The sequence below is a fragment of the Mustela putorius genome, unplaced genomic scaffold, assembly GCF_011764305.1.
Source record: "Mustela putorius furo isolate JIRA1106 unplaced genomic scaffold, ASM1176430v1.1 tig00003866_pilon_pilon_pilon, whole genome shotgun sequence".
In the NCBI taxonomy this organism is placed as follows: Eukaryota; Metazoa; Chordata; class Mammalia; order Carnivora; family Mustelidae; genus Mustela; species Mustela putorius.
The window spans coordinates 2,732,150-2,854,045 of NW_025422018.1; the positions used below are offsets into that span (position 1 = coordinate 2,732,150).

The 121,896-nt window shown below is 42.2% G+C and overlaps 1 protein-coding gene across 14 annotated transcripts; it reads left to right on the plus strand.

The window, feature by feature from the left end:
• The first annotated feature begins 60,316 nt into the window (after positions 1-60,316).
• On the plus strand, positions 60,317-121,223 carry JADE1 (jade family PHD finger 1). 14 transcript variants are annotated; one of them, XM_013053903.2, is made up of 12 exons: positions 60,391-60,454; positions 77,995-78,072; positions 90,340-90,425; positions 90,769-90,811; positions 93,386-93,543; positions 95,352-95,539; positions 98,578-98,789; positions 101,761-101,928; positions 103,273-103,389; positions 107,597-108,118; positions 113,467-113,584; positions 117,380-121,223. In XM_013053903.2, the coding sequence occupies exons 2-12, from the start codon at positions 78,067-78,069 to the stop codon at positions 118,288-118,290; spliced, it is 2,529 nt and encodes an 842-aa protein (XP_012909357.1). In that variant the 5' UTR covers positions 60,391-60,454; positions 77,995-78,066; the 3' UTR covers positions 118,291-121,223. The 14 variants fall into 14 exon arrangements, 13 of the variants coding, with proteins under 13 accessions (XP_004747976.1, XP_012909357.1, XP_044922366.1 ...); XM_045066429.1 differs by lacking the exon at positions 60,391-60,454 and adding an exon at positions 60,822-60,885; XM_045066430.1 differs by lacking the exon at positions 60,391-60,454 and adding an exon at positions 61,939-61,978.
• Positions 121,224-121,896: the final 673 nt, after the last annotated feature.

The following is a 121,896-nucleotide window of genomic DNA, read 5'->3' on the forward strand; positions in this document are numbered from 1 at the left end:
GATTTTACTTAGGATTTGATTTTGGGAAGGCAGAATGTCAAAAGGTTTGAACAGTTACTTAAATAAGATCCTAGGTCACTGTGAAGCAATCCTGAGCTACCTATTTAACCAAAGAGACAATAAAAGAAATCAAAAGTAACTATAGAAGGTAACCTGATTGTAAAAAACCTTAGTTCTTTCAAAAAGTGAGAAAACTTGGTCCTCCTAAACAACTGAGGACATGATAAAGGTTAACTTAAAGCACAGGGAATTATTCTGATAAGACACAAAAATCTTGATTTCCTAGGCATATTATTCAAAAGGTAAAGAAAAAGCTTTCACAATCTCTTACCAAGAGTAGACCAGTAATCCAAGAAAAGTTTATCATATTTTTTTTAATTTTATCATTTTTAATAGGGAGAAAACCAAAATCTAGTTTTGTATCAGTGTGCTTTTGGTATCAAAGTTCTTTTTTTTTAAAACTTATAAATGAACCGGCTTTGACTTGCTGAATCTGAGGCAGCTTTGACCACGAGATAAATTTCCTTTTCTAAGATTTTGTCCTACACTGTTTCTCTTTTTCATTCTGAAATAACTAGTCATTTAATTTAAGACAAAAATTATTCTTTTTCCCTTAACAAAAACACACCCTACATTCCTTGCTTTCTTTACACGTTAAGTTTCTCTTTACCCTTATTATTTGTAGTAGTTTTATTTACATATACTTATTATAATTTTTAGCCATTAGTAACCTTTTTTGAAACAGAAAAAATGGGGAAGTAGTCAACTGTGAATTTTATGTTGCGTACCATAATTCTGCAGCAGATTGGCAAATCTTATATTATTTGTATCAGTCAGGGTTCTCCAGAGAAACAGAAACAATAGGACATATACAGATATATATAATATAAGATTTATTATAGGAGTTGGCTCACGCAGTTATGGTGGTCAAGAAGTGCTGTCTGCCATCTACAAATTACAGAACCAGGGAAGGCAGTGGTGTAATTTAGTCTGAGTCATAAGACCTGAAAATTAAGAGACCAATGGTATTAAGTCCCAGTCTGAGTTCAAAAGCCCAAGAACCAGGAACTCTGATGTCCCCAAGAGCAGTAGAAAATGGATCAGCTCAAGGGAGGAAATTTTCTTTTTCTTCACCTTTTTCTTCTATTCAGGCTCTTGTTGGATTAAATAATGCCCACCAGCACTGGTAAAGGCAGTGGTCTACTTGGTCTACTTGGTCTACTGTTTCAAATGCTAATCTCTTCCCAGACATCCTCACAGACACACCAGGAAATGTAGTTCTACCAGCCATCTAGATATGTTTAGCCCTGTCAAGTTGACACATAAAATTAGCCATCCCTGCATCTCACAATTTTTATGGATATATACTTCCTCATAGTACAACTTTTCAATATGGCAAAAAGAATTTATTAATAGACCCAAATACATTTAGCTTCTCTGTGCCATATTAAAATAAGAAGCCAAAGTATGTACACTTAAATTTATGCTTAGTGATGAATGTTTCCGATAGTTTATCTTACTTAGAAATGATCTAGATAAGGGTGCCTTCATGTCTCAGTTGTGTCTGCCTTCGGCTCAGGTCATAATCTCAGGGTCCTGGAACTGAGCCAGGAGTTGGGCGCCCTGCTCAGTGGAGAGTCTGCTTCTCCCTCTCCCTCCCCTCTGCCCCTCCCCTTGTTTGTGCTCTCTCTCTCTCAAATAAATAAATAACATCTTCAAAAAAGAGAAAAGAGTTAGAAAAAAAGAAGAAAAGGGAAAAGAAAAGCATTCAGAATAATTTCTATTTTTTTTTTATTTAAATTTCTATGTTTCTGATAGTTTCAGGATTATTTAATTTATTTAAGTGTGTATTTCTCTCTAAGCCAGTTTGGTTGGGTTTTCTAAAAGATTTTACTTATTTATTTATTTATTTATTTAACAGAGAGACAGAAAGAGACAGGGAGCGAGGGAGCACAAGCAGTGTGAGTGGGAGATGGAGAAGCAGGCTTCCTGATAACCAGGATTCTGGGTTCATGAACTGAGCTGAAGGCAGACACTTAATGACTAAGCCACCCGAGCGCCCCTCCCTGAGTTTCTTAGGAGCTTCCGGTGGGGACAAGAGACTTAAAGTTGTAGCGATTATGGGGCGTTGAGGGCCTGGAGTGGGGGGGCAGGAAAGGTCTGGAGGGGTGGATAGGGGCATGGAGGAGACAGGAGTTGGGAGTTGGACAAACTAAAAGTTTCAAGGGATGAAGGGAAGATGAAGGTGGTAAAAGGAGTAGAGGTGATGGAAAAGGAGAGGTCTTAGATGAGCCAGTTAGGAGAGATCCTAAGTTCCAAATTATCCTTTGTAAAATCATGTCAGCTAGAAAGAAAGTGGGTAGAATTAGTGCCTTAGTGATGGAGCATATAGTTAATAGGAGTTTGAGGAAAAGGGGCTTCAGCTGACTGAGACCTTCTCATGGGAGAAACAGGATCAAATAGAGAAGAGAAAGAGACTTCACAAGGAGCTAGGAAACAAATTTCCAGCCTAGGAGTCAGGACATAAATCATACTTGAAACAAAGTGCTGGGAAGAAATTTCCAACCCAAAAATCAGGGAGTGATCTCCATTTGAAAGTTCTGGAAAGAACTCCCAGCTCAGGAGGTCTCTTTCAAACAAAAAACCCCTGTGACTGCATGTAACCCAGCCTCAGAGAGTATACTCAGAACACTAAGACTCAGAATCTGCCCTTACAGCGCTTCAATGGCCTGTCATCCAAAGCACTAGCTTAGTCGTCAGACTCACCAACGTATCCCCAGTCAGTCAGGACTGAAGACAAAGGCTTCAAAGATATACACTTGGGATCCTGGGTGAGGGGTCCAGGGTCTGATGATGAATGGGATCCTGAGTGGCAGCATCGTAACTGTTAAAGAAAAAGTTATTCTGACGTCTGTTAAAGCAGTAAGGAATACTTTATTTGGGACTATGGCTACAGGCGTCAAGACTGCGGCAACAGAACAGAGATCAGGCTCTGCTCTGAATGCAGCAAAGACAATGGAGATTACAGCCAAGGCGCGGGGTGAGGAATCTGTGGGTGAAAAATTACTAAGAGGAGATACCAGCAGGAGGGGGATTCTTGTTAAGTGACTTAACAGGACTCTTACTGAAGGCAGGCTAGGGTGCTCATGTGTCACAGATAGGAGATTCTCAACTGGGCTATATAGCCAGCATGGGGGCTCTGGATCAGGCCGGGTCAAGTGGAAGGTCAGAGGAGTCTGACTACTGCCTGACCACAGGGAGAGTCTTTGTCAATACCTGTGAGGATCTGTACTTGCCCATGAGTATTCTGGTGCTAAAGGGAGAGTGACATTAAGTGGCAAATAAAGAACACCATCCGAGGTAGAGAAAGAGACACTGGAAGAGAGGAAAATCTTGTATTTTAGTAGCTTTAATAGCATTTTTTTTTCTTGCTTCTTGAACAAAGTGCTCTGCATTTTCATTTTGTACTGAGCCCACAAGTTGTGTTGCCTTTCCTGCAAGCAACCCAGGGAGCATGTATACAATGCATCCATTTTCTTGGGATTCTATTTCCTCAGGCATAAACTAGAGGAAAGTTTAGTCTGAAAATGTTTCTTGTCATAATCTAGTTTCCTTATCTCTTTGCAAACAAATGGTTGGAAACAGCTAATCAAATATCTTTAGAGAAAGGGATAATTTTTAGGCATGTGGCAGTTGAAATTCAGATTGTGGAAGAAAATAGTTTCTTTTTCTGGAGAGGCAAGCTTCCATCAGTAATAAGCTAATTGAAAGGACTAAGCAGAACGTTAACATCAGTTTTTGCATTTGTGTAACTTGCTGATTCAGAGCATCGGTAAGGGGCGATGCTATGGTCTGAATATCTGTGTTCCTACAAAATTCGTATGTTGAAATCCTGGCCCCAAAGGTGATGATTTTAGTATGTGGGGCCTTTCAGAGTTACTTAAGTCTGGGAGGGACCCTCATGAATGGGTTCATGCCTTGTGAAAGAGGCTCCACGGAGACCCCTAGGCCCTTCCATGATGTGGGACAGAGTGAGAAGGCCCCAGCTGTGAACCAGGAAGAGGGCTCTCACCAGAGTGTGATCATGCTGCTACCTTGATCTTGGAATTTCCAGCCTCCAGAACAGTGAGAAATAAATTCCTGTCGCTTATCAGCTGCCCGGTCTGTGCTCTTTGGTTACAGCAGCCCAAATGGACTGAGACAGGTGGGAACTGACCAACTTTATAATTGTATCACTAAAAGATTTACCAGAATAGTACTTCCTGGACAGAAATGAGGATTTGACCTAAGGACAAATTCCAGTTCCATGCTCCCGCTCAGAATGCAGAAGCAACCCCCCACTTTGCAGACTTCCAAATTTAAACACTTGAAAATCGAGCCCCCACTAGTTCTCTGATAGCAAAAGCTTTTGCTGCCGTAAATTATTATACTAAAATTCTTTTATTTGATTTTCACGTGGCTTTATAGGGTGCACTTTGTCTTTGGCTCACATTTTTCTGCCTCTGACCTTGCCCTTGACCTTCTTACCTTCTTCACTTTCTCATTTGCAACACAGGACAAACCTCACCCCAGAGGTGAGAATGGATAAATACTATTAAAAATAAACTTATTCCCTGATCTCTCCTGTTTCCATTTTAAATATATTAAAAATATCATATCTTCATCTCTAAGTAAAACAGGATAGCAAGTGGATTCAAAGTCTAGTGTTTTCATTCTAAAAAATTACTGCTTTATGAAAAGTTCTTCTGCACCCGTGTGCCAAGGGATTACTTGTACTGCAGTCTCATCTTCCTTTTGCTACAATATTTTACAGGGAACTGCTCCTTGCCCCAAATTCATGCCCCAACATTTTCTTTCTTTCTTCTTTACGAAACATTTCCACATTTCAGCAGGTTTTACACTGCGTTGATAAAAACATTCGAGTTTTAAAATTTTTATGCCTGACAATGTCATTGGGTCTGATATTTCATTTTAGTTTAAAGATGTCCACACCATAACCTCAGAATAGCAAACAGTGTTCTTTTATTTATTTATTTTAAAGATTTTATTTATTTATTTGATACAGAGAGAGATTGCAATTAGGCAGAGAGGCAGGCAGAGAGAGAGGGAGAAGCAGGCTCCCGGCTGAGTAGAGAGCCCAATGCAGGGGCTCGATCCTAGGACCCTGAGACCATGACCTGAGCCGAAGGCAGCGGCTTAACCCACTGAGCCACCCAGGCGCCCCAACAGTGTTCTTTTAAAGAGCTAATACCAATAGTTGGTAACGGCTCCCTGTAGCACTAAAAAGTACTCAAGAACACATCTGAGCTTATTAAAACAGAAAATCACAGTAGATTAGTGCTGTCTACCCTTAGGGAGGGGTGGGGAATGATGGCCCAGGTGCCAAATACTTTCTAATCCCCTCCCCTCTCCTCCAAGGTTTGGTAATTCCACATTCTCAAACACCAGGGTGGAAACAGCCAACGGTAGGAACCAATTAAGAGTTTGGATTGAGGGGTGTCTGGGTGGCTCAGTGGGTTAAGCCTCTGCCTTCAGCTAGGGTCATGATCTCAGGGTCCTGGGATCCAGTCTCGCATTGGGCTTTCTGCAGGGGGCCTACTTTCCCCACCCCCTCTCTCTGCCTGCTGCTCTGCCTATTTGTGATATCTTTCTCTCTCTCTCTCTGTCAAATGAAAAAAAGAGAGAGAGAGAGAGACCTTTCTCAATGCCTCTAAAACCCTTCATTTCATAGACCCACATACCTGTTCAGGGTCACATATTTCTCTAGAATTTTGTTAGGGAAGAGAAAGAATAAATAGAGATCAAGACCAGAAGGTGGACATAACACATGTGTTTGTGCCTTCTAGATTACTGAATTTGTTCAAGCTGCTGGTGGGGACATGAGGCAGGTGGGAAGGAGAAGGGCAAGTCAGAAGACCATGATAACTGCGACTGATGAAAAAACCGATAGAGGATGGGTTTTAAAGTTTGGGCAAAATGAAGCTTGTACTTTTTTGTACAATATTTTTTTGTTTGTATAGTATCTCTCTCTGATTGCTGATAATGAGCTTCAGGATATTTAAATTGAAGTTACATATAAATCTTCTCAAGTGCCTGGGTGTATCATTTAGTTGTTACTTTAACCCATCATGATAAAGATGTTCATTTGACATGAGATTTCCTAAAGTCTGGCATAAATCCTTTTGATTTGGAGATAGTGTGGGTACTCACAGCCTTTAGGTAGCACAGCTGCAGATATACAGAGCCTGAGTTCTTCAGTGGATCTCTACTGACTTTAAAGATTTAAGAAGGATAAAGGAAGGAGATGTCTAGTTTAAGAAAGGGACCCCAGGAATAAGAACCTAGGTCAGGTTCTCTGTAAGCTGCTTTTGAATTAACTTCAGTTCCAAGAGCTGAATTAGGTCAGATTAACCTCCAGGTTGCTGGGATTCCTAAAGGTGACAACTTTCAGAAGACTCAAATCAGGATAATCCTGGAAGTCAACGAACTAAGGAGAATCCTACCTATTGGAGTCGACCCTAAAATAGCACCTCCCTCTCACGGCAACCTCCCTCCTCTAAGACTAACACAGGAGCAAGCCAAGCAGTTATGATATCTAAATCAGTGTTTTGAGGAAAATACAAGGATGTACTTTGGGTTACAGGGCATAGGGAATCCTTTTGGTGTCTCTGTGATGGCTCTTCATTTTGTATTCTTTGAGTAGGGAAGTGTCCGGAAGGAAACTCCTCAACACAAACCACGGTGGCTTCTGTGATGGGCAGTGATGCTTGAGAAATACCATGTTGCTTGACACTCAGACTTTTTTGAGCTATGTGTCAATGTATTTGTAGAAAATACTGCTGTGAGGACCCTTATGTGAAGATGTCTATAAACCTTTTCATTCTTTTCCAAATAATCACTGTAGGAAGAAAAACACAAGCAGTTCCTACCTCAGTATCCTAAGTTGTTATGTCACATCCAAATTTGCTCTAAAAGTCTCTGTGGAAGAACCAGGAATATGATTTTAATGACCGGGGTGGGTTCTTGCATTGTAAGTGTACAAAACACTATGTTGAGAAGGCTTAGTGCTCTGAATCACCCAATGTACTTTATACATTTATTTAGAGAGGAATAGTTTAGTTTTAATTATTTATGATAATAGCTCTCAGTGCACTAGTAAATGTCCTTGGGTACATATTTTGTAAAAGTAATGAAGTCTTTGTAATGTGAGCTTTCTCTTTAGCTATAAGCTGCCCTCCCTTTGCTGAAGAACCAGAGCAGAAGACTGTGTCTGTGTTTTTATATAAGAGTGTATATAAATTACCAGGCTTGAGATTTAGCAAGATGTTACTGAACTTCATCAAGAATTTCTAAAATTTATTCCTGAATATACTCATTACTGTTATCCTCCAATCACCCTCTTTCCCAGCCATGACATTAGCAGCCTGACCAGAGAAAATACCACTGTACAGGAGATGAGCAGCCTGTCAGAATATTTTTGTTGTTGTTGTTTCTCAGTGTTTTTCATGTTGTTCTTCCTCTGTTGCTATAGTCCTCTGGTACTGTGATAAAGCACACAGCAAGAATCTGCTCTATTTCCTTCTGACTTAAGTTATCTATACAGTAACTGATGGGTAAGTCTTATTACGCCAAGGAAACATTCTCTTTCAATTACCTTCTTTCTCCTACTCTTCTCCCTCTGTCTCCTCTGCATCGGATTAGCTTTATAGTTCCCCTTTTGGAAACTTCCACACACCAAAAGCAGAGTAATTTTCCAGAGGGCAATCAAAGTGCACACATCATCCACTGAGCTCACAACTGGGAGGGCTAAGACCACCAAAATTATAGGTTCTGCTTTCCACGTTTTTAGTAGCCCTCTGCACGTGTCTATTTAGAAGACAGCAAACCTTGATGATGGTCGTGACCAATATTCACATTATAGTGAACAGAGCAAAACCCTGGTATACTTTGATTTAATATCTGCTGCATTTGCTCTTTGAAGGTGACTTAAAAGTTGCTGGTTTGCAACAGATATTCCTATTTCACAGGGATTTGTTGAGAATTACATGAGACAATGCCTTTAAAGTATTCTGTAGGAAAGAATCAGCCAACCCAGAAAGCTGGTGGGTGAGAGTCACTTGGCTAGTGAAAAAAACCTAGTCATATCTTAATTACCGATGTTGGAGATTTGGAGACTCAAGAAGTCTCTAGATACAGCTCTTAAAATTTTACTATACAATGTTATCACATTTAGGTTCCCATCACTCCATAGGCTTCAACACAGAAACTAAATATTAAGAAAGTTATATATAAGTGCCTCATTTGCAAATGAGATCCAAACAGATTATAGTCATTTGGACAGGAGAAACAGTTCCTGTAATATCCAAATTATCCACCTACAAATTAGACATGGCTTCTGTGTAAGTAAAGGAGACTAACAATTTGGCTTAAAACATTTCTGTCTCCAGAAAAAGAGGCTCCCAGACACAGGCTTTGAAGTAAAGGGGTCACCAGTGATTTCGAAGCATTAGCAGAAACCAGAGAACCTGATCATGGGAAGGGAACTCTTGAGGGACAAATGCAGTGATCCATGAGGCAACAATGCTAGAAAGGACATGTGGGGAACACACTGGGCCGATCAGGCTCCCTGACACACATGGGTGGGCGCAGAATGGGGAGCAGTTTCTATAAGAAATGGCAAGGCCACCTGCCCATCAGGTTTGGAATGCCAGCTCATGGATGCAACAGAATGGACAATGAAAAGTGTTTTAATTAATCCTCTTATTCATAAAGGTTTCTCTTTCAATGAAAGGGGACTGTTGCAGTTATCTACTGCCACGTGACAAACTACTCCAAAAGGTAGTGGCTTAAACCACGTGATTTTATTTATTTGCTTATAATTCTCACTTAAATCCATTAGTTCATGATTAGTTCGTAGTGATTAGTTCATAATGTTTGAATTTGCTCAAGCCTTTATTTATTTATTTATTTATTTATTTTTATTTTTATTTTTTATTTAAGATTTTTATGTATTTATTTGACAGAGAAAGGCACAGCGAGAGAGGGAGCACAAGCAGGGGGAGCTGCAGAGAGAGAGGGAGAAGCAGGCTTCCCACAGAGCAGGGAGCCGGGAGCCGGATGTGGGGCTCCATCTCAGGAACCTGGGATCATGACCCCAGCTGAAGGCAGACGCTTAATGACTGAGCCACCCAGGTGCCCCTATTTATTTATTTAAAAAATATATATTTTATTTTTTTATTTGACAGAGAGAGAGATCAGAAGTAGGCAGAGTCAGGCAGAAAGAGAGGGGAAAGCAGGCTCCCTGCTGAGCAGAAAGCCCTATGCGAGGCTTGATCCCAGGACCCTGAGACCATGACCTGAGCCAAAGGCAGAGGCTTAACCCGCTGAGCCACCCAGGCGCCCCTCATCATGTATTTTTTTAATTAGTGGAAACATCATAGCTTCCAAACAGTATAGCAGGAGGTGAGGATAAAGACGGCCGGGGGAAACACAAAAACCAAAAATCAGAAAACATTGTTGGGGCGCCTGGGTGGCTCAGTGGGTTAAGCCTCTGCCTTCGGCTTAGGTCATGATCTCAGGGTCTTGGGATCAAGTGCGGCATCGGGTTCTCTGCTCAACAGGGAGCGTGCTTCCCCCCGCCCCTCGCTGCCTGCCTCTCTGCCTACTTGTGATCTCTGCCTGTCAAATACATAAATAAAATTTAAAAATAAATAAATAAATAAAATCTTTTTAAAAATAAAAAAAAAAGAAAACATTGTTAATCTAACAGAAAGTGGGAAAGAAGGAAGAAAAAGTTGCCTAAACAGTAGAGTCTCCCAGTAAGCGAAAGTTCTTCACTAAGCCTTGCATAGCCATCTTTAGAGTCTGTAAATCTAGCCTCTGTCGTGAAAGCGCATTTTGAGCTAGGACACTCGGTTCTATTCCTGACCCTCCTTGTGGCAAGTCATGCAGCTTCTTTGGGCTAAAGGTGTGCATGGATCCTTAGGCTATATTAAGGGCTGGGACATCCTTTGACCATTGGCAGCTCTGTGACAGCTGGCTGGAGCTAGAGATTTAGTCTGCTGCCACAGAAGAAAGCCACGCCAACTGGGTCACATGAGGAAGTAATCTGAGCCCTTTGCTCCAACCTGGTGAGCAACGTTCCATTTTGCCTGCTGCTGTTGTGGCTATTCAAGGATAGCCAAATGTGTATGACCAAATGAAACAGCCAATCCCAAGACACCATTTGAAGAGCGTCAAGTCCTCTATAAACTTTTGAAATACGAGTTGGCAAGTTTCTAGTAAAAGTGATTTGCAGCCTATTTGAATGAAAAGGAAGGAAATGGAGTGAATACCACAAAGATGGCTGCATCTTAGTGACCATGTTTTTAGAGGACATGGGAATCTTGGAGAGGAAGAAAACCTTTCTTCACTCTCTCAAACATTGTTGTGAATTTAAGCTCTTTTCTTCTTTCCAGGTTCATCCTTTCAACAGCTTTCTAGTATTTTCCCATATGTTCTTCATTTTTTCCCCCATGGATTTTGTGTGTGTGTGTGTGTGTGTTTACTGCCATCTACTAAGCTCTGCATTTATTCCCATATTTCTCAGTATGCAGCTTTCTTACTACATTTCGCATTTCCTTTCCTATTCCCATTGCCTGCTAGCAAAACTTTGTCTTAAAAAAAAAAAATCTCCTCCTCTTTTTCCTCTCTACTTCTATATCTTATTCCCCCTGAAACTCTCTTCTGTTCTTGCTCTTGTCCTCTCGTTAGCATATAATGTCCATGAAAGGATTAAGTAGCAAAACAGTCTCAGAGTAAGGTCAGAATGTGTTGTGATGTGGAAAAATTTCCATATTAACTATCTTATTGGTTGAAGTTATTGTTCCTTTTTATCCTCCTGGAGCACTTACTAGATAAAATGTCTGGATTTTTTTTTGTTTTGTTTTGTTCATAAAATCTCCTAGGGCTCTAAAAGGCAAGTTGTCTTTCCTTTCTAAGTTGCTTCTTAATTTGATTTTCACCTGAAGTGTTGTATGGTTGAAGATAAGAAAGAAATCAGAGAAAGACTAGATAGAGAAAGAAAAAAAAAATCTGTGTAGATAACCTAATCCCATGTTGGGCTTTGATAAAGTCATAGCTAAGTTTTCCTGTGGGAATTTGAGGTACATCAGCATAGGTACTAAATAATACATTTTGGTGATAATGGAGATCTAGAACTGTTCTAAAGAGGGAAAACTACATGAAAGAAAGGGAGAAAAAGGAATTTTTTTTTTAAAGGGAAAGTAATAAAGGTCCCAGATAACAGACCCATAAATTCTTTGGGTGGAAGTAACTAAACTTACGACATCAAAACTAACTACTTTGCATATATTCATTGTTAACCTTCTTAACTTATGGGGTAGGTACCATTATTAGCCCAGCAGGGGGGATAGTTGAAGCATAGAGAGGTTCAACTTCCTACCCATGGTTACACAATTAGAAAGTAGTAGCCCTGGGAGTGCCTGGGTGGCTCAGTCCTTAAGTCTGCCTTCAGCTCAGGTCATAATCGCAGGCTCAGCAGAACGCGCAGATAGAGTTCTGCATCAGCAGGCTCCCTGCTCAGCGGAGAGCCTGCTTCTTCCTCTCCTGCTTCCCCTGCTTGGGTTCCCTCTCATGTTGTCTCTGTCAAATAAATAAATAAAATCTTTAAAAAAAAAATAAATGTAGTAGCCCTGGGACAAAAACAAAAAACCTTTAAATGAAGTTTATTTCACCAATATTTCAGTAGAAAGGTGAGTTCCAAGATATGGGCAACCTAAAAATTTTGTGTGAACCTGGTCACATTTCAAATCTTTGTTCATATCTGTGATTCCAGTGAACCTATCATAGAGAATGCTTGGGGCACCTGAGTGATGCAATTGGTTAATCGTCCAACTCTTGGTTTCAGCTCAGGCCATTATCTCAGGGTGGTGAGACCAAGTCCCAAGTCTGGCTCTGCACTCAGCATGGAGTCTGCTTACAACTATTTCTCCCTCTGGTCCCTACCCCACTGGCATGCTCATGAGGTCTCCCTCTAATAAATATCTTTTTTTTTTTTAAGAATGCTTAAAAATAAGTCACACAGTTTTCACTGGTACCACTAAGGAATGTAAGACAATCACTAAATGATGGGTTTCAGAGAAAAATACTTTATGTGCAAAATTCTAAGTAAAGCCATAACATAGAACATAATTCAAAAATTTTAAAAACCTAGAAAAGAGAGGCACCTGGGTAGGCTCAGTAGGTTAAGTAAACATCCCATCCAACTCTTGATCTCAGCTCAGGTCTTGATCTCAGGATTATGAGTTCAAGTTCCATGATGGGCTCCATGCTGGGTATGTAGACTACTTTAACAAAAACAAAACAAAACAAAACAAAAACAACAACAAAACAAAAAGCAAGATATTAATCAGTTAAGGTTAAATTCTAAGAAATCAGAATGTATATACTCGAAGAAAATAAGTGATTTTAAAAATCCATATACAAATTTTAAAGGATTTTTTTAATTTAAAAAATTTAAGTTATTTATTTTTTTAAGCAATCTCTATACCTGAGATCAAGGGTCACATGCTTTTCCAACTGAGTCAGCCAGGCACCCCTAGGTGAATTTTAATATAGAAATATATAGCTGAAAAAAATATATAGCTGAGACATGGATATGCTATTGATGAAGGTATTTCAGGTAATCGTCATGTGATATAAACTTACTAATGCTGATAGTAGTAAGGGTAAAACTCAAGTATACAAAACAGGGTAGGAATTATCTATCACCCAGAGAAGGAATTATCTGTGAAATGCAAGATTTTGATTTTGATTTTGAGCCAGAAAAAAGTCTATTGAGGTTGACTGTCAGCTCTTTTCTCCTGTGAGGCCATAGAAAGGCTGTCTATCTTGTGTTGTTTACACTGAATCGCCTATAATCATTTAATGGTTGGCAATATTTGCTGGGATAGCTGAGTGATTACCCGTTCTTATACTACACAGACCAATATTCCATCATTAAACTTTGGACATAGATGTCAGTTGGCTGGAAGGAGCTAGAAGAAGCTGACCAAGTTGCTTTTCTAACATCCTCATGGCAGGTGCTATGGGACAATAAACTGATACTGTATCTCATGGTTAAATATCTTTTATTATTTTTTAAAAGGATTTATCCACTGAGGGGTACCTGGGTGGCTCAGTCAGTTGAGTGTCCAGCTCTTGATTTCAGTTTAGGTCATGATCTCAGGGTCATGGAATTGAGCCTCACATCAGGCTCTGCCCTCAAATGGGAGTCTGCTTGAAGAAGATTCTCTTCCTCTGCCTCTACCCCCACTTGCGTACATGCTCTCTCTATCTCTCAAATAAATAAATAAAATCTTTAAAGTATAGATTATTCCAAGAGGGAGTACACTTTGAGGGTGACTTAGACTCACCTGTTCAATAATTCGCTCTTAGTTCTGCTCTATTCACATTAGTGGGTGTTGTATGTGACTTCTAGACCTTGATAAAAGACTTGGAACTTCTAAGTTGGTCTCCTTATTTTCTCACTAATATAGGGTTGAGTTACTGGCATTGTGGTACAAAAAAAATTTTTTTAAGTTTTTATTTTAATCCCCCTGTGCTAATCATAAGTGCACTCCTTAATCTCCATCACCTATGTAACCCATCCCCTAACCCACCTCCCCTCTGGTAACCATCAGTTTGTTCTCTATTGTTAAGAGTCTGTTTCTTGGTTTCTCTTTCTCTGTCTCAGTCTCTTTTCCCCCTTTACTCCTTTGTTTTGTTCCTTAACTTCCACATATGAAGGAAATCATATTGACTATTATAAATAATGCTGCTATAAGTATAGGGGCATGTATCCCTCTGAATTCATGTTTTTATAGTTAGGTTAGTTCTGTTTTTAACTTTTTGAGGAACCTCTGTACTGTTTTCCATAGTAGCTGCACCAGTTTGCATTCCCACCAATAGTGCACGAGTGTTCCTTTTTCTTCACATCCTCAACCAACACCTGCTATTTCCTATTTTGCTGATTTTAGCCATTCTGACAGGTGTGAGGTGATATCATTGTAGTTTTGATTTGCATTTCCCTGATGATAAGTGATGATGAGCATCTTTTCATATGTCTGTTGGCCATCTGAATGTTTTCTTTAGAAAAATGTCTATTCATGTCTTCTACCCATTTTTAAAATTGGATTATTTGGGTTTGGGGTGTTGAGTTTTTCAAATTCTTTTTTTTTTAAAGATTTTATTTATTTATTTGACAGAGAGAGATCACAAGTAGGCAGAGAAACAGGCAGAGAGAGAGGAAGGGAAGCAGGCTTCCTGCTGAGCAGAGAGCCTGACGCGGGACTTGATCCCAGGACCCTGAGATCATGACCTGAGCCGAAGGCAGAGGCTTAACCCACTGAGCCACCCAGGCGCCCCGAGTTTTTCAAATTCTTGATATACTTTGGATACTAACCCTTTATCAGATATGTCATTTGCAAGTATCTTCTCCCATTTGACAGGTGACCTTTTAGTTTTGTTGATTGTTTCCTTCTCTGTGCAAAAGTGGTTTGTTTTTTGTTTTATTTTTTTTCTTGAGGTAGTCCTAATAGTTTATTTTTGTTTTTGTTTCCCTTGCCTCATGAGACCTATCTAGAAAGCAAGTTGCTTCTGCTGATGTCTGAGACATTACTGCCTGTGTTCTCTTCTAGGATTTTATGGTTTCAGGTCTCACATTTAAGTCTTTCATCCATCTTGAATTTATATTTGTGTATGATGTAAGATAGTGGTCCAGTTTCATTCTTTTGCATGTGATTGTTCAGTTTTCCCAATACCATTTGTATGGTAGAGAAGAGACTGTTACTGTTTTATGTATTTGGGTACTGCCCTGTTGGGTGCACAAATATTCACAATTGTTATATCTTCTTCTTGGATTGTCCCCTTTATTTTTATATAGCATCCTTCTTTGTCTATTCTTACAATCTTTGTTTTAAAGTCTATTTTGTCTGATGTAAGTATTGCTACTCTGGCTTTCTTCTGATCTCTGTTTGCATTATAAATGTTTCTCCATTCCCTCAATTTCAATCTGCAGGTGTGTTAGGTTTAAAATGAGTCTTTTGTGGGTAGCATATAGATAGGTCTTGTTTTTTTATCCATTCTGTCACCCTCTGCCTTTTGATTGGAGTGTTTAGCCCATTTAATTCAAAGCAATTATTGATAGACATGTACTTATTGTCATTTTATTTCTTATTTTGTGATTGTTTCTGAAGATTTTCTCTGATTCTTTCTTGTGTTTCTCTCTTTCTTGGTATGTTGCGCTTTTTTAGTGAAATATTTGGATTTCTTTTTCTTTATTCTTTGCAAATTTTTTGGTGGTTTTTGATTTGTGGTTACCATTAGGTTTTTATATGACATCTGCATACAGCAGTCTATATTAGGTTGTTTAAATCTGAACCTATTCTTTACTCTTCTCCTCCTCACTTTTTAGGTATAAGGTGTTATATTTTATGTCCTTTTATTTTGTGAGTTCCTTGACTAATTTTTTTTTTACAGAAATATTCATTTTACTGCTTTTGTGTTTCCTACCTTCACATTATCATTTTTGGCCTCTCCTTTCCACTCGGAGAGTCCCCTTTAATATTTCTTGCAGAGCTGGGTTAGTTGTCATGAACTCCTTTAGTTTTTGATGGTCTGGGAAACTCTCCATCTGTCCTTCTATTCTCAATGATAACTTTGCTATATAGAGTATTCTTGGCTGCAGGTTTTTCCCATTTAGCTCTTTGAATGTATCCTGTCACTCCTTTCCGGCTTGGAAAGTTTCTGCTGAAAACTTTGCTGATACTTTATGGGCTTTTCTTTGTATGTAAATGTCTGGTTTTGTCTTGCTGCTTTTAATATTTTTTCTCTTTCATTATCTTTTGCCATTTTAATTACAATATGTCTTGGTATGCATTTGTTTTTGTTGATTTTTTTGGGGGGGTTTCTGTGCTTCTTGGATCTGGATATGTTTCCTTTCTTAGATTAGGAAAAATTTGAGGTATTATTTCTTTTTCTTTTTATCTTTTTTCTTTAGATTTTACTTATTTATTTGAGAAAGAGAGGGAGAACACGCAAGCAGGAGGGGTGAGGCAGAGGGAGAGGGAGAAGCAGACTCCCTACTGAGCAGGAAATCAGCAAAGGGGCTTGATCCAGGACCCTGAGATCATGACCTGAGCCAAAGGCAGATCCTTACCCAACTAAGCCACCCAGGCACCCCAGGTATTATTTCTTTAAATAAATTATCTGCCCCCTTTTCTCTCTTCTTCTGGGACTTCTACTGTACGAATGTTACTATGTTTGATGGAGTCACTGAGTTCCCTAAGTCTATTCTCATTTTGCGTAGTTCTTTTTTTCAGCTTGATTATTTCCCATTACTCTGTCTTCTAGGTCACTAATTCATTCCTCTGTTTCTTCCATCCTGCTGTTCATTCCATCAAGTGTGTTTGTTATTTTGAAACTTTTATCTCTGCTATGTTATTTCTTACCTCTGTGGTGATGGTCTCATTGATGTCCTCTTCTTTCTCAAGTCCAGTGAGTATCCTTATAATCATTGCTTTAAATTCTCCATCAGACATGTTACTTATATCTCTTTAACTTAGATCTCTAGCTGTGGCCTTGTCCTTTCATTTATCTGGGATAAATTGCTCTGTCTTCTTATTTTGTCTAAGTCTTTGCTCCACTTCTCTGTGTTAGGAAAGTGAGCTATATCTCCTGTCCTTGAGGGTAATGGCTTTGTAAAGAAGACATCCTATAGTGCCTTGCAGTTTGGTGTCCCCTGTTCCCCAGGGCCTAGTACTTGATGGAGTGTCTCCAATTTTTGCTGTGTGGGCTTTCCTGTTGTGTCCTGGTTGCTTTATCTTTCAGGACAGTCATCTGCAGAGGCTGTCTTTGCCTTTTGTGGGCAGTGTTTGATCCCTGGCCTGAATGTGGTGCAATGTTGGTAGGGGTTTGGGCCAGTCTTCTGGGGGGAGGGGACCCACTGTGCTGGGACTGAGGTGAGCATGACTGGAAAGGGTGGTTCCACTGGAGTGTGAGGCATGAGTCTTGGTGTAAGCAACTTAGGTAACAAGTGTGGGTGTGGTGCTGGTTCCTAGGTGACTCTGTGCTAATGCTGAGAGGCCAGTGGGGGTGGGGGAGGTGTGGGTGTGGGGTAAGGGTCATGGGGAGAACGATATGGCACCTGCCAGTTTCTGGAAGAGTTTCTCCATGAATGCTGCCTCTCTGGGACATGCTTTGAGAAGAATAAATAGTTATTTATTCATAATAAATAGTGTGTACTGTTCTCCACTGTGTACCGCAGGCACACTTCAGACCTGTTTCCATACTCTAAGTCTGTGAGCTGTTTGTCCTGCCTCTTCTCCAAAAGCAGCCCCAATGTCCTCTGAGCTCTCCCAGAGCCAAGCGCACTGGCCTTTAACACTCCAGGCTTTAAACCCCACTCATTGCAAGAACTCACAAAATTCATGTCCTTTTGTTTTCCAAGCAATTGTTACAGGGATTTGTTTTCCTTGTGCATTCCCCTGTGTGATAGTCTATCTCTCACCCTTCTCTGTGACTGTGACTCCCTCCCTGCCACAGTGGGCACAATCCATTTCTCTCCCAAGCCATGTCTTCACAATTACCTCCTTTGATGTGGCTACTACTCTCTCTTTAGTTATGCAGTTTGTTTTGCCAGTCTTCAGATTTCTGGGGTACTTAGATGTTATGATAGTTATAGTTGTATTCATGGAACTAGGCAAGCCTAGAGTCCTCCTATTCCACCACCATCTTTCCCTCTATTGGTACAAAATTCTGTTGATGTATGTCTATAAGTGTGTATGCATGCATGCCTGTTTTTCCTACTTTAAATTATAAATATTCTGTAAATTTCCTTTCTGACCCATTAATTTTTAAGCTTAATTTTTAAAAATTTAAATAGATAATTAACGTAATTTAAATTTAAAAAAATTTAAAAGTATACAGTAAGGACTCTTTCTCCCTCCCTGCTCCCATTTCAACCCACCCATTCCTCACTTATGCAGCAACAAATGTTATTAAATTTTGTGTATCCTTCCAGAGATATTTTAAATATATGTAAGAAAAACAATGTATAGATAATCTTTTTTCCCTTTTTCACACATGTGGTAGTCTATTTTGCATACTTTATACACACTTTTTTTAAAAAAAGATTTTATTTATTTATTTTATAGAGATTACAAGTAGGCAGAGAAGCAGGCAGAGAGAGAGAGAGGGGAAGCAGGCTTCCTGCTGAGCAGAAAGCCCAATGCGGGCCCTGGGATCATGACCTGAGCCAAAGACAGAGAGGCTTAATCCACTGAGCCACCCAGGTGCACCTACACACTTTAGGCAACAATAACTCCTGGTGTCTTCTAACATTTCTCCACCCTCGTGCTCTTTATCCTCTCTCTTCCCATGTTCCCATTTCTCACTCTTGATATGTATTTACTCTGCACTTTTGTATGCTGGAAATACATTAGTCCATTCACTGACTAGTTTAGCTCTTATTGTGCTAAATCTTGTACATGTTTATCCACTCAGTGTTGCCCATTTAAATGTAAGCCTCCAACTGATGTAATGTATGCACTTATGTCTTTTTTGGGTACAAAATCTAGCATAGCACCAAGAATAATTGTGAGTTTAACAAATATATCTTCATGACTCAGTGTCTGGTTTCTTTGCCATTCATTCAGTTAAATTCTATCTTGTTAATAGGCAAATAACATAAATTGGCCAGATTCTGATACAAGAGATATAAGACCATTACTTTATTAAGTCAGTGTGATAGAAAAAGACATATGAAATTTAGCTATAAACCTGTCAGTGCTTTCTAATTGTATCTATAAACTCAGTTCAACCCTAATCAAAATACCAGTTAGATTTTTTAAAAAACTTAATAAGCATGTCTAAAGTTTATATGGAAAGACATATGTATAGCCAGCTTGATTTTTAAAAACAAGAATAAAGGGGTATTAAAATATAACAAAGCCTTAGTACTAAAAGCAGGATAATATTTGTGTAAGGACAAATTAATGAATGGAATAAAATAGAATGGACATATTAGACATAATAGAATAGAACAGATTATAGAGATATACTAATGTATACAAATAATTAGAATGAAGAGAATATAATTTAACAGATGTTTTTGGGAAAACCTATTTTCTCTATTTAATACATACAAGGAAATATATAACTGGATCCTTGCCAAAATCACACAGGGACTAAAGACCTCAATGTGAATGCTGGAAGTATAAAACTAATAAGAGAAAATATAGAAAACAATTTCTGACCTGAGAGAAAGAAATAGCTCATTTTTCATTTTTTTCATGTTAAAATTTCCAAATATATCAAAAGTGGGATAGAACAGGGCCCTCTGGCTGGCTCAGTAGGTAGGGTATATGACTCCTGATTTCAGGGTTGTGCGTTCAAGCCCCATGTTGGGCATAGAGCTTCCTTAAAAAAAAAAAAAAAAAAAAAAAAAAAAAAGTAGCCGAACAATGAACTCCACATAGTCATCACTCAGATTTTAAAATTAGTAAGATTTTTATTATATTTGCTTCTTCTATTCCCTTTTTCATTTCTTCACTTTACCAAATTATTTTAAAGCAAATCCAAGATTTTTATCATTTTTTTCTTTTTTTAAAAGATTTAAATTTTATTTATTTGTTAGAGAGAGAGAGAGAGAGCACAAGCAGGGGGAGCAGCAGAGGGAGAAGCAGGTTCCCTGCTGAGCAAGGAGCCTGATATGGGACTCCATCCCAGGACTCTGAAATCATGACCCAAGCCGAAGGCAGAGGTTTAACTGACTGAGCAACCCAGGTGTCCCTATTTTATTCCTGAAAGCCCCCAGTGTATCTTAAAAATATGGCCAAATATTTTTGTGTGACTACATTTTTTCTGATAGCCACAATGCCATCAGTGAAACTATAAAAAATAGCAATCATTAATTAATGACTTTTAAAACAAGATTTCAAAATATAAAATATTGGGGCACCTGGGTGGCTCAGTCTAGTTAAGCATCTGCCTTCGGCTCAGGTCATGATCCCAGAGTCCTGGGATGGAGCCCCACATCAGAACTTTCTGCTTAGTGGGAAGCCTGCTTCTCCCTCTTCCACTCCCACTGCTTGTATTCCCTCTCTCGCTGTGTCTTTCTCTACCAAATAAATAAATTAAATCTTTAAAAAAAATCAAAATGTAAAATATTGATGTATTTGGTTATATTGAGGTTAAGAATTCCTCTTCAAGGAAGAACACAGTAAAGATAGGAAAATGCGGAATAGGGAAGATATTTGCATTATCTAAAACTGTTGAGGTTAGTATCTAAAACAAACAAGGAACTCTTGCAAATCAGCAAGAAAATGACATCAAACTTAAAGGGAAAATGGCAAAGGGTACAACTGGCAATTTATAAGAGTGCGAATCCAAAGTCCAAGAAGCATATGAAGAGATGTTCAGAGTAACTAGTAGTTAGTGAAAAGAAAATGAAAATAACTGGAGTGCCTGGGTGGCTCAGTGGTTTAAGCCTCTGCCTTCAGCTCAGATCACGATTCCAAGGTCCTGGGATTGAGCCCCCCATCGGGCACTCTGCTCAGTAGGGATCCTGCTTCTCCCTCCTTCTCTGCCTACTTGACAGATCTCTGTCTGTCAAATAAATAAATAAAATCTTTTTTTAAAAAATCAAAATAACTAAATATTGCTTTACACTTTTACCCTTAAAAATTTTGACTAGCAATGCCAAATATTGGTGGGATATGTGCTGGTAAAATGTAGGCAGTATAATTTGGGAGAGTAATCTGGTTCATCTTAGTTAAATTAAAATCACAGTGTTCCAGGATCCAGCAGTTCTGCTCCCGGCTATACACCTCAAAGAAACTGTCACACAGATCCATTCAGCGATATGTGTAAGAATGTTTGTTATAGAGTTGTTTGTGATAATAGGAGATAATATGGGAGACTGAATAGATGAAATATAGAGTACCAATCAGCAGTTAGAAGCAAAGCAAAGATACACACATAGCAACATGTGTGGACATTAAGAATATGGATGAGTAAAAAAAGTATGAGTATATAATAGAACACCATTTGCTTAAGAATACCTGAGCATAAAACACTGTACCTTTTACAGAAGTACATAGAGCCAACACACACATTAAGTTCATAGTTTACAACCACTTATAATAGTTTCCTGGGTCAGGAGTGGGGGAGGAGAAGAAAGGGGAAATGGGAATGGAATCTAAGGATAAGAGAATAAAAAATTAGAATAAGAGCAGAAACTTGCACATAATAGTGTTGATAATGTACGATGTACCAAGGAATGTGATTAACTCATCTTTCTATGTCCAGGTGGGGAAAGGGGTAGGAGGTGCATAGCAGAAACAGTGTATATACCTTTAGATAAACCTAAAATAATGTGCAAGTTCATTACAAGATTTGAGAAACTAAATCCAGATACCTGAAAAAATATCTCTCCTTCTGATTCAATCTCTGATTTAGAAACTATAAAAGACTCTTGTGTAGAATAAAAAGGAGTCATGAAGTGCTAAAAACAAACAAAATCCCCCTATATTGCTGGTTGTCTATCATAGGGTCATAGGAGCCAAATGAAGTGCTCATAAAATAGCCAAATCTGGAGCAACTCAAGCAACTAGAAAATAAACTGGTATCAGATTATAACCCAACACGTAAGTATCCATGAGTCTATACTGATAGAAATAAATGACTGAGTCCATTAACACATGATGAGGAAGACACGAATCTCTTCTGTTCATGTGCAGAATGCCAAATAATTTATGTAGCTACTCAACCCATAATGAGGGGTGCATAATTCCCCACTCCTTAAGCATGGGCTATACAGAGACTTCCTTCCAAAGAGGACTGTATGGAAAGGGGACATAGAGAGGAACTTTATAATGGAGAAAGCTGACAGACACTAACTACCTCAGCATGGTGATCAAGGACAACCACAGCAGTCATGAATCATGTTGATAGTGTGTACCCTTAATATGATGTGATGAAAATGATACTGTTCCCAATTATTTTCTTAACACACCCTATAACCCCAGTCTAATTACGAGGAAAACTATCAGACAGATTCCAAAAGAGGCACATCCTACAATGTACCTGATCAGCATTCTTCAAAACTCTTAAGGTCATCAAAACAAAGACAGAAACTGTTAGGACTCAGAAACTGTCCTTAGGAACCTAAGGAGACATGAGAACTAAAATATAATTTGGTGTCCTGAAACTGAAAAAAGACGTTAGGTAAAAACTAAGGATATCTAATAAGTATGGGCTTCAGATATTAATAATATATCAACATTGGTTCATTAATTGTACCATGTACCATATTAGTGTAAGATATCACTAAAAATGCAAACTTGGGGTTTAGTGTAGGGTGGGAAACTCTTGGTACTATCTTCTCAACTGTTCTGTGAATTAAAAACTGTTCTTGGGGACTTGAGTGACTCAGTTGGTTAAGCATTTGCCTTTGGCTCAGGTCATAATCTCAGGACACTGAGATGGAGTTCTGCATTAGGCTCCTTCTTCACTGGGGAGTCTGCTTCTCCCTCACCCCTGCTTGTGTGCATGCTCTCTCGTGCACACGCACCCATACACATGTGTACACCCTCTCTCAAATAAATGAAATGTTGTAAAAACCCACAACAGTTCTCTAAGTGCCATGAAGTCAGTGATCAACAGACTGCCTTATGATATGCCCTGATTTGTTCCTCGATCCTCCTCCATGCACAGCAAAGAAACTTTCCTTTCCTCCCTTCTAACTCAGGGAGTAATTTAAGATTTTTTTTTATCTATTTGATAGTGAGAGAAAATGAACACAAGTGGGGCAGGAGACAGAGCGCAAGGGAGAAGCAGGCTCCCAGGGAGTCCTACTTGGGGGTAGATCCCAGGGCCTCAGGATCATGACCCGAGCTGAAGGCAGATGCTTAACTGACTAAGCCACCCAGGAGTCCCTATTTTGTTTGTTTTCATTTTTGTTTTTTTTTGCTAAACACAGAAAAGATCTTTGCTCAGAGACACAGAAAGTTTTTCTTTTTCCTCTTTGGTGTTATGAGTGAGCTTGCCAAAGTTGAAGACAGATGCCTTAGCACCCTTGAGTAGATAATATAACTATTTAACTAGTTGGAACTTGAAGAGATTTCAAAGGCAGCTGAGAAATAGCCAGTATTATACAATGATAGTCATTAGCTTCTAAATGTTAGAACAGTAGACCCCTTCCTCTGCAGTCCTTGAAGTTCAACCAATGCCATTACAGTGATGGTTTTAACTGGTCAGAGGTAACCACCATCGAAAGTCTAGTTGCAGGATCTCTGAGCACAGTGTTCAGACAGGACTCCCCGTGGGGACTTTCAGCTCCAGTGCCTAGCACGGTGCCTGAAACCCAGTAGGTACTTAACAAGTGTTCATTGGATTAATGATAATGTTCTCCTAGACTTCAGGGCAGTGTTAAAATATTCCACATATGGTTCTAATAAATTATATAGCCTAACTGGCAAAATAATTATTTCCCCCTCAATCTCATTTATTTGATTTTTAAAAATATCTTCTAGTTCATGAAATTTATCTTTTATTAGTTCATCTACTATTAGTTTCAAATCTTTGAATAGCAGAACTCTGTCTTTTATTATGGGGAAAGTTGGACCAGTTTTCTTGAAAAGTATCTCCCCTAAGTAAGTATTAATGTGTTAGCTTGAACTCAAGACTGGCCTAGCAGGAATGCCTAATGCTTTCCTCGAGGAATCTTGAAGCAGTTGAATGTTATAATTTTTGTGTGTATTTTTATTAGCTACAGAACCTCGCCAATTCACTCATGCTAATTCTGCAAGTCCTGTAATTATCACAAAAAAGTACTCTGGCAAATTAACCCCACTTCTCAATGCAAGCTTAATAGAAAAGAGTTATTTTGAAAGCTCAATGAATTATAAGCACTAATTTACAGAACACAGTGCAACACACTTATGCTTTGAGATACAGCCTTAAATAGTTAAACAAATTCATTGGCATTAAGTGGTTACATTTCCATCCTTTATTTTTTTCCTATTGACTTCATTACCTAAGATGTGTCTGACTGGATGCTGGCAAAGGGCCTTCTGGAAACGTGCAGCCATGGTGGAGGGGAGTGGAGGGAGCCCCATGTTTGTGAAGGAGAGTAGATGCCCTGGGAGATACACGTGATTTGAACAACTAGCTCCAATTGGAATATCATTAAGAGAGTAATGCTTGGTTATAATCAGGGGTTAAGCAGTGAAACTGGATTCAAGTAACTAATAATTGCTTAGTATAATCGAAGACTCAGAAAGACCCACAATAGAATAACTACAAAGAAGTAAAATCAAAACACAGTCTTGGATGTTTTGATCACTGAAGCTGGAACAATAGGGATAACCATGAAAGCTTATCTCTGAAATAACTTCTTGCTGGAGTCAGGGAGTGGAGACCAAAAGCAGACTCTTAGAAGAACTAACTTCAAAGAAGGTTCTATATAATAAGGGTCAAACTGTTAGATGAAAATGACGAAGACCTCCCAGGGATTTTAGGTCATGCCTAAACCATCAAGGTCAGCACAGACATTTCTAGAGACCTAGTACACTTGCTCTTCCACCCTCGGCCCTGCTCCCAGCCCAGGTTAGGCATTGAAGTTCCCCACCAGCCCACACGGGGCTAAAGCACAGGCCTCTTTTAAACGCAGAACTCCCTAGAGACTGCAGTGCCCTGGAAGTCTTGTGAGAGCCGGTGAGCGCAGCCTGAGTGTCTAGGGAGATCAAACCTGAAGAGAAAGTGAGATAAGGAGAGAGTTGAGTCATTAGTCACCTCTTTTAACTAACTCTGAAGTTGGCAGGCTTCACACTAGACCTGGTGATTAATGGTAAAGAGATAGCTCCTGCAATTCAACTTCTGTAAGTAGAAAGAAATTTAAAGCCTCCCTCGAGCATTTACTTCCTCTTAAAATGCTTCAAAACAAATCTCAGCATCTGTAGGCTGATGCTGGTTCTCATCTTGCACCCTTGATGGGGAAGAAGGAGAGGGACAGGCATGCCCTGTTGGACAGGGACCCATGGTTCTCTGGCTTTTCACAGAATTCCCCCAAGGGAGAAACAAAGTGACAAAATCATGGGACAAAATGGCAGCCCTGAGAGGTCATTACACTGTCAATACACACAAGTTATTATGCTGAAGAGGAGAAGAGTGCTTGCAATTTCCTTCCTTCCTTTCTTTCTTCCTTCCTTCCTTATTTCTTTCTTTCTTCTTTCCTTCCTTCCTTCTTTCTTTCTTTTTTTTTTTTTTAAGATTTTATTTATTTACTTGACAGACAGAGATCCAAGTAGACAGAGAGGCAGGCAGAGAGAGAGGAGGAAGCAGGCTCCCCTCCGAGCAGAGAGCCCGATGTGGGGCTTGATCCCAGAACCCTGAGATCATGACCTGAGCCAAAGGCAGAGGCTTTAACCCACTGAGCCACCTAGGCGCCCCTCTTTCTTTCTTTTTAAAGATCTTATTTATTTATTTGAGAGAGAGAGCGCGCACAAGTGTGGGGAGGGAGAGGGAGACACAGACTCCCACTGAGCAAGGGAGACTGATGTGGGGGTGAGCTCAATCCCAGGACCCTGAGATCACAACCCAAGCCAAAGGCAGATGCTTAACCGACTGAGCCACACCAGCACCCCTACTTGCAATTTTCTAAGGACAGCCTGGAGTTTACCAAAGAAGTACTTTGTGTTCAATTATCCCTTGTAGACAAATACATACATAAAACTTAAGAAAATTCAATACTGAGAATGTTTTTCCTGGCTTTGAAAATGTTCCTAATACATAAGCAAGATTCTTATTTCTGGAACCTCAATTACTATTATTGAAACATGATATGGATAAGGTGACAAACCCCACTATCCACCCAGCTGCTCAAACAGAAATCCGTGATTCCTCTCTTCTCATATTCAGTCCATTAATCTCATTAATTCTCCCTTCGAAATAGTTTAATTCATCCACTCTTCTCCATTTCCATGGCACCATGCTGGTCTAAATCATAATCATATCTCACCTGAACTATTATAATATCCCTAAATAGAGGTTAAATAATCTTACAATAATCTTAGAGAAAACTTACTCTTGCTTCTTTATAATCTATCCCATGGCAACCAGAGAATTTTTTAAGCAATCTCTATGCCCAATGTGGGGCTCAAACTCATGACCCTGAAATCAAGAGTCATATGCTTTACCAACTAAGCCAGCCAGGCACCCCAAGTCAGAGGAATATTTTTGAAAGTCCATGAGATCATGTCATTCATGAGAGCATGTCATCTTCAATAGGTTCCTTCCAAGGCCATTCATGATCTGACCCCTATCTACCTCTCAACTTCATTTCCTACTGCATCCAGCGTGAACACCACTGGCCTCTTTGGAGTTCCTTGACTAAGCCAAACTTCAATCTCCTTGAGGGACTTTGCCCTCATTTCCTCTGTCTGTAATGCTCACTTCCTATGACTGGTTCTTTTCTGTCCTTTATGTCTTAGCATAATTGTCCTCTCCACAGATAGGATCTCTCGGACCAACTTGTTTACTTCACCAGTTATTTTCCCTGTACTGGTATCTCCTGTTTATTTTGTTCACAACGTTAATAATTAGAAATTGTCCTATTTAGGGATGTTTGGGTGGCTCAATCAGTGGAGCATCTGTCTTCAGCTCGGGTCGTGATCTCAGGGTCATGGGATCAAGTCTCGCATTGGGCTCCTTGCTCAGCAGGGCGCCTGCTTCTCCCTCTGCCTGCCCCTCCCCCTGCTTGTGTGCATGCACTCTCTCTCTCTGACAAATAAATAAATAAATAAATTTTAAGAAGAAATTCTCCTATTTATTTATTAATGTATATGCCTATTGTTGGTCTCTTCTCACCCACAACAGAATCTAAGCTCCTGGGCAGGAACCACCTTAGGCTTGTGACATCACAGCATCTCCAATACTTCGAACAGTGCCTAGAATGGATTAGATATGCAGTGAATATTCACGAAATGAATGAACAAAGAAAGCTGATCTAGGGCAAAGTTTGGCAAACTTTCTGTAGAGGGCCAGAGAGAATATATTTAGGCTTTGCCACTTAAAAATCTCTGTTGTCTATTCTTTTTCATGGGAAAACCATTCCTCTTGTTCTTGTAAAAACAGACCTCAGGCTGGATTTGACCCCGGGGCCATAATTGCTACCCCCTGATATAGATTAAGAGAGAGTTTATCTATGACCTCAGTTATCTCTAATGCCTAACTTTTGCATACTTTTTGGAGTTCTAGGTTGTAGTATATAAACTGGAATAGATGCACCAGCTGTTAACTCCTTTGCCCAAGATCCCTTCTTAGTGACCCTATTCCACTCACAGCTCCTGGAAAGACAGCTCAATATACTACTTGATTCCTCAACAGCAAGTCTTCCCTACTCATGGGTGACTGTACTAGAACTGAACACTACCCTGATCAAATAATGTCTCTACAAATTTGAAATTGGGCTACTGAAACCGAACCAATTACATGCTGATGGGTTCTTGATCTGCAGTGGTTGGGTAGGGCCATGATAAACTAAAACCAATTATAACTCCTATTTTAACTCATATTTTAAAATAAAGTTTCCACAGTAAAAAGGTCAATCTACTAAAGAAATTTGAGAGAGAAGGAGAGGCAGAGATAGAAGCACAGACCTGAAGCCACAGGGTCCCAGGAGGAAAGATTGGCCTTGGGTCTTGATTGTCAAGCTCCATGTCTCTGTCTCATGTCTGGGTGTACTTTGCTTATGTCCTTGTTATCTGTTCTTTCTTTTTTTTTTCTTTTTTTTTTTTCTTTTTTTCTTTTTTAGATTTTATTTATTTATTTGACAGACAGAGATTGCAAGTAGGCAGAGAGGCAGGCAGAGAGAGAGGGAGGGGGAGAAGCAGGCTCCTTTCTGAGCAGAGACCCCCAATGTGGGGCTTGATTCCAGGACCCTCAGATCATGACCTGAGCCAAAGGCAGAGGCTTAACCCACTGAGCCACCCAGGTGCAAATAAATCTGTTCTATTCAAACAGATTGGCTCACACTGATGGCTCCAGTGACAGTGCTTGGCTAGTCCAGTTTTGGGGTTTGGGAAGGGCTGCCCCAAAGAATGGAGTGCTGACACATGCTACCACACAGAGCACAAGTAGGCAGAGAGAAAGACAGAGGGAGAGGGAGAAGCAGGCTCCCTGTTGAGCAGGGAGCCCGATGTGGAGCTTGATCCCAGGATGCTGGGATCTGACCTGAGCCAAAGGCAACTGAGCCACCCAGGCACCCCAAGAGTTTCTATTCCTGACCAGAGGAATGGGTATTTCACATTACCATCAAAACTTTCAATCAATACACACATATCTAATGGATGTCCATGTTTAAGCCATCTGATAGACAGGATGAGGGCAAACGAATACATATAAGAGATTTTTATTGGCCTTCAGGAGGGTAATCTTAGTTGAGGGATGACACAGAGACACAGGAAGTGATAATTAGCAGTTCAAGGCTGTATATGATAAGTACCACATGACATGATCCTGTGAGTTTAAGACTATCTAAGAATCAAGTTTAATAGTATTTAAAGCAAAATGAAAATAGAGGCTGATGAAATGATGGCCACTGTTTCAAAAGAACCACACAAAAGTGAATTTTGCTTTTATCAGAATCATACTTTTATCTAAGTATTTAAGGCACATTTCAGCAAAATTTCAAAACTGCTAACCATGAGTCAAATCTATTCAGATTAACTAAGAATAAACCATTCTTGTGCTCTTTCTGAAAGAGGTAATGACTATCTTCAGAATAACTAAAAAGTGTTTGGTCTTAACAAGAAAGGATAGATAAAGTCCCTGGCGTGTCCAAAGTGAATTCTTGAGTATTTCATCGATACAGGCATCATGTTACCAATCGCCTTAAAAAGGCACTGCCTGATACTGTCTCTGCTGACAAAACAGTCACTCAGAAAAGCAATCTCCAGAGACCTATGTCTGATGTGAGTGCATGGAAGAACTAATTTTTCTGAACCAAGATTTGTAGAAATACCATCTTCTAAGGATGCTTGCTTTAAGATCATCTCCATCTGGAGTAGAAATAAACTCTACTCATGCAACAAGTTTATTAGGATTTTTTAAAAGTACTTTTTCCCCCAAAGATTTCATTTATTTATATGACAGAGAAAGACAGCGAGAGAGGGAATACAAGCAGGGAGAGTGGGAGAGGAAGAAGCAGGATTCCTGCTGAGCAGGGAGCCTGATGTGGAGCTCAATCCCAGGACCCTGGGATCATGACCTGAGCCGAAGGCAGACGCTTAATGACTGAGCTACCCAGGTGCCCCTCAAGTACATTTTTTATCAAAACATGTTTAAAAGGAAACAAAGATGGGAGATGGGGAATAATTGGTTGTCTGTCATATTGAAGGATAGAAATCCAGTCTATATTTCATGATCTGCTATTTTGTTCCTGAATGGTGTTCTTTGTCTTCCATCAGGTATATACACTTGATACAAACAGAATATGAGTCAGTAATTTGTGTTCATGTGCCAGTGACGATAGTACTATACCAGTTAATGAATCGGCGGTTCTCAAACTTAAGTGTGGATCGGAGTCACGTGGCGTGTACACGGTACACCCAGATGTATTGGGCCCCACTCCCAGGATGTCAGAGTCAGTGAGTCTGGTGTGGCCCTGAGAGTCTGCATTTCTCTCAAGTTTCCCAGGTGCTACTGGTGCTATTGGTCCGAGGGAACACACGGAGAACAACTGAACAACTGAACTAATAACCACTCTATTCGTATAAGCTTCAGCCCACTTACCAGCCTGGACTCCCCTGCTGGATATACTCGGGGAGTCCACTAAAACGGTAAGAAGAAACAATCCGAGGTGGTTTTGTATGAAATCTATTGCTCCAAGTCATACAATGGTTTGGAGGATTCTTTCTGTAATTCTGATTGGTTCTGAGTTTCCTCTCTTCACATAAGGCTCAGTGTGAAGTGGTGGCTTGGGTAAAGAAGCACACAGCAGGCACCAGGCAGGTTGCCAGCAAGGAACCGTTGCAGATGAAAACCTCACCAAAGTGAAACAGATTGGGTCACACTGATGGCTCCAGTGACAGTGCTTGGCCATTCCTGTTTTGGGGTTTGGGAGGGGCTGCCCCAAAGAATGGAGTACTGACACAAGCTACCACACAGATGCACCTTGAAAGCATTATGCAAAGTGAAAGAAGCCAGTCCCCAAAGATTCTACTATATTATATGGTTCTATTCATAAGGAAGTCCAGAAAGCCTATAGAGATGGAAAGTAGATTTGTAGTGTGGGAGGCTGGCAGTGGGGGGGGGGGGACAGGTTAGCTAAAGGATACAAGGTGTCATTTTGAAGTGGTGCAAATGTTCTAATCATGGTGATGGTTGCACACATCTGTAAATATACTAAAATCCATTGATTTGTACACAAGTGAGTGACTGCTATGGTATGTGATTTCTAGCTCTATAAAGTACATAATTTATTCACTTTTAACTGTGCTCATTGTCTTCCTACTCTTTAAAAAAACTTTTCTTAGTACTTGTGCATGTACGGACTGTCTCAAGCCAAGGCCCTAATATTAATGGCCATATCTAAAAGCAAAGAAGAGGGGCACCTGGGTGGCTCAGTGGGCTAAAGCCTCTGCCTTTGGCTCAGGTCATGATCCCGTCCTGGGATGGAGCCCCTTTTCCGGCTCTCTGCTAGGCAGGGAGCCAGCTTCTGCCTCCCTGCCTCCCTGCCTATGTGTGGTCTCTGTCTGTCAAATAAATAAATAAAATCTTTAAAAATAAATAAATAAAAGCAAAGAAGGGATTCCCCAAATACGATTAAGTCTTTGTTACCTATTATTTTTATCCAAAGTGAAAAAAAAAAAAGGTATGAGAAAGCACAAAACGTACAAGACTGACAAAACATGAAAAATCTTTTCTGACTTCTTTTAGAAAGCGATTTGTAAAATTTAAATGCTCTAAGCATGAGACTTAGGAAGAAACCGCTGAGGCTTCTACTCCAGGAAGCACAGTTTGAAGCGGAGCATAAGGTTGGGGTCCCAGAAAGCATTGCTATACATCCCTAGGTATAAAGTTGGTGTTAAAAAGCTAAATAACATTTCCTCTCAAGGGCAACAGGAGACACTGGAAAGGAGGTGTGAGGAAAAAGGCCCTGACTAGTACAGGCCTTGAACACAGACAGAGGAAAGTAAATGCTTCAGAAAATGAAACTCATCCCAGGAGCAAAATATGTTAGAGTTCATGAAAGTATTCACAAAATATATTCTGAGGACATATACTAGCCCCCAACACTGTAGTCAGATACTGTCGTGGGCTCAAGCAATATAAAGAAAACAGATACCACACCACCCCTCGAAGAACTTACTATCTAGTGGGAAAACTGGACAAACCAGTGGTCACAGTACTTTCTGATGACCACTTGGATAAACGGAGCTTTGCAAGCCCAGAAGAGGGACAGGTAAATTATACTGTGGGATCAGAGACAGCTTCCTGTACAAAATAACCCTGGAGCTGGATTTTAAAAGACTGGTAGGAGTTAGCTATCTAGAGAATGAGGGGAGAGGGTGTGACAGGTCTGACTTAAGAATAGGTGGGGAACCCCTGCTTTGGAAGGCACAACTGGGGTCCTCGGTGTGCCTCTGTGCTCCCAGCATCTGCAGGACAGGTCTACGTGTTCTAGATTTCCCTGGGGAGCCCTGACCCATGGGACCTGGTGACACCACTTCCTCCTCCTCTTCCTTCCTGCCTGGGACTGTCTGTTGGTAGTGGCTTTAGTGGCTTGCTAGTGTTGCTCATCTCTGGTTGCCTCACCATCCCAATTGATTTCTTAGCTCTTCCATCACCTGTGTAATCAATTCACTGAAGTGAATTTGGTCTAAAGACCAAAAAAAAGAGCAGGTGGGAAGGCATAGAAACATCATTTCTGACTGGAAACTGCAATTAATTGTGAATGGCTGGGGTGAGCCATTTGTGTGAGAGGAGTGAAAAAAATAAGTAAGACAAGTACGGGGTGCCTGGGTGGCTCAGTAGTTTCGGGTCAGGTCATAATCTCAGGGTCCTGGGATTGAGTCCCATTTCAGGCTCCCTGCTCAGTGGGGAGTCTGCTTCTTCCTTTCCCTTTGCCTGATGCTTCCCCTGCTTGTGTGCACTTGCTTTCTCTCTTTCAAGTAAATAAATAAATAAAATCTTAAAAACACAAAAGAAGTGTAGTGTTAGATGCTAAACTGAAAGAAACAAGGAGCCATTGAAGGATTAAACAGGGATCTGGTTAGCATTTAATAAGATCACCTTGGAAGCGATTTAGGGAATGGGTATATTGCGATTGGCCATGGACAAATCAGGAGCAGAAAAAACATTTCAGAAATTATTCAAATAAATCCTGGTGAGGGATGATTCCGGCATTTATAGGCAAGAGTTCTCAAACATTTTGTTCTCAGAAGCCCTTCACGTTCTTTAAAATTATTTTTAAAATTTAAAAAAAATGTTAAAATTTTCTTAAAAATTATTAAAGTCTGGAAGACAGCTACCTTAGTTCTAGACATAAACAGACACAACAAAGTGATAGAAGACAGATTATCAGTTAATGCGTGTTTAAGAGCCAAGATAACTTTTCTCAAAATTTCCTCAGTTGACTTTCTCCCAGTGCTTAAACCAGTCACTAGAAAGCTGGGGATGGAGGAAGACAGAGCATCATGTTTGGTTTTAAGTGATCATGATTCCTTCTCTGGGGTCCAGCCTCTTCTAAAGCTCACAGAGGTGCCTACCAGTAGGAAAGAAAGTGGGAGGGTAAGTGCTGTTGGGTGAGCAACTATGAGGGGCAGCTATGGGATTCATCAGTGTAGAAATCGTAAGAGGAAATCTCACGTCTACTGGTGATTAACCATAGAGGCAATAAAGTAAGCTGAGCTAAGAACTAAGGACTGGACTCTGAGGAACATGGACACTTGAGTGAGCAAAGAAAAAGGAAGCACAGGAAGAAACTGTGGTATAAGGTGAAGAGCATATGCTCTAAGTCAGACTGTTGGAGTTGGATGCTACTAACCTCATCATCTGTCTGACCTGGAGAAAAATCACTTAGATTTTCTACACCTAAGTTTTCTCATCTAGAAAATGGAGGGACTAATTATGCCTATTTCATTAGCGCTGTTAAGAGGGAGGATTAAACACAATACTGTGTGTAGCTGGCCCAGAACCTTTAATAAATGAGGGCTATTGTATTATTCATGTTAGTATTAATGAGGATCTGCTTCAGAGACAGAAAGATAATCAGATGTAACCAAAGCCAGGAGAGTAGAGGATTTTTAAATATCTCTGGTGATAAGTACAAAAAGAAGTCGTAAGGTAAGGGCCATCATGAAATACTTATGGGTTGTTCTATTTGCGTTTTAAGCATCTACTATTACTGTACATTAAACTAGCAGTCCACAAGTTTTATTTATTCATTCTTTTTTTATTGTTTTTAATTTTAATTCCATATAGTTAACACACAGTGTTACATTAGTTTCAGGTGTATAGTATGATTCAACAATTCTATACATTATTCAGGACTCATCATGATATGATAAATGCACTGCTTAATCCCCATCACATATTTCACCCAGCCCCCTCACCCACACCCCTCTGGTAACCATCAGTTTGTTCTCTACAGTTAAGAGTCTATTTCTTGGTTTGTTTCCCTTTCTCTCTCTGCCTCTTTTTCCCCTTTGTTCATTTGTTTTGTTTCTTAAATTCCACAAATGAATGAAATCATGTATTTGTCTTTCTCTGACTTATTTTGCTTAGCATGTACTCTCTAGCTCTAACCATGTTGTTGCAAATGACAAGGTTCCATTCTTTTTTATGGCTGAGTAATATTCCATTATATATGTGTGTGTGTATATATATCTCAGTATACACATACACACACACACACACACACACACACACACATCACACTTCTTTATTTATTCAATTGGTGGACACTGGGCCTGTTTCCATAGTTGAGTTACTGTAAATAATGCAGCAATAGACATGGGGACACATGTATCTCTTTGAATTAGTGTTCGTGTATGTTTTGGGTAAATATTCAGTAGTGCGATTACTGGATCACTGGGTCATAGGATAACTCTGTTTTTAACTTTTTAAGGAACCTCTGCAGTGGCTGCATCAGTTTCCATGCCCACCAACAGTATGTGAGGGTTTCTTTTTTCTCCATTTCCTCACCTTCACTTGTTGTTTATTGCATTTTTTATTTTCACCATTCTGACACCATTTTATTTATTTATTTATTTTACAAAAACTCCAGGGACACCTGGGTGGCTTAGTCGGATAGGTGTCTGTCTTGGGCTTAGGTCATGATGTCATGGTGCTAAGATGGAGTCTCACATGGGGCTCCTTGCTCAGTTGGGAGTCTGCTTTTTCCTTTCCCTCTGCCCCTCCACCACTCCACCTCCTGCTCGTGCTCTCTCTCAGATGAATAAATAAAAACAAACAAATGAACAAAAAACTCCAGATAAATTTTCTGCACCTGTGCAGCTGACTGCAGGATTTACATTTTATGCCCTGTATTGTATCTTACCTTCAGTTTCAGTCAAGCTGGCTAGCCTGACAAGATCAGTTTGACTCTTTGGTCTCTCCTGCTTATATTAGGTGGCTTTTCCACTGTTAACGTCATCTATATATTAAGTGAATATGTCTTGTATATTTTTATCCAATCTTATAACAGGTAAGTTGTAAGAATATTTAAAAGAGACGTAACTTTTCTCTAAATTTTATTCCATTTCCTCATCGGTAAAATGAGTATAATTATATTTATTTTGTGTAGGGTTGTGATAAATAAGTAAATGCTTGAACATGCTTAGTATTGTGCTTCTAATAATAAAGGTGTTCCTGAATTCTTCCTTGTTTCCTCTTCTCTTCTTCCTGATATTGTTCCTTTTCTTTTTAAATTTCTTTAAAACATTGCTTTAACATATTGCCTGGATTATAAAGAGAAATCACATATAGAGTAGAATGATGTTTTGAAAGCCAGTTGGCTAACATAGAATAAATTGAATTTCATGCTTTGAATTGATGACAGTTCCCTAAAGTGAGGATAAAGGCATAAATACACTTCAGTCTCCTTTCTCATGATCCCCTAATCCCCATTCACACACTATACTCCATACCCTCTTCTCCCACATCCCCTCAAGTCCCTCAAAGCAGATCATAGTCACTTCACTGTTAATAGAAATATAATCACTGAGTACCTATGATGTACAGAGCATGAAGTTAGGGCTAAAGATGAGAGTAGAAGCCAAAAACAACCTCTGCCTTTAGTCCCATTGTACTCAAGAACCTGGACTTAATTTGCTCAGGCTAGAATCTCTCCTTTCCCCTATAAATCAACTACCTCATGTTAACACACTTGGGGAAAAAAAGTTATAAGAACCTTTCTCGATTTCTGCCTTTTCCCAGGTAACATGCACATTTCATACATGTATCCCTTTGTGCCTTCAACAAATATTTATTGCACCCTTATTATGTGTCAGACATGGTTATAAATACTAGGGATATGGTAGAGAGCAAGACAGGAAAGTTCCCTGTTCTCACAGGGTTTTTTTAGAAAGAGGTGGCATACAATAAACACACACAAAAGTACATGAACAAGACAGTGTCAGAAGTAAGGGTGATGTAGTGTATTTGAAAAAGTGTAAAATGCTAGAATGCACCTCCTTTAGACTGGGTGGGCAGGAAAAGCCCCTTTGAGCAGGTGACATTTCAGCTGAGACCTGACTCACAAGAAAGAACCAGTCCCACTAAGATCTAAAGAACATTCCAGGCAGAAGAAACACTAGTACAAAGCCCCAGAGGTAGGGATGAAACTGCTGTGTTCAGGGGGCTGAAAGGAGGCCAGTGTGGCTGGATTATAGCCCCTGATGGGGGGAGTGATGTGAGACAAAGCGGGAGAGCCAGAGACCAGGTCATGCTGGCAGGACCTGAAAAACATGGAGGCCTCTTAGAATCTCCTGGGAAGCTTTAAAAACTATGTGGGGCCCTCCTCCAGGGATTCTCTTTCACTTAGCCTGAGGTGGGGTCCAGCCATCAAAAGTTGCCAGAGGTTGAAAATCAGTGATGTCTGGGCTTCACAAGCCATGGTGGGGGATTTGTGTTTTCTCCTAAGTGGGATAGGAAATCACTAAAGGGTATTAAGCAGAAGAGTGATGGGATTTGAGTAATTTATTTAAAAGATCCCTCTAGCTGCTATAATGGAGAGTGAATTGTAGTGAATCAAGAGAGGAGGCAGGCTATTACTACTATCTTTTTGTGGACATATGCTTTCATTTCTCCTGGGTAAATACCTAGGAATGGAATTGCTGGAAACAACCCAGATGTCAATCAAAAGGTGAATGGATAAACAAATTGTGATATGTTCATACAATAACATACTATTCAGCAATAAAAATAAAGAGCTCTTGATACAGCCCATCACATGGGTGAATCTCAAAACCATTGCATATTAAGAAAACCAACCAGATACAAAACAGTATATGTATACTATTCCTCTTATGAGGTTTAAGAAGAAAAACAAGTAAAACTAATCTAATCTATGGTGATAGTAATCAGATGTGGCTGCCTCTAGTGGATAAGAACTCGCTGGAAGGGGGTTACTAGGGAATTAAATAGGGTAATGGAAATGTTCTACATCTTGATTACATAAATGTATGCTTTTATCAAAACTCATTGAAAACTTAGGATCATTACATTTCATTGTATGTGAATTTTGCCTCAGTAAAAAAAAAGGGGGGAGAATACTACTACACACCAACTAGAGTGGCTTAAAAAAAAAAAAGGCAAAAGAAACCAATACCAAGTACTCAATAAGATGTGGAAAACTGAATGTGGAACTCTCATATTTTATTGGTGGAAATGCAAAATAGTTTGGCAATTTCTTTTAAAATGAAGTAGTCACTTAGCATATGACTCAGCAAGCTCACTTCTAGATATTTACTCAAGAGACATAAAATATGTCATGCCAAGACCTGTAAGTGAATATTTATAGAGCAGGGATTACAGTTGGAAGGCTATTTGTAGTGTCCTGGTGAAAGATGATGGCTTAATCTAGGCTGATAGGAATAGAGATGAAGAGAAGTTAACAAATTCATGATATGTTCTAGAGGTAGAACCTCATTGATGATTGCATGAGAAGACGAGAGAATCAAGAAGGACTTAGATTTTAGATCTGGGTTGTTGATGATGCCATCTACAGAGCTGTGGAAAACGAAGAAGAGTAGGCTGGGGGGAGGAAAATTGACGGTTCTTTTTTAGGCGTGTTAAGCCTGAGATGTTTATTAGACTTCATGGACATTTTAACTATGAAACTATGATGATAAGTGGCAATAGAATGCTGTTCCTTTAAGTTGTGATAATAGAGTCAGCAATAGGCTATGAGACACAGAGCTCGACATACTTTAACGTCTATAATTGCGGATCAAACAGATAGAAAGAATGGGGGGGATCCGGATGAGATGAAGCAATAAATAGTTTAATCTAAGCAAATGGTGTAGGCACATGAGTGGAGGTTTATAGGAGCTAGTAGACTTAAAATGAGATAATGATATGCTTTAGATTCAGAGGTGTGGCTGATAGGACCATTCTGTATTAGTTACCTACTGCTACTTAAAATCTCTCAAAGTTCAGAGGCTTTAAACAATAGTAAATGTTTATTATCTCACAGTTTCTATGGATCGGGAATTTGGGAGCAGGCGTTTTTGTGTTTTGAGCAGGAAGCACCTGCTTGGTCTTAGTGTCAGTCAGGGCTACAGTTAGCTGAAGGCTTGACTGGGGCTGGGGGATCTGTTTTCCAGATGGGTGATTCATATACATCACACGTTAACACTGGCTATTGGCAGGAGGATTCAATTCCTCACCACACAGAACTCTTCCGCAAGGTTGTATGAGTAGCTGGCTTCCTCCAGAGCAAATGACCCAGGAGCACACAAGATAGAAGCAATGTCTTTTATGACCTAGCTTCAGAAGGAACTCTGCATCATTTCCACAATATCTTATTGATTACACAGGTGAGTCCTGGTTAGAATGGAAGCGTCTACCCTGGGAAGTAACTAACAAGAGGTGAGAATCAGTGCAAGCAATTTGGAAATACTGGTGACAGGCAGCTCTCTTTTTATGTTTTTGAGTTTATGATATATTAAGAGTATAAAGGGACTCACTCTGGTAGTGGTGTCAGGAGCAGAATTCCCGTAGACATTTGTGGCTTCAAACCTCATATGCAATTCAACCAACTTTGGACGATATGCTCAAAAAAATTAGAGGAAAATAAACTTTTTAAAAAAGCAATAAGAATGTTTTTAAACAGTGGGAAAATTTACAACTAAATGTAGAAATGTTCAGGAAAATCAAACACATTGTATTTGTATTTTCGTGTAAAGAAATCTGCCCATTAAGTATTTTAATTTTTTATGATGTTCAAGAGAATATGACCTATTAGAATAACACATTATATGTATAGAGTTTATTTAAAATATGTAATCTAAGTAAATTATCTATATTTGTGATTTTAAATGGAAAATTTTCAAATGTGAATGTAATATTAGACATTTAAAAGAACTTAATGTTGATGTATTTATAAGATTAATTCATTAGATATATATGAATTACTTAAGTATTTGGAAAGGTTTCTTTTGTTTTGGGGAGTTTTTTTTTTTTTTTTTTTGGTCAAACAACTATAAAGTATTTTAAAAAATAAATTGAATATGTTAAATTTATAAATGCAGTTAACGTACTTAAAATAGGGTGCCTGGGTGACTCAGTGGGTTAAGCCTCTGCCTTCTGCTCAGGTCATGGTCTCAGGGTCCTGGGATCAAGCCCCACATCAGGATCTCTGCTCAGCAGGGAGCCTGCTTCCTGCTCCCTCCAACCCCTCTCGCTCTTTCTCTGCCTGCCTCTTCGCCTACCTGTGATCTCTCTCTCTCTCTCAAATAAATAAATAAATAAATGTTAAAGAATACTTAAAATAGGTTAGTTAAGTAAATTTGGAAATGTGACCCAACATTAATCAAAACCCCCCTTAAAACTGATTGTCTAAATTGTTATATCTAGGGACCCCTGGCTGGCTCAGCCCATAGAGCATGCAACTCTTGATCTCGGGGTCATGAACTACATCCAACTACATCCCATGTTGGATATACAGTCTATCTAAAATAAATAGAAATAACATTGGGGAGGGTATGTGCTATGATGAGAATAAGTAAATTAAAAAAATGTTTTAGGGGGTCCTGGGTGGTTCAGTAGGTTAAGCCTCTGCCTTCGGCTGGGGCCGTGATCTCAGCATCCTGGGATAAGCCCTGGGTCGGGCTCTCTGCTCACTGGAGTCCTGTTCCCCCCCTACCCCGCCCCGCCTGCCTCTCTGCCTACTTGCAATCTCTGTCAAATAAATAAATAATATCCTTTTTAAAAGTTTAATTTATTCTTCTCCTACTCCCTAACCCCCTATGTTGCATCTCCACTTCCTCATATCAGGGAGATCATATGATAGTTGTCTTTCTCTGCTTGACTTATTTCGCTAAGCATGATACCCTCTAGTTCCATCCATGTCATCGCAAATGGCAGATTACATTTCTTTTGATGGCTGCACAGTATTCCATTGCGTATATATACCACATCTTCTTTATCCATTCATCTGTGGATGAACATCTAGGTTCTTTCCATAGTTTGGCTATTGTGGACATTGCTGCTATAAACATTCGGGTGCACGTGCCCCTTCAGATCACTATGTTTGTATCTTTAGGGTATTTATTTACCCAGTAGTGCAATTTCTGGGTCATAGGGTAGTTCTATTTTCAACATTTTGAGGAAACTCCATGCTGTTTTCCAGAGCGGTTGCACCAGCTTGCATTCCCACCAACAGTGTAGGACAATTCCCCTTTCTCCACGATGGGATTGGGAGGGGACAAACCATAAGTAACTCTTAATCTCACAAAACAATCTGAGGGTTGCTGGGGGGAGGGGGGTTGGGAGAAGGGGGGGTGGGATTATGGACATTGGGGAGGGTATGTGCTATGGTGAGTGCTGTGAAGTGTGTAACCCTGGCAATTCACAGACCTGTACCCCTAGGGATAAAAATATATTATATGTTTATAAAAAATAAAAAATTTTTTAAAAAAGTTTAATTTAGCTATATCTATAAAATGTACACATTGAATCTATAAGCTTACAGAAAACTATCCAGAGATTTTAACATTGTAAAGTCAATTATTAATTTTCTAAACAAAAGTAAATTCTGAATAGTTTTTCTATGCACCAAAGTCACCCTTGAATGAAGAGATTCTCTTGAGTGGTAAGTAGGGAAAGGGAGGAAGAGAGATTTTGGCTGATGAGCTGAGCGGGTCCACCTGGAGGAGCTCCTCCCTGCCAGGGCCAGACCGAGGAGGGGAGGGAAGCAGCAAGGCATGCCGAGTCCCTGTCAGTCGTCTGTCTCCCCGTCTGTCTCCCCATCTACCTCCCTTGTCCTCACTGTGCTTGGTGCATGTGATAAGAGCTGTACTGGCCTTCAGGCCAATTCACAGCATGATTCTTGTTCTCCCCAAAGAAGGTAAGCACATGGCATGATGGTCTTTCTTTATTAACTTGCTCTCTGATTGTCTGAGGGATTTCAAACTGACCTGCGGGACTAAGCAAAGGGTACAGTATAAACCTGCGAGAGGTCCTGGACATAGGATCTGCAAATTCATCACATTGTAGTCATATGACTTATCAATATAAAACAAAAGTATGGACAAACATTGATTAATTTTGGGTGGCACAGTCCCACATTTTGTTTTTGGTTGTCATATTGAAGTTTTAAAGGGACTCTAACTGATCTTACATCTGAACCCCCTACCCAGCTGTTTTATGGGCAGGAGTACTCTTAAATTTTCTATCAACCCTTGTGTCTGTCTTTCCCAGTTTGTGCTCTTAGTCTGAGATGGCATTAAGGTGCAGGAAGGGAGCCTCAGAAGTCCCCAACTTGTTGCGGGGGAGGGGTGAGGGATCCTCTTAGATGCCAGATAGCAGGGTGGCCTCTCTCTGCAATGGCACCATTTTCCCAGCCCTACTGCCCTTTGCATGGGTTTTAACATCCACTGCACTGCCTGACCAGTGGCCACAACCTCCCAGTCCGGATTTCTCCCTGGAGGCCTTCCCTTGCCCACCCTCGCCCTGCCCTTACCACCTGCAGGGCACAGCGATCTCTCACCCAGGCACAGTGCAGTCACCTCTACTCCCTGCCCTACCCAGCTTGGATAAGCATCCCCAATCCCACCCCTGGGTGGCCAGCTGGCCTGGCAGCTCCAGGGGTTTCCAACAATCTAAGCACTCACAGGCCTGGAGGGATGGGCTTCTTGGGATGTCTTTCTTTAGGGCGTTAAGCTCTAAGGACTTCACTATATTATGCAACAAAGTGTGGTTTGAGTCTATGATGTGAGGAAAACGATCAAAGCTAGGTCATTTGCTGAGGACAAAAATACATTGATGTTGTATATGTACCTGTATTTCAATTAAAATGAACTTTACATACTGTTAATTGAATTTTTGAGAGGGTAGGTATGGGGAATTATATTTAACAAAGAACTACCATCTGACAGTTATATACAAAGTACTGGACTTCATCTACAAGGAGCAGACACCTCAGAGAGGGAGAAAACCTGTTTAGAAGTGTCTCCAGTAGAAGCCAGAAGATGGCAAATGCTGTAAAGGAGGTTCCAGCAGAGTCCTAGGGTGGCATGGATCCCAAATGAATAGATACAAGAAGGGTTCAAGGGATAGCCACAAATTTCCATTAGGGGAAGGGATATAGGAAAGAATAAGATCTATGGGTTTCTGCTTTTGGGGATTCATGGTCTAATGGTAGAGACCAACGTATTTTGTGGAAAAGGTGACATTTAAGCTAGACTTTAAAAGACGTGATTTCAGTAAGCAGGGATAAAGAATGAGAGAAAATGGAATTTCTAGGAAAAGGGAAGCATGAGTATCAAGGCACCAGTGGTTCTTTTTCCCCTCTCCTTCCTAGATCCACTTTATCTACATGATTTCTGTGAAAATCATCTTCTTGGGGCCATAGGATCACATGATCTTTCGAGGAATCATCTTCTGATCACTGGTTGGTAAATGAGGCTGAATTCTGACCCAAAAGGATTATCTATTCTTCCTTGGGAATTTTGGAACAAAAAGTGAGACAAAAATAGTCAATTTCAGGGGTATCTGGGTGGCTCAGTGGGTTAAGCCTCTGTTTCAGCTCAGGTCATGATCTGAGGGTCCTGGGATTGAGCCCTTCATTGGTCTCTCTGCTCAGTGGGGAGCCTGCTTCCCCCTCTCTCTCTGCCTGCCTCTCTGGCTATTTGTGATTTCTCTCTCTCTCTCTCTGTCAAATAAATAAATAAAATCTTAAAAAAAAAAAAGTCAATATCTTTTGGGGTACCAGAAAGTAAACTTTGTAGTTGTTGATGACTGTGACCTTGAGAAATGTAGGAAGAGGGAGAAAAAATAAGAAAAAGTGGGAAGAGAAAGAAATGAAACAGATACAAAGGGGGAAAAATGTCACAGAGAAACTGGTGGCCTTTGTTTCTCTGATTTTGGACATTCCTGAAGCTCAGTTGCATTTCTGCTCTTGGTTGCCTGAAATACAGCAGTATCTTTGTGGTAAATTTCTTTTTCTTTAAGCTAAATTGAGTTTTTTAGATTTTTGTTATGGTTGTTAGCCACCAAAAATCTCCTAGCCAGTTGTGTTAGTTTCCTAGGGCTGCTCTAACAAATGACCTCAAACTTGGTGGCTTAGAACCACAGTTTAGGGGCACCTGGGTGGCTCTGTGGGTTACAGCCTCTGTCTTCGGCTCAGGTCATGATACCAGGGTCCTGGGATCAAGCCGCGCATCGGGCTCTCTGCTCGGCAGGGAGCCTGCTTCCTCCTCTCTCTCTGCCTGCCTCTCTGCCTACTTGAGATCTCTGTCTGTCAAATGAATAAATAAAATCCTTAAAAAAAAAACCAAAACACACAATTTATTCTCCCAGTTCTGGAAGGTGTAAGTCTGCAATCAAGGTGTGCGGCAGTGTCACGCTCCCTGTAAAGGTTCCAGGGAGGAATCTTTCCTTCACTCTTTCTAGCTTCTGGTGGCTTCTGGCAATCCTTGGCATTTTCTGGCCTATAGCTATATCCCTTTAATTTCTACCTCTATCTGCACATGGCCATTTTCCTTCTGTATGTCTCTTTGTAACTTCACATGGCCTTCTTATAAGACACCAGTCATTGGATTTATCCCACCCCAATCTAGCAAGATTTCACCTTACTAATTACTTCTGCAAAGACCTTATTTCCAAATAAGGCTGGATTCTGGGGTTCCAGGTCAACATGAATTTGGGGAGAGACGTTAACCCAGTACACTAATTCAGTACATCAAGACACTAGGGTTGCAGGTTCAGGCCATGTTTAAAGCCAGGTGCTTGAAGACCTGCAATGTTGTGTTGAAGATACTGAGGTTTGCTCTCTACCCAAAAAGGAGGCATCAACTGCTCTGTGCAAGAGAGTATCATGGCTATAGTTTCTTGGAGGATTGCTTTGATTACAGTTTCTAAAGTACCTTGGAGCAGGGAGAGCTTTGGAGGAAGGAAAACCAATTATAACCATTGGATAATTCAAGTGAAAGGTAATACAGTTTGTGTCAGGTTAGAGGAAGTAGGAATAGGAGAAAGGGACAAGTGGGAGACACATTGCAAATTCAGAGTTTTCTAGACTTAGTGATTAATTGTATAGGGAAGGAGGAGAAAGAGAGTGAAGAAAGAGTCTAGGAAGACTGTACTTTACGGGTGGTCCATAAATATCCCTGAGTTGTTGCCAAGTAAGAGACGGTATTGCCCAGAGGGCTGTATTAAAGAGAAGGACAAGGCTTGAGGATCTCACAGGAACCCAGAGACATTATGGTCAGGTAGTTGGAAGTAAACTTTCAGTTTGGATTACTTCCATGAAAATTATTCCACATTTGTATAAGAGGATTCCATGGCATAGTCCTTACTCGCTTTTGTTTATTTTTGCTTTTAAATAATCTTTTCTGGGGCGCCTGGGTGGCTCAGTCGTTAAGTGTGTGCCTTCAGCTCAGGTCATGATCCCAGGGTCCTGGCATCAAGCCCCACATTGGGCTTCCTGCTCAGTGGGGAGCCTGCTTCTCCCTCTTCTTCTGCCCCTGCTTATTCCCTCTCTCGCTGTTTTTCTTTCTCTGTCAAATAAATAAATAAAAATCTTTAAAAATAAATGAATAAATACTCTTTCCCTTCATCAAGTCTATCTGAATAATGTATTTTTAATTTTAAAAAATCTTGCCAGATTACTTTCCCAAAAGGCTATAGCAATTCATGTTTCTACTGGCATTATATGAGAGTCCCCTTTATTGTTTCCACTATTAGTAGGCAAATCACTCTCTAATTGTTATGATTTAAAAATATGAATTCTTTTAGAGGCTATAAAACATTCTGTCAGTCAACATGTCAGAAATTCCTTAAACATTTTCTGATTTTTTAAAGGCTATTTACTTATTTGCTTTAGTCATCTCTATATCCAGCATGGGGTTCAAACTCAAGACTCAGAAATCAACAGTCACATGCTCTTCTGACTGAGCCAGCCAGGTACCCCAACATTTTCCTATTTTTGGTCATTAGACTGTTTCCCTTTTTTGCTGTAATAAAATTAATAACCCAGAAATGGGCACATTTTATACATAAATATGTCTTTTCCAGTGATGCTTACAATGATGCTTATATTTTGAAAGGAGAGAGAAGATTACATAGTTATAGCTTCCCCAGGTTCTTTGCTTTGTTGTTTTTTCTTCCTGTGTGCCTTTCTTTCATTTCACTGATAATATTCTAGGGTGGACAGGGAGGGGTATGAGAAAGGGAAAGGGTTAAAACATATAGATTTTTTATTGTTTTTAAATTCTATTTACATATGCTATTCCTGTCCTTCATTACCAAAATGATCTAGAATTGCTATTAAGCCATTATTAGTTCCTTAATTTTACCTTATACATAGTAAGTTTCTCATTTTATTGATGGAGGATGCATCAGTGATACAATGATGTAAGAATACCCTGGCATTGTCTGGAACCTACCAAAGCAGCTTGGCTCTGTTTTCTTAAAGAAGTTCTAAAAAGCATCAATCCTTACTTCCCTGAAAAAAAAAAAAAGAGAGAGAGAGAGAAGAGAGATGAGGGATGCCTGGGTGGCTCAGTCAGTTAAGCGTCTTTTTTTTTTTCTTAAGATTTTATTTATTCATTTGACAGAGAGAGGGAACACAAGCAGGGGGAGTGGGAGAGGGAAAAGCAGGCTTCCCGCTGGGCAGGGAGCCCAGTGTGGGGCTCAATCCTAGGTCTCTGGGATCATGACCTGAGGTGAATGCAGACGCTTAAGGACTGAGCCACCCAGGTGCCCCTAAGCATCTGTCTGTAGCTCAGGTCATGATCCTGGGGTGCTGCAGTATAGGGGAGTCTGCTTCTCCCTCCCCCTGCTCATGTGCTTTCTCTTTCAAATAAATAAATCTTTAAAAACAAAGAAACAAAAAGATGAAATTTATATCTTGGTACAATGAATGGTATATAATGTATGAGTAGATAAATAAATATCCTTTTCTGTATTCTTTTCCCTTAAACATTAGCTATTAGAGTAAGAATGCTTCGATTGCAGAATTCTCACTTGAGCAAGGTTTTTATATAACATTATTCATATTCTTGGCCTTGGATGCCAATTAAGTCTCTCAAGTCTAAAATTGCTTTGTTTGCTTTTTAAAGAAATCTGCCCACCTTACAGACCTACAAGTTAACTAACCAGCCTGTTTTGTTTTGTTTTGTTTTTTCTCCCAGAGGACTTTGCTCTGTTGGTTTCCTGCCAGCTCTTACTTTCAAATTGAAATAGTTCAAGTTTCTCTGTTTCTAGAACATAGAATTCATTATGCCTGGATTTTTGCCAACAATGTCCCTCTCATGTTTTTAAAACTAAGATGAATGTTACAGAATGACCTAGTGGGCTTGACCCTCAAGTGGAAGTCAGGCGTTGATCTATTAGATGCCTGCATGGCTGATCTGCTCTGGGGAGCAGGGCTGCTAGGGCAGCGGGATTCTGGGAGGATGGGAAGGGCATCCAGGGTGAAGCCTAGGAACTGGGGTGGAGAAATATGTGCAAGAGATTAAGTAAGATTTGGCTGATATGAGGCAAGGCTTGGATTCTTTCTCTGTCCTTAGGGCTCTGGCAGGTCTCTGCCATAAAAAGGGTATAGTTATTCATTCCTATTGGCCATTTGGGGAGAACACAGAAAGCCAGGTGACAGATAATATTTATAAAGGGCTCTGGGAGGAACCACTCTAGGTTTGTTTTGTTTTGTTTTTCGATTTTCAATGCTCTTTTCTTTTCCTACCTACACAACCCTGCTTATATTGTATCTACCACTACTGAAAAGGTACAGAACAGAAGTTTTAGGAACGTATACATCAGCATAATCATACAGCCAAATGAATTTTTCATTTGTGCAGCTCTATTGAATGACATAAAGAAATTCCTTTGCTTTTTAGGTTACTTTCTAAGAATGTGTAAGAGTCTATTTTTTTCTTCTCTTCTGGGTGCCTGGGTGGCTCTTTCGTTAAGTGTCTGCATTCAGCTCAGGTCATGATCTCAGGGTCTTGGGATCAAGTCCCACACTGGGCTCCCTGCTCTGAGGGAAGCTTGCTTTTCCCTCTCCCATTCCCCCTGCCTGTGTTTCCTCTCTCACTATCTCTCTCTCTCTCTCTCTCTCATTCTGTCAAATAAATAAATAAATAATATCTTTAAAAAATTTTTTTTTCTTCTAATTGGTTATATAGTTTTTAACTTTGACTTTTACTTTTAGGATAATTGCAGAATGATCATGCAGTTTTGAGAAATAATGCTAAGAGGTATGCCTGGGCGGCTTATTCGTTAAGTGTCTGCTTTCAGCTCAGGTCATGATCCTAGCATCCTGGGATCCAGCTCCCTGCTCAGCGGGAACCCTGCTTTTCCCTCTCCCACTTCCCCTGCTTGTATCCCCTCTCTCACTGTCTGTCTCTCTGTGTCAAAAAAAAAAAAAAAAAAAAAAGAATGCTAAGAGATCCTGGGTACCCTTTACCTAGTTTCTCCCAATCATAACATTATGCAAAACTATGGTATAGTATCATTGTGCCATGCATTTATCTACAATATCATTAACATTGATATAATCAAGATATATAACATTTCCTTTTTTGTTTTTTATTTTTCTTTAAGATTTTTATTTGTTTATTTGACAGAGAGACAGATCACAAGTAGGCAGAGAGGCAGGCAGAGAGAGGGAGAAGCAGGCTCCCCACTGAGCAGAGAGCCCAATGCAGGGCTCCATCCCAGGACCCTGAGATCATGACCTAAGCCCAAGTCAGAGGCCCAACCCACTGAGTCACCCAGGTGCCCCTCCTTTTTAATTTTTATTATTTATTATTTTTAAAAAAATATTATATTTATTTATTTGAGACACAGAGAGAGAGAGAGTGAGTTAGTGAGAGCGAGAAAAAGAGAGAGCGAGCGAGCGAGCACAAGCAGGGAGATTGGCATGCAGAGGGAGAAGCAGGTTTCCCGCCAAACAAGGAGCTCAATGTGGGACTTAACCCCAGGACCCTGGGACCATGACTTGAGGCGGAGGCAGCCACTTAACCAACTGAGCCACCCAGGCACCCCGATGTATAACATTCCCAACACCACGAGGATCTTTCATATTACACTTCTATACTCACATATCCCTCCCTTCTTCCCTGACCCTTTCACTATCCCTTGTTAACTGCTAATCAACTCCATTTTTGTAATTTTGTCATTTCAAGAATGTATAGAAATGGAAACATATGGTCTATAACTTTTGGGTTTGGTTTTTTAAACTTAGCAAAAATACCTGGAGATTTGTGTATGTTATCAATGGTTCGTTTTGTTTGCTTGTTTATTTAATTGGAGTGTACTCTTTTATAATATCTATATACTATTGTTTGTTTACTGTTCACTCATTGAATAGTTTCCAGTTTGGGGCAGTTACAAGTAAAGATGCTATGAACATCTGTGTACAGGGCAGTTACAAGTAAAGATGTTATGAACATCTGTGTACAGGCTTTTATGTGAACGTAAGTTTTCAGTTCTCTAAGATAAATGCCTAAGAGTGCCATTGCTGGGTCTTGTGATAGTTGCATGTTTAGTTTTATAAGAACCTGCCAAACTCTTTTCAAGAGGGAGCAGAGCAGTTTACATCCCCACCAGCAATGTATACGTGATCCAATTTCTCCACATCTTGCCAGCATTATATGTTGCCACTATTTTTTATTTTGGTTATTCTGAAATAAGTGTTGTGATATAGCACTATGGTTTAAATCTGCATTATTTTCCTGATGACTAATGATGTAGAACAACTTTTCATGTGCTTATTTGCCTTCTGTACATCCTCCTTAGGAAATATGGTCATGGTTTTTGCCTGCTTTCTAAATGAATTGTTGGATTTGTAAAAAATATTTATTTATTTATTTATTTATTTTAGTTATTGAGTTTTAAGTGTTCTCCATATATTCTGGATTCTAGTTCTTTGTTGGCTATGTGGTTTGCAAATATTTTCTCTCTGTCTGTAGCTTGACTTTTTATCCTTTTCACAGGTCTTTCAGGGAAAAAAATAATTTTGAGGAATCCAGTGTATTACATTTTCTTTTATGGTCTGTGCTATTGGTGTCAAATATATGAACTCTTTGGTTACCCCTAGATCCTAAAGACTTTCTCATATTTTTTTCTAAAAGTTTTACACTTTACAGTTAAGTCCTTGGCCACATATTTACATAGCTATAGATGCCTGCTATCTGAAATAAGCCTTAGTACTTGCAATTCTTTCTGTTCTAATTTTCTTTCTCAAGTATCTATTGACTCAAGTCACTGATACCAAGTCATGGATACAATTTCTGATAAGGCACATGATTCTGACTTTGGAATGAGTCAGTTGAGTGACTTAAAAGTATGAACTTGGGAGCCAGATTGTTTGAGTTCAGATTCTGGGACCACCTCTTCCAAACTTTGTGATCTTTCTCAAGTTACTTAATCCCTCTGAATGTCAATTTTTCAGTTCATTAACACCTGCATGAAAATAATAATAATACCTATGCCTAGGGACGCCTGGGTGGCTCAGTTGGTTAAGCAGCTGCCTTCGGCTCAGGTCATGATCCCAGCGTCCTGGGATCGAGTCCCACATCGGACTCCTTGCTCAGCGGGGAGCCTGCTTCTCCCTCTGCCTCTGCCTGCCATTCTGTCTGCCTGTGCTCGCTCTCTCCCCCTCTCTCTCTCTGATAAATAAATAAAATCTTAAAAAAAAAAATACCTATGCCTAAAGATTGTTGTGAGAAATAAATGAAGTATTACGTGTAAAAATGCTTAGCTCAGTGCCTGACACATACACAGAAGACATTCCATGACTGTTGGTCTCCCTCCTTCCACACTCAGTGCAGATTCTCTAGGCACTTTCCCTAACTCAGATTCTCCTTCCCCATACCCTCCATTTCTTCCTCTCTGCCTCTCTCTCCTGGTCCTAATATTCTCCTTCCTTTATGAAATCTTCTCAATCTCCTTTGGCATTTGAAAGATTTTTCTGTCTCCAAACTATCATAGTACTCATATATGTGGTCAGGTTAGTGTTATTGTTTCATGGGCATAATACGCCTACATATACATAATATTATGTACACCGCACATATCTCCTAGAGAGCAAGTCCCCCACCCTCCTCCATGGAATATAGCTCTATGTTGGGCAAGTGGCAAGTCCTCAACAAGTCCCCAATACACTGATAGAGCGTATCTCAATTACAGCAGGTTTTGTGCAAAGCAACTTGGCAAAATGAATCCAGTCTTAAACACTTTGACCTAGTAATTTACTTTTTTCAGAATCTATCCAAAGAATGTTCAGATATAGGAACAAAAATTTATACATAGGAATATTTCACATACCCTTATCTGTAAAAGTAAGGACTTAGACATAAAGATATAGCAATAAAAAATCAGGAATCATGCAAATTCTATTTGTATGATAGAATATTATACCATTAATAAGATTCCATTTTCCTAATCATGGATGATACAGCTATAAGGATATTCACTAAAAAAGCACTTTTTACACTAGGAAAAAAAAAAAGAAATAAATTAGAAGGCCAACTATATGGATAAATTAACTTTAAAAGTCACAAAATAGAATTAAAGTTTGATCCCATTTGCTAAAAAAAAAAAAGTATGTACATATAGATATACAACCATACAAAAGACGGGAAAAATATAAACCAAAATTTTAGTGTTGTTTGTCTTTGAGTAAAAGTTTTTTGGTAATTTTAGTTTTAATTTGGCTTCTCAAAAGCATAATATTTATATTTTTAGCACAAGAAAATAAGAATGAAAGCTATAATCTATTTTTAAAATAGTGTTTTAGAGACTATTTATTATATGAATGTAATCTTCATCCATCCATCACATTCAAAACGTTTATTAAGTGCCTACCAACTGTGAGGCCCTTCTATGAACACAATGGAGAACACAACTGACTAAGTCCTTGAATCACAAAAAAATTACAGAATAGTAAGAGAAGTGATCATACAGCAATAGTCTTGAATATCATGGGAAATTAGATAAGGGTTGGGTTTAAAAAGGTAGAATAAGCCTTTTTTGTGGAATTTGAGGGAGATGGAGCAAAAAAAAAGGTGGACAAATAGCGAAGAATGATCCAAGCTTAGGAATAAAGATTTTCAAAGTTATCTCAAGATATCATTAAAGAAATATGAAGGCCATGAGTGTGGGAGAAGGGTTTGGAAGGAAAAGTAGCAAAAGTAAGTAGAAATCGGAACATGAAGGACCTGATAGACTGTGTTGGTGACATGTTCTATCCTTATGAATAAATAGGGAAAAAATGGCAATTAAAGGTTCTAAATGGAAATGGTATGATCATATTTTTTGCTTTAAAAAGATCACACTGATTACTGAGTAGGAAATGAATTAAAGGGAGACAGTACTGCAGGCAAGGAGACCCTTTAAGTGGTGATTTAAGTCAATGAGATGATAGTAGCTGTGGGGATGAAGAAATGAGACCTGATGGGGAAGCGATTGGGGGATAAATTGGATTGGTAGTGTTGGTGGAGAGGGTGTTCTTGGGGAGTAAGAGTTTCCTCCACCCTTTGAGGTCCTTCTAGATGGACTAAGAATCAAATTGAAATGAGCCAGATTAACAGGAGAAAATAAAATTGAAAAGTGTGGGGAATCCATGGAAACATGAAGTTCCAAAGACAGTGAGACAACATGCTGCTTATATGAGCTAAGTGGAGTTGTAGGGGTCTGAGGATACAAAGTGGAGAAAAACCATTAGCAGGAAGGTGAAAAGAGATGTCTGGAAAACAAAGGTTGCCCTATTATGCAGATAAGTTTCTTAGGTAAAGAGGAATCTCTGTTAATAGCTCTCTTCCTGATACTGGCTGACAGCTGAGTGGGGAGGTAAAGAGCTTTTCCTAAACCAGCTGAGTTTCAAAAGCTTTTAACTCAAAATAAAGTTCATGCCAAAGGGGCCCATCTTGGGGCAGCCTGCCCTTGGCCCCCACTGTGTCAAAGAAGAGTAGGAGTCAAGGAAGATGTTTTGGCTCCTGAGTTGGCTTTTGTGGATGGTGGAACCACTAAATGAGACAGATATGGGACAGAGGAGGAAGTACCAAGTGGGAGGGAAAATGAGTTCAGTTTGGAATATGTTGAGTTTAAGCTGCCAAAGGAGTGTTCAGGAAACCATTGGAGACACAAGTGTGAAGGTTAGGTGTGAAAGTGGCTATGTAGACATGTGTTTTGAGGGGTGTAATTAGAGTAGATATGATCACCAAAAGATATATGTATAATGAGAAGAGAAGACGGCTTGGGATGGAACCCTAAGGAAACATGTAGGACGGAACCCTAAGGAAAACCAACATTTGAGAGGCTGAAAATGAGAGAAAAAAATGGACTCAAACCTGGTCTGGGACAGAAATTTTTTTGTGTGATGTAATTTACAACTCCTTCTGGGAAGCAATTAGCATTCCTGATAAAGTGCGTGAACAGTTTTCTGACAGACTTTAATAAGACTGAGAACTCCTTCTGGGAAGCTAGGGTTACCCATCCAGCTGATTGACTAGCCTAATAATCTTTAACCAGATGTTCTTTTTTTTTCTTTTTTCTTTTTTTTTTTTTTAAATATCCATTCTAAACGGTTAATGGTTAGTGAACCATTCTTTTTTTCTTATAAAATGTCTCAACCAAAATTATTCCTTTAGTTGAATTTTTCAAAAAGCTTCTTCTCATACACTCAAAAATAATTTGTCCAAGGCATTGCTTTAACAGAAAAGAAAGAGGAACCTGCAAAAGAATTAGAAGAGGCTAGAGAAGTAGGAGAGGAACCAGAAGACTGCTGGTGTCATGGAAGCCAGATGAAAGCATTTGAAGAAACAGGACATGCCTGAGCAAGAGTGTCAAATGTTAGGGCAAGGTCAGGTAAAACAAGGATATGAAATTGCCACCGGAATTAGTAATAAGAATGTCAAAGGTGATCTTGGCAAGAAGAGTTTCACTGGGGTGATTGGGGGCATCAGTCAGATATCAGTTGGCCCAAGAGTACGTGTAGACCATTCTTTCAAAAATGTGACTTTGAAGAGGAAGGAATAGGAAGAGAGTTGTTGTTGTTGTTGTTGTTTTAATTTTTAAAATTTATTTTCAGCGTAACAGTATTCATTGTTTTTGCACCACACCCAGTGCTCCATGCAATCCGTGCCCTCTCCAATACCCACCACCTGGTTCCCCCAACCTCCCCCCGCCCCGCCTCTTCAAAGCCCTCAGATTGGAAGGGGAGGTGAGCCATGAGAGACTCTATGGACTCTGAAAAACAATCTGAGGGAAGAGAGTTTTTGAGAGTTTTTTGTTAGTTTTTGTTTTGTTTTGTGGAGATATTAGCTGTATTTAAACATATTTGGGAAGAAGTCAATAACCAGGGCAGTAGAGGTACCTGTGAGAGAAGGGCTAATCTCGAGTTAGAGAACAGAGAAAGTGGGTCAGGCTCCAGGGACTCTGGGTCCAGGTAGAGGGAAGATCCTCTCTCCCATTGTGACTGGAAAGAAGGGAAACGACGGGCCTGCAGGGAAGACTATCTGCAAGTTTGGTGGCAGAAAGTCCAAGACTTTCCTGTCCAAGGGCCTATTACTTCTGTGGTGTAGGAAATTAGAAGCTCCGCTCAAAGTGCAGTGCAGGATGGTAGACTAAGGATGGGAAGACTAAGTTCTGAGGAAGATTCCAAGGAGAATGGGAGATTGAACTGACTGGGGGGAAATGGAGCGTGATTTCAGGACATTGTGAAAGTGGAGAATAACGAATACACTGTGAAACCAATCAGCACAAGTCTGTGATTTTCTCTAGTAGTGCTTAGAAGTCTGGACTTAGGCACGAGGTAGGCTAAAACATTTCAATTAATCTGGACTGACCTCAATGAAACCATTGAAGCATTGCAGCTTCCTTTGCCCATCCTTTAAATGTGACACCACAGTTTGGAGCCTAGTCTCTCTTTTCTTCTTACTCTGTAGACCTTTCCAATTAATCTCATCTACTTCAAGTCCGGAGTTAATCTCTCTATGCTGATAACTCCTAAACCAATACTTGCCACTGTCAGTGCCTAGGGCAGGTGCCCCAAGACGGGCCACTTTGAAATGAACATTATTTTTGAGTTAAAAGTAACCAAAACCGAGCAAATGCAGAAAAGCTCTCTTCTTGGTCCTGCCTAAATTTACATCAGAAAGGAGAGCCTGTACCAGGAAAAGAGCTATTAATAGAGACTCTCCCTTACCTAAGAAACTTATCTGCATCACAGGGCAACCTTTGTTTTTCAAGACATCTCCTTTCACCTTCCTGCTAATGACCCTCCTCCCCTTTGGGGCCTCAGACCCTCTCCCTTTCCTTAGCTCATGGAAGCTTCAGGTTGCCTAATTGTCGTTGGAATTTCGTTTCTGTGTGGACTCCCTGTACATATGCCTATTAAATTTTATTTTCTCTCTGTTTCCTATCAATTTGATTCTAAGTCCAGCTGGAAGGACCATTATACAGTGGAAGTTCTTCCTCCCCAACACAACCCAGCCCTTCTCCAGAGCACCAGACTCATCTGCCTGGAGTATCTTTAGTCAGCGTCTCCTCAAACTCAAGCATTCCGTCTACTCTGAGAATGAATGTGCGCTCCAGGAGGGCAAGGGTTTATTTGTCTTTTTCACCACTTCATGCCCTGAGCTCAGTGTTCAGTGAATGTCTGTTAAAATAAATGAAAGAATCCACTCAGTTCTCTAAGCCCGAGACCTGGGAGTCATCTTTTACTCCAATTTCTCCTTCACCTCTGACATCCAGTGCACCAAGTCGTGTCCAAAACTAGATATGTCTTATGGCAGGGGGAAAAAAAGTGAATTATCAAACAGTTTTAATACAGAAACTTGTGTTTGCTCTGCCTCCTTTTCTTGGCTTCATTAACACTGGAACTAAACTAGTGGGAGGGCACCTCCCTCCCTGCTTCCTCTCCCTATCTGCACCCAGCCCTCTCAGTCTTTGAGAAAAGCAAGCCCGTTTTTCATTTGCTAATGATTTGGGCTCAGGTTATAATGGGCCATTGACGTATATTGTGGAAGAAAAGAGGAAAACAGAGCTTTTTTTGGAGAGGGATAAGGACCTCGTGGGGTGGCGACCGAGACATGAGGGAGGAGGGGCCTGGGATGAGATCCAAGCTTGTGCGAGAAGGGGGGCGGGGAACGACCCTGCCAGGGGCGCAAGTCCTCCCAATCACGTTGGAGGAAACTGGCTGTTTGATCGCCCGGGTCCGTGAGGCTGGAGCCACTGCTCTGTGCATAGGTTCAGGGCTTGGACCCCTCTGCACTGGGCCTTTAACCCGTTCACTGCCCAGCAGGACCTTCATTTGGTTCCCCTGGAAGAAGCTCTCTCCCATACAACTGCATCTATCCAGGGGGTGCCACTTGAGAAGCCCCAGGCTCATAAGGTATAGAAACATCCCCTTGGCAACTAATTAGTTGGGAGAAGGAGTTCCCACACCCTTCCCTGAAGGGGTGCTGGACGGGGTGAGCTGGAGACCTCCGAAGAGCGGGGACATTGTTAACCATGCTTCCACCATGAGCTGATCTGTCTGCTTGTCTCTCTTCCATGATCAATAACTGTAGGCCAAGCCTCCTTCATCTTTCACCTGGTAACTGCAGAAACCTCCTAACCAGCCTCCCTGCCTCCTATCTTACTCCCACCCCAGCCATCCTGCGCACGGAGTCAGACGTTTTGTTAGAAAGAAAGAGAAAGAAGGGGGAGGTAGGAAGGAAGGAAGGGGCAAGAAGCAGCACAATACTTCACAATACTTGACCCCCTCCTCCTCACCTGCCTAGCAGCTGTACTTCTTCAGGTTTCAGCTTTAGGGTCACTTAGTTAGAGAAGTCTTCCCTGAGCACCCTCTTCCCAGGACACAAAAACAAGATTAGATGTCTAGGTATATACTTCCCCCCAACCCTGCAGTTTTTTTGTAATTACTTGTTTATATTTTTTAACTAACTTGAAAAATAGGCCTAGCTGTCTACTTGTCACCTTTTCTCTAACATCCATCCCTGTGCTTTGAGTACAGTGGGTAGGAGGAAGATCTACACCAGTGGTTCTCAAACTTGAGCATGGATCAGAATTACCTGGAGGGTTTGTTAAAACACACACTGCTGGATCCCCCTTACTGATTCAGTAGGTCTGGCGTGAGACTGGAAATTATGCATCTCCAGTAAGTATCAGGTACAGCTGCTGGGGCTGGTTGGAGATCACATTTTGAGTTGTCAGTCTGGTTCTAGAAAGAAGAGAGGCCAGAGGGGTAGGTAGATTGCAGTGACTTTTCAGATAAAAAGAAAGGCTGAGTGAGAACTATACATTTTGCACACCTCAGAAGTGGTGGCTAAAATGGGAGATATTTGAATTTGATATTAAACTTTCCAAGAGTTGACAAGGTCCAGGGAGTAACTACGAGAATGCATGGTTGAAGTGGCTTGTAGATAAAAGTATGGTATGGAGCCAAGGCCCTGAAAATTTAAAAAACTAAAAAAAAAAATTTTTTTTTTTACTTGAAAAAGTACAATATTGAAAGTTTAAAAAAAGGTGTAAGTGCAAAGAAAGATTGTAAAATGGAATGTGTGACATCATTCCAATTTTATTAAAAATGTCTAGAAAAAATACTGAAAATACATGGCAGTGTTTATAGTAGTTATCACTGTGGGTGAGTTATATTGTCTTTGTAAATTTTCAAAATTCTCTCAATAATAATAATTCTTCAAAATTATCATATTTTTCTTTCATAATTAGAGCAAACCTTTTGTTATTTTGAACCTCTCCAGTCTTAGACATTTCCATTTGGTTGGACTAAGTTATATCCCTTCTTAACCCCCTCTTGGACTTGTTTTTCACTGACAACTTGTGCTAAAAGTATGAAAAACAACAAAATGGAAACAATGAAAATAAACAAGGAAGATGAAAGGAAAAGAAAGAAAGAACCTCATGAAAAAAATAATGTGGTTGTTACTGACACCCACAAGAAAGTATGTCAGATGTTGACCTTCAATCATTCCATATATTCGAAGGTTGTAACCACCTACCTGGAGGGGTAACCAGGCCATTCGGGACTGGTGACTTCATTGACTGGTCAGACAGGGTACTCTAGTCCTAATCTCTTACTCATCACCTCCTGTTTCTCATGGAATTCAGGCATGTGCTAAGTATGGTTCCCAACTGTACTCCTCTTATTCAGAATTATACCTCCTTATCTTTCTTTGAACTGGATCCTTTCCCACCCAAATAATACCATTTTTTAAAGTAAACAAAAAGTTATTCTTTTCTATCATTCAGTATTAAAATTATTATTGTTTTTTAAAGATTTTTATTTATTTATTTGACAGAGAGAGACGAAGAGAGCACAAGCAGGGGGAGCAGCAGAGGGAGAGGGAGAAGCAGACTCCCCGCTGAGCAAGGAGCCCAATGCAAGGCTCCAACCCAGGACATTGGGATCACAGCCTGAGCTGAAGGCAGCTGCTTAACTAGCTGAGCCACCCAGGCCCCCCTAAAATTATTTTCTTAAAGATGGCTTAACAACCTAAACCCTCTTTATAATAAGGTTTATTTGGGGTATAAATTCAAAATTCCAAACAAGTAAAGTTCAAATAAACTTTCAGAACACAACCCATTTTATCCAGGATATTCCTTGTACAATTAAAAAATTCTGTGTGTCATAATGTATACCAACTAGCAGTGGTATTTGCCAGTAAGAATTTTTTTGTTCATTTCTCTAAAGGAATGAGATATATAGCGGTTTCAACATATACATTTACTTCATTTTAATTGTGAACAATTCTGTGGGCACCTGGCTGGCTCAGTTGTTAGAACATGCAACTCTTGATTTCAGGGTCATGAGTTCAAGCCCCATGTCGAATGTGGAGCCTATTTAAAAACAAAACAAAACATAAAACAACTATTAATTATGAATAATTCTGAATCTCTTATCAAGACTTTATAATTTTTTACTTACAAAGATGTACATACAAATGAAATGATTAAGTAAACATTCATAGGTTTAATCAAGTATGGTTTCAAAATCAGAAATATGAGTATAAAGTTCCAAATATTTATTTCATAAAAATCCATTATTACGGAAGAAAATAATTGAACAGTGTATGACTACAGCAGAATGTAAGAGATATATAGAATTATAACTTTCATCACAAACATGGTCAGATCAGGCCAGATGAGATCAGAAAAGACTAGAATCTCTCTCTTTTTTTTTTAAGATTTTATTTATTTATTTGACAGAGAGGGACTCAGTGAGAGAGGGAACACAACAGGGGAAGTGGGAAAGGGAGAAGCAGGCTTTCCGCTGAGCAGGGAGTCTAATGCCGGGCTTGTTCCCAGGATCCAGGGATCATGACCCCAGCCGAAGGCAGAAGCCCAGCAACTGAGTCACCCAGGCGCCCTGGAAGACTAGAATCTTGATATTTCAACCACACTGATCACTTTGTGGCTCTTTTCTTAAATGTCACTTCATCTCTGGCAATAAAGTGTGAATTAACAGAACTGTTCTACAGACTAGGAGATGGGGCGCCTGGGTGGTTCAGTGGGTTGAGCCTCTGCCTTCGGCTCGGGTCATGATCTCGGGGGTACACTTTCATTTTCTTGCCTGGTGTTTTGGGAATGGATAGGTCAAAAAAAAACAAGTAAAACATTAAGTAGCAAATGTTTGAAATTTTTTAAATATAAGTTAATCTTTTTTTTTTTTTAAAGATTTTATTTATTTATTTGACACAAAGAAAGAGGCAGAGAGGGAACACAACCGGGGGAGTGGGAGAGGGAGAAGCAGGCTTCCCGCTGAGCAAGGGAGTCCCATGCACGCTGGATCCCAGGGCAGATGCCCAAGGACAGAGCCACTCAGGTGCTCCATTTTGAGTTTTTGTTGTTGTTGTTGTTTGTTTGTTTGTTTGTTTGAGAGTATGTGCAGGAAGGCTGGCTGGAATTTAGAAAAGTTGCAAAAAAACTGGTTGAAGACCAAGAAAGAGATATGGAATAAATGACCCAGGGAACTGATAACTTCCAACTGCCCAGGGCCTCTGCTGGGCACTTTTATGGAGCTTTCTCTTTCCTCTTAACAACCCTTTAGGTTAGGAGCTGTTAACCTCATTTTATTACTCATGAAGCAACTGAGGGTCCAAGAAGTTCTATACTTTATCTCACAGCCATACAAGTTGGTCAACTGGTAGAGCTAGATCCAATGTGGTCCGTCTGGCTATGAAGCCTGTGTTCTCTTACTTCTACAGGAGAGTATGTGTAAGGTGAACCAAGGAAGGTAGCAACAACTGCCGTGTGACCTAGTGATAGTAATAATGACAGCATAGTGCTTTATTTATGTCTGTAATCTCTGAACACGATTAAATGAGCCTATGAAATAGGACTGACAGGTGTCTCCGTACTTTTCCTCAGTGAAACAGGAGAGGAAGATATGAGACTTAATACTTGAGATTTCCTTTGGCTTCCTCGTTTTCTGAAAAAGTATGGAAAGGCTCAGTTAGTTTTGTTTTGCAACATTTATCAGATTATGTTCTTTTTTTTTTTCTTAGATTATTGTGTTCTTGATGTAGGTGGATAGGTTGGTGTGTGATTGTGTGAAATCAAACCTGGTATCTTCAGAAGAATTCTTCCAGCAGATAAGGATGCCTTTAGGTTCAATATCCAATTTTGTAATTAGTGACCACTGTTCACATTTACTGAATGGGAGTTTTTATCTGCACCAAGGTTTTTTTCCTTTGAAGCTAAATGACATATACACACTCGTTTGTTTTATGTTGACCTCCGCATGAATAAGTAAATTTGTATTCTGTGGAAAATCAGTTATTTCTACACATAAATAACCTCCAAATAAACCTCTGATGACTAATTTTATGTTAGTCTGCAATTCCAGTTTAAGATTTCGTCTCCATTTTCTGATCTGGAAGGCAATGTCCAGTTCTGTAATCCTGTGAAATATAAAGCTGGTGTCCATTTACAAATAATCATTGTCCTCTAATGAATTAATCCTCAGTTGCAATTATCAGTTCGATATAAAGTTGGGTAAAGATGCAGTCCGTCTCCAAAACTGGATTCTCTGTATTTAAAAACGTCATTGTAATTCTCAACTCCCTGGAACTGTTACTACAAAAGAACTATTTATTTTGCCGTTCAGCCTAAAAATAAAACCTTTCACCCAGATCGCACACTTTTAATAGTCACATTGGTATCTAAATAATTTTAAACTAATTTGAAAGAATCCATTTCTAGGTGCAATGAGATTAGATCAGAGTTGGAACTGGGGCAGTTTGAAGAGGGTGATCTGAGAGCCCACCTCCCTGCTTGGAAACACCTCAAGAATTTCTAGACTCACAAGGGAGGTGAGGGAAGAGATTTTAAAAGCTGAACAGTGCCACTCTTTGCCAGCTCCCGCGGACGAAGGCCCAGCCGGCTGCGGCGAGGACCGCGAAGAGTTAACGAGGGACGGAGCCCCCCGCGCTGTGGACTCCCCGCGCGCTCCCTCCGCCCTCGTGTCCCCACCCTCTCGTTTTGGCAAGGGATTAAAGTGCTCCCCCCTGTGGCAGCAGTGACCCAGAAATGAGTTTGATTCACAGAGCCCTTCCTCCATAACAAGCCAAACGCCCGTCCGAGAGTGCCTCCCTGCGCGAGTGCCGAGTGTGAGCGCGCCGGCGAGAGCAGGGGCCCGCCCGGCGCGGCCAGAACTCATGCAGCGCGGCGCGAGCGGCGTGGAGCCCAGCGCCTCCGCCGAACCCTTCCGCAGCAGGTACGCGCGCGGGCCGCGGGGGGCGCGCGGGGGGGGGCGCGCCGCGCCTGTGCCCGCGCGTGTCCGCGTGTGGGTCCGTGTGCGCGTCCCGGTACCGCGGCGGCGGCGGCGGCGGCGGCGGCGGCAGTGGCGGCGGCGGCGGCTGCAGGACGAGCCGAGAGGCTCAGCCATATTTGATGGTTTTGTTGCTTTGCTCGGGAGTTCTCGGGAGTAATTTAGTGCCGAAGGTCGCTGCCTAGTGGAAATAATATAGTACGTCATTAATATGGCGCCAAAAGATTGGGTTCTCGATATGTAGCGAGGAGGGAGGGCAGGCAGCCGCCGAGCGCAGCGTTACTATCCCACCAGTAACTTGGGCATTGCTGGGGCGGGGGCCAGAGGAGGAGGAGGAGATGATTTTTGGATCCTGAGAATTGATCTGTATTGGATCAGTAAGTTTAATTATGATTAATTTTCAATTTTGGGGGGGGGCTGAAGACTTAGAGCTTTTTTCTTCTTTCGGATTTGCGAAGAACATGCGGTTTTCAGGTGAATCACCATTTAAACGCGTTTGGGAACAGAAGCCCAGTTTAGTTGGCTTTAGTTGATACAATTTTTTAAAAAGCCAAAGCGCATTAGGCTGCATGAAAGTGGAAAGCATAGTAGCAACTTGGTAGACAGATGGCAATGGCAGAACGCAGGTCCGCGTACATATATGAATCCAGAGTGTGTGTGACCGTGGTGGCGGGGGGACGACTATATTTGTCCAAACATAGGTGTGTGTGTGTCTGTGTGTGTAGGTCCATCTCTGTAGGGTGGCCGCAGCAGCCCTGGCTCTTGTCACCGCGTCACCACATGTCCAAAATATTCTTTGCATCAATTCAAGGGCAGTGAGCAGGGGGTGTAGGGACAGCTTGGCAATTAGATTCTTCCAAATTGGGTTTCCAATAATCAGATCTCTGACTTAAAGCGAGACTGTCTGTAAAGTGTAAAACCCTTCATCGGTGAAATTAGGAAGGAGTTGCATTCGTAGAGCAAAGTACCGATTAACCATGAACTTAAAAACGGATTGCAAATTGCAACCTTTGGCACCATCTGCAAATTGTGGGGGTGGGGTCGCTTGGGCTTCCCTGCCTTAAATGAACGTGCAGTGTGTACCCCGGGACTGCAAGTTGCAAAGCCCTTCAGTGCACGTGTCTGGTGCCTGTGAGTGTGTGTTTGTGAGTTGGGGGCTGTTGTTTGGTAGCCAGCAGGCTTTCCGGATTGTTGGCGCTGGCTTGCAAATGCGGGAGAGGGATGGAATGTGGAATGTTGACCAGGGAACCGAATCCTGTCGGAACGGTCCCATTTGCTGGAGAAATTCGATCCCTTCCACCTCCTTCCCGCTCCCCCCCGCCCGCCTGCGGGCAGGAGGCGGGGCCGAGGACGCGGCTGCTGCTCAAAGTGGCGGAGCGCGGCGGCGGGAGGCAGGTGCACGGCACCCGCCAGTGGGGGTGTCTCAACTTCCGCGGGCGTTTAAATAGCAGGCTCTCTCCCCTCCCACCGGTAATAGGTGACCTGGCGGCCGAGGGCGGCGGGGGGAAGGGGACGGGGGAGACCCGGGAGCGAGCCTCCGTGGCACGTGGGCAGGTGCTGGGTGGCCCCGGGGCCAACTTTTGTAGCCCGCCTCTGGCGTTGGAGGAGAGGCTGCTCCATGTGGAAATGGGGGCGGGCGGCGGCCGAGGTGCTGCTTTCTTGGCCGCGGCCGGAGCGTCACCTAACGGTCCCAGAGGCGCTGCCGCGGGGCCCGGGGTGGGGGGCTTCGGGGGCGGGGACGCCCGGCCCGCCGCGCCCGCGCCGCGGGAGCCCCGCACAAAGCCTGCGGCGCGGGGGCGTCCGCCGCGCCCCCGCCTAGGGAACGGCCCGAAGCCCGTCGCCGTCCCCGTGCCGATTCCGGCGGGCGGCCGCAGGCGTTTGTTTGTTGGTTCCGCGCCGCCTTCCTTGCCGGATGGCTTCCTGTGACAGAGGTGATACACAGTTTCCAGAACTGTCTGGGGGCGGGAGCGAGAGCAGGAGCCGAGCCCGCTCGGGGCTGCTCGCCGCCGCCGCCTCTCCCACCTCACAGCCGTTTCTCGCCGGCGCGCCCGCCCCGGCTCAAAGGTGCCGCCCGGGAGGGACTCGGGGAGGGGGACGGCGCGGCCGTTTCCAGCGGCGCAAGTGGCTTCTGGACGCGAGGGAGCGTTTGATTTGCAACTGGGGCCGAGCGGATTGGTGCAGCTGGCGGCGGCGGGGCGGGAGGAGCGGCGGCGGCGGCGGCGGGGGGTGGCCACTTTCAAATGGAGAGGGCGGCGGCGGGGACGCCGCTGCGGAGGGAGCGGGGCTTGGTTGCGCCACGAGAAGGTGTCATCACTGCACCGGGGCTAATTCCGGCGGAGGTGCCGGGAGTTACTTTCCCCTCCTTCCGCGCTGTTGTTTCTGTCGCCTCGGGAAGAGGAGGAGGAGAGGGAGGAGAGGCAGGGAGGGAGGGGGCGGCGCCGCGCTGAGCCGCGGCCCTGCGCACACCCTGGCGGGAGGCGGGAGCCGTACGAAGCGTTCTCCGGTGCGGGGCGGTGGCCCGGCTCCCCCCACCCCCGACCCACCCCGGGATTTCCCCCTCTCCTCTCCAGCCTTCTTCCCCACAGCGCACCCTGCACTCCTCCCTCCCACAGGGCTCGGCGACCCAGGGTCCTCCACCCCCGCCTCTCGCCCCGGTTCTCCCCCACTCCGACCCCTCCCCCCACCGACCGGGCTCCGGGCTTCCCGACCCTGGGCTCCCCCTCTCGGGCGCGCGGGGGCGGCTGCAGCCCCGGCGCCCGGTGAATGCAGCGAGCAAACAAAAAAGCGGGCGATTTAAACGTGCCTTCGAAACCCGTTAGGAATGCGTCGTCACCCGGAGACCGTTTAAAAGCTGCTGTGGCTGGCTTTCTAGTAACGAGGAGACGGGCGCCCCACCTCGCTTCGGCGGGGGCGAGGGTCCGCGGTCCTCTGTGTAGTCCGCCCAAGAGGGAATTGAAATTTTCTTTTCGTAAAACGATAGCTGCAACTGAATGACACGACAGCAACATTTTTAGGGAAGTGGGAGAAAATCTGAGGTTTCCATTAATAAGGAATGCGTAGGGGCTTATTTTCCAAAGATTTTTATTAGTGAACTATTTTTCCGTTTTAGGAAACCCACTGTGAAAGAAAGCCTTAATCTTTGGTTACTTGTAGTTCAAGGCTTTCATTATCTTTAAAAGCTGATGAGCTATTTTTATAGTTCTAAGGTACAGGGAAATTATTTCACTGAAAGCTTGTTTAATAGTGGTCCACAATGGTTAGAGATTACTACAGGAAGTTGCATTTTGATCAGATCACAGCTGATCAAGATTTAATCACTTCTAGGTAAAGGAAGAGTTCTACATAACCATACTTAGAGACAGATTTAACACTTTAGGTACAGTAATTGTAGTGAAGTGGGTAACATGTTGGGAGAGAGAGAGGGTGTTTTAGGGGTGACATTTAATAACAAAGATCTGCAACCCGGAATTTTATTACTTATTTATTCCAAATATTTCGGTCTTATTTAATGTCCCTTTTAAATTAGATGACTTCCTGGTTGGTATTTTGCTTTTCTTAAGTTTGTGTATTTTTATATTTGTATATGAATTGGCATCTTTGATGTCTGCAACAAGTAAAATTTTCAATTATGTGTTTATTTTCCCCATATCTCCCTTCATTTTTATGGTAGCCAGACAAAAGGGAGTTGCCTGATAGGCTGTAGACCTTGAATTTGATTCCATCTTAAGCTCAAGATCGGAAGCTGCTTTTTTGTAAGAAAAGTTGGATGGGCTGCCTTAGAAATTTTAACTATGACAAAGCTAGGTGTATGTTCATTTAAAAGGAGAAAAAAAAGTTTATCTAATTAGTTCCTCCTTCCTCCCTTAACAGGTTTTAGCCTATAATGAGCGGTTTAGCCTTTTATTAGTTACTAAGGTTGAAAGAATAGCTGTAAGGAGAACACTGAAAAATAGTAAGTGTGCTTGAGAATGAGAGGAGAGGAAAAAACTCTTAGGAGTTTAAGGAAATGTTTCATTTTAAAGGGACTGTTGTTTAGTTCAGAGGCTTGGGGGGAAAGATTAGCCAAAAACTTGGAGAACTTGGAATGAAAACAGATCTGCATGTGAATTGTCTATAGTAGGCATTTAATAAATAACAGATTTTTGACTTTTAGGAGCCCTTAGTGACCTAAAGTATTATTACAGAGGTGGTGTTACATGTGTGTTGTTGGAAATCAGAAAATACAGAGAAGCAAATATAATTAACATATTCCTGCTATCCAGAGATCACTGATCACCACTGTATCACTGTAGATAACTGTGCTTATATATGTAGTCTTAAATCAAAATGAGATCATACTCTACATACAGTTCTATAAAGATTTTTTTTCCTCTCCCTTGTCTGCCAGCTAGGTAAATTTTCATCTCTATTACTGGGGTATATTCAGATATCCTCAGTTGGCCCTAAAATATAATGGCAGCTTTGTCTAAATTAATACTGTCCAGCTGAGGATCAATTATTGCATCTGGTGATTATTTCCCATAAGTAGATTTTAATCTGTAGTTACTTTTTGACAGAATATCTTACATTGTGTAATCAAGCCTTTGGAATTAATCATGACTGGATTTTTAAAAAGTTAAAAATGAAAATCGCATTTTATTGTAATTTGGGATTACATTTGGAAATTTCTTGCTTGAAAAATACTTTGAAGAAATTTGCCTGACGTTTTTATCTGGAGGCTTGTTGGGAAAAGAATTATCAACTGTTTGTTTCAGTACTGAGGTGGTTGGAACAGCAAACATCAAGATCTCAAACTGATCATGTCCTGTATCTACGATTTGTGAGGAGTAGGAAAAAGGCATATGAATCTCAGTTTGCTTACTTCCTGTTGTGAAGCTCTTGGCTTTTTTGGTATTGTGGGACACCCATTATACCATTGCAGTAAACAGTCTGTCAGAATGTGCATTGTAAACCCAGTTTCCCTACAAGGTTAATAAAATAGACATCTTGGCCAGTACATTTTGCTTTTTATTTGGATTGGCATCAAAAAGTTTGGCTCAGTTGTTCAGTTATACCAGTATTAAACTTCTTTCCTCCCCTCTTGGTAAGTTAAAACATTGGTATCACATTCAACAGTACATTAAAAATTTTTAATTTTTATTTATTTATCTTTAAAGATTTTATTTATTTATTTATTTATTTATTTGACAGAGATCACTAGTAGGCAGAGAGGCCAGAGAGAGAGGAAGGGAAGCAGGCTCCCTGCTGAGCAGACATGGGGCTCCATCCCAGGACCCTGGTATCATGACCTGAACCTAAGGCAGAGGCTTTAACCCACTGAGCCACCCAGGTGCCCCTAACATTTTTTTAAAAATTTAAAATAAAGGGTGGCTTTGCTTGGAGTTATTAGTTCTTAGTATCAGAAGCCTGGCAGGAAACTTAATAAGAGTATTTTAATTCCCGAGACAAGTTATTTCCTTGAAGTTATTCCTGTTCAGTCTGTTTTCTCCATTTTCAAGATCTTGCAGTGGCTTATGTGATTCATTATTTAAAATTTGGACAGTTAGTACATTACTTGTAGTATATGATATTTAGAAAGTTTGAGATTGATTTGAGAGTTTATTGTCATTTGCCTGGCATACTTATATAAAAGTATTGGTCTGTGATCTTGAGGGGTGTTAGGTTTTAGGTTTTTGTTGTTTTTGCATTTGGTGGAGTAAGTTCCCTGCATTCCTTAAATATGCCAGGGCGGCCTTAGAGAGCCTTTTTACTTTTGAGTGGAAGTGGCATCTTGTCTGCAGGTTTGGCTTAGGGTCAAGTATCCTCTGAGTCCAAACAAAATGTAGTGTAAGAGGATATTGCTCCTGACTCTGGTGATGTTATTGTGGCCATCTCTGGCCTAGGCCTTGAATGATTACTAATAATGTCATTCCTCACCTGAAAGCGACAAAAATATTACCAGACATGGAATGGAAAACTTAGTTGTTGGGCAGTTGCCATTCTGTAGTAACTGTGGACCAATGGTGTATGATGTGCAGTTAACAAATGTTCAGGATCAAACTTGATTACTCTAAAACCAGTTCAGTATTTACTTTTTGCTTTTGGTTCTCCAGGTGGAATCAAAACATAATTAGGTGATTGAGGATAGTTGAAGTTCATTTTTAAAAATATCTTGGGTTTTTTTGGGCTTGTTTGAGGAAGGAATTAAGCCACAATATTCTCTTGTTGTAAAAACACTCAAAATTGGCAGTGGTATATATATGTATATGTAGTATTGATTAGTGTTTGCACAGGAGATTTTATGAAATCTCCTGACAACTTCTAAGACTGTTTCTTAGCACTGATTTTAAATGACGATTTCAGTGGTGAGAGTCCAAACTGAAAAGTAAAAGGAGTATGTATATATATATATTTTTTTTTCTTCTTCTTACTCCTTACTCCAGAGTAAGGAGCAAGAATTAGCAAGGGTAACAAGTTGCTGGAATTGGAGTGGAAGTATATGGTTGGTTTTTGTTTAACACAAGGTACGCTAAACATTATTTAAGATTTTTTCTTGATTACTCATGGTCATCTTTACAAGTATCAGTTATTTCAGTGTTGAAATATAATGGGTGCATTTAAGATGTAGAGGCTGAGTACTAGTGGCTTATAACTTCTTTAAAGTCAAGCGCACTTGAAATCTGAGGCCTGTAGAACCTCTCCCCAGAAAAATTGAGTTGCACTGAAATTTGTGTGTCATTTCAGGGATTTGGGGGATACTTTTAAATGTATTGTTGGAATTCCATTTTACTGTTTAAATTCTGGTGATTTCTTTTTATGATTTCTCTCTGATACTTTCATATCCTTGTTAGCCATGTATTCTTAAAATGCCTGTCTAGAACAGTCTTTTTTTTTTTTTCCTTATTGGTTATTGGCTTAAAATTTAAGTAAGAAATGTGTTAGAAGTTATTATAATTTATTTTTTATTAAAGATTTTATTTATTTATTTGACAGACAGAGATCACAAGCAGGCAGAGAGGCAGGCGGAGAGAAAGGAAGGGAAGCAGGCTCCCTGCCAAGCAGAGAGCCTGATGTGTGGGGCTTGATCCCAGGACCCTGAGACCATGACCTGAGCCCAAGGCAGAGGCTTTAACCCACTGAGCCACCCAGGCGCCCCAGAAGTTTTTTTAATTTAGTGTGCACTGGCCCCAAGTAGGAGTCTTCAGGGGTTTGAGAAAAAGTCACAGGTTTCTAGACATGGTCATTAATTTGCTTATAGCATCCCCATCTCTCTTCTCCCCTTTTGAGTCTTCCCTGTTCTAGTTAAAAACTTCCTGAGGAATGAGTGTGTCTGATCCTTAACTTTGTAAGCTTTAAGGCACTTATTTGCCCAGGACCTGGTCATTGATTTACATTTCACTAAACATACATGATGCTTGTTTATAAGCATAGTACCAGTATGTTGATTTGTAGCAGAGATCAGTACAGTCTTTGCAGAGGGCCAGACAATAATTATTTTAGGTTTTGTGGGCCTGATTGTCTCATAGAACTGTTTAACTCTGCTTTTCTAAGTATGAAAGCAGTCTCAGTGGACAAAAAAAATTAATGAATGAACATGACTGTGTTCCAATACAACTTTATTTGTGGATAGTGAAATTTTGAATTTTTCTTAATATATCATGAGATGTTCTTTTGACTCCCCCTCTGGCCCCCCCCATTTAAATATGTAAAAATCATTTTTAGTTCTGGAGCTAGACAAAAACAAGCTGTGAAATTCTGATTTATATTGAGCCTAACCATTACCTGGTCACCATATTGTTCCTGTTGGGGCTAAGTTACCTTTCTGTTGGGAACCTGAAATAAGCTGAAATCATAAAAAACAACAAAAAAAACCCAAGTTGGTTTGATAAATACAGAGGAAGTTTGCTAGTCTGAGGGCTGTGGTTCTTAATTTTTTTGTTCTTAGATTCCACTTGAGGATAGAATTTATACCATGGGCCTTTGTGTACTTGGGAAAGCACACTTAGGTAGTCACACCCTCCCAAGGGACCCTGGCCAAGAAGCCTCATGTAAGGGAATATGGATTATAGACTGGAGTTCCCTGCAGAGGGAGTTTACCTGTTTCCAGGTAGGATGTGTGTGTCCTCCGACCGCTCCAAAGCTAATGCCTGCTGCTCAGAGGACTCATACCCTCTGTGATTAGTGTTCAGGAAACTACCGGCACACTCTTCTTCCAGCTCTACCTTTTGTGTGCTCCACCAGGCAGAAGGACATTTACAGCTGTCTTCATACCAGCTTGCCAGGAAACCATGTTTCCGTTTCTAAGTTAACAGACTGTTTTTCATTGATTATTTTCATTGTCTGCTCCCTGATAATATATAGTTTGTGGCCTTAATCTTTAGATAGTATCTTTCTAAATCATAGTCCGTGTCTAGGAGGGGAGAAGCCTATGGTGTAGGCACTGGAATGCCCACTCACCTTGGGAACTGGTCTTTTGTTTGGAGACTGGCTTTGTTCTAGATCTGTGTGTTTTTGCTCATGCTGCTTAACCTCTCCAGAATTCAGTGTATTCATCTTTAAAATTAGGAAAAGTGGATTAAATTATCTCTGAAATGTTTTCTAATGCTGCAGCCATTTTATGGGTTTCTTTTTGGGAAGATTTCCTGCAAACCCAGTCCATGGGTGAGACTCTTTTTTCAACCTTCAACTCAGAGTACTTTTTGAGACCTTGTTGCTGGGTTTTGAGACCAACTTTATGTGTCAGTGATCATAATAACAAGACTTGTACAATTGTGATAATGTTTGTTCTCATATGGAACTCAGATGATGTGTAAGTGCTGTTTTTGTTAAGTGTGCTATCCAGGTCTTAAAACCTACAACATTGGGAGTCCCCCCCCCCCCCAACAGTATTTTAACAATTTTTGGTGACTTAACATTGTTAGTGGTAACAGTTTCTGACAACTGGCTATAATTGAGGAGTAAAGTCCTCAAAACAGTTGCATTTCAATCTGTGCACAGTGTTAATTGTCATTAGCCGGTTGAGTCTGGTTTCTGCAGAAGCTGCTTTTTATATCCTATATAAGAACACCTGGTTTAAGCATTTAAAAATCTTTTAAAATTACCCTGTATACACTTTGCATTTATTGACTTATTCTTACGTGGGCAGAGTGAGGGTTTGTAGACTTCCTTTCTATCCTTACCCTCACCTTTGTTCATGTAGAAGTATCTCCTGTTACCATTTGGTTTTTCTAAAAGTGTTCTCTACCTTCAGGGGACTTTGAGACTTTGAGCTGGTGTGTGTATGTGTGTTATATAAATTAGAATTTGGTGCGTGTGTGTCTGTGTATGTATGTTACGTAAGTTAGAATTTGGTTCAGAAACCCCAGGGTAGACTGGAACACAACTTCTGATTTCAGTAAATATTCTAGGAAAAAAAAAACTTTTAGTTTTTCCTGGTTAATTGTTTAAAAAAAAAAAGTGTAAAGAGGGTTAGGGCATATGGGGCAAATAGGCTTTATCTCATGAATTCTGACTGAGTGGTGGTAGCACTGTGTTAAGAAGGATTCTGAAGTCATGTCTGGTCTTGTGGAAAAGAATGACCTAATTTATTAATGCCTGTCATGGGTGGAGGAAATGGCCTGTTTGGTAGCCATCTCTGGAATGTAGCTTTTTTTATTTTTTATTTTTTTCCAAAATAGTAGTACTCTTCCAATGGCCAGGAAGTGGAAAGTTTATTCTTTAAAGGTAGTTTAAACCCTAGTTTTCCTGTCTAAATTAATTTTTTCTATTCTTATTGCATATATTTTAGTGACCTGCTACTAGTAATGGCTGTTCTTACGTGTTTTGAAAACTTTTGCTTTTAAGTAAATAATGAGTGGGTGATAATAGCATTTTATGGTATTACCCTGTTACCTTTTTTACTTTTTTCCTTCTGTACTACTATTCCATCAAATATTCTTTAGAAGGCAGGCATAAATAAGCCTTTGGTACCTCATAGTTTATTGATGGCTGCTTCTTTTAGACTTGGTGCTTCACATGGGACTCAGAAGTTGTGCTCCCAGGGTCTTTTTTTTTTTTCTTTTTAAAGATTTTATTTATCTATTTGACAGAGAGAGAGAGAGAGAGATCACAAGTAGGCAGGGTCCGCTGAGCAGAAAGCCCGATGCGGGACTCGATCCCAGGACTCTGAGATCATGACCTGAGCCGAAGGCAGTGGCTTAACTCACTGAGCCACCCAGGCGCCCCTAGATCTTTATTTTTTAAGATTTTATTTATTTATTTGAGAGAGACAGACAGAAATAGTGACAGCATGACTGGGGAGGAGAGAAGCAGGCTCCCCGCGGAACAGGGAGCCTGACCTGGGTCTCAGTCCTAGGAGTCTGGGATCATGACCTGAGCTGAGGCTCCTGCTGAGAATATAGATAGAACAGAAGAGACTTTTGAGTAGATAGAAGTAGGGATAGAAGCTCAAGATTGGAGGCCATGGTGACCAGCTGCCTTTGTTGTTTGGATGTGAATTCCGTTATTCCCACGTCAAGGGAAGTTAAATAAATTCTAAATACAGATGATTGGAATGTTTTGTCATAGCTGCTCTTCAGTTGCTATCTCTAATTTGAGTCAGTGATTACAGAGACCTGTGAGGGGTTTGATTGTTTTTAGAGCTCATAAGCAGGGATTGGATTATTTATAAATTTGGCAGATGGGAACTGCTTGTGATTTGTTAAAAACCACTCAAATTTGTAAATTCTTTAAAATCTTGAAAAAATTTTATTGACTTTTAAAGGCTGAGTTTACAAATCATGAAGAATTTACAGTGAACTAAGGCATTATAGCACTTAGGCTTTTATTAGTAATGTTTGTACGAATAAATAATGTAGTCATGATTATCTGGTCAGTTATAATCTTTTTTGGGAAAGGTGGTTATTTATTGCTAATATAAACTCCACTGAATATTTTCAAGTGTGACATATTCACAAAAGCTCTATAGTAGCTTAGGCAGCATTTTTTTAAAACAGATTTTGATATACGACATTATAAAGGACATTTTTTAAAAGTTCCCATTTTAGGGGGTTTGAAATATTTGGACAAGGTTAAAACTTTAACACTTAAAATCTAAGCAGTTTGTCATTTACATCAAATATATGATTTTTTTTTTTTTTAACCAGATCTAACCCTTGCTTAAAGTGAGGAAGCTGGATTTGAGTTATAGTCACACTAGTATTTTTAGACTCTCAGTGAGCATATGAATTAGATAATGTTGCCAATTTGAAAACTTCCGAGCAATTAATGTTGTTCTTTAAAAACAGGTAAGAAACCAGCTGGATTTCTTTCACATTCATTTGGGAATAGAAAATTACTATCAAGTATAGATCATTATTATATTTGGATACTTTGTTACACTGGGTATTGTGTATGCCACAGAAGTTAAGAAGGTGACTTTTTAAGAAAATACAAGTTTTTTTTTTATTTGTTTTGTTTTTAAAATAGGGGGGTATTCAGTAACTTAGGAATCAAAGTATCAATTACATAATGTTTAAAAATAATATCCAAATTGTATGAATTTATCGAACAGAAAGGAAGTAGCTCATTATAAAATACTTTTTATGTAACCATGAGTTGGTGTCTGAAAATATTCTCCTTTATATACATTTTTATATTACACATTTTCTGAATACATCTTTAAATATAGTACATTTAGGTATCAGATTAACTTTGACAGGAAATGGAAGGACACCAGTAAATTTAGAGATAATATGATGGGGGTACCTGGGTGGTGTAATTGAGTGTCTGACTCTTGGTTTCGGCTCAGGTCATGATCTCAAGGTCTTGAGATCAAGCCACACAGTGAGCTCTGTGTTCAGTGGGAAGTCTGCTTGAGATTCTCTTTTCTTCTCCCCTCCTGTTCATGCTTTCTCTCTCTCTCTCAAATAAATAAATCTTTAAAAATAATATAACAAGAATAACACCAGTTAAATGTCAATTAGATATTAAAGTGAAAGCATCTCAAATTCTGTAAAGCCAAGTGAGCATAAGATACACTTTGTATATGAGAACTCAGTCATTCATCCAATAGTTTATTTTCAAATACAGTATATTTATTTATTCATGAGAGACAGAGAGGGAGAGGGAGGCAAAGGGAGAAGCAGGGACCCCCCAATGTGGGACTCGATCCTGGGACTCTGGGATTGCGACCTGAGCCGAAGGCAGACGCTTAACGGACAGAGCCACCCAGGTGTCCCCACTAGTTTATTTTAATACATAGCATTTTTTTAGGTGATAGCATAGAGAAGTCCTTACAGGTGTTTAATTGAGTACCTTCTAGAACTTCTTTAGAGTGAAATAAGAATGAGACATAATGGCTAATACTTTGAGGAAGAAGCCTGACTTTCTATCTATGAGCTGTAAGATAATTAAAATCACTAGGGTGTAATCCTTACTATAACTGTAGACTTTATAGCCTGATAAATGGTCTTGTTATGCCACAGAGAGTAATTCTAGTAACTGGACAGTTTCTTTTCCTCAAATATTGGACCCTCTTTCCCAGGAATAGCACTGAATAAACATCTTCAAATTCTTAATTATCTCATTCCTTTTTTAAACCCCTTCACTCCTTATCCCGGAAGTCATTTCTCATTCTTTATTCCTCAGAATCACATACCAGTCATGCCTCCCTGGGACCACACCCAGGTCACTGAACTTGTTCACTCTTCAGTAAATTCCTGAGCCACCTTGGGAATGGATTCCTTCAGCTAATGGCTGCTCTTAGCTTCCGGGCATGCTGATGTATTTCCCCCAGTTTCAGTCTGAGGAATTTCAGGGTACCTTGCTATCTTATTTATGTATGCCGTGTCCCACTGTAATCCTTGAATGACAGTCAAGTAACCTTTATAGCAGTTACTGCAGTGAAGCCACTTGTCTAGTTTACCGTATCATCTGTTGGGCCATTTCGGATCCTGTTCACCCTATCTTGGGTATCCAACTCAATACAGATTTAATTGAATTAATATAGTAGTTTATCCACTCATTTTAACCTGTGTGAAGAGAAGATTGAAGGAGAGTGGTTTGCATGTAATGTCCACAAGGATGGTAATATAAATAGTGCCTATGCTTGGTGAGGAGTTGGTGCCTAGTTGTCTTGGCATGCCCCTGCCTGCAGTGGAGGTGCCTGGAGATTGGCACTGGATACATCCAGCCAGGGTCTTTAGCCAGGGACTTGGCCTTTGACTTGGCCTTTCCAGGCAATGTTATTATAATCAGGCTTCCTAGGTAGTCTTCTTCTCTTTGGACAAAGTCCCAAATTTCTAATAATTAGTATTTTTATCTGCCTAGCTGTTCTGCTTCTCATGGCAAAGGGATACTCCAGGCTCTTGTAAATTGCGTCCTCTTGAGTCACTTTTGATGAAACCAGGCAGAGTGGGTAGGGACTGAACCCAGAGTTCTGGGTGTGTTTTATTGTAGCTGTCCTGAGGCTATTTTATGCAGGACCCTCTCCATGTTGTCTTATTTTCATATTTAATTAAAAGAGGATCTCTGTTTGTTTGGTTTTTTAAAGATTTTATTTATTTATTTGACAGATCACAAGTAGGCAGAGAGGTAGGTGGAGAGGGGGAAGCAGACTCTCCGTTGAGCAGAGAGCCGGATGCAGGGCTCCATCCCAGGACCCTGAGATCATGACCTGAGCCAAAGGCAGAGGCTTAACCCACTGAGCCACGCAGGCGCTCTGAGGATCTCTGTTCTGAAGAACTCTGTAAATTTCTAGAGACACACATATGGCACATTTAGGTGCTCATACAAAGCAAGAATTGATTATTGAAGAAAGTAACACATTGAAAAGCAGGGTGAAAAAGTTTTTAAAACAAGATGGAATGAGTGGTACAAAATGTAAGTGCTTGTAATTGGAATGGTAGACCATGCCTACTGGCTTTTTGCTGAGGCCCCCAGAGGAGAAGAAGGGCAGAGAAGCCAGCGTTAGCAGAGGAACGGAAAGAGGCTTGGCGCAGCAGAGGCAAGCCTAGATGTTAGGAGAGATGCTTGGGTAGAGTTGTGAGGGGCCAGGTGGCAGAAAACTTATGAGTTTCTGGCTGGACTAATTTGTAAGTGTGCAGCAGACGGAGAGATTTGTATAAGGAATGACTTGATGTGGTCACCTATTAGAGAAGATTAATTTATTGTAATAATCAGAAGGGGTAAGAGATTGCAGGCACAGAGAATGAAAGGGAGGTGCTTAAAGCTATACAGATTTAGGTGTTTGAAGACAAATCGGTGAGGCAGAGTTAGGGGAACTTGAAAGAGTCCTACATTATGAATCGGTAAGGCTCGGCAATAGGATAAAAGATAAAAAGGAAAGTGTACTAGTAAACACTTGAGCAAATAGTAAGGTTCTGGTTATGAAGATGCTGTGCAGAGTAATATGGTTTGTTACATGTATGTTGACAGATATTCCAGTGCTTTTTCCAGAATGTTGTGCTTCTACTTTTGGCTACCTCTCCTTACTCTTTAGGACTCTGCTCCGGCAATTTGTCCCTGGCTCCATCAAGCTCTGTTCCTGCAGAGCCTTGTGTCTACTACTGTCAAGCACTAACCGTGACTGAATTTCTGTTGACTGTCCTCAACCAGACGTGTTCATGGGGTGTGTTATACGCTATTATATCTTCTTGTGCTTTCTCTGAAGTGTTCTTTTAATTATTACTTACTACACTATCGTCTAGATAATAATCAGCCATGCCCTAAAGAGTCCGCAAAGGTAATGATGAAGAGGGCTCTCTGTTTCTCACACTCGCTTTTATTGGTCAGATGTTTGAAGCATACCACCACTGTATTGTGTATCTTGAAGATACTAAAGTGTACTTTGATTTCTTGACGCAGCAAGTAACCCCAGGTGAGAGAAATCAGCCTGATGTCAAGGTTTAAGTGTATTAGAGAACAGAGGAGGAGATTCTGCTGGCACTAACCCCTGTTACTGTGCCAGGTTCCCTGGAGAAGTATAATATAGCATTCTCAACCTTCATTTCTCAACATCTTTCAGGGTGGATGAAAATGGAATGCGTTAGGAGGAAAATACTATTTTTATTCTTCTTTTACTTGCATAATTTTGCTTGAGAGAGTGTTTATATATATGTGTTTAGGAGCATCATTCTATTTTGGCCAATGCTGGCATTTTTCATTTAGTTGAACTGGGTGTTTTCTCTGGGGTTGTGTTTGAAGGCTAGGAGGAACACTTTTTGACTGAAGAGGATGCTAAGTTCTTCAAGCTCTTTTTAGGTAAATTTAAGTTGTTTGAGTTAGTGGAGATGTGATCAGCACTGGTTTTCTTGTGTCTAGTCTGGGGTGGGAGCTACATCTCTTTTGGGTCACATCACACCCTTTTTTTCTTCATTTCTTTTTCTTTTTTTTTTTTTTTTTAAAGATTTTATTTATTTATTTGACAGACATAGGGAGAGAGGGAGCACAAACAGGGGTAGTGGGAGAGAGAAAAGCAGGCTTCCTGCTGAGCAGGGAGTGTATTGTGGGCTCCATCTCAGAACCCTGGGATCAGGACCTGAGAAAGGCAGATGCTTAATGACTGAGCCACACAGGTGCCCCACACCCTTACTTTTTAAAGGAATTCCTCTTTAGGTAGCCCTTCCTTCTTTGTTCCTTACTTTCTTCTTCCTTCATTCCTTCTTTTTTTAAAGTTGCTTGGTGTAAATAGGCTTTGGGGAGCTTGAAGCTGTTTTTAGGAAAAAATGGTCTTTTGCTTTATCCTCTTCTCCCTGTGCCTCCTGTTGGAAGGGAAACAAGGCTGCCCTCCCTGGAAGGTTGGAGGACGTTTAGCTGTCAGTAGTTGATGTTTTTGGCATGTGGTGACTGGGCAGGAAAGACAGTCCTTCCAAGTGGGGAGTTGGCCACAGATGTTTGTGGACGCTTCTGACTGGAATTGGCCTGCCCCAGGCCAAGTTATAGATTGCTGAGTGTTAGTTATGGGTGAATGGAGCTCTGCAGAAAAGGGATGGGTGGGTTCTAGGACTATGACCCCGCCCCCATGGTATGAAACCTTAGGGCACAAGGTAGCCCATGACCCAGATCCCAAGTCCTATCTGGGCTGCCACTTGGTAAATTGTTTTATTAATGGTTTTTGAAGAATCAGTTTGTGAACAGAAGCCCACAAAGCTTAACTGGTGTCTCGGGGAGAAAATATAAAGTGTTGGAATTACAGATTAGGGGCCTAACATTTGAGTCAATCATATAGGTCTCTTTTGTAGGTGGGAACTACACTGTGTAGACTACAGTGTATGATGGATTTCTGCCTTTTTTGGTCTGCTCTTTAGTAGGTCCATTTAGAGTGGAGCTTTGGGTTTCTAATTTCTATCTTGTTCTAACACAGTGGTTCTCCACATTTTAACCCACACTGTTCCTGTGCTCTAGGCTACAAGAAACATACCGCATTCCAATGCTCTGATTCCCAATGAGGAGGATCTTGGGATGTACTTTTCTTGAGGGGCTGGGTGTGTACTTCTGACTTGAAAAGTCCTTTTCTCTCATCAGGAATCATTGCCCTGCAGTAAGATCAAGTTCCTAAAAATACCAAGGGAATCAGTAATTTCAGTTTGGGAAAGCCTTTTGGATTTCTTTGGAGAGCCGCCTGTGCGAGTATGACCAGGGAATCCATCTTTATAAGTTCATTGACTGGCTTTTAGTCTCAGGTCACTGTCTGCTAAGTAGAGTCTCTTACCAGGTAATGCTGGAGGTCTGTTATCACTGGGAAGGAGTTAGCAAGAGCAAGTTGGGCCAGGTGTCTGTCTGGCTAGGTTAGGTTGGACCAGGCTGTAAGGAATTGGGTGAAGTTCAGTGAAATAGGATTTGGTGTGAACTTGGGGGAGGAGCTACCTAAACTTTTTTTGATTTCATTCCTCACAAGTAAAGGGGAAGGGGCAGGATCAGCTACTATGTCTGGTTCCTTCCTCATGGAGCTTTGAATGCCAAGGGGACGGAGATGGCTGGAGGAGATCATTGCTTTCCTAATACCCCATTTATTTTGTTCCGGCAGCTCCAGGTTATTTGGCTTTTAGGATTATTAGCAAAATTTGCCTGAGAAGCATAATCATGCCCAGTGCAGTGTAAATATTCACACATTCAGGCACAACCTCCTCCCCATCCCCCATATACACACGTAAAATATGAATCTGTCTGTAGTGAGGAGGCACTGTGCTCATTGCTGCGGGTTTCTTTCTGCTTTGCTTGCTGCCAGTCAGCTAAAAAGACTCCTGGAGTAGTTGTAGTGATAATGTCACTGGAACTAGAGAGAAACGTGGCACCTTTAGGAGACCTACTGATTCGTGACTTCGCCACCCCTCCCCCTCTTTGAACCTGTTCTGTTAAAAATTGCACCTAATTATGTATCTTTGGTCTTTTGGCTGTTTACAATTCAAATGCTACTTAAAGCCAATTGTTTGCTTTTGTATGCTGTAAATCCTGGGCTGCCATCTGAAGCACAACTTGATGATTGTGTATTATCATCTTGGGTTAAGTGCTGTCTCATTGCTTTGCAGGCTGCCTGCTGTTTCCCGGGGAGATCATGAAACGAGGTCGCCTTCCCAGCAGCAGTGAGGATTCTGACGACAATGGCAGTAAGTCCTGCTTTGTTGTTCTTGGAGCCTACCCGGGTTTGGGTTGGTGTAGAAACATGATTTTTTAATGTAATGCTTTAAATAGCTGAGGCCCTTCGCATATCAGGCAGGTCAGAGAAAGCCAAGGCCTCTGAGTGTGAGACTGCAGGTCTGTAACCAAGTCTTTCTGGTAAGGTTGACTGTAGGCGGGCATTCCTCAGACTTCCTGTTTGTTATCCAAGGGTGAACAAGACAGTTCCAAGAGTCACTGGCATGTCTCTTTTTCCTAAACATCATTTATAGCACTTAGACCTGCTATTTATGAAGAGGGAACTTAATTGAAACCAGTTAATTATCAACTAGTCCAACCTGAGACAGGGGGTAGATTGAGTGTGATGTGAGAATATTAAGTATAGGTTTTTAGTGAGGCAAGAGTCCATGCTCTTCACTTGACTTTTAACGTGACTGTATTTAATACTACTCCTGTCTGCATCTCTGCTCTCTGGCATCCTTGTATTTTCACAGTGCAGCTGAGAACCAGAAGTTGGCTTCCAGGCAGTCAAAATAAATGTCATACAGCTTCTGTGTATTGAGAAGCTAACATACTACTCAAAAGAGCTCTTCTCAGATAACAAGGGAATTTTGTACCTAGCACAGTGCCTGAGCTCCAGCCTGTTGGCTTATGTTTTAGGTTACATATGAAACTAGGGAAACCTGCTTGCTCTGCTGCATGATGGGAAAGGTATTAGGCTGCTTTCAAGGAACTCTGTCTTAGACATACATAAAATCTAGGTCTGACAGTCATTAGGGGAGTAACAGAGATGTCTCTTTGACGCTTGTTGGAAATGTGTGTGTGATATATATATATATACATATATATATACACAAAATATATAGGCACAAATTCAGAGGACATGAGGACCAGGGAAACACAGGATTGACATTTGGACAGGTCCTGAAGGATGAAATAGTTTTTAGGCAAACAGGATTGTTTTCCGTTTTCTGGTCTGGAAGTCTTCAGCAGAGTAAAAGCTGTAAATTATAGAGAGCAACGCTTTGCTGGTAAAGGTGGCCACATTGACAGCCATGAGAAACCTACTGGAAGGAACCATGAAAACCAGAAGACCTCAAACACGGCATTCTGTAGGGGGTTTTGGGGACAGGCGTGGGGCAGTGGGATGTAGATTTGGTGGCTGTTGGAGCGGCGTTGGGTGTGTGGGGTACATGGAATGCTAAGTTGTGACAAGATCATGCAAGGCTGGGCTTGACAAGCTAGGGGATCGGGGACTTTGGGGGCAGATGGTAGGAGCTGCTGATGTTTAGCACAGGGGAAGAGTTAACTGGGTGAAGGAAGGAGAGGCATGGAGGTTTGGGGGCTGCAGAGAGCAGGGCTTCCCTTTAATTTCAGGGAGAGGTGTTGAGGGTGGGTGCCCAGGCACAGGCAGCTAAAACCACTTGGGAGAGCCCTTGGGAGAGCCTTCTGAACTTCTTAGCGCTTGTCTGTACACAGCCCTCACTACCTGTTTTTTGCTCTGATATTTACTTAGGCTTTTTACTCCTTGAGGCAAAAACATGCTGATATTTCTCTTCTGCCCCCTGTGGTGCCTATCAAAGTGTTCTCAGGAGTCATAAGTACTCAATAAATGCTTGCTGTTTGCTTGAATACACAATTTTGTCCTACAGCAATTTTAAAAATGTCTTGCTTTTTAGGATCAGAATTAATCAGAAGAAGGTTTTATGAATTACTTTCACATACTAATAATGCTGGATACAAAGCTTGGAGTCCTGTTTTAATATATTTTTTGGCATTAAGCAGCAGGTTTATGCTCACTGTGTTTGCTCTTGTTGCTGCTTCATCTCTTCCCTGAGAGAGCTGGGTTAGAGGAGGTTCTCTCGGAGGCACCTGGCTGGCTCAGTCGGTAAGGCATGCAACGTCTAGTATTGGGGTTGTGAGTTTGAGCCCCACGTTCGGTATAGAGATTACTAAAATCTTTTTTTTTTTTTTAATATTTTATTTATTTATTTGACAGAGACAGAGCAAGAGCGGGAACACAAGCAGGGGGAGTGGGAGAGGGAACAGCAGGCTTCCTACTGAGCAGGGAGCCCGATGCGGGGCTTGATCCTGGGACCCTGGGATCATGACCTGAGCCGAAGGCAGACGCTTAACCGACTGAGCCACCCAGGTGCCCCCCTGAGATTACTAAAATCTAAAAAGAAATGGAAGACTAGGTTCTCCTGGAACATTCTCTCAGACTTATAGCCTTTCCCTCTCTGGTCTAGAGCTGCCCAACAGGATGGAAATGTTCTTATCTGCTGTAATTGAGGAACTCTAGGTTTTAAGATTTTGTTTAGTTTTAATTAATTAAAATGTACATTAAAAGAAGTTGCATGTGGCTACTGACGACCATGTTGAACAGTGCAGTTGTGGGCCATGGCTCAGTCTATTCCTCAGCTGCACAGAGGATCCTGATAGTCCCAGAGGCCCTTGTATGGGTCTGTTTGAGCTGCCAGAACAAACGGCCACAGACTGGGTAGCTTAAGCAGCAGGTAATTATTTTCTCACGGTTCTGGAAGTCTCATATCAAGTTGTCAGCAAGCCTGGTGTCTTCTGAGGCCTCTCTCCTTGGCTTGCCTTCTTACTGTGCCCTCACACCATCTTCTGAGCATGTGCATCCTTGGCATCTCTGCGTCTAAATGTCCTCTTAAGGACATCAGTGAGATAGGATCAGAGTTAACCCTAATGACCTCATTTTAGCTTAATCACCCCTTTAAAGGCTTTTATCCAAATGTAGTCACATTTTGAGGTACTGGGGGTTAGCCTCCAACATAAGAATTCTTGCAGCCCTAGAAGACCAGGTATTTCACCTAAATAGGATTTTCCACCTAGAACTCTTGTTAGAACAGAAGGAGGAAAAGAGTGCCCAAGTTCACCAAAATGTGTCCATCAAAAGTCACCTTAATGGGGGGGTGCCTGGGTGGCTCAGAGGTTAAAGCCTCTGCCTTCGGCTCAGGTCATGATCCCAGGATTCTGGGATCAAGCCCCACATCCGGCTCTCTGCTCAGCGGGGAGCCTGCTTCCTCCTCTCTCTCTGCCTCCTTGTGATCTCTGTCTGCCCCCCCCCAAAAGTCACCTTAATGGTTTGACAGCTATTTTCTACTTCTTCTTAATACATTCCTGTCGGGGCTCCTGGGTGGCTCAGTGGGTTAAAGCCTCTGCCTTTGGCTCAGGTTGTGATCCCAGGGTCTTGGGATCGAGCCCCACATTGGGCTCTCTACTGGGCAGGGAGCCTGCTTCCCTTCCTCCCTCTCTGCCTGCCTCTCTGCCTACTTGCGATCTCTATCTGTCAAATAAATAAATAAGTCTTTAAGACAAAAAAACCCACACATTACTGTCTGTGCTGGCCTCCCTGAAGAAGGTAGAGTCGGAGCATTAAGGAGTATTAATATTAACAGAGGGCTGGAGGGTTAAACTAGGTAGACCACAAAACTGGGTTCTGTCCTACTCAGGCTAGATGAGGAGATCATGACAGCACTACTAGAAGGTAGGTGGGCTATCCTTTTGTCATATACTTGGTTCAGTATAAAGTGTATGTTGATGCTGTAGTACTGGACTGTCTGTCCAGGCTAAATGATTTGGTAATTATGGTAGACGATGATACAGTAAACAAACAGGTCTCATTAAGTACCCTTGGAATCCCAAAGCTTATAAAAATACGTACATATGGACGCCATGGAATACCCTTTCAAACCCTCTCTGAGGGCAGTTGCTTCACAGCAGAGGCCTCTGGTACCAGTTGGTTTATTTACGTTGGAGCCCATCTTTTTGTGTAAGCCCATGGTGGTTTGATTGGGGTGCTTTCTGCCCTTGGAATGCGGTCCCTAGAACTAGTCCCGCCCTCAGGGAGGTCTGGGCACTTGGAAAGTCCTGATTGCAAGAAGGGTTGGGTGTGTGCAGTGGCTGCGCCCCAGCCTCTCCAGCCTGCAGCCCTGACAGAATTTTGGCAGCAGTTCCCAGCCCAAAGCAGAACTTGTCCAAGTGGAGGAGAGGCAGCTGCAGACGTCAGTGTGGGGCCACAACACCAGCCGCAGCCACGGTGGGGCCCTGTTGGCCTCTGGGCTGGAGTCCTTTGCTTTGTTTTCTGGCCTGATCCAGGGGAATACCAGTGTGGTATTTACAGTTGGGGATGGATGGGCATTTTCTGTGCCAGTGCAAGCCCTCATCCAGCTGCAGTTGGAGTTGTTGAAGCCTTTCTCCAGGTGCCCTGTGGAGGGCTGCCCTACAGTTAGACAGAATAGCATTGGGGTGTTCACAGGCTGTGCCTTGTAATAGCTGGACTCCTGGGACTGGGTGGCCCTCATTAGGTTGAAGTAACATATTGTGCCAGGGTGTGGCCCCGGGAAACAAACCCTTCATTTCCTGCTTTCCAGCCCAGGATCCTCTGTCCTTCGGAGTTTTGGGCAAATGTGGGAATGGGATCCACCAGCTATTGTCAGTATTTCCAAAACCTGAAGGAGATTGCATTTTTTATCTTCAGCAAAGCTGCAGAGGCTAATTAAAGCATTGAGTGTCCTTTCTTTTGGCAGGAATTATGGATTGTTATCTCAGGCCAATTAACAGCTCTGATCACCATTCTTCTATTTTTTTTTTTTTCTGTAAAAGTAAGACAAGAATTAAATATTACTTAATGAATACTGTCCATTTGGCACACTTTTTTTTTTTCTTTTGAAAATATGAGATTTTTGGCTGGAATAAGGGAGCCAAATGTAAATGATGTTTTTGGGTTTTTTGGGTTGTTTTTAAATGTGCCTCTCAAAGACACAGAGGGAAAGGAAAAAAAAATCTATCTATCTATTTATTTATTTATTTATTATGAATAATGAGAGAAGTGTGCTGACACTTTAAAGTTTTTCCTGAAGTTGTGAAGCAGAGCTTCCTTTTCCTGTTGAATTTCATAACTGTCAGGACTGTTGACTTCCCTGTGGGAAGGCCTGGAGAGTGTTGCTGGGGATCTGGAAACCAGGTACCTTGCAGACCCTCTGGTCACCTAGTTTCCACACCTGTACTAGCCCTGAAACATGTCGTCTTATCCAGTTAGCAGCTGAGCCCTGCTCCATCATCTGTGATGATGAATGTGCAGAAAAAGAGTGCTGAGCAAAATTCAGACCTACTAATTTTGAATTTAGTAACTCAGATTGATGAGTGGTAAACATAAAGTTATGGGAGGACTTCAGTTTTATTCCAGCTTACAGGTAAACAATGAGAGAACAAAATTTTAGTGGATGAAATATACTTCTGCTTTGTACCTCTATGTCTTATTGCATTTAATGAGTTTCCTTCCATCTTTCCATAACTTGCTGTCATTTTCTTAATTCAATTGGCTGTGCTTTGTTACCTTCATGCAGGTCTTAAGTGGTTTCTCTTTTGCATGCTTCCACTTCCATTCATATTTGACTGTACTTTTAATTTGTTCTTTCCCCCCATCAGTTGCATCTTGTGACACTCAGGGATTGTGTAGGCATTATTGAAGTGTAGGGGATTTTCGGTTCAAATATTGCAGAATGTGTACTGACACACAGAGGTGGCTTTGCCCCTTTTCGAACCCAACGTGTGGCTTGGCTTTGAGAGGCAGAGCCAGCATCTTCTTGGGCTATAGGAGCAGTTAGCACAAAATGATCTAGTCCATGGGCTAGTCTTCTGTAGCCATTGGACTTGGATGTCGGCAGGAGCGCTGGGTAAGGGAAACACATGTGTGTTCGTTGGTTGAAGGCCCCAATATATCTATTTTGAAATATTCCTGAGCCAGTTTTTTGGATATATGCATGAAGCTTTTGTATTTTGGAATGTGGAAGTGAGTTGGACCGTGGAGCTAAGCTATGCTGGGATGGAGGAGATGGGGAAAGTGTAGGGTCAGCCCCTGCAAGAAAAAGCAATTATATTAGAGTCTTGTCTTCTATCTATCAATTAAAGCAAATGATTAATAACTACGTTAAATTTGCTTACTTTCCAGTGGGAATTTCCACAGCCTTGCTTTATTTGCACAGTGCTGTCCCTAGCTTTGAAGTAATGCATAAGGGTGTGTCTTGGATCTGTGCTTTTATGACACCAGTTACCCTGCGATCCGATACTCCTTGGTCCCTAAGTGCCTTTCTTTGTTACGCTGGTTTAACATTCCTGAAGACACCAGCATGTGATGTAGTGTCTAGAAGCAAAGCAGTGTTGGAGACCTAGGAGATTTCGGTATTTGGTGAGTGGTGCAGTTCTTTCAGAGTTTGCATTTTGTGGTGGTGTCAGCACCCAGACCACCATTCGTTCTGATTTCTGAACCTCTCGTGGGCTCCACAACCTGGCTTATCACACACGGGTTACCAGTGGAGTGTGTGCAGTAGGTAGTATATTTACTCTTGAGGTTTTTCCTTATTTTAGATCTAGGGCAAGAAGCATGGCTATTTTTAATTTCAAAGGAGAATGTTCGAGATACCTGCCTAGTAGGACCCGAAAAACAGGGTTGAGTGCTCTGTGCACATACGGAGTCCATGCTCATGATGCTGTGATCTGTAAGTTTTTTATAACTTTGATTGTTACCCCACAGAGCTCTGTTTCAGTGGGAATTCGGGACCATTAAAATACGATGCTTTGTCTAATCATTCTTTCCAGTGTTTAATAGAGAATTGTTCTTATATGGTATATATGTCTAGAATTTTTAAAGTCACTTAAACTTGTCACTGGAGTGGACTTTAAGTAATCCTGTTTTGTGTATGGACAGTGAAGTAATTTTAGACATCATTGTCAAATTTCTAGAGTTCCCAACTCCTGAAAGCAACGAGAAAATAAAAAAGAATTTTACTTGCTATATTCTTAGTTTAATTTGCCATTAAATGTTAACATTCTGAAAACAAAAACAAAATGCAGTACCAACAAAGTGTGATCTTAGCACATGGTTTTTAAGAACTTAGAGGTGTCTAGAGGTTTTGCTGTAGCATAAATCACTATCTCCTGGTCCTTGTGGGATTTGAAATACTCTTGGTTCTGTTTTTTGTTTTTTTTTTCACCCAACATACTTAAAAAAAAAAAAAAGATTTCTGTAACTTAACTTTTTTCTTTTTTTAAATTAAAAGGGGTTGCAAATTATTTTGCTTGAGTAATACTCTGGGAGCTTCTTGACCAATTGAGAGAGCATTGCTGTGGGGAGAGAACTGGTATAATACTGTCAAGACCTGAGTCTCTTGGCCCGTAGGCTTTTTGTGAATGTTTCTGTAGATGCTGGTGCATTCCTGTCAGGAGGCAGTGGCCCCAGCAAGTTGTCTTTAAATGCATTCCTTTTTTTTTTTTCTAAATTATTATTTTATTTATTTATTTACTTGACAGAGAGCTAGAGTTCACAAGTAGGGAGAAGGGAAAGCAGGCTTCCTTCTGAGCAGAGAGCCTGATGCGGGGCTGACCATGACCAGAGCAGAAGGCAGAGGTATAACCCACTGAACCACTCAGGCACCCCTTTAAATGCATTCTTGCATTATTTTCCATGACCTTGTTTTCCCAGAACTCAAAAACATATCTTTTTTTTTTTTCTTTAAACCTGTCTTCTAGGGGCACCTGGGTGGCTCAGTCAGTTGAGCGTATGGCTCTTGATCTTGGCTCAGGTCATGATCTCAGGGTTAATATCCATTTCTGAGTTGGGCTCCTCACTCAGTGGGGAGTCTGCTTGAGACTCTCTCCAACCACCCCCCAATTGCCCTGCTCGCTTGTGTTGTTTTTCTCTAAGATAAATAAGTAGATCAGTCTTTAAGAACAAAGCAAAACCTGTCTTCTAGTAAGTAAAACAGGTATATTCTTGGTGCCTGCCACCTTCAGTTTTTGAGTTACAGTGGTGGTGATTCTTGTTAAGCATGGCTGTTCTCAACAACACTATACTTTTTTCCACTCAAAATTTTTTTTGAGAATCTGCTGTGTGCACAATACTAACTTAGGTATACTGTATGTTGTAAATAGTCACCTCTGACTTGGGCCTGATGGCTCTTGACAGTGCTTAAAAGCAAGAAAAACCAGAAAAGGGATTACAGGTAACAAATACCTGCTGTTGGACATGGAAGGATCCTCTAGTTCTCTATGCAGATTCTCACCTATATGCAAATTACCTGTGTGAAGTAAAATAGAGCATTATCTTTTCCTTTACTGTTAACGGATGGTAGAAAATCATCACTTATTTTCTGCATGCATTTAAAGTATGCACTTTTGTTACATTTTGAAATGTTTATACACATGAAATCATAACACTCAAGATACTCCTTCTATCTTTTTCCTAATCAACCTCAGATCTACTTTGTCACATAGCTTAGTTGTTACCTTCCAGAGTTTTGCGTAAATGGAATAATGCAATATGTATTCTTTGTCTTTCGTCACAGAATGATTCCAGCATCATGTTGTATGTATCATTAGCTCATTTTTTTTTTTTTCTTTATTGCTGGGTGGTACTCCATTGTATGCATATACCATAATTTGGTTAGTAAATTGTATGGATACCACTGTATGTTTACTCATTCAGTTTGTGGATATTTTGGTGATTACTGGCTTTTGGCTCTAGCGAACATCCCTTTTGTCAGTTAAAATTTAAATTTTGCCTTTTTGCCAGTCTTTAATAGATTACTTTTTCTCTCCTTCCTTTTGCATTAGTTAAATTAGAAGGAGGAGGGACAGACTATTTCTGGGTGGACCAGCATTTCCCTTGGATATTATTACTATCAGATACCAAATTTGGAGCATCTTTGGATTCCTGGTTTTAAAAGCATATGTGGCCCAGACATTTTCAAGAATATAAAAGCAGTCCTAGGAAAAGTTTCTAAGTGATTGCCATTACTTGGATTGTGTTCTTGGCCAGCAAAACTGTGCACTTCCTGGAAATCTGGGAAACTACCTGGGAGGGACTTCTGACAGATCCCCAAGAAGAGGCAAGAGTGACACAAAAACCAAGAATGAGCAAATTTGGGGGCACCTGGCTGGCTCAGTCAGAAGAGCATGTGATTCTTGGGCGCCTGGTTGGCTCAGGGTCCTGGGATTGAGCCCCTAGTCATGTCAGGCTTCCTGCTCAGTGGGGAGCCTCCCCCCCCCATTTGTGCACTCTCTCTCAATCTCAAATAAATGAATAAAATATTTATAAAAAGAAGAGCATGCAATTCTTTTTTTTTTCCCCATTTTTAAAAAAGATTTTATTTATTTATTTGACAGAGATCACAAGTCAGCAGAGAGGCAGGCAGAGAGGGAAGCAGACTCCCTGCTGAGCAGAGACTCCGATGTGGGGCTCCATCCCAGGACCCTGAGACCATGACCTGAGCTGAAGGCAGAGGCTTCAACCCATTGAGCCACCCAGGCACCCTGAGCATCAATTCTTAATGTTGGAGTCCTGAGTTTGAGCCCCACATTGGGTATAGAGATCACTTAAATAAAACTTTTTTAAAAAGTGAGCAAATTTATTTTCTGCTTTAACTCTGAAAGTATTTGACTGTAAAGACTCCCCTTCCCTCACTCTATATTCATTTTTAAAGTATAGCAGTGGAATGATTCTTCTAAAATTTCTGGTTTTCTTATATTTATAATCCTTTTCCTAGTAATTCAAAGGAAAGGGGCCTTGCCTTTTTGCCCTGTATCTTCTTTCCTCTCCACAAACAGTTGGGCATCCTTCTAGAGTTGTTGTTTGCACTCTTCTGTCTGTTTTCTTGGCCTGTGTGCTGGCCGGAGGAGGGCCTGCAGGACCAGAGGGCGAAAAGAGACCTGTCTGAAGACATGAACCATCTGCCTGCCTCTCCAGGTTCCTGAGTTGGCTTCTGTCTCTACTTTTTCTGCTGATGACTGGACATAGAGCTTTTGCAAGTTGGGTTTGCACTCCTGTGTGCCCAGAATATTTCCTTCAATGTGGGAGTGAAACATTCTTACTGATTAGAGTCTAAAGAGACATACTTACTATTCTTTAAGGAAGAATTTTCAATATTTACGGAAAGTACAGTAGGGCCACCTGTAGGAAATGTAATTCTGCTAACCTAACAGCAGTCAGTTGACCCAGTAAAAGCCTTCAGAACTGGTTATCAAGGGTACTACCCCCATCTGTGTCAGAAGAGCCTGGAAATCTCCTTTAGTCTCCGTCATTGCAAATCTGATGATAGGCTTATGTGTAGAATCTGTTTCTTAATGTCTCCAAGGTCTTAAGGTGTTTTGATTCTGTGTCCCTCATCTCTGGAATCCACAGAGATAAAAGCTTCCTACTTGAGTGGCAAATGATTTTATTGGTAGAAGGCAGTTCCTTTAGGTTTGGGCTTTTATTTTACGGAGGTTTGTTAATTTCTGGGAAACAGTACAGTATGTGTTCAGGTTAGAGGTGAGTGATGAGGAAGTTCAGCACCTGCCAGGGGCAGTTGTGAGGGCTGTTTCAGCTCTCTGGTGGTGGTAAGGTAGGTACCCACAGACAGGAAGCCACTGCAGTTGACCAATAGAACAAGTGAGAGGAGGCGGGGATTCTGAGGTATTGGTAGTTGCACTGAATATAACTCGGCCAATGGTTGGATGTATCCTGAGTGAAGAGAGTCTAGGATGACTCTTAGATTTCTGAATTCTAGTAGAAATGGTAGTGGTATTCATCAAAGTAGAAATAGAAGAGGAATAACAGGTTTGGGTAAAATGTTGAGGCCAGTTTTTATTGTGTGGAGTTGATTGAGCTAAGGAACCCTGGAGTTGATGTCTTATCTGAAGGTGAACGTGGACCTGGAGCTTGGCAGGGAGGTAAGAGTAGAAATGTGAGTCTGATGGTCTCCTGGGCACATTGGGAAGACCCAAGGGCAGGGATGACAGCTCCATGGGGAGAATACTTGGAGCAAGAAGGAGAAATGCTAATGTGTTCAGGGTTCATAGAAGACTGAAGTTAGCACTGAGTAGATACCAGGAAAGAGAATTCCCACCCAGGCTGAGGGAGCATCTCAAGCAGGATAGAGTTCATGCTGCAAAAGAGGTCTTAGGCCTGAGAGGGGCCTAAGGGTGCTCTGGTAGGGCTTCTGGATTCTGTGGCCTGGTGGGGGAGTAGCTGGATCGTAGAGCATTAGTTAGTTGTGGAAGAAACACACAGAAAAGACCCCGTTCGCACTTTTTTTGGGCAAGGTGAGTAGGCAATTTTTAAAGTTAATTGGCCAGGGGCGCCTGGGTGGCTCAGTGGGTTAAAGCCTCTGCCTTCGGCTCGGGTCATGATCCCAGGGTCCTGGGATCGAGCCCCGCATCGGGCTCTCTGCTCGGTGGGGAGTTTGCTTTCTCCTCTCTCTCTGCCTATTTGTGATTTCCGTCTGTCAAATAAAAAAATCTTAAAAAAAAAAAAAAGTTAATTGGCCATAGCACTTAGTCTGGTGCAGTCTGAGCTTCCCCGTTTCAGGCCATGCAAAGTTCTTATGTTTTGTGGAGTCAGAACTGTTTTTTAATGTTTTGGGGGGTGGCATTATGATTTAACATAATGATCTGGCATTTAGAAAGTTTATTGAAAACTCATGCTTTTCACATTGTAGTTACCAATGTGAGAGACGTGGAATCTCTTGAAGTGCAGGCTTACAGATGAAGGCTCTGCATGGGTGATAGCTTAAAATGCCCCCTCCTGTGTGCTGTTACCTGGGCTACACAGCGAGGATGGAGGGATCTGGTTAGGCCTGCTCTGGAAAGTGTGTGGTTTAAGTAAGTACTGGGAGTGGAGGAGCATTGCCGGCTTATGTTGCGGGGAGGCGCTGAGGTCAGCCTTGCTGAATTTGGTTAAAAAAGCTCCTGTGGGGGGCGCCTGGGTGGCTCAGTGGTTAAAGCCTCTGCCTTCTGCTCAGGTCATGATCCCAGGGTCCTGGGATCAAGCCTCACGTCAGGCTCTCTGCTCAGCAGGGAGCCTGCCTCCTTCTCCTCTCTCTCTCTGCCTGCCTCTCTGCCTACCTGTGATCTGTCTGTCAAATAAAAAAAAAAAAAAAGCTCCTGTGGGAGTGCCGGGGTGGCTGGCTCAGTTGGTTAAGGGTCTGCCTTCAGCTCAGGTTGTGATCCTGGGACCCTGGGATCAAGCCTGGGGCTGAGCAGGGCTTAGCAGGGAGTCTACTCTCTCCTGCCCCCACCCCTACTCTCTCCCGCCCCCACCCCTTCTCTCTGCTCCTGCCGGTGCCTGCTCGCTCACTTGCTCACTCTCACTCGCCCTCTCTCAAATAAATAAAATCTTTAAAATAACCAAAAGCCCATGAACACACTGTGATTTGTGTACTTTTAATTGTTCCTCTTTGGATATTTGTCTTTAGGCCTCTCAACTACTTGGTCCCAGAATTCCCGATCCCAGCACAGGAGAGGTTCCTGCTCCAGACATGAAGATCGAAAACCTTCAGAGGTATTTCCTGAATGATGGTGCGACTGTGCATGTCCTACCGTGTGCATGAGTACATGTGGTTGGCACACACCTGGTTGATTGATATTGATGTCTCTGCAATCGTGGGCAAGTTATCTAACTACTTTGGCCTCAGTTTTCAAATTTCTAAAATGGGGGTAACACAGGTGTTTGCCTCATAGGATTCTTGTGAGGATTAAGTGGGGTTAATACACAGACGTTAATACATACTAAGCACTTAAAAGAGTGCTCAGTAGTAAATGTTAGCTATTATTATTAATTATATTCTTTTTTTTCCTTTTCTGTTTCATCTTCGCTGGCTCCCAACAACTTTTCCTCTGGCCAGGAGATCAGCGGGTTCGGCTGCTGCCAGTCCCTGCCAGCCTCAAGTTAGTTTTGGCCATGAATTTGTGGCTTATTTGGCAACAACCCATTGTAATTCTGGGAGTTTTGTTTCGGCGATTACGTTTAAGGCTTTTTTTTCCCTCTTCTTTTTCGATTTGTTTCTCATCTTCTATTTTCCTGCTCCCCCACATTTTGTTACCTACCTCCCTACCTATTATCTATTGTCTCTTTATTTAAAATTGCTTTTAGGTGCGTTTCTCTGCAGGCCTTTGTTGATTAGGGTCCTTTACCAGGCCTGAGATAGGTTTTACTTGACAGCCTTGGCCAGGCTCTGAGGATTTGAATGATCGCAGAAAGGGATTTTAGTTTATTCCAGTTTTCAGGTGGGCAGGCTGTGGGGAGGAGGGCCTTAGGTTCAGTCCCTGATTTTGTGTTGCCTCTTGAATAGATGGCTTCAGAGACTGCCTCATCCTGTAGCTGCAGAGCCGAGGCCTGTGCTCCACCAGCTCCTTCTTTTTCTGGGTCTGTGATGGGAGTGCTGAGGGTCGCTGGCTGTATTGAGGTTAGGAGTTGTTAGTTGTGGATTACCATTCTCCATGAGGAATTGTAGTAGAAAACCATCCCAGGAGACACTTAAACATTAGATCAGACCTTCATGGGAAGGTGGCTGTTTTAGTGCCTTCGTTTCCCAGGTCTTTGTCATTTTTGATCTGCAGTGCTCCCCTCCTTTCCTGTGGGATCTGAGCGGCTCTGCCTGTCTTTATTTCTTAATTCTCTGTGCTGCCTCCACAACCAGTGTCCTCCCGTTCACGCTGCATGCGTTTCTGTTACTTCAGGACAATTGGATGGGGGTTAGGATGGGGGAGCTAGTGCTGGGTCTGAGAGGCACCAGGCGGCAGGAGGCTGAGCGGCATGGAGGGCACTGGCCTTGTCCCTGACCCGTTTTTTTTCCCCCTCTAAAATTCTGAGTTGAACTCTTAGTTCGGACTACTTTACACATAGGTTAGCGCTAACATTGAATTCTGCCAGAGACTGGGGAGTCCGTGTAGGGCATCTGTTTCATTTCTTGACTGTCCTCCGAGTCTTTCAGTAAAGGAAGGGTGGGTTGCCTTTTCTCATATTGTTGCCGCAGTTTGATTTTCCTCCTCCTTTGGCTTACTCCCTTGTTTTTACTTGCAAGGCTTGGTTGGAATGTGTTTTTTAACTGATTTGCTTCCTGAAGATGAAGACTTGTGCTTTTCTCTATCGGGGGAGAAGGGCATGGGTGCCTGCATCTGGGCTGGGTGCCTGCTTCGGGGTCTCAGTGCTGCAGGGGAGCCTGACCTTGCTTGTGCTTTTGCAGACGGTGCACAGCCAGGTTATTGCTTGTTAACTGGGACTTGAGAAACGAGAAGTGGCAGACCGAGGAAGAAGTCTGTGTTGAAAAAATGGCAGGCCAGAGAAATGGACTTTGTATTCAGACACTGCCCTCAGACTTTATTATGGTGAAGTTTATTAAAGTGATCACCAGTCTGAAAAGCCACCAGGAAAAACAAATATGGACCTATTAACAGGCGTATAATGTGAACTGTGCTTCACAGCTTAAGAAAGAACTCCCTGTCCCAAGCAGAGAGAGTTCAGCATTGTGACTTGTGTAAACAGAGAGTGTAGCTTACAGATGCAGGCTTGCTTTGTGCCAAATACAACTTTGGGCCAGTGCTAATGCCAGGGTCAGAGCTTCCTTATGTAGCCCTGAGACACTGGTGGACTGAGGACAAGGCCCCGTCTGGCTGCCGGCACTGCACTTCTGCCCTTTTCCCAGTTGGGAAGAGCAGCCCTGCGAGGGCCACTTTTGCTCTCGTCTCTACCTCTGATAGATTGAGGAGCTCTGCCTGTACAGGGGTGCTTTGGAGTTTTGAGGGGTCGGTTTTAGGTGGGGTGAAGAGAGGGTAGCGTAGCTTGCTTGCTTGCTTTTTTTCTTTCCCTCCCCTCCTTTCCTCTCAAATACTGCTTCCCTTATAGAAGTTATGCCAGGTAAACATGTGTAAACATGTTCTTTACAAGCCCTTTTTCTGACTTGACCCTGGTCTGTCGTTGCTTCTTTCCCATATTTTCCCCACATGTACTTATGTGTGGCACCTGCCAGCCAGGACCTGACTGCCCGGGTACCTTGCCGCAGGCCCTGGTGCTCTGGGAGGCAGGAGCTGGGTGGTGGTGGTCTGCGTATGGGAGAGGAGGCCTGGCAGTTCTGGGTTTTGGCTTGAAGTTCTTGCTTGGTTAGTGGAGTTTTATATCTTACCAAAAGGGCATCCTTGAGTGAAATCTCAGCAGCCCTCTTTTGAATTGAGAGTTTCTAGAGTTTTGGGGAGGAGGACAACAAGGTTGCTTCCCTGCTGTCAGAGATGCTGCAGGCTTATGGAGTTGATGAGGAAGTGAGAGGCTGGTGTGAGCCATTGCCGCCCCCAGCCTGAGAGGCCAAGGGCGCGGCAGGCCAAGGGGTTCCTGTAATAGGTCAGACCTAGTCTCTGCTGATATAGTGACCTTGTTACACGGCAGCTCTATGGTTACCCTGCAGCTGCCAGCACTCTGAGTCAGAATGCAAATATCACATGTCAGTGACCCTTTCTTTCCCTTTCCAGGTGTTTAGGACAGACCTGATCACTGCTATGAAGTTGCATGACTCCTATCAGCTGAACCCAGATGAGTACTATGTGTTGGCAGATCCCTGGAGACAGGAGTGGGAGAAAGGGGTCCAGGTGCCTGTGAGCCCAGGGACCATCCCTCAGCCTGTGGCCAGGTAGACGTGTCTCTCCACCTGCCATTGCCTTTCTGCCGACAGCCAGGTGCCTGAGAAGAGCAGTGAACTAAGAGGGGGCCTCAAGTGGCCACAGAAATGTGTAGAAACATGCTTTAGGTCCAGAGGGAGTGATTTTGTGGGCCATGGGCCTCCATATTTAATATTCCAGGCATCTTGGGAAGGTGCTGCTCTCTTACGAGAGGAGGGCAAATTCCAAGACATTTCAGGGAGGTGACTGGTTGAGGGGAGGAAGTTGGGATGTTTACACAACTGCTGCTTTTTTTCCCCCCCTCACCTCACCCCCAGTTGTGTTCACTCTGGGGAGCAGTTCTGCTGGAGAGGAGTACCTGGCTTCGTGGCTCTTGTAGGGATGGGTTCCACCTCTGGAGGAGGGCAGGTGTGAGGAGACCTGCCAGGTTATGGTAGTGTGGAAGGGGGGCTTCAGAGGAGGAACGCTTGATTAGTTCTCTTATTATTTTATTTTATGTAAGGTCTTGTGGGTCCGGGGCCTTGATGACCTGCCTCCGCATGGAGCTGGGGCCTGTTTGCTCCTTCCTTCACTGTGCTGCTCAGCTGACTGTGGAGGCCCCTCATAGGGAGGGAAGATTCAGGGCCTCTACGCTCAGCTAACGCCTGGTTTCTCTGCTGTGCTGTTGGTTAGCTGCCGGCTTTGTGAAATGGACTCTTTTACCATTGCTGATTATTGTTGTTTTGGGGTCTCTGTGACAAATGTCCCCTTAAATATGCAAGCTTAAATGACCAATCCAATGCTTCCGTAGGCCAGAGTCGTTGGCCCTGCAGGATAAACACCATGTTTGCCTTCGAATCTACGTTTGGGTCACAGCACTGTTTTCACTGTTTGGATGGCAGTCCCCATCCAGAATTGCTCGCCAGGTCATTTTTTTATTTGAGAGTCCAGACCAAGAGCAGTACATGTTAACCACAGCTTATGGAGTTTTTAGCTAAAGCCCTGCTCTTGGTTGAGTTGGAGAAATAACTCCCTTTGGTTTGCCTGTTTTACCTGTAGGTAAAATCACTCTGGTAATTAGTTGATGACAATACTTTGACACTCTTTGGACCACCTGCTGATGGTCTGCTGACATGGCAGTGGAGGGAGGAACTGTGTGGACATGTGGGGCTGTGATGTTGGGCCTAGGTCTTTAGGAAGAGGGCTCTTCCTTCCAAATTGGGAGGGTTTCAGTCTTGTGTACTGTCATTTCTTTTGAGTGGGGTGTAGTGAAAGGCGCTTCAGGTCTTAACAGGTGTGGGGAGAGGGTGGTAGTATATAAGGAGAAGCGGGAGCTTGTGTTCCTCTCCTGGGGTCCTAAGCATATGTTGGGAGAGTCCCCTACTTGGCTAGGCCTCTCAGATTCTTAGCTTGCTTAGTAATGGGCAAGGCCTAATTTTATTTTTAAGATTAGAGGTGATGGGTTTGGCCCCTTGGTTCCCCAGGGTCCTGCTGTGCAGGACCTGTTCGGAAGAACCTGGTGCTAGACCTTCAGCAGGGTGGGCAAGCCTGATTGGTTGAAAGTGACTTAATCACTAACTGTTGAAGCTTTGGAGGTCAGTGTTTCGGGATTGCCAGCAGGTCGGGGCAGCCACTGTCCTAGCTCAAGGCAGGGCGTGCAGTATCCCAGGAAGCCAGTTGGAAAAAGCTGTTTTGAGGATGTCTCAGTATTAGCATGTTTATCCGGTGATAACCTGGGGATTAGGGTGTTGTAAGTGGAAGCAAATTTTGGGCCTTGTGAAAGACTTCCTTTCTTATGGCAGGAAGGGTAACCTGGCTGCTTTGTTTTCTTGTTAACTAGGGTCGTGTCTGAAGAGAAATCCCTCATGTTCATCAGGCCCAAGAAATACATTGTGTCGCCGGGCTCCGAGCCTCCAGAGTTGGGCTATGTTGATATCCGGACGCTGGCCGACAGTGTGTGTCGTTACGACCTCAACGACATGGATGCTGCATGGCTGGAACTGACCAATGAGGAATTTAAGGAGATGGGTGAGAGACCATGGGTTATATTTCTTCATTAATGAATGATGAATAGAGAAGAATTTCAGGCATATGGGTATGTAGCAGAAGCCCCTCAGCATCGTCTGGTGAAGTCCACTCCATCCTACCTTCGGTTTCAGAATCGTGGGGTCTTTTTTGGAGATGAGTGTGTCTGGCTATGGCACCTGTTTTCAAAGGGACTGAGTCTGTGAATGGCTTGTGAATAGAGTGGTGGGATTGAAGGAAGATGTTTTCCATGGGTATGGGAGGCAGAATTCCCCATCTCTGCTCTGATCTACCCCCCTCACTTGCTTATCTCAAGGGAACTGAAGCCCAGAGAGATGAAGCGACTTCCCCAAGATGACAGGAGGGTCTGGTCCTCACAGTTTAATGCCCTGGTGGTGTTTTCCTGCAGTGCTATTCAGTTCTTTCTTCCTGTGGTCTGTTGTTTCTCTCAGGAAACTCCGCACCAGCCAAGCTCACCGTTCTCTCATACACCTCTTATATTTTTACTTCTATGATTCTCAAGTCCTGCTCCAAATCTGGAGTGCTTTTCCCATTCACCTCTGTCCTGTTTTCTTTCTGTGAAACCCCCGCTTGGCTGAATGTTTTGCCCATTGTAGGCTATTTTCTGTAAGTTACTCTTCTTGTGTTTATCTACAGTTTGGGGCTTCTGTACCTCTTTTTACTTGTGCCTCCTGGTGTCAAGACCAGGATTGTAGGTAGGTTGTATCTTACATTGTCACCTCAGGCTGCTAAGTGCTGCTTGAAGGGCTGTGATGAGCAGGAGCACGGAGGTCAGTCAAGTCTGGGCTTGGAGTGAGAGACTGAGGATTCATTAGAACTTGTGCTTTGGGTCCTGGGTTGGGGAGAGGTGGCAGAGATGTCTGTTGGCAGTTTGGCACACAGTAAGCGTTTATAGAATGCTTGGTGGTAGATTTCAGAGCCCTGAGGGACAAAGACTGCTTTTGCTGTGGATGGGTCCCCGAGCCTCACATAGAGCCTGGTGGACAGCAGGTGCATGTTGTGCCACCGCACTCCCTGGGCCTCAGCCTGTTGGATGGGGGCAGTCAAGCCAACTGAGCCAGGAAGGTTGTTGCTTTCTCCTTGTTTGATCACTCACGTATTTTGACAAGGTACAGTGCCTTCCTCCTGGTCCCTGCTTTTAGGTATTAGTGACTAGGACGTTAGCAAGCCAGGAGGTTGTTTGACATAATCTGTTGATAAGTTTTCAGAGCTCTCTTGGAACTGAATACCGTTCAGTTCTAGCTTCAAAGATTATAAAGTTCTGTTTTGTAACAGCTGTAGGAAGACCTGTATCATACACTTGACTAGCTGGGTGTCCTGTCTTATGGTTGAGGGTACAGCCAAAGATGCTGAGGCCTTTGTGGGTGGTTTAAGTAACGAGTACTGGGCTAACTCGCCAGATGGAAAGGTAGTCTGGAATACTTTGGCAAGACTGATATGCGGTTGTCTAACATAAATTGAACATATGCTTTTTAAGATGTTTTAGTTTTTATTGGTCTTTGTTTTTTTTTTTTTTTTTTTTTTTTTTTTAAAGATTTTATTTATTTATCAGAGAGGGGGGTGGAGAGAGCGAGCACAGGCAGAGAGAATGGCAGGCAGAGGCAGAGGGAGAAGCAGGCTCCCCGCTGAGCAAGGAGCCCGATGCGGGACTCGATCCCAGGACGCTGGGATCATGACCTGAGCCGAAGGCAGCTGCTTAACAACTGAGCCACCCAGGCGTCCCATAGTTTTTATTGGTCTTTGTAATGGTAGAAGTTAATTATAGGGCATAGAATTATATTTTCAAAGCCAGTGTTAGTTTCAAAACTGGTAGGAGGAATTGAGATGTAAGTGCCTGACCAGGCAGTTGAGTATTTTATCAGTAACTGGAGTGTGGGAGATGGGTAGGTGGTTTTTTTTGAATATGTGCTTAGAGCTTATCATGGTTAGCAGCTCTGTGTCCTCCAAGTTTTTAAAAACTTGAAGTGTTAATTTGATGGCTTTGTATTTATCAGAATGCATAGAAGTTGGCTCTAATGACCTATTGTTTCTTGTCACTTACGTGTTCTGTTAGAATATTTTTATAACCTGGTTTTTCTTTCTGCATGAGTATTTTCATTGTAGGAAGTTTGGAATATATCCACAAATGGAAGGAAATAAAAGTCTCATCTTACCAGTATTGTAACCACGATAACCACTTGAAATTTATTTTTGATCATTCTTGCATAAGAATGCATTTTATTTGATTCGCAATGAGCTGTTTCCCTTGCTTCAGACATTCCTTGTGTTTCCGTCTCTCATGTGTCTGATTGACTATGCATCTCAACTTTGTAAATTCAGAGTGTGAGGAGGGATAAACCAGTTAAAAACATTTGTGTGCTCACAGTGAAATCTGTTCTCAGAGCAACATTTTCAGTAGCAAGAAAGGAGTGTTATTCAGAAGACACCCAAACTATAATATACCCTTGGTGTTTTTTTTTTTTTATTGAAGATTCATTTATTTATTTAGAAGATTTTATTTATTATGTGTGTGAGAGAGAGTGCATATACATGCACAAGCAGGGAGAGAGAAAGGGAGCAGACTGTCCTGCTGAGCAGGGAGCCTGATGCAGGGCTCGATCCCAGGATCCTGGGATCATGACCCGAGCTGAAGGCAGATGGTTAATTGAGCCACCCAGGTGCCCTATATGGTCATGATTTTGTTATGTATCATATAATAAAATGCTAGTTTAACAATATATGTATTTAATACCCTTAAACCCTTTTGGGATTTATCTTTTGCTTTTCTGCTTACAACACTATAGCTCAGTGCCTGACCATAAGTAACAGACTGTTGCATGGAAGATTCTCTTTGCCTTTTAATTTGAAGATCCTTCCTTGGAACAGTGAGAGGCATTCCGTAGAAAATGTTTGGGATCCTCAGGATGGATTTATTTATAAGATTATTTATGCATTATAAATACAAATATACTAATAATGTCTTACTGTAATGTTTATCAGTATGGTTTTATTAAAATGTTTTTGGGGCACTTTTCCTTTAGGAATGCCTGAATTGGATGAATACACCATGGAAAGGGTCCTAGAGGAATTTGAACAGCGATGCTATGACAATATGAATCATGCTATAGAGACTGAAGAAGGCCTGGGGATTGAATATGATGAAGATGTTGTCTGTGATGTCTGCCAGTCACCTGACGGTGAGGACGGCAATGAGATGGTGTTCTGTGACAAATGCAACATCTGTGTGCACCAGGTATGTAGGCAGTAAGGCCCAGAAAGAACGGAGCCGCCTGGGGTGTGAGCTCACCTGCTGCCAGGGAGGCCAGAGGTCTCCCTCCAGATGGGGCCTGTTTTCCTGCTGTCCTAAGTGAGTGAAAGAGGTGTGCTCTGTGGACGACATCTTTTGTTCCTAATAGGTTCTTACAGTGTCTGAAGTATTTCCTACTACTTTCTTACATCTGGAAGAAGAGGATCCTCTATGGAGATCTTCTTCCCTTGCATAATGTTTTTATTCCCATCCACAGAAGTAAGGTTTGCTTCAGAGGAATATATGCAGCCCCTCTCAACTGGCTCACACCTGAGTTTAGATATGAACACTGGGGGCAGGGGAGGGGGTAATTTCTAAAACTGGTTAGGTTGCTGTATTAGTTTGTTAGGCTGCCATAACAAAATACCACAAACGGGGTGGATAACAGACATTTATTATTTTGCAATTCTGAAGACTGGAAGTGTGAAATCAATGGTGTGTTGTTGGGTCCATGTTCCCTCAGAAACCTATAGGGGAAGCTGTCCTTGCCTCTGTCTGTCTTCTGGTGGTTTGCTAACAGTTATGTTCTTTGGTTTGCAGCTGCACAATTCTAGTTTCTGCCTTTGTTGTGTGACGGTGTTCTCGTGTATCTGTCTTCATACATGGCCACGTTCTCCTAAGGGTACCTGTCCGGATGGATTTAGGGACCCACCTTACTCCCATATGATACCATCTTAACTAGTTATATCTGTTAAGACCCTGTTTCCAAATAAGGCCACATTCTGAGGGACTTGGGATTAGGATAACTTCTTATCTGTTTGGGACTCAGTTCAACCCATAACATTTGCTAATGTGTTCGTTTATAAACTGTGATGTTAAAAGAAGAGTAAGGAGATTCCTTTTCTTAAATGTTACTGACTGTCCTTCGCGTGCTCACTGGCATTTGGTGGTTGTTGGCTACCATCCACAGAAAGGTAAAGCGTCCAGCATCAGTAAGAAGGGTGCTGCGTGATTTTAAAAAGCTCCTGACCATCTCCATCTCTTCTCTCACGTATTCCTTGATGCAGTAATGAAGTAATTTGGATTTCTGAGGGGACACTAGTTTGTATATACACTCGCGATTTAAAAGGCTATCATTCAACTGTTGATGTTGAGATTTAAAACAAACTTAAAGACTCCTGTGGAATACTTCTTTGGGCGACCTCTCAGAAGGAAGAATCAGGTTTGTTCTGAGAAGTTCTTGCTGATTGTGTACTCCTTCTGCTAGAAGGAGGCTTCCCCTCTTCTTGACGACGTCCCCACTGGTCAGCTCATCCTGACAAGGAGACAGGAGGCCAGTCTCTTGCTCTAGTTCTGTTACAGGCCACCTTTTGGCACTAGATTTTCAGATTATCTGGGAAGTTTCCCTGGGATAACAAAATTCTCAAAGTGGCTTTGTTGGGTCAGGATCACTCTGACTACCAGTGTTGCTGTTTTGTTGCTGGTGTTCCTTTCCTGGATGATGTTTCAGTATTTTTTAATGCCATTTTACATTCTTTTTTCCTCCCTGAGAATTTTGTTTGAAAACAAGGGTTCTGCTTGAAAACTAGTTGAACCCCCTCTTTTATAAATGGGTTCACTAACGTCTGGTTGGGCATTGGAACTGGGACTTGGGACCCTGGTCCCCCAGCCCCACCCCTCCGCCCAGCCTGCCATGCGACATTGTCCCTTTGCCCTCACATTTATATCACCGTCCTGTTGGGAGGCTCTTGAAGGCTTCTCTTGAGGGCATACTGTATTTAATTTTTTAAATTTAGCATAGACTTGATTTTCCAGTAAAAAAAGTTCTCTCTTCAAATGTGACTTTTTCTAGAATGCCTGATACAGACCTTTTTAGTATTTGAAAACTTAATAGTGTCTTTTAGCTCTGTTAAAAAATTTTTTTCCAGTAAGTCTGTGTTGACAGTGGCTTACTCATGGCACCGACCTAGGGCTCGGCTCCTAAGCTTCAGTCTTGGTGTTGCTTTACTTTGCTCCTCTCTTCATGCTTGTGGTTTCCTTTCTGTGTCCTCGCTATTCAGATCCCAGAGTGGCTGTGTTTTTCCTGTCTGGAGGATTGGAGCTATGTTACTGTGTCTTGACTTCCTGTCTTCTGGCTTCTTTAAGGATAAAGTTCTGAATAATTTGGTTTTTTTAAATGTTCTGAATGTGCTCCTGGTACCATCCCAGTTTTGTTTCTTCACATTTAACATTTGCTTTTTCTTATTTTTGAACCATCTTAATGACTTTAGTGGTAAAATCCTTGATTTCAGTAGTTTTATGTTGTCTGGTGTAATGTTGCCATCTTGTGCAAAGCAGGTTTTGTTTTAAATATTGGCTGAAGACACCAAATTCTCTTTGTCTACAGGGTCTCATTTTTCTGTGCATGTTGTGCTCACTTGGGAGAGTGGTGGGGTCTAGTGAGCGGATTTTGTTTGACTGTGGGAATGCGGATGCTCCTTAGTTCATTCTTACTTCATAGGCCATCTCATTGAATAGCTTTTGTAGACTCAACTGCTTTGTGCATTTTCCCCTCACTTTGGTATCCCACCCACATTAATAAATCAGAGAAGGAAAAGCTTCCCCCACTTAGCCTCATGGGGTGTTTTGAGAATTTATTGCCCAATATTTAGAAACTTGGTATAGATGGGTGCCGGTAGCAATAGAGTAAAGCAGGTTTCCTGTCAAGCTTTTTGTCCTTCAGGATTTTTCAGGACCAACTTCTGGTAAATAAGGATGTGTTTATCCCTGAAGATCCCAGATACCTCCAGGCTGTTGCTGTGAGGCTGGCTGGCATTTTTTGCTAAAGGGAGAGGGTCTCTAGCTAGGTGGATGTGGGAGTACCTCTATTCTATTCTGTTAAAGTCTTTCTGGTGTTTTTTAAATGACAGATACATGGGGAAAAATAAATCTTTCTTCTTTCTCTGTTTTCTTTGGGGGATGTGCTGTGGCTTCACAGGCCTGTTATGGAATCCTCAAGGTCCCGGAGGGCAGTTGGCTGTGCCGGACGTGTGCCCTGGGAGTTCAGCCAAAATGTTTGCTGTGTCCCAAGAAAGGCGGAGCGATGAAGCCTACCCGCAGTGGCACCAAATGGGTCCATGTCAGCTGTGCTCTGTGGATCCCTGAGGTAGGTGTAGTGCTTAGTAGTAGCCTAGCTTAGGAGTACTATGGGCTTTATAGCTGGGATTGGGGGTGGGGAACCACTCATATATAGGGGTATTTTATATTATAAAATATTATATATATATATATAAAATATATAATTATATTATATTATAGCCGCTGAGTGAAAAGACACCTATTAATTGTTGTCTTTTTTTCCCTCCCTCTTAATCGGAATCTCAGGCTTACTGTCCTCTTGACTTAGTACATAAATTTGTGGGAATGTTAACTGGAAGCAGCATTGAGTTGGACTCTTGGTTGTGTTCAAACCACTTCAGAACTGTGTCCCAGCTGATTCTCCCACTGCTGACACGTGCTGCCAGGAGTGGGCCTGTGGTGGTCTGGCCTGGGTGCTGCTCTGGCCTTTCCTAGGGATCTGCTCTGAGTCCCTGGGCTTGGTGAGCCTTCCATGCAGCACTAGATGGTTAAAGAACCACTGCTTTAGGTCAATTTTTGTGATTTTTATTAAAATTCTAACTTAGCCTCAACCTCTTTAATTTCAGGTCTGGTCTAATTTATTTCAAGTCCCAGACCTTGACTAATTTAATTTGCATGGCTCTCTATGAGGCTGTCATTTGTGATTTAAATTGCAACTTTTTTTGTGGGGGTGGGGGGGGTGTAATTTTGGTGCATTTTTCTTCTCCTGAGGAATATTATCTGGGAATGATTTGGATTAGAGTCCTGGTACCGTTGAATCTCATGGTTTGTTATTAATAGGGATAGAGTTTAGTGATCCAGGCTGAATGCATACAGGATGCCTATTTATCTTGGTAATTTTCCACTTTGAATTGTAGTAATGTTTTCTGACTGGAAAGAATGGTTTTCTTCACTGAGGGAGATGCTAAAATTAGTATGTATTTACTTCATTGTTCACAAACTATTTAAATACATCTAGGAAGGCTTTTCAGTCTTGACCACTTAATTGTGGGCCAGAGGCTGAGTTAGATTGCATTGTCCTGATACAAACCCATCTTTTGCTGTCAGACACTCAGGTGAGAAGTGACTGTTACTAGTTACCTGAGTTCATAAACAGGAACTACCTCCCCCCTCGCCCCACCCTCGACGCATGGAAGGGCATGGAGCATGGGGACTGGGCTCTGGGTTCTCTACTGCTGCTGGCCCAGAGCTGGCACCTGCACTGTCCAGATGCTCAGAAGTAGGGATTTTCCTGCCCTAGAAGAGTGTGTGCATGTCCCTTGCCACCAGCTGGTAGGGTGTCCGTAGGAAAATACGTTTTTGCTGTCCATGCTCAGCTCTTGCTTGTCAGATGGCCTCTGCCAGCCTGTCTTGCTATTCTTTGGGCCTCTAGGTGAGCATTGGCAGCCCTGAGAAGATGGAACCCATCACGAAGGTGTCTCACATCCCCAGCAGTCGGTGGGCGCTGGTGTGTAGCCTCTGCAATGAGAAGTTTGGGGCCTCCATACAGGTAATCCACTTAGTCACAATAGTGTCTTTTCTTTCTCTGTTTTGGGGTTGGATGAGGGAGGGCTCTGTGAACTGTCAGGTCCTTTGGGGATAGGTCTAGAATCAAGGTTCTCACAGCTCTTCTGAGGTTGCTGAGGAAGGATTCGAGCCCAGTGCAAACATCTTTAGCTGGTGGATTCTATCCAGTGTAACCAGAACCCCAGCTGTAACAATTACAGGCAACTCGGAAGTCCACTTGAGACATAAGGCAGTTCCCATTGGTCTCTGGTTTCTGCCTTTATGCCCCAAGCCTGGCACTGAGGCTCTTTCCACAGGCAGACACCTTCCGGGAAGAACCATTCTGGACGCTGGAGTGTTGGCCACCCTCCCAGTGGCCCTTACAGGGCTGGTGGCAGACCCGCCTCTGTGGCTGCCTCCCAATCCTGCTGGTTTCAGTGTGCTCATGAGGTGTGTCAGACCTTAGCTGTGCATTGTTGAAAATCAGCTCGGTGTGCTAATAACTTTCGTGTTTGGTAGAATAGAGTCCTTGGAGCACCAGCTAGGTAGAGGGACACTGGAAGGGTGCTGCACCAAGTGTTGTTTGCAGAAGCTGTTACCTGAATCCAGGTTGGATACCTGATTCGTCAAGGCACCACATGTGTGGGGTGGTGTCGGGGGTGGGCGAGAGCTGCTGTGTGCAAACTGTGTCCACACACACACACACACACACACACAGACGTTAGGTAGATAGAATTATGGAGGGAATGTAAATGATTTTTCAGGTTTTCAAAAACTCCGTTCCAGAGGTTAATTTCTGGGCCTCTTGTTTTTTTTTGTTTTGTTTTGTTTGTTTTTAAAGTTTTTTTTTTATTTATTTGACAGAGATCACAAGTAGGCAGAGAGGCAGGCAGACAGAGAAGGGGGGAAGCAGGCTCCCCACTGAGCAGAGAGCCTGATGCGGGGCTCGATCCCAGGACCCTGAGATCATGACCTGATCTGAAGGCAGAGGCTTAACCCACTGTGCCACCCAGTTGCCCCCAGGCCTCTTGTTATTGGCATTTAGAGTCATGACTGAAGAGGACTAGGATACTGCTTCATTCCCCAGGTCTTCATATGCTGTTTGTTGTGGACATTGGCCCTAATAGAGGCCAACTCCAGCTCTTCCTGTAGGAGGTCCACGGCGCAGGACCATGGGCTGGTCTTTGGTCTCCACAACACATGCTAAGAGCAGAGAGAGGCATTGTTTTGGAGTGGATTCTCTCTCTCTCTTTAAAAGATTTTGTTTATTTATTTGACAGAGACAGCGAGAGAGGAAATACAAGCAGGGGGAGAGGGAGAAGCAGGCTTCCAGCTGAGCAGGGAGCCCAGCATGGGGCTTGACTCTCACAGAAGGCAGACAAATTTAACAACGGAGCCATCCATCCAGGCAGGCACCCTCTGGAGTGGCTTCTTTTGATGCAGATGACACAACAGATCAGCACAGATATGAACTATTGGGCTTGGGTTTTAAGGAAATGACCTCATTGGGCAAAATCATTTTGTATTTTGGGTAATATTTATTTCAGTAAAGTTATCTACTGACCAGAGGTTTTAAAAAATTTTTCATTTTGTAAGCCTGGTGTTTCTACTTTTCTTCATTATTACCTCTACTGGAGTTCAAGGATCCAAAATGTAGCAAGTATTCAGAGGGTGAGGCACGAGATAGGTGGTGGGATTTGGCTATACACCTTGTGTGTAGGGTTTTTGCACATCAATTGAATCAGTTTAAAACTGAAACATGGCAAAACCCTCTGACTTTTTGGGGAGAGAATGGAAGGGAAAATTTTTTAAAAGCCTCAGAATTAAAAACAAGCATTAGAGCCCTGCAAGTGCGTTTCTTGCATAGACCTGCTGATGTGAGCACTTGCAGAACACAAGCCCAGGGAGACCAAGGGAAATGGAAGTTACTTCCTTCCATGTTAGCTGATGTTCTGTGGACAGAATTTATGCTCTTTTCTGAGTACACCAATCCTGGTCCTGAACTGGTGTTTCTGAGAGGTGGGTGACTGAGATCTTCTGTTTCTCTTTTGAAAAGAACAATGGTAAAATGACATTTTTTGTTGCCACTGACCTTTTTTTCCTAGAACATTAATTTGAAGGAGTCTTAAGAGGCCAAGTATGGTGGATGATTTTTCATATCTTCACAGAATAGATTGATTTTATTAAAGAATTCCTCTCTGAAATGTCTGCAGCTGGAAGGCTCTGGTTTATGTTTCTGTAACATCTGTTTGCTGAGTCAACCTGAATAGGAAAACCCAGAGGAAGGCCGTTTGGCGCTTTTACAAAGTCCTGTATAAAATATTCTGCTGCAGTTCATTCCTCTTTAAGGTTGGAACGTTTTGGTTAGATGTAGTTTAAGCCAAACCCAGATAGTGTCTCATCATCTGTTCCCACTTTTACTTCCCACTTGGCTGTGCGCTAAAAGGGAGGAGCACTTTGTCTTTTAATGATAGTGGCCAGGTGTGTGTGTGTGTGTGTGTGTGCACGCACGCGCGCGCTTGCTCTGCCTGCCACTAAAGCTGATTTCACACATTTCTTGGAATTGAGGTTATTTATAGGTAAAATTACAGATTTATGTGAGTTCATGTGCCTGAAGTGTTTGTAATGGGATTGGTGAAGGGAGCTGGATTTTCTGTACTTCTGTGTAAAAGAGACTTTATAAAAATGGAAGAAATCATGGCTGCCAGTGTGTCACCTCTTAAATACTGAAATGATCAGGGGAAAAAGCCCCAACTCCAGCCTCTGCTATTTGTAGTTCTGGGATTCAGGGTCTGTTGAATGAGTTTAATTAAGCTTTTCAGCTGGCCTGCGGCCACCGGGTTCTATTCCTCTCTGCAGTCTTGGTGTGCCCAGGGATCACTTGGCCTCACACAAATACAGTGTTGCTTTTAAGGGACTGGCTTCAGTCACCACAAGGAAATCTCCTTCCAGGGATTTGCCCAGTGAGATCAGATGGGGAGAAGTTAATGACTTTTCTCCTGCTAGCCTCTGGCTTGCCATCTACATCAAGGCTCTAAATTGTAGCCCTGATCAGGCAGGGAGAGGGACAGTGTTTAGTGAGGTGGGAGACACAGCAGGGTGGGGCCTGGTCTTTGGGTCATCTTCCCTGTGACCCATAGGAAGTGGGTTCTTCACAGTTGTTCTACCACACTGCAGTTTAGTCTCGTGATGCTGGGCCTCCCCTGGCCCCAGAAGCCTTCTGCATCTGGTGGAGCCTCTTCACTGGCGAAGAGGCTCCACCTCTTTATAATCTGTTCTCATCCCCCTTCCTGTGCTCGATTCTCCTTTTACCTGTTCTTTCCAGGAGTTTTTTATTCATTCTTGTCAGACTTGGCTGCTTGGAAGAAGTGTACTATTTATTTTCCCATGTGTTCCCTTCCTGGCTGGAAGTTAGCAGGAGGATTCATGTTCCTTGAAAAACTCTTAGTAGTAGTTATTTTTCCTGAAGAGATTCTTTTTCAAACGTTTTATATAAGCACTTTAAAAAATTAATTTTATTTATTTATTATTTGACGCTGAGCAGGGAGCCCGATACAGGACTTGATCCCAGGACCCTGGGATCATGACCTGAGCTAAAAACAGTTGCTTAACCAACTGAGCCATCCAGGTGCCCCTAATTTATTTTTTTTTAAGATTTTGTTTATTTGTCAGAGCACAAGCAGGGTGAGCGGTAGAGGGAGAAGAAGGCAGGCTCCCTACTGAACAGGGAGCCCAGTGTGGACTCTGGGATAATGACCTGGGCACAAGGCAGATGCTTAACCAACTGAGTTACCCCGGTGTCCCTATATAAGCGCTTTTAAAAGAGTTCAAATCTAGGAAAACTAGTTAATTCCTCAGAGTTTACTCTGCATATTGAGCCCATGTTCTTTATAATCTGTGCCAGGCCACTTTTGTCTAAATGTGCCATTTGTGTAATTGTGTCTGCCTTAAGAGGCGTTTCGGATGCAGTTACTTTTCTAAGAGTGATGGTTACGTTTATGAAACCTTTCATGGAAAGAGTTCCTTCCCTTCAGTACCTTTTTTAAGACTAGACATGCCAGGGTTAACTGAGGTAGAGAGCCCTCTCCTGGCACGTGCTTGAAGTACCACTCTTCCTGTGTGTGGATGTAAAGAGGGTGCCCAGCACGGAGGGCCTTTAGCCACTGTCGCTCCATAACCATTTTTTCTCGCGTTCTCTGTGTTCTTTCCAGTGCTCTGTGAAGAACTGCCGCACGGCCTTCCATGTAACCTGTGCTTTCGACCGGGGCCTGGAGATGAAGACCATCTTGGCAGAGAACGATGAAGTCAAGTTCAAGTCCTACTGCCCGAAGCACAGCTCACATAGAAAACCGGAGGAGAGCCTCGGTGAGGGGGCCACACAAGAGAATGGGGCTTCTGAGTGTTCCCCTCGGAATCCGCTGGAGCCTTTTGCCAGCCTTGAGCAGAATCAAGAGGAGGCCCACCGGGTGAGTGTCCGCAAGCAGAAGCTGCAACAGCTGGAAGATGAATTCTACACCTTCGTCAACCTGCTGGATGTGGCCAGGGCCCTGCGGCTGCCTGAGGAAGTAGTGGATTTCCTGTACCAGTACTGGAAGTTGAAGAGGAAGGTCAACTTCAACAAGCCCTTGATCACTCCAAAGAAAGATGAAGAGGACAATCTAGCGAAGCGGGAGCAGGATGTCTTGTTTAGGAGGCTGCAGCTGTTCACTCACCTGCGGCAGGACCTGGAGAGGGTAATGATTGACACTGACACCTTGTAGTGACTTAGAAAAGAAGATTGCAAAGAGGCGGCTGCTTGCCCAGAGCAAGGAATGGTAGCCAGTTCCTTTACTCCCAGACCCTTGTACACACTGCAGCATGAGGTTGTGTCAGTTAAATATATTTATGGGCTGGTAAACTCATTGTACATATGTGTAAGACTGCCACAGAGTGGAGAGCTTCTCTGTGATTTAGTTTTAAAACACTTTCCCACTAATCCTTGTTGTTCTGTAAGATCATATGGGGTGTGTCCCCTCCCCTCTTCCTTCCAGTACTAGAGGGAACTGAGCCCCAGGAAGACGACCAAGGGATTGGCTCAGAATTGTTTGCAGATGGAGTTGGATTTGATTCATGGTGGGGGCAGGCAGAAGTAAAAGATTCTTGTTCAGACCTGGGGAAACACTGGATGCCAGTGACAGGCTCATCAAGGAGAGCTAGGCACTGCTTCTCTGGCCCACCCTCGTTTCTTGGCTAATTCACAGGGACATTCCCGGTACCGTCCCGGGGGCGAGCAGGCAGTGGGTGCCGATGTGTGTGCATGAACTTACATACACATGCGTATCTGTTCCCGGAGGTTGTCCTGGCAGTGAGGTGCTAAGGCATCACTGAGGCAGAGTATATACTGTGCGTGTGCGCTTGTGTGTCCCTGTCCATGTGTGTCTGTGGTGTGTCTGCGGGGCTGGGGCGGCGCACAGGGCTCTCTCATCTATCTGAGGAGCCCTGAGTAATGTTCAGTACACTACTTGATCCCACTACTGGATTGTGAATGTAGTGGCTTTTGGCTGCCTGGAGCCTTGTCTGATGTTACTTCCTTAAACGTGTGGCTGCTTTATGCCTCCCCAACTCTCCATTATCTTTGGAGCCCCAGTCTGGACCTCCCTTCCTGCTACAGGAATAATTAGGATTGGGCTGTCTTCCCTCCAGGGCCTCCTATTCCCCATAGGTAGTTTCTGACTGAGGTTGCTAATTGGGGATGCATCTTAGAGCACCTTCTGTGGCAACTCCCCTGACTGCCAGCTACGATTAAATTCATTAGTGCACAGGAACTGGGACCCAAGCTCTCTGGCCTGGAGCATCCTGCACTGAAAGGCACCCCAGTGGCCTGAAACAGTTACCTCGTCGCCCCGAAGCACCTCACTTATTAGCAGGGAATGATTCACCTGCCTGGGAGAGGATCTGACACAGAGATAATTTGAAATGAGAGCGTAGGCAAAGAGCAGGGATAAATCAGAGGAGTATTAAGCTGAAAAAATCCAGCTCTCACAGAGACCTGTGTGGCCCCGCTAAAGATGGCATAGGTGCGGAAGTATTTAGTGTGCATTAGAGATCCTTTCCGAGTGCGGAGGGCCAGCTTGTTGCAACACCCCCTCTTTGACCAGGTTCAGATTCTAGATTCAGGGGGAGGCTGAGCCGGAGGAGGGTTTTTGAGGCTCTTGTGCTGCTGTACCCCCCCTGGTGGTGAGTGTAAAGAAGACCTCGCTTCAACCACCTGTGTGTGGCATTTGTAAGAGAGGGAGGAGAAAGGGATTCGGAAAGATAAACTGGAGTCCTGCTAAGAAGCCATTATTCCCAGCCTAACGACCGCGGTATATGGGGTTGCATGAGCTATGGAGTCAGATAGTCCTCAGGAGGGAGGACGAGAAGTCTAAATGTTTGGACTGTGTTTGTCTCATGATCACCACAGAATAAAAGTGTAGAAAATGCTTGTGGTGTACTAACTCTTTTCTGTACTTCAGTTACTCAGATTAACACGCACTTATAATTATAAATTCTAAACATTTTTTTTTTTTGGAGTCCTTACTGTTGGTTTTTAAGTAGAATGATACCGATGATGTACGAGAAACAGGGAATAAATCAGGATTTTTGTGTGTGTGTGTGTGGCATTACTTACATTATTTTATTAAAAGCCTAGGCCATTTTAGGGAATTTAGTATCCATTTAAAATGGGCTTATTATAATGAAAAATAAGTTTCCAGAATTTGCCACAAGGCCAGCTATGGTGGAAGCTTTAAAAAACATTGAAACCCGTACTGTGCTCCTGAGAGCCGCACAGTGCTTTGTAATTATAGACAATTAAGTATATCAGGCCAAAGGTGTATCAGGGCAGGGGTGACCGGAACAAATCCTAAATTACTTTTTCAATTAAGTTACAGTTCTTCTAATTCACAAAGTAGTAGTTCATAGAGACTGTCCTGCAGAAGCCATGGATACACGGGATTATAATCAAAGCTGTGGTTGGTTCTAAACGGACAAATGAGTAGCCTTCATTAGAAATGCGAACAACTGATGAACGATAATGTTGATAGCTCTTCTTGCAAATACACACCTCCGGGCATTCCACACCTGGGTACAGCTCTGGATGGCAAAGTTAGGTGGCAGGAGTGCATTTTAGAAGGGTTTAGGAACCCCCATTTTTAAGAAGACGCAATTGCTGAGGTGTGGTCCGTGGCTATGTCAAGTTCCCGAGGCTGCCACTTCACTCTGGTGGAATCCCTATCCCCTAGACATTGTCTTTTACAAGATGCAGTAAATGAGAACTTTCTCAGAGATCTGCCTCCTCTGCACTTGGGGCTCATGCGAAGGGGCCAGCTCCTGGGAGACTGTCCTACTCCCCACTCAGTGGAATGGTCACCTCTGAGAATCTGATAGAGGCTACAGGTGTCCCCAAACAAAATGCATGTTGAGCTTTAGTGTGTGAGCAGTGTTTGGGATTCAAGAAAACTCCTTTAAGACCATTCTTGGATTCCAGAGGGCAGTGGTTCTCAGAGCGCAGGCCCCAACCAGCAGCAACAGTACCTGGAAATGTAACAGAAAGGCAGAGTTTTGGACCCCACCTCTGACTCCAGAAACGGTGGTGGGGGTGGTTAGTGGCCAGCTTCCTGTGTTTTAGGGTCCCCTTATGTTTCTGTTTGAGAATCCCAGCTTTGGGGGGGAAGCCTGACTCTGGTATAGTGTGGTGTGAGGGCGTACCCATGAACTGGTTTTTTGGGTAACTCCTCGCTGGCAACTGCAAGAGGATGAAGGAGGGGAGGCTGTTTGGCTGAGCGGCGTACAGGAAGGGCCGAGCATCCAGGAGTAGCAGGGGCTGCTGGTGGAGGTTGTCCTGTGAGGAGTGTTTTGTGCATAGGAGAGGGAAGGTTTAGTGTGCTTACTAGTCTAAATGTGGTGAGCCAGGGCTAGGTTATTCAGAGGTTCATTTGTCCCAATGAAAATTCACCTTGGCCTTAGCATTTTGGGGTTACAGGTAGAGTTTTCTTATCAGAGATCATGAGGGCATAGTAGTGGAATTTGCCCACTTAGCAGCAGGGTGGAAGCCTTTCCTGGGGATAGTGGTTGAAGTGATCAGAATTAAATTTAAATAATATGCAAAGTTCAGGTACCCTGGTTTCCTTATTTTCTGTTTTCATGGATACTTACAAGTCAGCTGTAAGTAGCTTGGGTGTACATCTGACTTGAATAGAGTAACTTCGCTTGTTCTCAGGATGTCAGAATTTGTTTCTGTTTCCTATTTCCAGAAGTCAGATTCCTTGATGTAAAAACCGTTGGCCAGAAGTTTTTAATCTGTGATACAAACCTAGTCTTGCCTCTTCCCTCTCTTTGGCCTTCCACGCTCAAACCCCCGCCCTGGTGGAACAGTACTTACCAAAGATAATAGCCTGTGAGCCACTTCGATCCCCATATTGGTCAGGATTTTTAGAAAGGACATCTTCCTGGCCTGGGGCTCTGGGGCTGTCAGAACAGGCTCTGGCCAGGGTGAATTACACCAAAATAGTATTGACTCTGAGATAGAGTGATTTTCTTCTCAATTCTTTAATTCTGAGATTACACATACACACGCACACATGTCTATGCATCAAGAAGAGCTGTTAGGAGGATGCTGAGTAGCCCTCCAGGTGATGAGGGTCCGCAGAAACCTGACGGGGTGCTCCTGCGATAAGCCCGGAAACCGCCATAATGCAAAAAAGAAGAAAACCAGCCAGCCAGCCTATCCCTCTCTATGCCTCCTTTACTCTTGGAGACAAGACAGCGGTGAACTCAGGAAGAGCAGCTGGAACGGTTAGAGTTCAGAAAGGACTGGAAACCTTAGGGGAGGTTCTTGCACAGAAGCCGAAGTGCCAAGTCCTGTGTGTGGGACTTGTTGCCACCCTTATGGGAAAGGTCGGGAACTCTCTTCAGCTTGTTCAGTCAAGGTGGCAGGGAAAGGGCTTGCCCGCACCTCAGGAAGACAGAGGGGTTAAGGGAGTGTCGCCGCGCTGTGCCTGAGGCGGAGGTCCTGCACTTCCGCCGCCGAGCTCTAACGGGGCTCTGGTCTTCATCTTCCTGAAGAGGTTTAATTGTAGCTCTGGGGTGTTGAATTTGACATTTGTGTTTTCAGGTGCATGCAATCTAGTCAGGTTTCCCAGTGGGTTTGAGGACTGAGAAGTTAAGGGCATTTATTAACTATTTTGTTTTCATATCAGCTAATCATAGGTGAGGTGACTTTAAAAATGGGGAACAAATCTAGGGGTCGATTAGTTCATATTGGTTAGTGGGTGTATACGTGGGATCCCCAGCAGCTGTGGTCAGATGCCAAGTGGAGCTTTTAGTACTTGGCTCTTTTTTGTCACTTACGGATGAATGTGGAAGAGGGCAGTGGCAGTTGGTGGTGGTGATACAGGGAGTTGAACTTGAGATGCTGACAGCATATCAGTGGCAAAGCAAGGAGGACATTTCCTAGGTTTATATTCTAGAGGAACACAGTAGCTCCCTGTACGCTGCAGGCATTTCAGATGCTGTCCAGTTGATAAGTTTACTTGGATTCTGGTACCCATTTGGTCTTCTAGTGGGCTTGGTGCAGAGATCATTTTGGCAGGTGTAGGCAAGGATATTCCTGTGATGGCCCTTGACCCTGTGCTTCCCTAATTCCATCTTCAAGAGATGCTTGATAAGGTGGCTTCTGAACTGCTCGAAAGCCTTCCATCAGAACTCATGGGGAGTGGCTCCTGAGGGGTGGTATGCAGAGCCCTTTGGCAGGAGGTGGCATATCTGGACTTGGATCCCAGTGGTCTTCCCTGCTGGGATGAGCCTCAGGCTGGGTGTGGTGGACGAGGTAGGGCTTCTGTTCAAGGTCCCCAACCAGTCTCTCTTCCATGTGGCTGCTGCCTACACGGAATCCTAGTTAGCAGCCCAGAAGTGGTTTAGAGATTGGATAAAATGTTGAAGTTCATCTTGATTTCGACGTCACTCACAGCCCTAGTAGAACACATTTCTCAGGTAAAGAAAAAACACTGAAGTACCGTTATGATGTGTTGTTTACTTAGCGTCTTTATTCTCTACGTTCTAGGTTCGGAACCTCACTTACATGGTGACCCGCAGGGAAAAGATTAAGCGGTCTGTGTGCAAAGTCCAGGAACAGATATTCAATCTTTACACTAAGCTCTTGGAGCAAGAAAGAGTTTCAGGTATGCATTAAGCTCTTGTAGGTCAAACAATAGTGCAGGGGTTTGTAAGCCTTCACGTTCTGGGAAAGGAAAAAAAATAATAGTTTCTTTAATTTTCTTTTATGTATGCTATAGGAGAATCTTGGAAGCACTGACTTTTCTATTTCAAGAAAATCTTTGGGCATCTGAAGCATCACAGTATAGGGAAAAGGGCTTTGGATGTGACCTCTGTGACCTCAAATAGGCATTGAATCCTATATCCTCTACTTATAGGCCAAACACAAGCAAGCCCAAGTTTTTGGAGGCTCCCCCATCCCTGAGAGGATGATCTCTCAGGCTTCCTACTGGGAGCTCTTGTGAGACTCGAGAAGCACAGCAACTTTTCTGGTGTGTTGCAAAGCACCTGATAATTGTTTTTTTTTTTTTTTTAAGATTTTATTTATTTATTTGACAGAGAGAAATCACAAGTAGACGGAGAGGCAGGCAGAGAGAGAGGGAAGCAGGCTCCCTGCCCAGCAGAGAGCCCGATGCGGGACTCGATCCCAGGACCCTGAGATCATGACCTGAGCCGAAGGCAGCGGCTTAACCACTGAGCCACCCAGGCGCCCAGCACCTGATAATTGTAAAGTGTCATGGGGATCCTCATAGAGACTTACAGATTATCTGGTCTTTGGATTTACCTTGTAAGGTGTGAGAAATAAGATCTGTTAAGACATTATGCTTAAGGCACACATCCATGTTGAGATAACATTTCCAATGCACATTTTGGTGTAGGTGGAAGGTTGGATGTTTTTGAGATTCAGCACCAAGTGTTTATTTAGTGCCCTCTCTTCTACATTGCTCTGGGTTAGGCAGAGTGAACAAGGAAACGAAGATACATACTTCCTCCGTTGTGGAGAGCACATCTGTTACTTGGAGGCGGGGTGCATGCTAGGGCAGGTCCTTGAACCTCTTCGGGATCCTGGATCTGTAAGAGGGGCTGGGTTCTGAATCTCCACCTCCCCTGGGTCTCTGAGTACTGACATTCTGTGACTGTGAATCCCGCAGAGCCAGCATCTGGAGGCTCTGAGGGGAAGGAGATCACGGAGTGGATCAGGCAGGTCTTGGGACTTCAGGGCCCTGTCCCCAGGCCCACGCACTTGCCTTGTGTGGCCACAGAAAGCTAGCTTTTCCTGCTGCGGTGACTTTTTGTCTCTGTAGATGGCTGACACATAGGAGCAACAAAGAAGTGGTTATACCCTATTACACTGAAGTCCAAATTCTGGTTTACCTAAAACTAACCACATGAATGGAACTAGACTTAAGTTGGTCAGCTGAACAAAGAGAAAAAAACTTAGGGAGTTTGGAATGGTATTCTAGAGGCGTTGTTACACAGGGAATACTAATGGCATTAACTTACTAATGTTACTTAGATAATTTTCTTCCCGAGAAGAAATATTTTCCAGATGTATCATTAGTTAGAGTTTACAGTTGTAAGACTTAAATTTTTGTTAACTAGGGTTCATCAGGGAAAGTAGTTTGTTTGATTCGGAGTGTTTCAAGTGAACTTCTTTCATTCATTATTCCTACTTGAATGTAAATACATGGGACCTATTTTATCCCTTGTCTTTGTGGCCTCCTGTAAACAGCTGTCTGTAGATGCCCCAGCTTCTGGCCAGCATAGGCCAAGCTGCCTGTGCTGCCCTTGAGCAGGATTCTTAATGTATGTTGTGCCTGTGGAGTTGTGCTATTGGAGGGCTTTCTGTGACTCTGGTTAAGTTGTTATGTAATGAGTGATTACCTATAAAAATAAGCCGTAAAGAGCATTTTCATCTGATTTCACTTAAGAGTCTTTTTTTTTTTTTTTTTTTTTTTTTTTTGGATGTTGCAGGCAGCTTTTTTGCTTTTCATGGCTGAGGTTTTTATATGGGGGTGATTGAGATTCTTCACCAGGTTAGGAAGTGTTTTGTGTAACATAGCTGCAAGGAAATCCTGCTGCTATCCCAGAAAAGGTAAACCAACCCTTCCTCCCCATACTAAGTGTGATGGGTTGAAAGCAACATTAATCTTTCTGCAGGCTCCCACAGGGAATGAAGTGGAAACCCTTTAGGATGCCTCTCCCACCCTCCTTTCCAGTTCTAGACTTTCATCTGTATTCTTACTCATGCCGCAGGTGGATCCCCAGTCTTAGAAGATAGATGGTTCCAGGTGAGGAGGAGATGGCCACAGCTTAGACATGTCGGTCAGGGTCCATGGTTTGGATGTGTGTGTGAAGCTGAGAACGGCAGGGCTGTTCTGTAGGAGGAGCATGTCCTCACTGGGGACCATGCTTCCAGGTCCTGCGGCCAAGGCTTTTCAGAGACCTGGATCCCAGGTAGATGGAACTCAGAGCTTAGAAAATGTCGGTCCCTCTTACCTTTGTTTTCCCACAGTAGGTGACTGAGGAAGAGAAATGGAAGTGTGGCATGAAGGTTGACCTGAAGGTTTGATCCTTGAGAAAGCAGGCAGTCTCTGGCCCAGTGGATTGTAGAACTCCCTCCCCTGGGGCACCCACATGCCTTTGTGTTCGGAGTGCTCCATTGAACTCCATCATGTTTGGAGTTGCTCGCTCTGTTCTGTTCACACGTGGTGCCCGTGTCTTGACTGGGCTCCTGCCTGGCAGAGCTTTGCTTTCCTGGTGGTTTATACCTTATGGGAGACAGAACATGAAAACAGCTCTTTATAGATGTCCCACAGGCTCTTGCAGAAACGTGGTCCTTGTGATAAAATCCAGTGTGTTATGAATTCATTGTTTTTCACACTGAGGGTTATGATTCCTTAGTTGGTTGTGAGATGAATTCAGTGGGTCACCACCAGCATTGAAAGCATGTGACATGTCAGTGACACATCTGGGTGGGGAAGGCTAATATGATTTCATGAGATGTGAGTTCTTACTGGGTTACATTGTGAAGTTTTAGTTATTGTGATTTGTAGCAAAAATGTTTGCAAAACACCATTTTAACTTATCCTTCTCGTGTTGGATGACAGTTCAGTTTACTTCCACAAATAGGCTTTGTATATAATTGTGAAGATTTAAAAGACATTTACTAGGTATCAAGAATGATTTTAAACTAAACCTTCCTTTCTCATTTCACGTACATACAGTTATTTATCCTCATCATAGCCCCGCGAGGGTACATTTACTTTGGAGAAAGAAACTCTAAAGATTTTCATTTACTTATTTGAGAGAGACCGTGTCAGTGTGAGAGAGGGTGCAGGGAGGAAGGGCAGAGGCAGAGGGTGAGTCTCAAGGGGACTCCATGCTGACCATGGAGCCCGACGCAGGGCTGAGTCCCATGACCCAGATCACAGCTGAGCCGGAAATCAAGAGTTGGGTGCTTAACCGACTGAGCCACCCAGGTGCCCTTGGAGATTCAAACTTCTAAGGCCCCAGTTGCTGCCCTTGTGATGCTCTCTTTCTTGGCTCAGAGGCAGATGCCTAACCAGGTGCAGGAGCAGAGGCAGTGCTTGACCAGGGGCATTCTGCATGGATTCCTCTTTGAAAGTCAGATCACTTGTTTTGTTTGAAGGAGAATGTTTCTCTTGGAAAGATGTTTCATGAACACTTCTGTGAGCTTCAGCTATTTTAGAAAATAGAACATATTAAATCAAGTCTACAGACTGAATGCAGATTCTCAAAGCAGATAATATTTCTGTGTAAATTTTTATAGACTGGGTGGTTGTGTGTTGTACTGTTGGGTGGGTAGATTGCATTACTAGGGCCATGCTAAGGTTGTAGAATTTTATTTTTTTGGATCTGCTTCTGTAATGTTTTTCTTTGTGGTTATATGTTCATAGGTGTGCCTTCTTCCTCCTGCTCCTCCTCCTCACTGGAAAACATGCTTTTGTTTAACAGTCCTTCTGTGGGCCCTGATGCTCCCAAGATAGAGGACTTGAAGTGGCATTCTGCGTTCTTCAGGAAGCAAATGGGTACTTCCTTGGTTCATTCGCTGAAAAAGCCCCATAAGCGAGATCTATTACAGAACAGCACTGGGAGTGGAGGCAAAACCCTGCTGAAGCAGCCGGACCTGTGTGGGAGAAGGGAGGGGATGGTGGTCCCAGAGAGCTTTTTGAGTTTTGAAAAGACCTTTGCAGAAGCACGTCTCCTATCAGCACAGCAGAAAAATGGGCTGGTGATGCCAGATCATGGGGACAGAAGAGACCATCGTTTTCATTGTGATCTTAATAAGGGAGACTTAAAGGACAGACCTTGTAAACAGAGTCACAAGCCTCTCAGGTCCACAGACGTGTCCCAGAGGCACCTGGACAACAGCAGAGCTGCCGCCTCCCTGGGAGCGGGGCAGGCAGCACCTGGCACGAGGAAAGAGATAGTGCCCAAGTGCAACGGCTCCCTCATCAAAGTAAACTATAACCAGACTGCAGTCAAAGTGCCTACAACGCCTGCCAGCCCAGTGAAAAACTGGGGCGGATTCCGGATTCCAAAGAAAGGGGAACGGCAGCAGCAGGGAGAGGCCCATGAGGGGGCCTGCCACCAGCACTCAGACTACCCCTATTTGGGCTTAGGCCGAGTTCCAGCCAAGGAGAGGGCAAAGAACAAATTAAAATCTGACAATGAGAATGACGGGTATGTCCCTGATGTAGAGATGAGTGACTCAGAGAGTGAGGCATCAGAAAAGAAATGCATACACGCCAGCAGCACTATCAGCCGGAGGACAGATATTATCAGGAGAAGCATTCTAGCCTCTTGATGAAACCAAGATGGCGTGGGGGCGCCGCGGGCTTTTCGTGGAGTTGCTAGACCAGAGCTCTGATGTGGGGGACAAGCAGAACCCCATCACTCCTGAGCTACACAAACACATTTACTTGCAAGTCAGATTGAATTTTTTTTTTCCAGAGTGCTTTATGAATCACTGTTGTGAGAAGTGTGTTATCTGCAACTTGTTGAGGAAACCCAAGAGTAGATTGTAACCCTCAGACATTAGTACTTGAGGCTGAATTAAACACTAAGAATGACTGAAATAAGTCTTCAGAGGGCAAGGCTTACGGAAGCCTCCTGAGTTTGTATTGCCCTCTGTATTCTTCCCAAAGCACAAACTCTTGGTTACCTGAATATGCGGAATCAGATGCAGTTCTTGAGAAACCCTCACGTACCGTTTAATAGCCCATAGAACTTACTTCCTAGGACTGTGGTAGATGTTGAAGTCATATTTATACTTTGGCCCACAAGGCTGTTTTTGTTGCATTGTAGTTAGAGGCAGCAGCTCAGAAGCTTCAGTGACTCTAGGGAATTCATGTGTAAATTAGAACAGCAGATGGGGAAGAAAGAATTAAAAAAAGGTCAGATCTAGAAGATCTGAAGGGGCAGGGGGGAGCTGCTGCAGCTTGCAGATTTAGGGTCAGTATAGCAAGGTCCTGTTGCCTGAAGCACTTGAGTGTGTTGGGGGTATGGGACTGGTGGAGAAAGAAGCCATTAGAAAGTTCTGTGAGAAAGGGCAGTTGGTCTCATTTTTATCAGTCCTCTTGACCTTCCTCTTCCCTAACCACTTCCTTTTGGGCCAACTTTGGATCTCCCTGGCCTTTGGCATACCTGGCCATCTGGCTTCCAACAATACTAATGGCTATTCAAGTTCAAGCGATGAACTTCCAGACTCTGGTGACATACTTCCCAGAGCCAACCACTATTGCATATGTTGGGGAATCCGGGCTTCCAACATGAACGGATTCCTTAAGAAAAAGGAAAAGAAAAAAAAGAAAAAAGAAAAAAAAAAAGCAAAATAGGTTATATTTTAAAAACAATAGAAAGGCAATAAGTTGCGATAACCTCTTACCATTGACCAAGGTTATACGGGAAAGAGACTGAAGTGTAATAGGTTTCCTGGAGTCAGAGTTCTAAGCTCCAATTCGTAACTTGGACTTTCTAATTGCAAATGGCAATAACTAGTAAGTTATCAGCAATAATGAATTTAGCATTAAATTTGAGTACAATGTTCTGTTTTTGCACTCACTGTAGTGCGTATGTATTAAGACAGTGGATAGTGTTAAAGTCCTGTTAATTTTCTTTGGAATTCAATGTAGTTGTGAATCAAACTTAAGGAAAGTTTAAGTAGCAATGAAATTTAGAATTATGGGCACTTGGAACAAGCCCAGCTTCCCCTAAATTATCCTTAGTTTGTTAATATCAGTATTCAAATTCCTGATTCATTTATACATCTGTTTCCATGTGGCAGGGACATTCTGATACTTAACGAGGGATGCTTTGAGTTCTGTAGTTACCTTTCAAGTCTTCCAGGTGATTGTCAACAGCAAAAAAGGCTTATGGAATTCCATCTTGCTATGCAAGTTTTATCTGATGATCAAATAGTAGATCTGACACATCCCCATTGTATGTATGACATTTTCAAACCAAGTCTTAAACTTTTCGAATACATTTTAGTAGCTAATTCAGGGGAGGGGAAAGAATGACCCAGGTTTTTAGATTGACTATTTTTGAGCTATGGGGCTCATTCTGAAAGACTGCTGTCCAGATAAGCTGTTGCTACAGATATTAGGAGCTTCTTAATGAATCCAAGTTGTACATTTACTCATAGCGTAATTTAAAAATCAGATTTTTTGCATATGAGCAAAAATGTTTTTGTTGGATACAGAAGAAGGTGGATACTTTTTACAGTTACCTTTTGACCACAGCAACAGCTCTGGGTGAGAGTAGAATATATAGAGGGGTAATCTGTCAAGCCATAGAAAGAAAATCTAAATTTTAGTAAGTATATGACCTCTCACCATTTTAAGAGGTACCAGATTCATTTGCACTATTTAGGAATGCTAGTTTTGTGCAAAAATAATGCCTTACCTGTTTTTCCCCACATTTAGGTTGAAAAGCTTTCAAATGTTCCAAGTTATGCTGAACCAAAAAAAACAAAAAACAAAAAAAAAACAAAACAAAAAAAAATAAAAACCCACACAAAAACAAAACACAAAAATAAAAAGCCCACACTTTTTATTCCTGCTTTGAAATGCAAATGGCATAGAGCACGGTTTCTCTGACAGTGTAATGATAGCTTTGTAAGTTAGTTCACGTCCTGCTGGGAACTCTGTATGAGGCGGCCACACGCAGCACCCACCCACCCCACCCACTTGCACTCTCTTAGTAGGAGCCATTTGCTCTGCTTTTCCTTTCTTTTCTTTGAAGCTTTATCTTTCCTTGTGCATCCTGACCAAGAAATATCTTTGATTATGATCAATGTATTATGTCAAAATGTAGGCTAGTTAAACTTTTGTAAAGTTGCCTGGAATGTCATTTGTTAGGTTATAAACACAAAATCGAAAATGAAGGGTTCTATGTGTTGTGTACAAATCTTAATTATTTTGAAATGGACAAACTTGTCATTACATTTGTAACCTTGTACAGAGGATTTTTCACTATGTGCCTAGCTTGGTGTCCATTCAGCTAAAATTGGAAAAAAAAGGTGCATGAAGAGTTAAAAAAAAAATCAGAAATTAAACAAAGTATATGTAGAGATGACTATTTTATATTACATGGCCCAATCCTGTATTTATTTCTACCCCCTTTTTGAAAGTATTTATAAAACTAGTTGAGGACAGCTGTATTTTTTTGTTGAACTATTTAGTAGAATTTGTGCCTTTTTGTCTGTATGTGAATAAATGCTGTACATTTTGCAATACATTTTTAAGTGTCTTTTGAAATCTGATTTTGCTACGTGTTTAAAGATGTATATGACATTCCAGTCCTGAATTGGTGTATGTAAGTCAACTGTTGGACCGTTTAGGAAGAAGAGCTGTAGGGGACAGAGCGAGGAGCACAGATTGACTGGGCTGCTGTCTGGCCCAACTCTGATGGTGAGACACTGGAAAATGATGACCGTTTATTTTTAGTCTTCCCTGCCTGAAGTTCTTTCCAGAATAGTTTTTGACCTGAAAGTAACCTGACTGCAGGGTCAGGGAGACCTGGGTTTAAAGGCTAACTGAAGCTTATCAGCTATGGGACCTTTGCCAAGTCACCTACCCTGCATAAGCTTCCATCTTCTCTTCTGTAAAAAAGGATTACATCCCACTGTCTACTGGGGTAGGGTTATTGTGATTTTTCAAGCAAGTTCATAAACATCTAAAGCATGCAGTAGGCACTGAGTAAATGGTAGACTATGTTAGGAACAAGGCCTTGATTTCAACAACATGTTGACCAGTGAGCCCTCTGAGGCAAGAAATGTATTATTTAATGACAGGAAGACTTTAAGATCCTTCAAAAATAATTTTTCAAAGGCTAGTTTCATTAAGTGCTGTCTTTTGATCACAGAATTCTGCAACACTAGGAAAAAGAAGAGATCTCTGCACTCTACAAA

Coding starts and splice junctions, on each gene's coding strand:
- JADE1 (XM_045066426.1), top strand. Junction 90,426..93,385: donor AAGATCGAAAACCTTCAGAG/GTATTTCCTGAA, acceptor TTCCCTTTCCAG/GTGTTTAGGACAGACCTGAT. Junction 113,585..117,379: donor GGAGCAAGAAAGAGTTTCAG/GTATGCATTAAG, acceptor ATATGTTCATAG/GTGTGCCTTCTTCCTCCTGC.